The sequence below is a fragment of the Lonchura striata genome, chromosome 17, assembly GCF_046129695.1.
Source record: "Lonchura striata isolate bLonStr1 chromosome 17, bLonStr1.mat, whole genome shotgun sequence".
NCBI lineage: Eukaryota > Metazoa > Chordata > Aves > Passeriformes > Estrildidae > Lonchura > Lonchura striata.
In genome coordinates this window covers 1338451-1451159 of record NC_134619.1, presented here as the reverse complement: position 1 = coordinate 1451159, position 112709 = coordinate 1338451, and the positions used below count along the sequence as shown (strand labels likewise).

Here is a 112709-nt window from a genome sequence, read left to right as displayed (position 1 = left end):
CTGTGGAGCTGTGGAGGCTTCCCTGCACATGAAGCGTTTGGGGAGAGGAAAACCTCTTTGAGCTGCTCTGTCCTCACCTTCATCCCTGCCTCTTCGTCCCTGCATTGCTGTGGCATTAATTAATTGTCTTACACCTTCACTAGAGGGAGGGAGCAGCTCCTGTTGCCCTTTCCCAGGTGGGAGATGGGGCCAGAGAGAACCAGTGGTCTGGGCTGGCCCCACAGGCAGAGCACAGGAACTAAAAAAATTATTATTATTTTGGTGATAAGATTTTCTCAGCACCTTAGGCATGGGAGTCAATCTTACAGGAAAGTTCCTTCTTCCACAGAGTATTCAAATGTCTGGTTTTAAACAAGAAATGTGATTGCAGGCTCTAAAAACCTGCTTGGGAGTGATGATAAGCCCCAGTCCCAACATTTCAGGTGGATTGTCTCCTGTCTTCTTTTGGAGCTGCAGACCCACAATGTCTGTGCTAAAGGCTAAACAGAAGTGTCTGTGGGAGCTGTGAGACTCCAGTGGGAGCAGCAGGGGAGGGAAGGCACCTCTGCAGCTGTGCAGGAATCCAGGAAAACCTGGAGTGTGCCAGCACCAAGTGCTGCAGCTGCAGACCCTGATCAGACCCTGCAGACCCTGATCAGACCCTGTTCTACTGCTGCAGACCCTGTTCAGACCCTGTGCTGGAGCTGCAGACTCTGTTCAGACCCTGATCAGACCCTGCAGACCTGTTCAGACCCTGCAGACCTGTTCAGACCCTGCAGACCTTGTTCAGACCCTGATCAGACCTTGTTCAGACCCTGCAGACCCTGATCAGACCCTGTTCAGACCCTGCAGACCCTGATCAGACCCTGCAGACCTGTTCAGACCCTGTGCTGGAGCTGCAGACCCTGATCAGACCCTAATCAGACCCTGCAGACCCTGTTCTACTGCTGCAGACCCTGATCAGACCCTGCAGACCCTGTTCAGACCCTGCAGACCCTGATCAGACCCTGCAGACCTGTTCAGACCCTGTGCTGGAGCTGCAGACTCTGTTCAGACCCTGATCAGACCCTGTTCAGACCCTGCAGACCCTGATCAGACCCTGATCAGACCCTGCAGACCTGTTCAGACCCTGCAGACCCTGATCAGACCCTGATCAGACCCTGCAGACCTTGTTCAGACCCTGTGCTGCTGCAGACCCTGTTCAGGGGCACTTTCGAAGCTGATGCTGAGGCTCCTTCAGGCCATGAGCATTTGATGGCTTTAAAACTCTCTGGGTGCTGTGGGGCTCTCTGTGTTATGTGGTGCATCTCTGAAATCTTGCTGCTGTAATTAAAGTTAGGGATGATGAGCCTCCTGCAGGAGCTGGCTGTGAGAAGAATGTCCTTCCCTCTGCTGCTCTTCCTCCCTTCCTGATCCAAGACCTGAGTGGGTTACAAAAAGGGCTTTAAAATCCCTGCATGGCCACTTTAACATCTCCCTCTCTTGGCTTGCTGGAATTGTCCACGTAAGGCAGAATATTGTCTGCTCTTCAGATTCTCTCAGAAAGGAGGAGTAACAAGAACAAGCTGTGCAAAAGAATTTAACGCAGTAAAGATGGGGGTAATAGTCATTCTCATTTGTCCTTTTATGTGAAACAGATTTTATTTTAAATGTACACTCTGAGCAGCTTAACCATATCCAGAGAGTTGTTTACCAGGGTAAAAGCAGAGTTACCCACAGGGTGAGCTGAGCATGGTGGAGGTGAGCGGTGCTGAGCTCAGAGCACGCCTTGGTGGCACTGGGACACAAGGGTGGTGGCAGGCAGCAGAATGGCTCCTGTGCTGCACAGCTGCTGCAGGGAGTGTGCTGGAGGGCTGTGTGGCACTCCTGTGCCTGCATGGCTCCTGTGCTGCACAGCTGCTGCAGGGAGTGTGCTGGAGGGCTGTGTGGCACTCCTGTGCCTGCATGACTCCTGTGCTGCACAGCTGCTGCAGGGAGTGTGCTGGAGGGCTGTGTGGCACTCCTGTGCCTGCATGACTCCTGTGCTGCACAGCTGCTGCAGGGAGCTGTGCTGGAGAGGTGTGTGGCACTCCTGTGCCTGCATGGCTCCTGTGCTGCACAGCTGCTGCAGGGAGCTGTGCTGGAGAGGTGTGTGGCACTCCTGTGCCTGCATGGCTCCTGTGCTGCACAGCTGCTGCAGGGAGCTGTGCTGGAGGGCTGTGTGGCACTCCTGTGCCTGCATGGCTCCTGTGCTGCACAGCTGCTGCAGGGAGCTGTGCTGGAGGGCTGTGTGGCACTCCTGTGCCTGCATGGCTCCTGTGCTGCACAGCTGCTGCAGGGAGCTGTGCTGGAGGGCTGTGTGGCACTCCTGTGCCTGCATGGCTCCTGTGCTGTGCTGGAGAGGTGTGTGGCACTCCTGTGCCTGCCCCGTGCTGCCTCTGCTGCCTTTAGAACCTCACCTCAGATTCCTTCCGTGCAGAGGCCACCAGCCTGTGACAAAAAGCGATGCAAATTGCTCTTGACCAGGACTCCTGCTAAAAATAAGAACAAATCAAATTTCCTGAAATGGTCTCACTGAAGCATTTCCCTGCTCCAGCAGCTGCTGTGTCACTGCCGTGGGGAGAAGCTACACTCAAAAAAGCTCTGGGAAGGGCAAGGGAGGCAGAACTCCTCTGCACCTTTGTATTCTGAGATTGGGTTTTTGGAATAAAAATGCATTTATTTATTACATTTATAAGGATAGTATACATTTACAATAATATTTATTACTTTTTTAAGGATCAGCATTCCCTCTGTCAGATGTTAATACCTGATTTTTCCTAGAGATGCTCCAGAGGGCAAATTCTGAGTGAAGTCTCTGTTGGCAGCACTGACCCCTGAGGAGAGGAGCTTCCCAAAGCAGGTGGAACGTGAGCACGGTGTTGGTGTCCTGCTGGAGGGGCTGATGGAAAGGAGCAGGTCCCACTCACCTCCCCTCACACAATCCTCGGGTTTTGGTCAAGCCCAGCTGAATTCTGGCTCATTCGTGAAGCGTGCACCCAATTCTCAACGTGTTCTCCATAAATTGCCTTCCAAGAAAGGAACCTGCTGTGTTTCACAGGTGAGTGCCAGCCTGGCTGTGACACCCAGGCGTCCCTGTGATGTCCTCTGGTTTCCACAGCCCCAGCTCATCCTTCCCTCAGCTCCTGTGCCCCCCAGCCCAGCAGAGCAAAGTGCCACGAGTCCCCAGGACAGCAGAGCCTGCGGGCAGCACCAGGTGCTGACACCCAGGAAAAGCTGCCACGCTTGGCTGAGCCCAGCCCAGGCAGGCCTGGCCTAGCGCAGAGCTTTAGGAAGGGGCAGTAAGGACTAATTACAGTAATTACAGACCCTGCACTCCGTCAGGGCTGCCTTGTCAGCTTCACTCAGGGGCTGAAGTGCCTACGGTCACACCGGGGGCTCCCTGCCCCTCTCATAACTGAGTGCAGTTGGCTCCTAAAGAAAGGTAGGGAGTAAATCTGAGGTGCTGAAAGAAATACGGCGGCAGAAACTACACTGCGGGGAAGGTTTTATATGTGTTGGGGTGAATTAATGAATGGGGTTGGGGTTTTTGGAAAGAAAAAAAAAACACAACAAACTTTGTGCACAAATACATAGTTTGAAATATATTCTCTTTCAAACGCCAGCTATTTTAACAACAGTGTAAATCAGATTTTACAGACCACATATTTCAAGTATGAAGTTCATTAAATGTGTGAAATTCTAGATTAGCTGCCGGGTGTGGCCAGAGCCCCAGTAATGAATTGTAAATTCTGTTCAGGATATAATATCAGATTCCCTTGCCCTGGTGCTGATATGAAAGGACTAAAGCCACCTTTTCAAAACAGTCATAACCTTTCTTTATTATCTTTATTTAGTTTAGCCATCATATGTTATAATGAATGACTGCATCAGTGTTTCCATCCTGAACCTAATGCACAGGTGTTTAACTTCATTAATTTGTGGGTTTATTATTATTAAACCACCTTATAGCTCAGTGTAACAGAAATGAATGCTATCAATTTTTATACAAATTTTTTGCCAGTGCCCTGATAGTGGGTGGTGGCTATCTTTAGATTGAAGAATATCACTCTAAACTACAATTCCCTTGGAATTTGTGTGAAAAAAATCCATTAATTAACGATGCTGTTCTCGTTCCATAAACCCTTCCATGAGCTGGGAGCAAGGTAGCAAAGGGAACAGGTCTGCCTTGTGCTGTTGTGCGCAGTGACATTTCACATTCTGGGACAGATCTCGGAGGTGTCCAGCTGCCCTGGGCAGAGCAGGCAGGGCAGAAACCCGGGCGCAGCTCCAGGGGTGGATCCAGCAGCGCCTCTGGACCTGCACGGCCTGGCCTTGTTCCTTCCTCTCCCTTTCCCTCCCACATACCCGAGGGGAAGGAGGTTCACAAGCCAGTTCTAATCCTGATAGAACCAATAGTGGGAATTTCCCAGGTGGCTGGGCCTGAAAACCCAGGGCTAAGCAGAAGAACTGGCACCTCTCACTCACGGCTGTTGGTTGGAGAGCTGTTCCCAAAGCAGAATTTCCAATGGCGGATGGAAAGCAAGTTGTCATTTGGAGGGAACTCAGGCAGTTCTGGTTGCAGCCCTGGAGAGCTCTGGGTGGGTGGGAGAGCTCTGGAGAGCTCAGGGCAGGGTCAGACACTCTGTAACTCGGCCGAGGCAGAGTGCACGGTGAGGAAGGAGCCCGAAGCGCTGTGAGGATGCTCCAGGCTCGCAGGGGAAGGGGAGGGAGCTGCCCCACGGCAGGAGCGGCTCTGAGGAGGCTGCGGGGCAGGGAGGGCACAGCGGCTGTGGGAACCCCGCTCAGCCCCGCTCCGGAGCCTCGGGAGTCGGGGCACAGGCGGGGAGAGCAGTATTTACTTTGGAAGGGCCAGCAGCTTTTGTCAAAAATACTTATTGTTGCCGTGAGACTGAAGTACCTTTTGCAAGTGGAAAACGGAGATGTCTCCATGAAGTCTCTGATGATAAAATCCAGGCAGCTGCCCCCATGGCCTGAGAGCACATCCTCAGGAAGCCTTGATGCCTTATCTCCTAAAGAGCATGAGAAATAATAATAATTTTTAAAAAAATAAGGGGTTTGATTGCCAAATGCCTGCGTGGAGCCGGGCAGGGAGGCTCATCCTCCGGCAGGGCGATGCTGTGGGCGGCTGCCGGGGGAAGTCAGGGACCCCCCCGGGACCCCCGGGACCCCCGGGCCCGCGGCTCCCCCGAGCCCCCGGGCCGGGCGCCGCTCTCCCCGGCCGCCGGCAGCTCTCCTCTCCTCTCTCCTCTCCTCTCCTCTCCTCTCTCCTCTCCTCTCCGGGCACGGAGCTCCCCGCTCGGCCTCCCGGGCTGCGAGCCCGGCGGGGAGCACCGGCCGGGCTGTCCCGGGGACAAGTTCAGCTTCCAAGTCCACCCCCCGAGCAGATGCATCTCTCCTGTGCCCGAAGCCAGGCACCCGCTGGGCACATCCCAGAGGGTGCCATGGGCATGGGGGGGACCTGGGTCGGGTTTTGGGGGGTAGGGATGCAGTTCAGAATGTGCCCCTAAAAGGAAGAGGAAGTATTCTCCTAAAGAGGGAATAAATAGCTAAAAATATTGGCTATTAATAGCTCCCTACCTCCAAAAATAAAATCCCTTAGTGATACCAAAATAAGAAAGCAAAGGAAAGTCGGAGGTATTTGGCCTTCCTTTGAAAAAGGAGGCTAAAAATAACTATATATATATAAAAATCTCTCGTTTCTAGGGAAAGTCTCTGCCCCCGCATCCAGCCTGCACAGTTATATAAGACTTGAACTACATCCCCCTCTCCTCCGCGGCCGCTCACAACGCGCTGGAGCCGCGGCCAGATGGAGAAAGGTTCCGTCAGGAAAGTTTAACTCAGCGGGGAAGCTGCAGCCAGTGGAGGACACGATTCTCTCGCTGAACTCTCCAAAAGCCTTGGAAATCTTACAGTTGTGTCATATGCTGGTTTGGGGAATGCTAGTCCGGAGGCAGCCGCCAGCCCTCTTTCACTTCTTTATTTATTTATTTCTTTTTTTTTTTCGCGTTGCACCGAGTTTAATTTGGGTAGCAGGATTCAGCAGTTTTAAGTTGGAAAAAACTTAGTGGAAGGAGATTATTTTCGGCAAAGCCTGTCATGTGAACTAGCGGGAGCCGATCAAACCGAGCTATTAAAAGAAAGACATCGTATTTTTAAACGCTGCAGCGCAGGGCAGCCAACCTGCGTGCCCAGGGCCGCTCCGCGGGGGCGGGGGCCGAGCTTTCCGTCGGGGTGGCCCATTCTCCGCTCGCTCCGGGATCCCCGTGGCCAGGTGCCCTCTGCTTGTGCCCCCCGTTTGCCCCTTCCCGGCTCTGCTTCACCGCCCCAGCGCAGCTCTGCCAGGGGCTGGGGGCACCGGGCGGAGCCGCAGCGAGGAGCTGGGCCGGCGGCGGTGCAGGCTCGGCTAATTGCGTGCTTCTCCCGACTAGTAATTCATTAAATTCGTTTTGCTCTCCGCGCGAAGCGGCAGCTTTGGGAAACCTCGTTTGTCCGTAACTGTTCCCGAACAGGAATCCGGCGATTCCGACTGGGCTGCTGCCGGTGGTGGGTGCGCTCAGAGCCGGCGGGGAGCTCGGGTGTGCCACCGGTGCCAGGGGGTACGGGGAGCTCAGGTGTGCCCCCTCAGGTGTGCCACCCGGGGAATTCAGGTGTGCCCGCTTTTGCGGGGGTGCGGGGAGCTCAGGTGTACCACCCGTGCCGGGGATGTGGGGAGTTGAGATGTGCCCCTTTTCCGGGGATGTGGGGAGCTTGGGTGTGCCACCGGTGTCAGGAATGTGGGGAGCTCAGGTGTGCCCCCTTTTCCGGGGATGTGGGGAGCTCAGGTGTGCCCCTTTGCCGGGGATGTGGGGAGCTCAGGTGTGCCCCCTTTGCCGGGGATGTGGGGAGCTCAGGTGTGCCCCCTTTTCCGGGGATGTGGGGAGCTCAGGTGTGCCCCCTTTTCCGGGGGTGCGGGGAGCTCAGGTGTGCCACCCGGGGACCTCAGGTGTGCCCCCTTTTCCGGGGATATGGGGAGCTCAGGTGTGCCCCCTTTGCCGGGGATGTGGGGAGCTCAGGTGTTCCCCCTTTTCCGGGGATGTGGGGAGCTCAGGTGTGCCCCCTTTGCCGGGGATGTGGGGAGCTCAGGTGTGCCCCCTTTTCCGGGGATGCGGGGAGCTCAGGTGTGCTCCCTTTTCCGGGGATGCGGGGAGCTCAGGTGTGCCCCCTTTGCCGGGGATGTGGGGAGTTCAGGTGTGCCCCCTTTGCCGGGGATGTGGGGAGCTCAGGTGTGCCCCCTTTGCCGGGGATAAGGGGAGCTCAGGTGTGCCCCCTTTTCCGGGGATGTGGGGAGTTCAGGTGTGCCCCCTTTTCCGGGGATGTGGGGAGCTCAGGTGTTCCCCCTTTGCCGGGGATGTGGGGAGCTCAGGTGTGCCCCCTTTGCCGGGGATAAGGGGAGCTCAGGTGTGCCCCCTTTTCCGGGGATGTGGGGAGCTCAGGTGTGCCCCCTTTTCCGGGGATGTGGGGAGCTCAGGTGTTCCCCCTTTTCCGGGGATGCGGGGAGCTCAGGTGTGCCCCCTTTTCCGGGGGTGCCGGCTCCGCCTGCCGAGCAGCGCCGGGGCGTTGCGGGACCTCGCCCGTGGATCAAAGCCGCGCGTGGAGCGGGCTGGGCACGGGAAAAGCTCCAGGTGGGAGCCGGAGGGTCCGGTGCAGGTTTCCGGCCCTGCCCCGCCGTGCCGGGGCTCGGGCAGCAGCATCCTCACGGGAGAGCGGCTCAGCCCTGCGGCCGGGACGAGAGGGCTCCCCCGGAGCCGAGGGGTGCGAGGGGGTCCCGCAGCGGGGCTCGGGGGGGCTGTGGCCAGCGGGGTCCCCGGGGGAAGCCGGTTGCATAACGGGGCCGGGGAAGGTATTTCCGCCCCGACGCGTCCAAAGATGACAGAGGATAGGAAAGTGAGGTGCGCTGAGTTTCCCTGGGCTGCCTGCAGTTGCTAGCCTGCAGGACAACAAACGCGAGCAGCAGAAAGTTTGATTGCGATACCTCCTTCGAGTCGATTTGGGGAGCGAGGGAGTGAAAAATGGAAATGCGGGACGGGCGCCAGGCAGCCCTCCGCGCTCGCCCGGCCAAGGCCGGCTGCCGTGACTCAGCCGGGCTCCGGCTGACCCCGGGGCTCTCCCCGAGGGGCGGCAGAGCTGCCACCCTCCCCGGAGAACGGTTTATACGTGTGACCTCTGCATCCCTGCCGCAAGGAGCTCTGCAAGTGCGGCGCCGGTGCCTCGCCCGGAGATCCCGAGCCCAGCGCCGGGGAGAGAGGCAGATGCTCCTCACCCAGCAGTGAAAACCATACATTGTGAGAGCGCCGCAGTTCGCGGCATCCCCGGCTTTATTTGCCTGTTTTCTTTTGCTTTATTTTCCTGTTTATACATAGGACATGTAAACACACGCGGGTTGTCTTGGTTTCGGAGGCTTCCTTGGCTATTCTTGCTAAGCTCCACGTGTATCAGTGGAAATCCGTGGGGTTGCTCCTCTCCTAAATTGATCTAAAAATAGGAACAGAGAGAGGTCTGTGCAGCGCCACTAACAAATTCACCGATTCTTAATTTTTCTTTTCGTCTTTGCAAGAAGAATTGAGCCAATGGTAATTAGAAGCCAAAACCCGTGCCAGTAACAAGATGGGTATTAATAGAGTGCTGCTGAGTTTAAAAGACATAAATATAAGCTGGGGGCTTCACTTTTCTGAATGATTTATTCAAAGGTAAAAGCAGCAGCAGCCTGAACTTGTCTCTGCTGGGAAGAAGGAAAACTTCTGCACAGAAGCCTCGTTGCTTTGAAAGGCTTTGCAGTTCCTGCAAGTTTGGTTTAAAAAGCACACACTGGGATTTTTAACATCATCCATATTTCTTTCTTACTCGCTCTCTAACTTTCTGCTCAACAATTAAGTGCTTGTGCTGCAGACTGAGAAAGCCGCAGAGCTGCCTTGGCCCGGAGCTGGGAGACGTCATGGATTCCTGAGTGTGAAGTTGCAGGAAAGCCCTCAGTTTGGGAGATGGAGGCGATCCAGGGGTTTCCATGGCACTGGGATAAACAGGAGGAAACAGTGAGGGAATCCCGTTATTTTACAGCATTCAAAGACTATAAACACTCGGAGCAGGGAAGGAAGTGGCCTTTCCCTCTCTAGTAACCCTCATCTCAGAGCAGAGAACTGACTTCACTTCAGGAACACGCTCAGCCCAGTTCGGATCCCTCTTTGCACCTCCAAACGCTTACTGAGGAGGCGAGCAAGAGGGGTTCCCTCTGTCCGGGCGGCACTGGTTGAAGATGGTTTAAAGGAGATTTTTTTTTTTCCTTTTTTTTTTTTTTTAAATTTTTTTTTCAGCTATAGATTTTTTTTTTTTTTTAATTCCTGATGCAGCGAGAAACTGCCTGCAGGCTGGTACACTACCACCACATCATGAGGTCTATGGATCAAGGTAGGGTGCGAGTGCTGCGTGTCGGGGTGCTGTGTGAGTGTCGCTGCCGTGGCGGGGCTCGGGCGGGGGGCAGGAGGGGTTCCCGGCGGCAAGGGCCCGGGGAAGGAAGGGGCTGCGCTGCCTTTAGGCTTGGTTCGGTTCGAAGCGATCCGCCACGGCGGTACAGATATGTCTGGAGCAGCCTCTTTAAACTCCAGCCAGAGGGACTCTCCTCTTCCAAGCCATCACCCCAGGAGCCTCGCTGACTAACGCGGCGCTTAACCCTTGCGCCGCCTGCCCGGCCGGGGGCTCGGGGCGCTGCCCGCGCCCGGCGGAGCCCCCGGCAGCGCGGCCGGGCCGGGACCGGGCGGCCACGGCCCCGGGGGTGCCCGCGGGTCCCGTCGGGGCCGGTGCCGCGGGGAGAGGCCCGGCCGGGCCGTGCGGCGGCGGGGCTCGGGGCCGGGGGCGGCGTGCGGGGCCGCGGGAGGAGGCAAGAGTTAAAGGCGGCCAGAGGAGGAGCCTGCCCCGCCGCCAGCCCCGTGCGCGGCCGCCCCGGGCCGGGCCGGCGGCCGCTCCGCAGCGCGCCCGTCCCGCTGCCGCTGCGGCCCCTCGGGCATCCTCCGTCCTGCCCCGCCGCCCGGGGATGCCGCGGGCCCCTCGGGCATCCTCCGTCCTGCCCCGCCGCCCGGGGATGCCGCGGGCCCCTCGGGCATCCTCCGTCCTGCCCCGCCGCCCGGGGATGCCGCGGGCCCCTCGGGCATCCTCCGTCCTGCCCCGCCGCCCGGGGATGCCGCGGGCCCCTCGGGCATCCTCCGTCCTGCCCCGCCGGCCGCCCGGGCTGCGGGCCCCTCGGGCATCCTCCGTCCTGCCCCGCCGCCCGGGGATGCTGCGGGCCCGGGGCAGGGCAGGGCGCGGCCGGGCGCGGAGGCGGAGGGGCTCGGCTCGCACGGAGCGGGGCGCGGGGCACCTCTGCGGGCGGAGGATGCTCGGTGCGAGGGGAGCCCTCGCCGCCCGCAGCCCCGCTCCTCCTGCATGGCAGCCGCTGCCCCGGGCGCTCGGAGCGCTGCGGCCGCCGGGCTCGGCCGTGACAGCGCCGCCGGTGCGGGGAGAAGGGGCAGGAGGTGCAGGAGGGGCAGAAGGGAAGGGCTCTTCCGTCGGGCCGCTCCATCCTCGGTTCTCCATCCCCCGCCCGGCCGCTGAGTCAGAGCCGCGGGCGCGGAGGCCGAGCGCGCTCCGGGGCCGCGGCGAGCGCGGCGCCGCCGCCTCTGAGGGGCCCTTGGTAGCCGCTGTTTGTTTTCTCGTGCCGCAGCGAGCTCCCCGGGCACCTGCCAAAACACACTCGTTAACACCTACACCCAGAGGGGATCGTCCGAGAGCTCCGATTCTCGGACAAGCCAATGGAAAGACTCTTGAGTGGCTTTATACCGCCTTAGGATCAGGCCATTGCCCTGCCTCGTGTCTCCTCGGCTTTCTCCAGACAAAACTCCCTCTCTCCTGAGCGCTCCAGCTGCTCTTAGTCACTCTCACAACAGCCCATGGATGTTATTTTGCTGCAGAGCAGCAAAGGGAACGAGGAGACTTCGTGCTCCTGTCAGGGACTTCACCTGCTGCAGGACAGCAGCACCAAAGCCCAGGGCAGCACCGTGGCAGCACCACAGCCCTGGCAGTGCTGGGCAGCTCTGCTTTCCCTGCAGGCACAGCATGGAAAGCACTAATTTACTTTTTATTTCCAGATGGAATAGTTGAGAGCACAGTAGCCAGTGGAGCAGTGCAATCGGTTGCACGACGGAGCCTTGAGATGCTCCAGAAGGAACGTGCTCCTGGGCCCCAGAATGGATTTTTGCCTTATGCCAATGCTTGCTCCTGTCAGCGGTGCAGGAGTGATTGGAGCAGTCTCTGCCCCCGACTTGCCTTTGTGCATCAAGGCTGCTCCCAACACTTCCACAAGGAAAAAGCAGCAGGAAACTGCAAGGGGTTAAAAATGCATGACACTTTTGGGATCGGTCTCTGCCTCTGGGAGGATTCCTGCACCCACAACAAAGTGTTGGAGTCTTACTAATGCAGGGTGTGTAAATGATGATGTGTTAATAATTTTAAGCCCTTATCCCCTGGTATGATTGGAGCAGGCTCAGGATGAGGAATGAAGGCTCTGCACAAACACCCTGCCAGCAAAAAGCTGCGGTGCCTTTGCTCCTGAGCTGGGCTTCAGCCACGGCAGAGACCTTCCCCGGGTGCCCGAGGGTCCCTGTGTCACCCTGGGGTCCCACAGCTGTGAATTCCCTGTCACTCGACTTTTCTCTGCCAGCCTGTCCCGTGGGACCCCAGCCACAGCCAGCAAATGATCCCAAAGTCCTTTGTGCAGGGCAGGAATCGCATTCACAGATGGGATCCTGACAGAACTGGAGCACTCTTTTATAATATCCCAATAGATGTTCTAAGTGAAATTTCATCACTCATTTTTAAAAAAATAGCCAAGGATAATAATATCCTAGAACTTCTTTTCCACTACTGGTCTAATCTATTTTTTAAGAAAAACTATGATATGTGAATTCCTTTGGTTTGCCCAGCAGACTTCAGAACTTACTGGGAACGTGGAGATATGAGCAATTTTTCCATTGTCCTTTCTTGCCAAACCACTTTAAGCTTGAAATTGGGGGGTAATATCTCTGACTCAACCTGACCCCAAAATTGAAAAGTAGTGTGTACGCCTGTGCCTCTCAAAGGAACTACCAGATATTTCTCCCTTCTCTCTGCCTCCTTTTTTTTCTCTAATAACACTCCCCACTCTCCAGACCAAGCAACCAGTCACTCACAGTCTGAGCTCATTTTAAAGAGCTTGGATTAAGTCCATGTGCAATTTTTAGTTGCCTGTTAAATTTCTAATGCCTGCCACATACACCATTAGAACACTTAGATTTTTAGGACAGCATTGACTCATATTTTCTTTGGGTTTTAGCAGCTAAATAGACATGCAGCTTTCTTAATCTGCTTTTTTCTACCTCTTTTTCTTTTAAAAAAATAATGTAAAGGTATTGCAATATTAGAGATCCAGAGTAAATTATGTATCCTGTGGGACAAATAATAATTAGCACAGACATTTCTGAGATAAAATAAAATTTCTTCATCTCAGAGCATCCTCTGCTCCCTTGCATTAGAGAAGTTATTGGTGCAGGGAATAGAGTGGGGCAGTACAAGCAGAAACTGAAAGCAGTAAATGAGAAGTTACACTGGGAGTGCATTTAAACACTGAGAAATACGTTAAGTACTCCCTAACTCCCAGTTTGTATTACACTAGAAATGCTCTTTTTAGCTTTGTTTTTGGATTCCCCGTCCCCCAGTACCTAGGTAGTCCAGTATTCACATTCCTCTAAAGTTTTATTGCAGCACAGCCCTGCCAAAGGCCAGCACGGATCCAAGAATGTGGGAAGGGACTGCTTCCATCCTGCAGCTCCCTGAAATGGCAGCACAGAGCAGCTCCAGCTCTGCTCCGTGTGGAGCCTGCTGCAAGCATACGTGGCTGCAAGTTTTGTTCCTGCTGCCAAGGCCAGGCTTTGCTTCAGTCCTTCAAACACCTTTTTGGCTCGTGAAAAGAGCTTCAGAGAGCAACCCCAGAGTTAAAGCTGAGTCCTGCACCTCAGGGCGGGCGCTGAGGGCCCAGGCAGAGCTGGCACCAGTCTGGTGACCCCGGACACAGGAGAAATGCGTGGAGGGTCCTTGGAGAAAGGAAGGCTCAGATGTGAAAAAGATGGAGCTTTAGGAAAACCAAGCAGTGTTTCTGGTCCTTGGACCCTCTACTCCAGCCTTTCACCCCAGCCTTAAGGAAATCACGCTTTGGGAAGCGTTTGTCACACTGTTTGGGTTTTTTCTTTGATGTTTCTGAGTGTAGATGCTGGGCTGAAGAGCCCACAGTCCATCTAAGTCGAGGATCTTTCCTGCCTTTCCTTCACCACTAATTGTTAATGACAGGCTGTGGGCAGTATTTGTCAGTTATGTAGCTATTAACAGCTAAAACTTAATTTATAATGTTTTATTTTCATTGTGGGCTCAAGAGCCTCTTTTGGGTCTAAACTGAACTCCACTTGGCCTTTGGAAGGCTCCAAAAACTTCAGCTGTCACTGGAGCTGGATTCTGCAGCTGCCTGCACCTACCAATGGCTTCACGCCCCTCTAACATTTAGGCCAGATCTGTATTTTGTGTGTTTGTAACATTTCTGCTGGAAATAACACACAGGTAGGTGCAAACCCAGCCCCCAGAGTGCTCCAGCTCACAGCTCTGTGCTCTCAGAGGAGTGGGAACTCTGTTCCTCTGGGTTTGGGCAGTGCTCACACGGGAGCCGTGTCCTCGTGTGCCCTGAGAGCTGCAGGACACACTCCCTAAAGCCTCCTGCTCCCTGACATCTGTCAGGCTGTCTGCTGGGCAAAAATCCTCCAATCCTACAGGCTGAGCTAATTCCTGTGTTTCTCTAGCGCTTTTCTCACTGCTGCCTTGTCACCCTGGTTCCTGGGCAGAGTCAGAATTGAAGATTACATTTGCCAGCAGCGAGGCTCTTTCGCATGACACGCTCCTCTTGGAAAGCAAAAGGTGCCTTTTCCATTTGTGGAGTGTTACTAATCCTAGGAGTAGCTGAGGAGAAGCTTCAAGCTTCAAGCCTAGTGGGAAGTAAAGGATGGGACAGAGCTTTAGCAGAAGTCAGGGTCATCTCCCCATGCCCTCCTGCTAATCACCTGTATCTCACTCAAAAAGCCCAGTGTTTTTGTGTCCTTTCTTCCTGAGGCGAATACAATTGCTGCTCTTCAGTTCCCTCTGTGTGGTGTCAGCTCTGAGGATGACAGCTCTCTTTAGTGCTAAGCCAAGATCAGCAAGTATATTTTGTTTTTCTAATGAATTTTAAATAGCAGAGCCGGTGATAAAAGGCCAGTGCTCAGCAAACGGTAAGGATCACTGGACAACAGACACAAACAATCCCATTTAACAGATGTTTAAACAATTCAGAACAAATCAGGCTCTCAGAGAGAGCAGCACAGGCTCCCCAGGGGCTGGCAGTGTCTGTGAGCACCTCAGTGAAGGTTCTGTCTGCAGGCTCACCTGCCCCTTTGGACAGGCACCTTTCCCTATCCCCTGGCACCTCCCAGTGACAAATGAATGCCACAAGGCTGATTCCAGTGTGACTGCTGCCCACCTGGCCTGGTGCAGCCCCCAGCAGCTCTGGCTGCTCCCCGAGTGCCCTTTCAGCCCCAGCCCTGTGGGTTCTGTGGGATGGGTCTCAGCCCCAGCCCCGTGTGCTGGTTCTGTCACCCAGAGGTGCCCCCGCTGCCACCCAGGAGCTGCAGGGAGCAGCCAGTCCTTCCTCAGAAACCCAGTGAAGGACCTGACTGCAAACTGTAGGGAAAGTCTGAGCTCCTGTGCCCTGGGCGAGGAAAGGGTGTGATGAGAAGGCAATTTGTCATTACTTGGCTGGACACATAATGGGAAAGGCAGTAGGTTACAAGCCCAACTGCAGAGATTCTGGTTCATGTGTGCTCTAAAACAGACTTTCTGTGACCTTAGACAAGTAACGTAACTTAAAGATTTGTCTTGCAGTTACTGCCATCGTGCTGACAGGCTTAGCAAATAAAAACAGGCTGAAGTAAACACCAAAATGCTTTTTTAATGATCTTGGTCCCTCTGCCTTTGCCTCCCTGCCCTGTCTACAGCCTAGGAGCATTTTTCAAACTCACAGCCATGATGACAGCCACGTGCACACTCCCAAAGGGCACCACACAGACAGGTAAGCGAGGAGCAGCGCTCTGAGCACAGCTCCTGCGAGCACAGTCCCCAGGAGAGAAGGCACTGCCGGCTGCAGCCAGCCCAGGGCAGGGGCTGTGGGGGCAGCGAGCAGCGCCCGTGCACAGCCGGGGGAGATGGGTGAGCGCAGTCCGTGCCGGGGGTGGCACTGCCGGCCGCGGGCAGCATCCCGAGACGCTGTCTGTGAGCGGGGCAGGACAACAGAGGCCTTGTGCCGTGGCCCCGCTGGCTCTGAGGGTGCCCCAGCGGGGAGAGGCTGCGCTGCGCTCACGGACCCCGCAGCTGCGGGGAGCGCAGCACATGGCGAGGGATGCGCGACGGCCGCGGCAGGCAGGGCCGCTGCAAATCTCCGCAGAGAGGGGCTGCGGGACAGACAGGGGTCACGCCGAACGCGGGGCATCAGGGGGAGACGCCGGGCCAGAGGGCATCGTTTCTGGAGCCCCCGTGCCGGGCCAGGCCCGCTTCCCCCGCCGCCGCCAGCCCGGGCGCGGGGCCGGTGCGGTGCCGCCGGGCCGGTGCCGGCTCCTCCCCGGGGGCGGCCCCGGCGCAGGTGGCTGCGAGGAGCAGGAAGCTGCCCCGCTGCCGCCCGGCCTCCCGTGCCGTGCCGTTCCGAGCCGTGCTGAGCCGCTCCGAGCCGCTCCGAGCCGCTCCGAGCCGTGCCGCCCGGGGCTCGCCGCCCGCAGCCGCCGTCGGGGCACCGCGCCCGCCGCAGCCTCCCCAGCCGGGGCATTTCTCGGGGCTTTCTCGCCCCGGCTCCCGCCCGGCTCCGCCGCCGGAGGCTCCGCCGGGTCGCGGCTCTCGGGGCAGCGCCGCTCCCGGGCCGCCATGAGCGCCGCGGGCGCCGCGCCCGGCCGCGACCCCGGCCCGCAGCAGCGGGACCCCGGGCACGGCCCCGGCCCGGCCCGGCCGGACAGCCCGCAGGAGGAGTTCGACTTCTCCATCCTCTTCGACTACGACTACCTGAAGCCGATCGAAGGTTGGTGAGGGGCCGCCCGGGCGCGGCGGAGCCCCCGGCAGCGCCCCGGGGCACGGCGGGCGCCGCCCGGGGCCGGCCCGCTGCTGCCCGGGGCCGCTGGAGCCAGTGGCTCGGTGTCCGGCCGGGATGCAGTGCCCGGGATGCAGTTTCCATGCCGGGATGCAGTGCCCGGGATGCAGTTTCCATGCCGGGATGCAGTGTCAGGGCCGGGATGCAGTGTTCCTGCCGGAATGCAGTTTCCATACCAGGATACAGTGTCTGTGCCAGGATGCAATGCCCGGGATGCAATGTCCATACCGGGATGCAGTGTCTGGCTGGGATGCAGTGACCAGTATGCAATGTCTGTGCCAGGATGCAGTGCCTGGGATGCAGTGTCTGGCCGGGATGCAGTGTCAGGCTGGGAGGCAGTGCCTGGGATGCAGTGTCCATACCGGGATGCAGTGTCCATGGCAGGATGCAGTGTCAGACCAGCTGCAGGACATCACTGCAACCCCGGAGCTGTGCAGCCGGCAGCGAGCGCTGCAGGGGCAGCGGAGGCACTCAGCACAGCCCGGCCGGGCTCTTTCTGCCCCGCACCATGCACAGCTGCCCCGGGAGCTCCCTGGCAGCTCTTTCTGCCCCGGGAGCTCCCTGGCAGTTCTTTCTGCCCCGGGAGCTCCCTGGCAGCTCTTTCTGCCCCGGCACTGGGCACAGCTACCCCGGGAGCTCCCTGGCAGCTCTTTCTGCCCCGCACCATGCCCAGCTGCCCCGGGAGCTCCCTGGCAGCTCTTTCTGCCCCGGGAGCTCCCTGGCAGCTCTTTCTGCCCCATCACTGTGCCCAGCTGCCCCGGGAGCTCCCTGGCAGCCGGAGCACTGGGGCGTGCAGCCCTCGGAGCTGCTGCCCGCCCTGAGCCCGACCCTCCCGCAGCCCTGGCAGAGGGCTGGGCACAGCTGGCTCCAGCCTCGGGACAAGCACCACCAGGTTAAGTTAACATTGAGGAAAAAAGAGAGGTTTGCAGACTGTTCTGCTTTTCTGAGCTTATGCTGCGGTACTTAAAAGTGCAGTGACAAGTGTTGCCTGACTTTCTAAGTGGTAATTCTGTCGATGGTACTGGGTAGGGATACTCCCATAAAATGTAGATCTGTGTAAACCAGACAAAGCTGAAAGAGAGGACCCAGAGGAATGATTTGTTGGGATGTTGTTTCTAAGATACATTGGTTTGGATTCTGCACAGTGCAGAGCTGGTGTTTCCCTGGGGCACCTCAGAGATGTTGTGCTCCTCTAAAGGAGACCTCTGAGGCCTGAATTGTGGTGTCATCAGTGAAATGGAGAGCTGTTGCTGAGTTTTACTCTCTCTGCCTGTGTTTAAGTGTGCAGATGTGCACCAGCATTGAAGCTGACTGGGGATGGTTCATGCCATCAGATGGACAAAGCTGAATTTTCTTTCAAGGCTTCATGTAGATCAAAATAAGCTACAATAAACCCACGATGGGGAGGGGTTCATTAATGATTTTAGTGAAAATACACTGAATGTCAGTGAAAGCTTCAGATGCTGGTGTGTTCACAGCTTTACAGTAGACAGCGCTGCTGTGAAGCCTTAAGTGGGAAGTTCTACAGAACATAATCATACGTAGGTGGGGGGTAGAAAGTTTAATCTTCAAACCACATAAATGCAGAGCAGTGTGTGCTTGTTGTAGAAGTAACTTCCTTCTTGAGCCTGCTTTCTGCACTTTTGAATGACTGGAAACCATAATTAGTAGTAATTTTTTTCCAAAGATGGAAATCATTAGCATAAAAAAAAAAAAAAAAAGAGATCCCAACCATATACATGGGCATTGTAATCTGGAGAACATTCTCCCTGGCTTTCAAAAGGCAGCAGCTTCAGTCTGTAAGCAATCCAGGATACATCCACAAACCCTAATGTACAAAAGATGAAAGCATGTTTACATGAGAGCAGAAAATGGTCAAATTGTGAGCAAGGGCCTTGTCCACGTGCTGCTGGTAACTGGTGCTCATTGTTCATGTGCAGTCCTGGCCTCAGCTGAACTGCACTTGGGCACACAAGTCCTGTGCAGAGGAGGATTCAAAGTGGAACCGAAACCAAAGGAGTGGGTCCCAGCACTTCAGTCTGGTTCCTGCATCTGGAGTCCTCCCAGCCTGCTCTGCTCCACCCTCTGCTCATGACAAATCCTAAAAAAACAAATCCGTAAGCATGTTCAAAGGGATTTTTTAAATTAAAAAAAAATACAGGAAAAACGTAAATGTTGGGCTCTAGGAATGGATTGGGGTGGACGTTTATTCCTGATAAACATTTTTTTAAAAGGTTGGAATTTGGCAGTGTCCATCCCAAAGTTGTGTTTGAAAAGCAGGACCTGTATCACAACTTGTAGTCATGGGGATGGCAGAAATATCCTTCCTGAAGGTGTCTGGCTTTCAGTAGTGCTTGTGTTTGCCTGGGCCAACAGGAACAGGGGCTGCTATAAAAGCAACAGGGAAAAGAAGGGCCAACAGAAATCCTGCAGTCAATATTATTAATATTAGATGTTCCTCTTGAAGCCAACCGTTTCCAAAAGCAGCAGTGCTGTAGAGACTGCGTTTTACCTTTACTTGCAGACTTTTATTACCAATCTTCTCAGGGTTTGCAAAAAAGAAACATCTGCTGAAGTCAGGGGCCTGCCCAGGTGAAGAGGATTTGGGGAGTGTGGGCAAGGCATTTGCTGCTGTCAGGCAGAAGCTGTGATTTGTGATTTCATTTGGCCATTGGGGATGTTTTCTGTGTCCTTTAAGCTAAAAAGCATTAGCTGCATTCCCTGCAGAGTTCCTGTGCAGGTGTTGGTAGTGGTATCAGTGATAGCCCAAATTTTAACTCGTTTCAAACATGCCAGGGGAGTTAATGAGCATTTCCAAATGAGCTCCTGCAAGCAGGGCTCCCAGAGGAGAAAGTTCTGGTAAGTGCTCTGCGTGCTCTTCCCTAACACCTGCTGTTGGCTGCTCTGAGAGAGGAAATGCTGAGCTGGGACAGTTCTCTGCCCCAGCAGCTCCCTTCAGCTTTGCTGGGCTCCCTGTGTGCTGATCTGCTGAGAGGTGAGGCTGCCACATCATTTTTCGTGTTTGAGCTCAACCCTTCTGGGAGCTGATGCTCTGAGGGGTGTTCTGCAAACCCAGAAAAACCCTGTGTTTAATTAAGATTCCAGATAAAACCCTGCCCTGAGACAACAGGTAAGAATGCATGTTGGTTTGGAGTATTTTCTCCAGGCTCAGCCCTTGCTGTAGCTCATTTGACTCAGACTGCATCTGGTGATGTGAATCTACGAGGTCTGTGTGTGTGTGGTGTAGAGAGGGGAAGCAGGGAGCATCCATAAATATTAATATTCCTCCAAATGCTTGTTTGTGTGCAGACAGGCTCCCAGGGACACTGCCACGTCTTGTAGGTGTCAAGCCCTGAATAATTTGCCTCGTTCCTTTTTTTTCTTCTCCCAGATGCAAAGCTATTAAAAGGAAAAAAACTGAAAGTGCATGCATTGGGTCCTGGGGCTGGCTCAGGAACACAGGAGGCAGTGTTCAGCCCTGCCGTAAAGAAACAAATATGCATATCTACCAGAGAATTCCAGATTTCACTCAGGAAACCAGCTCTCACTTGGAGCTTCCAAGCAGTTAGTGTAAATAGCAGACAACTCGGCTTTTGAAAAATGTAAAGTAGCTCTGGACTGGCCCCTTCAAATGACAATAAGCAAGTTAATTAAAGAAAGAAAATAGACTCTTTTACTTATGCAAATAAGGGACTGCAGTTCAGTCTCGGGAGCTGCAGCCAGCGGATGTGAGGTCAAAACCCAGCTCGTGCCCCTAGCCTGCACAGGGCTATCTTTAGCTTTTCCTAGAGGATGGTTTGGATAAACCCAGCATGGAATGCAGCTGCTGGGTGGGCCTCTGTTCCCTAATTTCACGCTGATTGTCACATTTGGCTGAGTGGCTGGCTTTGAAGGCGCTGTAAACCAGAGCAGGGTGGCTCTCCCCAAGCCATGTGTGCTCACACTGCCTGCCCTGGGCTTGGGGAACCTCGGCAGCCTTTTCCTTTTCCTCTCTGCTTCAGAGAGGTGTGAAAAGGAGTTTGGTACATCAAGTCCTTTGAAACTGAAATCCCTTGATCTCTTTTACCTGTGATTCAACTCTTGCTGGGTTCCCAAGGGCACATTTGAGGGTCTCCCCCTGGGGAGGCTGCCTTCCTTCCAGAGGGTGGCTGGAGCTGCCTGCACCCCTCCTGGGGCTGGCTTGGTGGTTATTTACAGTACGGGAGCATCCAGACCCCTGCTTCACTCCCTGCTGTGGTGAGGAGGCAGTCATGTGGGTGAAAGCCGTGGAGAAAAGGGGCAGTGAGAGCTGGCAGGCAGCTTGGGTGGGATCCCAGAGGGCTTGGGCATCACACTGCTCTGGGAAGAGGAGCTGAGTGACACAGGGAAGGCTCTTTGCTGGCAGCAAAGCCGACTGAGGGCATGAGGCGGTGCCAGCGCTGCCTGGGTGTGAGACTCGCTTTCTTTGAACCCCCTGTCAAAGCAGAAGGATCTCCTGGTACTGAATCAGAGGGTGAATCAGCAGTGAAACCTCAGGCTGGGAAATGCTTGAGTGCAGGGAGGGGGGAAGTGCCGAGGAGCTGTCTGTGAGATATCCAGCAGAACAGCAGTGCGGAGGACAGTCCTGTGCTGCAGTATCCCAGTCTGTGTTCTGGGATGCAATATGCAGGGATGGATGAGCTCTGGAGGGTGGCACGGCCTTGGCAGCAAAGCTGTACCTCCGAGTCGCTTCAGTGCTTGGAAAACACCTTTGCTGGGCTGGTCCAGCCTGTAGCTGCTCCCTGTGAGTGCTCTCCCTGCCTGGGAGCCCAGCTGGAGGGTGGCAGGGCTGTTCCCTGCCGTCCCAGTGCGGCAGAGGGCCAGCAGTGAGCTGTGCTGCCCTGAGCTCCTGCAGCCCTGCCCGAGCTCTTCTTGCAGCTCGGGGAGAAGCTTGAGTGGCGCTGGGGCCATCGCCTGGAGCCACGGCTGCGTGCTGGCCTCTGTGTCCCCCTGGCATCTGCGAGGGCAGAGAAGGCAGCTGGGCTGCTGCCAGCAGCCTCTGCCCCTCGCAGAGCAGACTGCTGCTGTCCCGGCTGCTCCGCTCTGCCCTGTCCTCGGGCAGCCCCCTGGCCCCAGCCGAGCTGCCCGGGGCGGAGCAGGCAGTCGCTGCTGCTGGAGCACCGCGCGGATCGCTGCTGGTGTGCGGGGCAGAGCCGTTCACCGGCGGGAGCGGCGCTGCCGCATCCCCGCGCCGGGAGCCCGAGCGCGCCCCGCGCATCCCCGCCGCCGCCGCGGGCACCGCCGGGACCGCGACTTCACTGTGCCCGCAGCCCCAGGGCCGGCACGGCTCCCCGAGCCCCGAGTCAGGCTCCGGCTCCCCCCGCCCTGCCGGCAGCGCTGCCTGGTTGTGCGCTGCCAGCCTCCCTGCCGGCGGGGAGAGTCAATATTGCTGCTGCACAGGAGCTGGGGGTGTTCGCCGAGCTGGCAGGGGCAGGCTGGGGCTTGCTGTGTGTGTGTGAGAATGTTGTTGTTCGCACCCGGAACGTGGCTCCTCCGGCAGGGGCAGTGCCAGCCTGAGTGCTCTTTGGGACACGCTTTCACTGTCTCAGGGATGACATTGCTGTCCGAAGCCCGGCTTTGACGGGCTGTCGCTGTGGGTGAGGGGTGTGCTCCTTATTCAGCAGACTTTTAAAATTACACGTGCACATACCAATACGTTTGCTTTTCCCATATCCCTCAGCAGGAGCCTCCCCCGCTGGCTCTGCTGCTGGGTGTGTTGAGTTTTGGTCCGTCCCTGGCACACTTTGAGGGGTGTGGTGGGGCAGCTGTAGCTGCTGCTGTGCTGCACAGGAGCTGAAATGCTCACCTGTTCCTCCAGGTGAAGCTGTCCAGGTTCCTGCTCCTGCTGCTCCCTGCACAAATCCTGCCTAGAGCCTGGCGTCCAGTCTGGCTCTGCCCAGGGCTGGTTGTGCCCCCTGGCACCAGCTGGGATCGTGGTGTTCTCCCCAAGAGCTGCTTTGCCATGGTTTGGCTTTGCCATGGTTTGGCTTTGCCATGGTTTGGCTTTGCCATGGTTTGGCTTTGCCATGGTTCGGCTTTGCCATGATTCAGCTTTGCCATGGCTTGGGATGGTTTGGTTTGGGATTGGTTGGTTTGTGATGGTTTGGGATGGTTCAGGTTTGCCATGGTTTGGTTTGCCATGGTTTGGATTAGTTTGGATTTGCCGTGGTTTGGGTTTGCCGTGGTTTGGGTTTGCCGTGGTTTGGGTTTGCCATGGTTCGGGTTTGCCATGGTTTGGGTTTGCCATGGTTTGGGATGGCTTGGTTTGCCGTGGTTCGGTTTGCCATGGTTCGGGTTTGCCATGGTTCGGGTTTGCCATGGTTCGGGTTTGCCATGGTTCGGGTTTGCCATGGTTTGGTCTGGGATGGTTTGGTTTGCCATGGTTTGGGATGGTTTGGGTTTGCCATGGTTTGCCATGGTTTGCCATGGTTTGGTTTGCCATGGTTTGGGATGGTTTGGTTTGCCATGGTTTGGTTTGCCATGGTTGGGTTTGGGATGGTTTGGGTTTGCCATGGTTTGGGATGGTTCAGTTTGCCATGGTTTGGGATGGTTTGGGTTTGCCATGGTTTGGGATAGTTTGGGTTTGCCATGGTTGGGTTTGCCATGGTTGGGTTTGCCATGGTTGGGTTTGCCATGGTTGGGTTTGCCATGGTTTGGTTTGGTTCAGTTTGCCATGGTTTGGTTTGCCATGGTTCAGTTCCACGGGGGTGTGTTCCTCCTCTCGCTGGGACATGAGGAGCTCTGCTCAGAGCAATCTCGGCAGCAGTCTCGAGGCTCGGTGTGTCAGACTGGGTGACGGGGATGACACACCGCCCCGGAGCGCCAAGCCTCTGAGATCAGCGCCGCTAAAAATACGTTTGGCTCAGCACTCAGTGCCTCGTCGCTGCTCTCCTAGCCCCAGGACAGCTGTGTGCTGGATTAAAAGCCAGAGGGAACCTTCCAAAATGTGTGAGCTGGAGTGTCCTGTGCACCTCCCCTCCTGTCCCAGCCCTTCTGTGTGTTGGTTTGTTTGCTCGGCTCTTGGGGTTTCCTGCTGAGCACGAAGGCTCAGCAGTTCCTAAAAATGAACAGAAGCCTGCTGAAAATAAGTCAAAATCTCTCTGCATGTAGAAGTTTCACCAGGAACTTCTGCTACTTTTGCAGAAAGTGCAGTCAGCTCCTGGCTGGCTTTCTGTATGGTGTTTTCTCATGGGAATTGCTGTTTCATGTAATGTAGTAGTAAAAGAAAATGCTGGAACAGTAATTTAAATACTAAAATATTTAAATGAAACCCTCTGCCTGTGACATGCACTGATCTGTGCCCAAAGCGAGAAGATAGGGTGAATTAATCCCAAATTGTGGAGCTGTATCAGGTATTTCCTGCTGGATTCAATGAAATCTTTAAAAACACGTACAAATCCTGGTAATCTTTTGCATATTTTTGTGTGATAACAAATGTTCTTTGGCTCCCAGGCTGGGGCAGCTCCAGGAGCTGCTGTCCATGGGAATACCTGCCATGGCTCTGCTCTCTGGGATCCCCTGCCTTTGCACACCCTCGGGTACTGGGACCAGAGTGAAGCTGGGCTCTGCAGGGCTGGTTCCAGGGAATTCTGTGTTTCCTGGGAGCATCCCTGTGCTCTGCAGCCTGGGCAGAGCTTGCAAAATGGGCATCTCTGAAAAATGAGGATTTTTGGTACCGGCAGAGACAGGGTTCTACTGAACACTTACTTGTTATTGTGTATTTTATAATCCCTGTCTGAAAATGTTCCCTGGGCTGAAATTGGAATGTGATTGCCTTTAACCACAGGGCTGGATTATTTCTCCCTCTCTCTCTTCTCTAACAAATATTTGTGAATGTGTTTTCTGACTCACACGAACCCTGTCACCAAACTTGCTGTCATGATACAGAGCCAAACAAATCATCGCACAGAAGTGACTTTTCAGTTTAAGAGTTTGAACTCAGCTTTGGTTCACGAAACCTTTCCTGGCTGGGTTTGGCTGTGTAAGGAAGGTGTTTCTCCCTTCTCCAAAAGCTGCTCCTCAACATTTGGTTTTCTCTAGACCTGGCTGGAAGCAATTTTGTGATGTTGGCAAAATGTGAGCAAAGTCACAGCACCCGAGGTGTCACTTGGCTGTCCTTGGCAGGAGGGCAGCCCTGCTGTGGACAGAGGGGCTGACACGCTGCTGACTGCCCAGGGGATCCCTCGGGTGAGGCTCAGGCAGCAGGAGCCCGGCTGGAGGCGTCTGCAGTGCTTCAGTCCATGCTGCACCTGCCCTGGGCACTTGAGCTTCCCTGGCTCTTAATCCAGTACTTCTCACAGGCATTAACTGCAGTGAAAAAGATTTAAATAATAAGCGAATATCAGATCACAGCCAGTTTATGAATATGCATTTTTTTTAATCCATGATTGCTCAGCTTCTGTAACAATATTTACAGTCTTAAAGAGACCCTTCTTTTTCCAGAAGAACCGACTCCACATAAAACCAACAGCCCACCCTCTGGAGTTACATACGCTCATGATGTCCTGGACTGTGGCCTCAAGCCATGCCCCCTGCCTTTTGCTAGCCTTTCTGCAGATCCCATGGGCAGATACGGACAGCCAGATAGCATAGGGCCACCACCTACACACCCTGCCAGCGCCGCAGGGGCCTCTGCTCCGAGCCCTAGGATTGAAATAACTCCATATCACGAACTGATTCACTCGGGGGGTCCCTTCCGCGGCAGAGACACAGATGTTCTGTTGGCAGAACATCAGCCAAACTCAGCCACCACTAGCCCGAGGGTTACCCTGCCCGTCCCTGGCTTTGAGGGCTACAGAGAACCACTGTGTCTGAGTCCAGCTAGTAGCGGCTCCTCCGCAAGTTTCATTTCAGAGACAAATGTTTCTCCTTGCACCTCACCATGTGTTTCACCAAATAATGGGCCTAGTGATGACCTTTGTCCACAGTTTCAAAACATCCATACTCATTATTCTCCTAGAACCTCTCCAATAATGTCACCACGAACAAGCATCACGGAGGAAGCCTGCTTGGGACGCCACTCACCATCACCCTGTCCCAACTCAAGGTCCTCGTCGCCGGGTGCAAAGCGGAGGTTCTCTTGCACCGGGCTCTACAGCAGCCAGCTGCCCTCCAGCTCTCCCCGGCCCTCACGGACCCCCTCTCCTCAGCCCTCTCCTCGCGGCCCCCCGAGAGAGGACAGCTCTGCAGTCACTTACACCCAGCTGGCCAGCGCTCCCCTTTCCATGGATGCTATGAGCAGCCTTCCCACCGACCCTTCCTGCGGCGTCCCCACGAAAATCTGGAAAACCAGCCCCGATCCTTCCTCCATGGCTTCCCACAAAAACAGCATTCCGTGCCACGTCTTTCAGACTGTTGACTTCCACGGGCCTTGCGAGCAGGAGGACAGGAGGAACTCGGCTCCAGAATCCATTCTGCTGGTTCCTCCATCATGGACAAAGCAGCTGGTGCCCGCAATACCGATCTGCAGGTAGGTACTGCTTCCTGTGGGTGTGTTGTCCATGTTTTTTCATGGTTTGATGATCCCTAGGCAGGGTTTTCTTGGGCAGGTCCTGCTGCAGATCAGAGCTGAGTGCTCAGGGACAGCACTGGTTAATGGGAGCTTGGTCCATCAGGATTCTGAGATGAAAAAATCAGGGCTGTGAAGAAACGTCACCAAAGAGGCTCATTGATAACACAGTACACTACAAATTTCCAAATGATTTGTCTAAATAGCAAGCAGATTGCAGAGAGCCTTTGACAAAGGCTGAACATTCTGGTGCCATCCTGCTGCTCTTAAAATTGTGGCACTGCTTTTGTGAAGTCACTTACAAATTTCCATCAAGGATGAAAATGCTTTAAATAATCCTGATTCAAAACAGAGCTGCAGGTCAGACTGAACAGGCAGTCAGCTGCAGTGACTTGGTGCTGGCTGTTAATTTGCCAGTTGTCCCTTAGCCCAGATCTCAGCCCTCCATGGTCTGGCTCTGTGGAATGCCAGCAGCGAGGGTGCCGAGTGTGTGACTGTGCTGCCAGTCCCTGCTGGCACCCTGTCAGTGCCATCCCGCTGGCACTGAGGCTGTCCCCGTGCTGTCCCAGGGTGTTCCTGGCCTGCTAAACACAACCTGTGAGTGGAAGGGCACAGGCTGTGACTGCTCTTGGCTTGTCAGACCGGTCCTGGCAGCAGCCTGGGCTCACAGGGTGCTTTAAAATCCAGTGCAGGCTTTAGCTGTACATTGCAGTGCATTCATTTCGTGTCATAAACCCTGATGTGCTTTCACAACAGGAAAACTAGTACCAGGTAAGAGCATTTAGCACTTTATTGATGTGCATTTTAATCTTTGTGGAAATCGTAACAATTGTTAAATTGCACAACTGGTAGGTAATGGCAAACGGAGTTAATATTTCACAATACGTATTCTGTGATCCAAGTTGGAGACACACAGCAAAAGGTAGATAAAAGAGGGGGATCTTTGAAAAAAACAAAAGCTAGGTAAAAGAGAGGGATCTTTGAAAAACTGTAGCTGCTGAAGATATTTCTGTTTAAGGAACAGACATATCTTACTCTCTTCTGCAAGGAGATGGCCCACAGCCATTGTCTCCTCAGCAGAGCTTGCAGGAGACGTGAGCAGCTCAGCAGTGTCATGGAGCTCACGGCAGACACCCGAGGGTTTCAGTGGGGCGCGGGGGGAAGGGGCGCTCGGGCTTTGGGAAATGAGGTTCTCAGGGTCTCCCTGGTGCTGTGTCTCTCTCTGTGTCCCAGCTTGCCCGTGCAGTCCCTGCCTCCCCTGGAGTGGCCCCTGTGCAGCCAGTCGGGCTCCTACGAGCTGCGCATCGAGGTGCAGCCCAAGCCCCACCACCGCGCGCACTACGAGACCGAGGGCAGCCGCGGCGCCGTCAAGGCTCCCACCGGCGGCCACCCCGTGGTCCAGGTAAGGCCCTGGGCACCTCCTGCAGCAAAACGGGGGGCAAGCTCCTCTGAAATGCCCACTGGGGGCTTGGTGTCCCTGTAAGAGGAGCTTTTGGATGTGTTTGAAGGGACTGAGCTGGGCCGTGGCCAAGCCCAGCGCTTCGGGAAGGTTGGTTTGGATTGGTTTGGGAAAGCTCAGAAATGTGGGCAATGTGCTGGCTGCCTTTCCTGGGCTGTGTGAACCTCGTGTGATTCCCTGTCACGGCTGTCATAAGGTGCCTGGGAAGTCACTGCTGAAACGAGGGAGCAAAATTCAGGCTGCCAGTGGTGGAGAGAACGAATTCGCCCCTTTGCTGACCCGAGAGGTGAATGAGCTGAGCCCTTCTTCTGTTTGGAGTGTGAACAGCCCTTCCTTCACCTTTCAAAGGGTGCAATGAAATCCTGGCTGAGTGGCTGCAGCGTAGCCAAGTGGGGGCACATCAGTCATTTCCCTCACTTCCCCTGTTCTCAGCCCGTGTTTCCTGAAGGAAAGCCAAAGCCAGGCTGGGGTCGGGGCTGTGCCGTGTCAGCGGAGAGTGCTGCAGTGATGTGTGCAAGCTGAGCAGCCACAGCTCCAGCCTTCACCAAACAAAGCTGGCTGCATCCCACAGATGTTCCTGACACACTCAGGGCTTGCAGGAACCAGGAAAACATTAACATTTATGTGTAATTTCAAGCATGTGATCAATACCACTAATTTCACTGGGTTGGTTTGTGCTTAACTTCAAACATATGTTCAGTATTCCCCTGCAGGCTCACCCCCTTTTAAAATCAAGCCATAAATTGTTAAATCAATGAATTTGTTTGCTTTGATGGAGCTGGACTTACATGTATGGCCTGGGTATTTGAGTAAAGGGTGCAGGGTAATAATAAACAGCAGTCCCATTTTCTACCTCAGTAATGCAGGCTTTTTGGTTTGGGTCTGACAAGCCTGGAGCCTCCTGTGGTGTGTTTGAAGCTGCCTAGGAGCGGGAATGATACCAATCAGCACTTGCTCTTTTCTCAGTTTACTTGCAACTACAGTATCACTTACCCTCCCAAGGTATTCCTATCAACAGGGTCCCTACTGCAATGAAGGAGTGTCTTGTGACACGGGGAAATAGAATTTGTTTCCTTCCTGCAATCAATATCAATCAAAGAGGCATTTATATTTTCTGTTGAAGACAGGAACCAGTATTGCTAGTTTTATCATAATTTGCCATCAAGCTTCAGGATCTAAAACTATAAATTCAAATGTCCACGTTAGTTCCCCGAGCAGATGTGCCTCTGCACAGCTGTGCCTGCATCTGGGGAAAATATGGACAGTTTCTTTCTGAGGGTTTATTGTAAAGCTGGAAGTATTTGTTGAATTTGTGTTCACTCGAACATAACCAGGTTCATATGGATGCCAAGTAATGAGATAGTTGCACCTGTATGGTTTATGACATCTCAGACTGGGGGATGCTAGTAAAATCCAAAGTTTTCATGTCAGAAGTTATTTGGCTTCAAGGGATCTTTTTTTCTTTTTCCTCTCCTTCTTTCCCCTCTGTGAAGTTTAACTTTTTTGTTCTTGTTAGATGTAAACAGAGTATTTCTCTAAAATACAATCTCTTTTGGAACAAATCTGATTTAAAAAAAACCCTTCAATTTACCCTCCACGTGACTAATTACCCAGCTGAACCTGCTGGCAGAAGAGATCCTGGCTGGTTTTGCAGCACAGTGCTGGTCTGCAATATTTATTTTTTTGGAAAATGCATTTTGCATGCAGATTTCTTCTTTTGGGCTCTCTGAAGCTACAGACCAGCAGATCTCATATCCTCCAAGCCTTATCTTGTGGTTCATCTTTCTGATGCTGCTTCCTCTTCACGTGTCACGCCTCGGGTTTGTGCTCAGGGCTCTACTCCAGGCGTGGCAGGAGGAGGTGGCCAAAGCCCCTGGGGAGCTGGGCAGCTGGAGTGGGACATGGGCAGTGCCAGGAGGAGGGGGAGAAGCCCTGTGTGCCATGGAATGGCCACATGTCTGATTTCAGGGCTGTGGGGAAGCACAGGCTCCCAGCTCAGGTGTTGGAGTCACTCCTGGGAGGAACCTACAGCTTGTGTTAACTGTAGAGCAGCTCAGGGTTCAGGGTTGTCAGTGTCCCCTGGATGTGAAGGTGCTGAGAATAGCCAGGAGATGCTCTGTAGCCAGGACAAAGCTGAAGTTTCCGTGCTCCTTCCATCCTGCAGGTTACCCTGTCACTGAGACCACAGAGGAGGGGAGGTGTGTCTGATTCCCAGCTCTTTTATCCCAAAACTGCTTTGGGATAATCCTGCAGGTTCTCCCTCACTTAGACCACAGAGGAGGGGAGGTGTGTCTGATTCCCAGCTCTTTTATCCCAAAACTGCTCATTTGTACCCAGCTGCTCCAGTCAAGGCTGTGCAGGAGCCTGTGCAGTGGGAAAGGCAGTGGCTGCTCCTGTGCAAAGAGTTTGTGGCTGTGACAGGGAGGGGAGGCAAAGCAAGCCCAGCCTGGAGTGTAATGGCAGAGGTTAAATCCACAGCCCAGCTGTTTATCTTGGTGCAATATCCACACAGAGCAGGGCTGCAGAACCCCCGTGCCCAGGTGAGGGCAGGGGCAGGGACCCCCAGCCCCTCCAGCCCTGTGTGCCAGGCTTCTCTCCAGAGCAGGAAAGCTGTGCAGAGAGGGGCTCCTGTTCAGCACAGCCAGCCCAACCTTCCCCTGGGCTTTAACTTTTAAAATTGTGGTGACTTTCACTGCCTCTTTTTATTTTTCTTATTAAAAAGAAGCTGGAATGGGAGAGTTGTTAGTGGAGCTCACAGGAGCTGCTTTACAATAACAAACGTATGTTCCACTTTCCTTTTATATTTGAATTTTGCCGTCTGTGTTTTCTTGTGGTTTCGCAGTCAAAGGAGACATTGTTTCTTAGCCCGGGCTTCCCGTGGGGCGCTGACTTTTAACTGTATGTGACTTCCAACATCCAGCTAATTCACTGGTGTGTCAGTGAAAGCAGAGCTTTGATGGAAACTCAGAACCAAATCTCAGCTCAGGGGGCGATTCGCACTCTCACCCTGGAGCCCTGATGACACCCCCCAGCCCTGCCGGGGGGGTTTGCTGCCGAGGGCACATCCAGCAGCTGAGTTTGTCCTTTCCCCACCTTCCCCAGCCCCTGGGCAGGGCAGGGCAGGGCCAGGCTGTGCTGGAGCTGGTGGTGCTGAGCAGCATCTTTGTGCCACCCGTGGCCATCATTGCCTGCTCTGGAGCTGGGTTTGGCTCCTGCGGGGGTTTTGGTGTGATGAAGCACCTGCACCCTTCACACCTGATTTACCTGCAGGGCTACAGGGCTCCTTTGCACGATGGGATCGTTGTAGGGGCCTCTGGAGCTCTGTGCTCTGGCCGTGGGTTGATTTCCCTCTGCTCCCCGTCCTGCTGCGGGGATTGATGTGCAGTGGCCAAGCCAGGGATTTTAGCTGCATTTGGGAAATTCCCTTCAGAACCAATATCATCAAATGTAGGGGCAGGTCAGCAGCGCCCTTGCTGTGCTGCAGGCAAGGCTGGAATTCTGAGTGGAGGTGAATGAAAAGCTCTGACTGAAGCTGTCCAGCCTAATTGAGAATACATTGCTTTTGATGGCCAGGAGTCCTGGCAGAGGGGAGGGAAGCAGCGTGTACCACCTGGTTAGAGGGGCATGCCTGTGCTGTGCAGGCTTCGTGGCTCACAAACACTCCTGGAAGAGGCAGATGCAAGGTTTAGTTATTGCTTCCTGTAGCTTCTCGCTGCAGGACTGTGTAAAGCAAAGCTGAATTTCGGATGTGGGCGCTTCCAGCACAGAGCCCACCCCGTTCAGAGCCTGCAGGAGCTCACACAGGGTGGGCAGTGCCCTGCAAGCTCACACCAGAGCTCTCTGCTCACAGCTTCCCTGCCCAGCTGAGCCCCCAGGTCTCCCTGCTCTCTCAAGACTGATGTCTGTGCAGCTGGAAGTGCCAGGTCAGGGCTCCCAGCCAGCTCTGCCGTGTCCTGGGGAGCGTCCTGCTCACCAGGCTCAGGGCGTTTCGGGGGGACAGGACTCCTCCTGCCTGCTGCTGCTGCTCAGGGAAAATTATCTGGGCTCTCTCTTTCCTTCTGCAACCACTGCTGAACCCTGCTGCTTCCAGCAGACCCGAGTTGTTCTCTCTAACCATGCCTCGTGTTGTGGGTTTCAGCATGAAGGAAACTGAGGAGGAGAGAGATTCCTGAGACTTGCTATTTTTTCTTTTTTCTCTTTTCCTTTTTTTTTTTTCCCCACAAAAATGCTTTTTGGCCAAGATATTTTCAAGATCTGGCTGACACTCAGTCCATTGCCCAGTGCCTGAGTCCATGGTGGGTTCCTGGGCCCCAAATCCATCTTGCAGGAGGCCCCTGGCAGAGGGCTCAGCTCAGGGTATTTGGTTCAGTGCAGTCAAATCGATCATTTTGGACTGGGATTCATCTCCAGGGTGCTCTTGGTGCTGCCACATCCTGCCCCTTGTCACCATGGCTGCTGTCAGGCATTGTGCCACACCGGGGTGGCACAGGGGATGCACCTCTCATTTTCACAGCTGGCAAGGGTCCAGCTGTGCTGACTGCTGCCAGTGCTGAGGGACTCTCCCAGTGGGATTCTGTCAAAATCATCACATTTTCACCCTCTGGTTTTCTCGTGGCACAGCGAGTCCTGTCCTGCTGGGGAGGTTTAGCTCTTGAGTGTGCATGGAAGAGCTTTCATGACACAGTTGGTTTTCTTAGCCAGCTGTGAAAATGAGATCTCCAAATCCTGCTCCCTGCACATGGGCAGATGTGCTGTGCCTCTTCTTTTAAACTGTCTGAGACAGTCCAAGCCTCCCTAAAGCAGGGGCAGGGAAACTGGAGCCCAGAGAGGAAACAACTTGCTTACAGTGTGAGGTCAGCCAGGAGCAAACCCTCCTGACTGCCTTCTCCCAAGAGCTGCTGTCTCTGTCTCTGTCCCAGACCTGTATTAACCCCATCTGAAGGCAGAAATCCCAGTGAGACACTGGGAATTTGGTTGTCATTTACTGTAGGGAGCAGCAGAGCAAGTGAGATTCAGCCCTGGGAATTTTGTCTAAACTGTCATCAAAATAAGAAACACTTAAAACTGAGTATAAAAAAAAAATATCATAATTTGGCAGAATCAGATGTTCAAAGGATTGTCTACAGAGGCCTTTTTAGACAGCTTTGGTAGGGAGCAAAAGGGAGTCAGCAAAGATTTTCTTCTGGTTTGCGTTTCTTTGCAGTGTCCCAAGTACATTAAATTGAACAAAACCATGTGAGAAGATTGGGCTTTGTTGCTCAATGTCAGCTCGAACTGAGGCAGGCAGAGGAGCTGCTACATGATACAGTGGCTGGACGAGGCCTTTGTTGAATTCCTGACAGTTATTGATATGCCACTCTCCCCGAGACAATGCAGTGACATTTTCCATCTCGCTATGAGCCTTGTTGAGCAAAGACCTCCCCAGAAAAATCCCCGACATCATTGTGGTCAGCGGGGATTAACGATGGGGATGAACCATCCACATCCAAGGCTGGAGCTGCTTGCAGCAGGAAGAGGGGACAGAAACGGGGCTGTTGGCTCACAGCAGCTTCCCAGAGGGTCTGGGAGGCTCGGAGAGAGCGCTGGGGCTGGGGCTGGAGCAAGGCTGGATCAGGGCTGGAGCAGAGATGGAGCAGGGCTAGAGCAGAGATGGAGCAGGGCTGGATCAGAGCTGGAGCAGTGATAGAACAGAGCTGGAGCAAGGCTGGAGCAGGGCTGGAGCAGAGATGGAACAGAGCTGGAGCAGGGCTGGAGCAGAGCTGGAGCAGGGCTGGAGCAGAGATGGATCAGGGCTGGATCAAGGTTGGCTCACAGCTGGAGCAAGGCTGGAGCAAACTCAGCAGCTAAAGGCACATCTGCTCATTTTTGCATGCAGAATTACACAGGTGCCTTCAGCAAATGGCACTCAAATCCTCCCCTTTCCCAAATTTGAGTGGTATTGTTCCATGGATGGAGTGCAGAATGAATTTGATTTCTGCAGAGGTGAGATGATGCTTTTAATCGTGCCACGCATTTCAATTTTGTTTAGAAACCCAATCATAGCAGCAAACCAAACAAGAAAAGTCTCCTTGTTTTTGGAATGATGTTATTTGTTTATCTGCCAAAGTGCTTTGCATTTCCTCAGGTCACAGACCAGCCCATGTCTGGCTGTGTTAATATTGTAAGAGTCGGGTAAAAGCAAAGTTTAAGAAAAATCTTTCAACTGAAAGAAATAGGATCTTAAAGTCCCAAAATAGAGTCTGGAAAGGTACACATCATGTCTGGCTTCTCTTTCCCCTTGTGGCAAATGTGACTCAAAGGAGTTGGGTTTTTTCCAGCTCGATCTGTATACAGTTTGGGGGAGTTTTATTGTGAATAGGTCACCTTATAATGCACAAAAATATTTCCTCCCAGAGTTCTATATTCATAAATCTTTCTTGATCCTCGCTCTCTCGAAACTGAAATCCAGATGATTTTGTTTTCTCCATGGAAAGAAGAGTGAGAGAGAGTGAAAGCACCCCTTGGTGTGGGGCTGCTGCTCCCCTGGAAGGGCTTGGAGGGAGCAGCTCCGATGAGCAGAACACAGAGATTTTGGATTTTAGATCTCTGAAACACAGAGATTTTAGAGCAGCTTGGTGGTTGCTAAGGGAGGAAACAATGAATTTCAAAGTTAGTGTTTTAAAAAACATTTTAAATCTTCATTTCTCACAGTTTAAGGGTCAAATTTATTCCTCCTTTGCTTCTCCAGAGAAAAGATCGGCGCTGTGGTTAAATATTAAAGCAGCTGCCTGGGGTAGTGGAGGTGTTTATTGACAGTGACAATCTTCAGCAGGTCAGTTTTAAGAAGGGACACCTCTGAAGTGTAGATTTGATGTATTCATTCTTGCTCACAGTGATTTTTCTCTACACAAAGCAGCACACATCCCTGTCCCTGCCAAGCAGGGTGAGCATCACTGGTGCTGGTGAAGAGAGAGCTGGTGTGACATGACTAAAGCTCTTGGTGGTGAAGATGAGTGTAAAACTCTGATTTTAGAGCTCCTGGAGTGTTTCTGTGAGCTGTTCATCTCCATTTTTTCCAATTTTAAGTCATCCTGCTGTGTTCACAGCAAGTGAAAGGTAGATGGAAATGGTTATGGTAAATGATCACCTATATTAGCCCTGAAAATGCAATTAGCTCAAGGATAATCCCTTTTAAATGGGGACATTTGACTTTTTTTCATATATTTTTTCTCTTTGTATTTGCATTTTATAATGCTATTCTGTATTTACAATTACATCATCCTACAGCATTGCCGTAATACCATCAATTACTAAAAAAAAAAAAAAGTAATTTTCTTCCACTGACCAGACAACTGATTTAAAATCTGGTTCTGTGGAGGATCAGGAGGCCTTTTACTGTGTGTTTTATGCCTCTGGGCCAGCAGATAATACAGACAGTGTCATATGAACAGGGAATCAGTTCCTCTCTTCTTTAAGTCTGTGTGCATTTATACAACACACACCCACAGACATGCACTTTATTGGACAACCATGAGCAGAACTTATTCTGTAGATGAGCAAACACCACTTAAAATTACTTTTAAAGGTGGTCAGTATTGAACCCTGTGTATGTAGCCAGTTCTGTTACAGCTGCTACTGACTGTGCTCACTGGGGGCAGATTTTCTTTTGTAATTTATTATCTGTTTTCCTCCATTTCAGTCTCCCACCCATAACTCTGGGATTTTGTTCTGCTAGGGCAGAAGGGAGAGCACAAGCTGCTTTGCTGTGCCTGTAATAACCCTCCTGTCCAAAGGATGCTCGTTGCTGGATCCACCCAGAATTATCTGTCAGGCATGACAATAAACACGCTCAGTGCTCAGGAACTGCTCTTCCCCTTGTGAACACAGGATGGGTTTTGGTGGTAAAGGCTTTGCACTGAAGGGCAGGAAATGCTGGAGTTTGGAAGTGCCATACTTAGGGCAGTTTGTGGCTCCCAGTGGACCAGCAGGGGCTGATTGCTCCATCAGTGCCTGTTCCCAGCAGATCTGTCATTTTGGCCTCTGCTGCCTTTCATCTCCCATCTGCTTTACCCATTCCTAAATGTGCCTACGGCTGCTGCTGTGTTTATCACATTCCTGGCCCTCCCTCAGTACCAGCCCTGGCACTCCTGCCCCTCCCCTGGCTCCCAGAGCCAGCTGAAGTTTGCACAGAGCCTCCTGCCCCATTTCCATCCTCCCCAGCCCCGGAACCGCGGTGCCAGCGAGGAGTGGGAGGTGCTGGGCTGGGCTCTGCAGTTTGCTCTTGCTCAGACCCTTCAATGGAGCCATTCATGGAGCTGTTCCTGCCAGGGGAGGCTGCAGCCCAGGCCGTGGCTGGGGGTCTCTGGGGCACAGCCCCTGTCTGTGCTGCCTCCAGGATGCGTGCTGGATGAGCAGTGATAGCTCTGCCTTTGTGCTGGAGGGAGGCTGCCAGCACTGCACTGATGCTGCATGTGGTCCCCTTCCAGGGGGGAATTAATCCTTCTGTGCAAGGATACCTCCTGCTGACTGCTGAAAAGAAAAAAGAGGAAAAAAACCCTGGTTTGGCCATGAATACCATTAGCTTAATCTTCCTTTTCTCTGATCTTCCAGTACTATTTGCTTTGTATGGCTTCATCAAGGTTTTGTATGTGGACAGAGTAATTGAAAACAAATTTAGCATGTCTCAGACCATAAAGTTCCCTTTCAGCTCAATCCCTGGCTATGTGGTAGATAAATGTCTGGTTCTCATTTTTGGTTATGTGAGAAATTTAGAATGGTTTGATTTGTAATTTTGGACGTTAATAAAGGAGGAGAAATTTCCTTGTCTCCCTCTCTATGGAGGCATTCTGGTTTCCTTGCAGCAAAAAAACCCAACAAAACAGAAGAATCTGTGTCCTTGAGGCCTAGAAACCCCAGGCTCTAAGGTCAGCTAAGACATCCTTGTGCTGTTCAGTCCCAGACCCAAAATGCCATCTCTACCTGTACAGGTGGTGCTTTAATACAGTGCAAGAAGAATGGTTTTAGGTGAACCAGCACCTGGGGGAAGGATGAGTTCAAAGAGCAGCGAATCAAAGCCAGATACCCACGTTTATCTCTGCATGTCTGCAAACCTCCTTGGTTTCCTGAAGGCACTGCAGGCCCAGTGTGTGACACAGGTTTTTCATGTCTTGCCAGCTGCACGGGTACATGGAGAACAAACCCCTGGGGCTGCAGATCTTCATCGGCACGGCGGACGAGCGCATCCTGAAGCCCCACGCCTTCTACCAGGTCCACCGCATCACGGGCAAGACCGTCACCACCACCAGCTACGAGAAGATCATTGGCAACACCAAAGTGCTGGAGATCCCCCTGGAACCAAAAAACAACATGAAGGCAACGTGAGTAGATTTCTTTTTGTTAGCAAGGTTGAGGTGGATTTCATTGGCACTGAAGTTCTGGCTCTTTGGAAAGAAGTCATTGAAAAGGACAGTGATGCTCTGGAGGGACTCCCCTTTCCAGCACGTTGGGGTGGTTTATGGGGGCAAGGACCCTTTGACAAAACCAGCTACAAGCACCTGGGTTAAAGCTGCTGGTGACCATGCAGCACTTCTGCTCTGTATTCCAGTTTCTGCAATCACAGAGTGGTTTGGGTTGGAAGGGACCTTAAAACCCACCCAGTGCCACCCCCTGCCATGGCAGGGACACCTTCCACTGTGCCAGGGGCTCCAAGCCCCGTCCAACCTGGCCTTGGGCACTGCCAGGAATGGAGCACCCAGTGTCTGACTAATCCATCATCCTCATGGTCACAACGGGTTTGTAGTGCACTCAGGAAAGGAAGACTCGAATCTCAAGTCCTTGTGCTGCTGGGACAGGAACAGGGGTGGGATGAATTTTAAAACTTTTAATGGAATACAAAACCTCTTTTCTGAACTCAGTCAAGTGCTTTGGCCGTGAGATCTCCTCTTATAATAGTTTAACAGAAAAGCAAGTACAGGCACATCTTGTCTGTATTACTCCTTCCAGTTTTATGGAGGCAGAGGGATGAAGTGGGCACCAGTCTGAAAACTTCAGCCTTGAATGTGTGCCAGGCATGAGAGTGATTGCTCTGCAGAGGGAAGACTTGTATCTCCATCCTTCAGAGGAGCCTGACAAAATTGGCAGAGCAGTTTTGTTTTTAAGCCCCCCTGCTTCATTGCAAAATCCACATTCTTTCTTCATATTTTGAGAGAAAATATACCTCATTCCTAACAAGGAACCCTGGAATAATAAACCCCTGCACATATGCAAGGGCAAGGAACAGTGTGGGTGTAGGAAGCAGCTTGGGGTTTATACTTCCCCAAATGTGATTTTAATTCATATCAAGAGAAGAGAAATGATGTGTTTTTAGAACTGATATCAAAATGGGCTGGCAGTGCCTGTTTAATAGCAGTGTTCACTGCCTGCTCTGAGAACTATTGCTGAGCTTGACAAATAATTGTCACACTTTCCTAACACGGCATGTTTGCAAGGTTCCACTGGACTCTGGAGAAGCCAGCCTGCACTTACACCACATATTAAGTTGCAGTGCTGATTTAAGCAATCCTAATCCTTCCATTGCTGCTCAGCCCCATCCTGCTCCCTGCAGCCTCCCTTTGTGCAGGGACACAGCGAATGGGAGAGTGAATATCTGCTCCTGCCTTGCCTGGGAGCAATGTCCCTGGGCTTTGGAGGATGACACAGGCCAGGCTGCAGAGCCCACCCCGTCAAAAGGAGGAGACAGCAGTCTGCTCCCTGCTTTGGAGCTGAATTCCTGTGCCTGGCTGCTGCAGGCAGTGGGATTCTGCATCAGCTGCTGTGATTCCCCACGGGGATCAGCTGCCCTGCCCAGGTGTGGGAAGGGCTGCTGGGCTTTGGGGAGAGCTGCTGATGGAGACTCCAGCCCTGGGCAGGGCTCTGCCTTCTGCTCTGCTGTGCTTAGCACTGGGGAAACAAGCTTTGGGGTTTCAGGGCAGGAGCTCTGCTGTGCTTAGCACTGGGGAAACAAGCTTTGGGGTTTCAGTGCTTGGAGAGCAGCTGCTGCTGTGGCCAGGGCGTGGGGCGAGGTGCAGCAGCATCCCCCGGGTGCTGCATGGCAGGGGTTTCTCCCCGGGAACATCTGGATCCTAACCAGAGCGAGTGCTTCGAGCAGCCGTGGGCGCTGAGGCCGGAGCCCACCCCGGGCAGGGCTGTGAGGCAGGGCTGTGTCTGCGTTTCTCCTGCAGCATCGACTGCGCGGGGATCCTGAAGCTGCGCAACGCGGACATCGAGCTGCGCAAGGGCGAGACCGACATCGGCCGCAAGAACACGCGGGTGCGCCTGGTGTTCCGCGTGCACATCCCCGAGCCCAGCGGCAGGATCGTGTCCCTGCAGGCGGCCTCCAACCCCATCGAGTGCTGTGAGTACCCCGGGCTGCTCCTCGGTGCCCCGCGGGGCCCGCTGCTGCTGCTGCGTGCCTGCGGCTCCTCCCTGCAGGCGCGCACAGGTTGCGGGTGTGATGCTGTTGAGGCAGGGCGGTCTGAAGGGAATCCAGATCAGAAGGTTTGAGAGTAGAACTCTGATTTGTTTCAAATACATATCTCTTTTATAGACAGCATCACAGAATCGCAGAATAACGAGCTTGGAAGAGACCTCTAAAATCATCAAGTCCAACCCATGCCCTAACACCACAACTAGACCATAGCACCAAGTGCCACGTCCCGTCTGTTTTTTAAACATATCCAGAGATGGTGATTGCACCACCTCCCTAGGAAGACAATTCCAATATTTTATTATTCTTTCTGTGAAAATTTTTTTCCTAATATCCAACCTAAACGTTCCCTGACGTAGCTGAGGCTGTGTCCTCTTGTTCTGCCAATGCTGCAGGTGGAAGAGATCGAGCCCACCTGTCTGCAGCCTCCCTTCAGGAGCTGTGGAGCTGTATTGTCCAGACACATTCTATTGGTCCTGAAGTAAAAACATCTCAAACCATTGGTGTGCAGTGAATGATGCTCAGTGGCAGAGCTTATCTATAAAGGATGTGAACAAGAGAGATAAAGAATTATTTACATTATTTCCCAACTGCTTCCTAGGCTTCTGCCTGGTTAGAAACTTTCATTTTTTCTCTGACTGAACTGAGAATACCCACAGGGGCAGGCAGCTCTTCAGGGGGCTTGTGAGGACAGCAAGCTCCGTGCTGTGAGTTTGGGGGCTTCTGCAAAGTTCATTTATTAGTGCATTGCTGCGTGGTGCATTTATTAGTGCATGTGTTGGTGGATACTGCTGGCTCTCGGAGCAGCGTGGGGCTGCGTGCAGGGACACAGCTGTGCTGTCCCCAGGCTGTCTGCTTCCCTGGCTTTATTTCCACTGGAGGCACAATCAGAACCTGTCCTCCACAAACTGGCAGGTGGCTGGAGGTTGGATTCAGACTGGGCTGGCTCCAGGCACTGTGGCCAGTCCTGTGTGCCAGGGGAGTGCCCAGGTCTGGGCTGAGCTGTGGCAGGAGCACAGCTGAGATGCAGGGACAGCTTTGGTCCTGAGGCTCAGGTGCATTCCGGTCATTGTTTCTTCTAGCTGTCAGTGCCAAAGGGTGCACAGCTCAGGAGGCTGAGGCAGGGAAAACACAGGTGGTTCTGGTATTCCCCTGGGGGACAGAAGAAAACTGGCAGTTTTGATTTTTGAAGTGCAAATCCCATAAGTGTGTGAGCTCAGAACCTGCACCTCCCACTCGTTGTAACTGACTGGATCCTGAGAAAGAGCAGCCTCTGATGAGGCCCCCGGTGTCACAGTCATTTCTGGAAGGGCTCTGCCCACTTTACTGGTTCCTGTGCATCCTGTGATGCTTTTTGTTGTTAAATGGTGCCTTTTTGGTGGTTTGGGGATTTCACAGATATGTAATGAACAGTTTTCCTCTGCCTTTCCTGAATGAGTCACCCCTTTAGCAGAACCTGTCTTGCCATAAGTCATGTGAAGAAAGCCATGGAGTCTCTCACGTGTGAGTTGTGTTTGAGATGCAGACGTTGCTTAAATACAACTGCCTAGAATGAGAGGAGCCAGTCCTGGGTGGGAAATCAAACTGGCTAGTGAGTTACTGAAGGCAGCTTGTTCAAAAAGCAGTACAAGTGAATAACCCAGGCAAGGCTGGGAGAGGATGATGGCTCTGGATGGTCTCTTGGCAGTGTTTCTGAGGAGGTACCGACTGCCAGAGCCTTTCAGCAGCTGAGTGAAGCCTCTGGGCTCTGTGATGGGGCAGGGACAGCCGTGGGAGTAGCCACCACCTCTGTCCATAGGAAATTGTCCCGTTCCTCCATGGGAGCAGATGGCTGAAACAATAGTGGCCTCCACCCCAGACGTGTCCCTGCTGGAACAAAGCTCCATTTGCCAAAGGAAGCGCTCAGCGAGGAGCTCCCGGGGTGGGGAAACTCCAGGTGGAACTCCTACACCCTGTGGGCAGGAAAACAGCACCGGGCAGGGGCAGGCTGGCCCTGGATCCCGCAGGGAGCCCCACAGATCATCCCCCACCTACTCACATTCTCCTCAGGAAAAGCAAGCATGAGTAAGCCAGGCATTCCCACAATGGCACCTTGTATTTGTGCCATCTCTGCATTTCAAGCAGAAATCCAGGCATGGTTTGCAGAATAAATCACATTTTTCTGAGCTGTATGCACACACCTAATTTGCCTGTGCAGTGACTGCTGTGGCAGAGCCTTGGTTAAAATGTTGAGGCATTTATTCTGAGATGTCTTTGCACTGAGGAGTCTTAGGGGTATTAAAAAGCCAAGAGTGGAGATACCAGTATAAGTGGCTTATTGTTAGTGGGTCTTTTTATAATAAAAGTATTAAAATGTTGGCTGCATAGAAGACAGCAAAGCTTCTGCAAGAAAAAAAAAGTATTTGATCCCCCAGGGAATAAAATTAAACAGTTTTATTTTTGGAATAATAGATATAAAGGCAGTTTGGGGAGATATGTTAAGGACTGTGCTTTTCTGAACTCAAGGAAGCAGGGAATGAAGTGATCTGGAGTACAAAGCCTCTGCCATTTAGTGTGTATGTTGCAGTTTTAGCACTCTTTTTGCATTTCAGTGGCCCTTCCTGATCTCAGCCTGGTTCTGGGAAGATAGTTAAAAACATCAGGGGGCTCAGCCAGCATTAGCAGTGCAGCCTAAATCTCACTAGAGGTGGTAAGCTCAGCTTGTCCCAGCTCTGCCCACCTTGCAGGGCTCCCAGGCACTCCCAGGTGAGCTCAGGTGCCCTGCCAAGAAGGGGCCCTGGGGCTGGGGGATGTTTTCTTCCCATCCCACCTTCTGTGCTGCTGGGGTTCACTTTCCCCCCCTCTGTTTTCTGGTTTGTTTGGGTAGTTTTTGGCCTGGCCACCTGAGGGCCCTAATCCCAGGGGCTCTCCTCAGGACCCCTCCTGTGTGGTAGCAGCAGTGACCCCTCTGGGAGAGCCTTGGTGAGCAGCAGCTCCAGGAGCAGGGCCCATTTCCCTTCCCAGGGCTCCCCCAGCACTGTTGCTACCAACAGAGTATCCCAGCTCTCCTCCCCAGAAGCTGATCCCGAGGAATTCCCACCAGTGTCAGCAGATCATTAGCTGCAGTGAAGCAGGAACTGTGAAACAGCTGCTTTTCAGAGGGCTGCTTGATTCCACCTCATCTGTGTCACATTCGGCACTCGACAGATTTTCGGAGGGGATTTCACAGGTTCAGAGCATCATCCGGAGCAGTTCCTCCCCAGGCAGCTGTGTGGGAGGATGAGGGGGGTGATGTGCTGTTAAATGATCAGTCCTGCCTTAAAGTGGACCCCAGACCCAGACAAGCCTGCCCAGTCCAGCAGCTTTTTCCTGCTGTTGCTGTTGATTCATCCTGAAGCCCCTGAGGAGGCAAAGGCATTTGAAACCCCTCTGACAATTGGAGCAAGGGGCCGTGGCTCAGGCAGGTGAGGAAGCCACGCAGCCGTGGGTGTGTGCTGGAGGGTGACAGATCCCTTCTGCTGGTGCAGGCTGAGTGGGAAGGGGCAGCGAGCCCCTCGGCTGGGTGGGATCAGAGCCCGTGTCCTGCCCGGCCTGGCTGCTGCCCCTCGGGGTGCCCAGGTGTCCATCCCTGCTGCTGCCATTGCAGCTGAGGGGTGCCTGAGCTCCCTGGAGAGGTTTGGCACTGGCAGCCCGTGGTTTTAGAGCCACAAGGATGGTTTCTGTGACATCAGCTCATCCCTTTGCTGTCACCAAGAGCTGGAGCTCAGTTTTGGGGAGTGGGTGGGCTCTGGTGCTACAGAAATTGCTGGCACAGGGCTGCCCCTCCAAGAGACAGATTTCTCATGACCTCTGGGAGCTCAGGCTGGGTGCCACAGTTCTCTTTCCCCTCCTCAGCTGAAGCATCCTGGAGCAGAGAAGGAGCAGGATGGAATCCAGGGCAGTAGGGCAGCTTGTTGTGCTCCGTGCTGTCAACCACCAAAAACTGCTTCATGCAGATCTCAGTGTGCCCTCCTCTGTGCCCCAGTCTTTATTCTAATGAATCCTGTTAGACCTTCCCAAAGCCTGTCACAGCTCTTGCTTTGTGGAATCCGTGTTTGCTGACTCCGAGCTGTGCTCGTGAATCCCTTAAAATGCAAACTTAAATTGCACTTGGCACGAGAGAAGGAGACTAAAATCTTGGTCTTATAATAGATGTTCCAAGGTGGTAAAAAAGCAAAACAAACAAAACTTATTGCTAAAGAACCGTGTGTCCATCTAGAGGAATGTAAATAGTTTCTATTATTGACCGTATTTTGTTCCATTAAATTGGGTCAAATTTCTTATTTCCCTTTAATCAATTTCCCTGGAAGTTTCCTTTATTTTTCTCTCCTTCTAGTAGATTTTCCCATAATATTAGACAATCTGAGCCTATGATTTGTGACACATTAATAACTACAGAGGAAAGAGCTAGTCATGTAAAAGAATGTTGTCTTGGCAAGGCAGCGAGTGCTTTTCCTCAGCTGGGAGTTGTGCTGCTTGGAGCACAGCAGCGGGCAAGAAGGAGCCCTGCTTTATTCAGATGGAAAAACAGAAACAAATGGTCTCTTTGCACTTGGGAGATACCTATTTGCAAGTGTAACCATAACCATGATTGTTGTGGGAGCGTCATGGTTGCTGGTTGAATTAAATTGATTTTTTTCCCCCCTTTCATTTCAACTTCAAGACAGTCACACAGTTGGCTGCAAGCGCAGCTGACAGAAAAGCTGCTGCTTTCTCTAAAGAACATCTTCTCCCTCCTGGAGCACAGCATGTAAAAGCTAATTCTGACACCATTTGCAACCGAACTATTTCAGTCTTTCAAGCTGCAGGCAGGGCGAAGGGGATGCCTGCCCCTCCTGCAGGCTGCCAGCCTTGCTGTGGGCTGAGCTCCTGCTTGCCTCTGGTCCCTGGGGCTGCTGGTGGGACAGCAGCCAGCAGAGCACAGCGTGTGGTTGCTGAGCAGCGTTTTGGGGAGCAGGTCCTGCAGCAGGATGGGGGAAATGCTGGGCATGCCCACGGAGATGGCACAGAGAGAACCCAGCCGTGCCTTCCTGCCACTCTGCACAGGCTGGCTGCAGTTCACAGAAAGCATCCCACTGATCTGACACTGCTGCCACGGCTGCTTGTCACTCCTCCCCTGCGAGGACACCGTAAATTATCTGCAGAGGAGGAGGTGGAGAAAAGCTCTCTATTTTTGGTGCTTTTTGCTTGGATGGCTCTGCACAAACTGCTGATTAAGTCTTGCTGGCAGCAAATTAGAAACTGTTGTCAGTCACACTGCGTTCTTCTTTTCAGAGTGTTTAGACCACATTCTCAAGGTTTCCCCAGGAGGGCTGGAAATTAGCTTTATTTACTTGGTTTGAGCATCTTCCACTGCTCCATGCTCCTACCAGGAGGGAAATTATCCTGTCCCTCTGGTCAGAAATTTGCTTCTCTCTAGGGTGCTTTGCTGATGTCTCCCTGGCTGCTGGAGATGTCTCCTGCCCTTGGTCCTCCATGGCTGCCCAGCCTTTGTCTTTCCCCACCTCAGAGCTCAGGATGCTTCGGGGAGTGATGGAGAGGACCAAAGTCTCTCAAACATTAATGAGCTGGATAAGTGTTGAGCACAGCAGCTCTGCTCCTGTCAGTCCTACCACAGGCAGCTCGTGGTAAATAAACCCAGTGTGACAGCAGGAATGAAATATTTGCTTTGGCTCATTGAGGTTTGCACCGAAGTGGAAGAATTAATCCCATAACAAATGACACCTCAGCTATTGCTCCCAGGGGTCAGGGCTCCTTTAGCAGCAGACATCCTGCTCTATCTGCTCTTCTCAAACCCAGCAGGAGTCAGTGGCTGGGTCAAGGGCCTTTGGAGGTTTGGAAAGACATGTCAGGGATGGTGAGTCCCAGCTTGAAGGCTTCCAGCAAGCTGGGCTGAACTGGGGCTGCGCTGGGCAGGGTAAGGACAGAGGTGTGCAGAGAGGGACCTGAGTAATTGTTCTGGTGAGGCCACTGCACTGGGGTGCCAGTTGTGACCCCACCTCTTAAGCAGCCACATTTTGGATTACTGGCTTGTGAGTTAATCAGAGGTAGCAGTGGCTTTGTCCTCATGGAGCTGCAGGTGAGCCTCAGTCCTGCTCCTCCTGACCAGGTGCCCAAGGACAAAAGCTCTGATGTCCCACTGTCAGCAGTGGGACAGCAGAGAACCTAAGCTCTGGAGTCAGGTGTTGGAGCGTGTGGAGGGGCTCCACTCCAGCAGCAGTTCATCACAGAATTACAGAATTGGCTTGGAGGGGACCTTAAAGCTCCTCCAGTCCCACCCTGCCGTGGGCAGGGACAGCTCCCACCAGGCCAGGCTGGCCAGCTGAGACTGTCCCTTGTCACCTCCCAGCAGCAATGGGTGGCACCCTCGTGGGGGAGATTTGGAGCTGCATCAGACTTCTGCAGCCCATCAGTTTTCTCAAAATACTATTTTTTTTTTTTCCCTGAAAGCCAGATCTCCTCTCTGCTGCAACAGGAGAGGTGTGGGGATACTGTGGGGAGGCGAGAGCCACCTTTGCCTGCTTGGGCAGGTGTGCATCCCCTGTGAGCTGCCCAGGGGTTCAGGCCATGCTCAGCTTCTCTCCAGCTGCTGGCACAGGGCAGAGGGCTGGAGCTGGCAGGAGTGGGTGGGCTGTGGGCAGCAGGGGCTGCTCAGCAGACTGAGCCCCCTGCAGCTGCTGCAGGGCTCTGACAGTGGCTCCCTTTCTGCCTGGTGTCACTGCATGCATTGTGTTTCTTGGCACCACGAGTCCATGACATCTTGATTTGCAAACAGTCAAATAAAATAGAAAAATAATGTCCCCTGTTAATAGGTTGACACACTGCTTCGGGCCAAGTGTGAGTATTTCTATAGCATTTGCTTTGCTGCCTTGTGTCAGTAACTGTTGCTATTGAAAGTAAACACCCCAACTGGTTAAATCAACAGTGTTTTGTTTATTCAAAGCTCATAAACTCCAGTAGCTGTAGGTCACTTTATGAAGTGCCAACCCCTGGGGGAAGAGAAGGAATAGTGTGAAATTATTGCATGCAGTGCACCCATCATGAGCCTTAGAGGAAGGGGATTTATTAGCAATTAATATTTCTTGCAGAGGAAAAAAAAAATAATCCTACTGAGGCAGCTCCACACTGAACCCTGAACCTCTGTACTGGTGGAAATGGGGAAGGGGGTGAAGCCTTCTTACAGGCTTGGGTGAAGAAAGAAACTTTGGAAAATGAAAATGACTGGGGTTCTCATTGTTAGAAAAGGGTTTTGGACCACCCAGAGGGAGCAGGAGAATTCTTCAAAGGTGAAACAGGCAGGGGAAGCCTCAGTGGGTGTGTGGGGAGCCCAGCTGGAATTCTCAGCTGGGATTGCTCTGCTGAGGCACAGCAGGTCCCACCCCTGCTCTTGTCTCAGGGCTCACGCCTGGGCTGCCCTCGGCCGTGCCAGGAGCAGCAGCTCCAAATGGAGCTGAGATGGGTCAGGGTCTCTTCCAGGCTGAAATTTGTCCTTCCTCATGCAGAAAAAGCCTTGGAAACCACTGATCTGGGATGGCAGGTACCAAGCCCTCTATTAACACAACAAAGCTGGAAGGAGATGTAGGTTAATCTGGAATTTTGATGACTTAGGGTGTTTTGGAAGCAAAATTTGGTGATTGAATAGGAATAAGGAGTGTCCAGAGCATTACTTAAATGTTTTCTCTTGACTGTTGTAGACATGCTTTTTAATGATTGCTGTCTGCTCTTAAGCCTTTGAGGTTACAGAGCTGTCTTTGTGATAAATCCAATTAGGAACCCATCAAAAATGTGAGTATTTTGGGAAATAAATTAATCCTACAGCCATGTGAAAGAAATTATCAGCGTCTTTGAAAGTAATCTGAATATATAGTTTTTAACTGGCAGTATATTAGCCCAGATGTTACATACTTGAAAAGAACAATGAGTCCTAAAGTAGTTCTAAATAGATTTCAGAAATGCCCTCTCAAATGGCTTAAGAAAGTTACAATATTGAATTGCCTTTATTCTTTACTAAGAGCAAAATCTGTCTCGTGACTGAAGGGTTCAGCAGAGCTGGAAAAGTTGCTGTGAAAGGTTTAATGCTTGAGTTTTCTCACCAAATACTGCAACGTTTTCTCCAGGTGACAAGAGCATTTTGTCTTTGCGAGGGCTGCAGGGCAGTGCCAGGTCAGTCAGAGCTGCCTGGGCGTGGGTCAGGCCAGCACGGCACATCCAGGTCACATTTCTCATTCTGCCTCGGCAGCCAGCGGCGCTCAGGAGCACACCAGAGCTCAGGGTCTCTGTCAGGGAGAGCTGGGATCCAGCCAAGGCAGCTGGGAAGGAGATGAGCAGGATCCTCTGGAGGCCCTTCCAGTTGGGGTGGATGAACCTGGAGGAGTCAGAGTGCAGGTCATGAACTCCAGCTCACCAGCCCCACGCTGCTGCCCACCTGCTCTGCTCACAGGGAAGCTCCTGATGTTTTCCAGCTGTCTGTGCTGTAGGGAACGGTTCTCACATCCCCACTGCCTGCAGCTCCTGCTGTTCACTAGCCAGCAGTGGGGATGGCTCTGCAGGACGCTCACCAGGGCTCTCCAAGGCTCCTCTGAGCATGCAGTGGCTGTTCTAATGGCATCAGAGGGAGGTAGCTGGAGAGATGGTGCTGAACTGGTTTTCTGGCTGGGGAAAGAGAGAATAACTTGCTAAAGTCACGCTCCAAATCGTGGCCAAGAACAGTAAAGACCTTAGAAAGCCTTGCTGACGTCCGTGTCCATCTGGATCCCACCTTACCTCTCCTTCCCCTGCCTTTTACAGCCAGCCTCAGTCTGTGACACAGGGCCCTGCTCCTCAGATGTTCAGGCTCCTGCAGAACACACCTGGGGAATCCCTGGGCTGCAGCAGTCCTGGGGTGGCCCCTCCTGACCACCCCTGGACTCCGTGGCTGCCCCACCAGGGCTCGGTGCCCGCACATGGCGAGGGAGATGGAGATGGAGCTGGAGCTGTTGTTGGCAACCCCCCGTGCCAGCCCTGCCCTCTGGGATTTTGGACAGGAGGTTCATTTTTTTTTTTTCCCCTCTGAAGGAATTCAGTGTTATTCAGTGGAATCCTCTGTGCAGGTGGAATTTTTGGGCTCTGGGGCTGTAGTGTGCCTGCACTTGAAAATTTGGCCGTTGGCTTGGAAACAGGCATGGGCAAGTTTCAGCTCATTCATCCAAGCTGTCCTTTCTCAAGGACAAGGAGCAGGGCCAGCACAGCTGAGCCACTGCAGCCAACTCCTGAATGTTTCCAAATAAAATGCCTTGAGTAAGTTTATTTTTCCCTCTCAGACCTAAATTTAGCACCCTGGAGAAGCTGCTTTGGCAGTCAGCGGATGGTAACGATGACAAGATCAATCTGTGGATAGTTCTGGGAAGATTTGGAAAGTCCTGGTAAAACAGAGTTGGTTTCATTCATGTTTGCAATTTGTCCACAGCCCAAAGGTCTGCTCATGAGCTTCCAATGGTTGAAAGACAAGACATTGACAGCTGCCTGGTTTATGGAGGACAGCAGATGATCCTCACTGGACAGAATTTCACAGCAGAGTCCAAAGTGGTGTTCACAGAAAAAACATCAGGTAAGGCAGGTTTTTCCTAACTTTCCCTAACGGGATAAGGCAAATCTGTACTGCCAAATGTCATCATAAGATTTGTGCTCATCACAATCAAATAAGTAGTCCTATTCAAGTTCATGTAGGTAAAACCATGTGGGTAAAGTTAGGCTTGGGAGCAACTGTTTGTGTTGTTGCTTCACAGGAATCCAGGCACTGGGAATCAGCAGGGACAGGATTTGTTACCAAAGAAACGAGATGAGCACTACATGTTCCTCTGTGCTTGTTTAATCTCATTTTTAGTGAATGCTACTGTAGAAATCATCATTGAAATGAACATTTTTATTGATGTGAACTACAGGCAAAGACTGTGTTTTCTTCCCTTTAGAAATCTGTGGAAAAAAAACTAAACATAATGTATCTTTTTGTATAAATTAATTTTTATACAGAATGAGATACAAGAATCCATCCCTTCTCCTTGCATATTTCTTATTGTAAACCTTGTGTTCCTTTTTTGCTATTAAGAAAACCTGGGGCTTGGAATTTTCTGTCAGTGAGCCGAGGTAGAGGTATCTTAAGTGATATATCCAGTGCCTTGCAAGGAGTTTAAGAGGTTGCATTGCCCAAGTGAGCAGCATGTGCATGACCTATGGGGTAATGCCATTGGAAAAAAGTGAGACTCAAGCCAAAAATGAATGTACATTCATTAATGTACATGGGCACCAGCTGGTGACATGGGGGAAAAAAATCATCCTGTGGGTCCCAGCTCCTTCCCACAGCAGCAGCAAGCCAGGCTGGTATTTTGCAGGTATGAAGGAGCTGTGGAGGTTCAGATGAGCCTGTGCAGTCAGAGGATTTCTTTTGGCACGCTCTGTTTCCTTTCAAGCCCATGGATTAATTCCTTCCCACTGGGCTGCCACTGTTCCACCGTGTCAGCGCCTGGGGAAGGTACATGGGAACATCCTGGCAGCCTGCAGTGCTACCTGCCCAAGAATGCTGTGCAGGAGCTGCAGGAGATGATCCACTCACAGGAGGCAGCTCTCGGTGCCATTTCGAGGAAACGTCCCAAGCGCCCTGCCCCTGTTTCCATGTGAGAGCAGAGAAGGCTCTGGCTGGAAGAGATGTTAGAAAGTAAAAAGAACAACAACATTTTCCACACTAAATCTAAAGCTTTTCTTCGCTGCTGGGGAAACTGCAGGGTTTTTTCCTCTTTTTTTGCCTCCTGGAGGGGAGAGACAGGGCTTATCCCAGCAGCAGTGCCCAGTCTGGAGCAGGGATTTGCTTGCTGGTGTTCCATATCCTGCTTCCCCCAAAACCTCGGCCTCTTCAGGCAGTCTCAGTCTGCTGGGCTCTGAATAAATGATTGGCAGAAGGGGATTTGGAGGATGGGAGGTCCAGAGTCAAATCCTCAGGCTGAATCAGAAGCCTGTGTGGTTTGCAGTGGGGTTATCTGGGCGACTCTGCTGAGTGGTGCTCTGTGTGTTCCATAACGCAGCAGCACCTCTGGCAGAGATGCCCTGAAGCGCTTTGAAATGAAGATTTCTTTATTTAATAGGTATATCCTATAGTGAGGGAGGTTAAGAAGCTGAGCTGGACGTGCAGATCATGCCTGGGCTGAGTGCAGCAAATTGAGAATTGCTTTGTGCCTGGCTTGTCAGAGTTGACGAGTGTCCCAGCTCACCTGAAGATCGGGATCTTGTGCACCTGAGGCTTTCAGCCTCCCTCATTCTGCAGTGTGGACAATTCTAGATACCTCCAGGATGTCTGTGCAGGGCTGCCATTGTCTGGGCTGCAGGAGCCCAGGGCAGTGAGCAGCCCTGGCTGTCGATGGAGCAATGGGTGGAAGGAGGAGCAGCTCAGCCACGGCTGCCCTGCCCTGCACAGCCCGTGCAGAAAGTGCTGATGAGCTGCTCGGGGCAGGGTAAGCCACAGGCACCGTGCTGGGGGTGGATGGCAGCCCAGCTCTGCTGCCCCAGCTGCAGCAGGCTGTGTCTCTTCCCGAGCACACCGCTGCCTGTGAGACAATCACACCTTTGTCAGGGCAGGAAGATGCAGCAAGCTCGCAGGGGAAGCTTGGTTTGCTTAGAGTTTCATTTTAACAGCTCACAAGCCTTGTCAGTGCTAGCAAGTGGTGCTGGATTTCCCACTTTTGCCACCAGTTTTTGCTGTGCTGGTAACAACAAGGGTGAGAGCAGCGGTGTGGGCGATCATCCCACTGCTTTTGGCATGCCAGGCTCCACAGAGCTCCTTGGCTCGGGTGTTCAGGGTGAGAGTGGCAAGGATCTTTTTTTCCCCAGAAAAAAAATCTTTCTTCAAGTAGTTTTGTGCAGCCAGATTTTCTGCTGTGCATTGTTCCACAGACCCCAAACTCGGGGTGCTGTGGATCTGGGACCCGGGTGAAGCCGTGCTGGGAAGGCATTGCTCGCTTTGCAGAGCTGAGGGAGCTGCTGCTTGGGCTCACAACTGTAAATTAGGCTTCACCCCTCAGGGGAACACTCAGAACCTCTTTCCATTTCCTCTGGATCTTGTAGATGATTCTTCACCCGCCACTAGCAAGGCAGAGGAAGATGGAACTGGCCACATTTGTGCCAAAAATGCGTGTCTCCGTGAGCAGGAACGAGCAGGCTTTATTTGTCTTTTCACAGAATTGCAGATAGCATGTTTTTCCATAGAAATAAATACCTGGAAAATGAGGGCCATTCCCCGAACTGTGGGGGGATGTGATTGTGAAAGTGAGTGTCCGTGTCACGCGAGCGCAGGCGGTGGCAGGGAGCTGGCAGGGGACAGGGCTGGGACAGGCTCACGGCAGGAAACGGCAGAGGGAAGGGGCTGCAGCTCGGTGCTCTGAGGGATGAAGTGCTCCTCTTTGAAATGCTGGTGCATAAATAGCGTTCATTTTCTGCATGCTGAAGTTTTTCAACATGCAGGCCTCAGAGTTCTGAGTTCTTCTTACGGTTATCTTGCTGATGTGAGATCATAAAACGTAGCTGCTGTGAGCCAGGGGAACTCATGAATTCCCTGCACACAAAAGCAGAGTTTGGCTGAGAGAGTTTGAAGATCTGAACTTGGAGACACGTAACTGAGCCCAGCTAAATTAAAGTAGGTCAGGGAAGCAACTAGATTGGATTGTATTCTTGTCATTTTGATCTGGAAGAGAAAGCTTGAAAAGCAATCTTGGAGCTATCAAGGACTTGGAATAGGGTGAAGGTTAAGGGTGTTAGTGTTTGGTTGGGGCCCAGATCACACAGTGCAGTTAAAAAAAGAAGAGTTTTGGAATTCCCCCTTTTATTTATTTTAATTGTCATGTAATAATTTGCAAGTCAGATGCTGGTTGCATTGTGTTTACTCCCGTTTGTGTACTGGTTACTGCTGCTCTGCTGTCAGTGATAGAGGAGGTTCGTGTTTCTTGGGGAGAAAAGTGCAAATGGGCTGTGATTTCTCCTGCCAAACTCTTCTGGTGGCCACATGGACACCGTGAATCATCTCTAGGACAATGTGGGTGGTGGAGGAACAACCCAAACACAGCGTCCATCCTTGGAGAGGCTCCACCATAAATCTCCAGCTTGGGCAGGGGAAGGGGAGGAGGTGCTGCCTGTGCCCTTTGGACTGGGGCAGCTGCCAGGGCCCCCAGGTGTGGGCATCCACAGTGACCAAAGACACCTGCCCGGCTCTGGAGCCCAGCACTGGTGCTGGGCACATTGGATGTGTCCTGGCCAGGGCAGGCTCAGGCTGGGGTGTGCAGTGTGGGGCTGCTGGGCTGAGCTTTTGTCTGCACAGTGCCCGAAATGCTGGAAACGAGCCATGGAATGTGTGCCAGGGGATTCCAGGAACCCTGCAGGACACGGTGGTGGGATGGCATCAGGGCAGGTTTCATGTGAAGACGTTGCTGCTGTGTGGGTTTGACGGCAGGATCACAATCTTTGTGGGAGAGGTGAAAGGAAATTCCAACTCTGTCTACAGCAGTGCTCCCCTTTGTGCTAGGTCAGCTCCTCACTGTGCTCCAAACAGGGAGCTGAATCCCTTTTTGTATTCTGACAGTTTGGTGAATGGTCCAAAAACTCCTGGGGAATGCAGAAAATAGCAAATGGTTTTCAGCAGCTAACTCTGTGAACTTAATAATGCAACATTAATGGTGCAATCTTCTCAGGCAACTTCAAGATAAAATAGATAAAAAGCTTTTTAAAAAACTGTCAGTGTTTTCCCAGGTTCATTCAAAAGAGATGTTTACTACTTGAACAAATAAACAACTTTAAATATTGAATGTGAGGGTAATGGGTATTAATTAGGAGGATTGGTTTGCCTGGTTCTGCTGTGCAAATTAGAAAGTTTCAGGGTAATTGGGGCCTTTGCCTTGTGCCTTTCCTTGCTGCTGTAGCTGCTGAAAGCCAGCAAACCTTTCTCCCCAAAGGTTTCCTCCTGGCTGGAATGTGCTGCCTGCCCCAGGTGTTCTTGTAATCCTACGGGGCAAACGCCTGACCAGGGATTCCAAAAAAACACTGCAAAACAGGAAAAAATCTAGGGCTCACACAGAGAAAAATGCAGGAGAGTGTGGCTGCAGAAACGGAGTTGCTATAGCTGTTGGAGACTCAGCGAGACAGGGTGGAATCCAGTGTTTTGGAAGGTTTCCCCGTATGACACAAGATTTTGGAATTTTACAGCTGGTAAATCCTTATTAACACAGGCAGCCACTGCTGGCCTGGATTCCCTGGCTCACTCTTTACAATGGGGGCGCCTGATGGAAGTGTGCCTGGTCCTGATTATTCAGCTTAATTGTTTAGGGAGAATATTAAAAAATAATCATAATTCTTGGCATAAACAAAAGGCAGAGAGACAAGCTCCCATCACCTGTTGACAGAAAATTGATCATGAAGAAAGCTGGCATGGGGAGTGGAATTCCCTGTTCTCCCACTTAGTCATCGCATCCTGGTGTGACTCATTTTATTACATGGAGGTTCCCAGTGGTTTTATTTTGAGAGAAGCTTTTGTTTAATAATTTATATACACACACACACAAACACACTTATAATCTTAAAAAAACAACAAATCTATTCTGATGAATTGGCATAAGGAATCATCTGGAAGAGCTCTGGAATGAAATACTGGTCCTCCTGCTTCACTGTTCAACTACTGTATTTATGTTTGATTTTAATGGGAATTGAATTCCTCAACAATAGATGGGGAGAATTCGCCTCTAGACTTGTTCTCACTGTGCAAAATGTCAGATTTGGGGCTGGGCTGCCTGGTGGATGACTAATCCATTGCCCTTTTACCTCCCAGACCTTGCCTTGTATCTCCAGCCTTGGTGACTCAAACTTCTGTCCTCAGTGCAGTGAAGGCACTGGCCTCTGCTCTTAACAAACAGAGCTCCATTAACTGCAGTGGGCAGTCTTGCTTCAGGAAGAAAAAGGAATCCATTAAAATGAAGCTCAGGAATAAATTTAATAGCTCTACTCTTCATGAGTTTTAAATACCCTCATGCTGTGTTTGCTGTAAGGCTTGAAAATTGTTTCGAAGGAAGAGCTTAGAAGGAGACAACTGCTCAGGACCAGATGCTGAGCAGCCTCGTGCTGGCTTGAAGCAGGGTAACTTCCCAGCTGGAGTCAGAATTTGTCCCTGAATTTGTCTGGAATTTGTCCAGAGCAGCAGAGATTCTGAGTGAAGGTTCCTCGTAAGGTTTCTGCTGCCCAGAGTGGTTTTGTCCTTTTGGAAACCATTCAGTGCTCTCCCTTTGTTCTTGGGGTGGCTCTAAAAACCCTTCTTTGTTTCCCAGAGATGTCTGTCATCTGCTGATAAAAGCTGACGGAGATAATTGCTGTGCTTTTCTGGAAGGCCTTCCAAGAAACAGAGGGAATGGGGACAGCTCCCCGCAGGCCCAGGGGGACTGTGCAGAAATGTGCAGAACTGTGCAAAAATGTGCAGAACTGTCCAGAACTGAGCAGAACTGTTCAGACCTGTGCAGAACTGTGCAGACCTGTGCAGAACTGTTCAGAATTGTGCAGAACTGTACAGAAATGTGCAGAACTGTGCAGTCAGAGCCCTGCTCCTCTGGTCACCAGGCTGGGTTTCTCTGGGGAACCAGTAACAGGTTGTTCATTAAGTAATTTGTGTAATGCTTGACTGAAAAGCAGTGTACAGTTGCAGGCCTAAAATCACATGCAGGCGTGGAATCCCATCCAGAATCAGCACAATAGTATATTTAGTCTTCAGCTGCAGAGAACTGCAAGGAACATTTCCTGAGCCTCTCAGTCCATCAGTCATGCTTGTTCAAATAAAGCAGTAAGTTTGTTTCCCTGCTAGTTACTGACCCCAAAGCCATGAGTAAGGGATCCTGAATAATGTGTAAAGGCTGTAACTGGTTCAGAAAACCTTTAATTGGCTAATTAAAAAGAGTCCTATGAGGGGCTGCAGAGAATCACCCCCAATGTTCCTAATGCAGGCTGACATTTTGATTTCCCCCATTTGAAGCAGGACTCTGGTGCGATCGCAGTTTGACTTAGGAAGGGTAGAATTACCTTCTTCCAACAACTCATTCATTCCCCCAAAGAGTGCTGACACAGTCAGATCTCTCATCGGGGTTTAATGCTAAGTTTCACAGCCCTGAAGCAGCACAAAAATCTCTATTTCCTGAACATTTCACTGACCTGTGGTGTTAAAGACTTGCCAACTAAGACAAACCATTAAATGAGCAGGGAACCACAACAGTAAAAATACTGCATGAGGCAGCCATGGCTGGTAAGGCCTCAGGGTCTAAATCCAGGAATATTTTATCATCTTGAGAGCAAGTGCTGCCCTTTGCAGAGGCAGGGACTGAATTCCCTGCGGTGGAGGCACAGTTTGAAAGGCACCACACACACACAGACCTGCCTCTGGATTCCTCAGTGGTCCTTTGCAGCTTTCTCTCCTGCCCATTGCTCAGGCAGGTTTAATTCTAGGCGATAAGCAGCTATCTGCACTTGTAGACTTTGGATTAAATTATTAATCAAGCTGGGGTTGACTCTTCTGTGTCTCCAAGCAGGAGCTGTTTGTCCCTCTGTGGCATGACAGAATTGCGGGGTAATTAAGGCCAGGAGGGATCTCTGGGGGGTTGAGCACAACCTCCTGCTCGAAGCTAAACACGTTTCTGGTGCCAGGCACCTCCTGGGCTCCAGGGAAGGGCCTTTGGTGTGGCAGGGTTTGTGCTGGGGCTGTGCTCTGCTGTCACATCAGCCTTAGGATTTTTAGTACATCCTTACAGTCACAATCCCGTTTTCATTGAGGGCTTTCTCCAAACATCCACTTTAATTTCCTCCTAAAAAAATTTGGGTTTATGCACATCATAAAGGTGATAAATGTGTTGACAGTTTGGTGCAGGTCTTGTCTATTCATAATTTCCTGAAATGATCCTGAGACTTCTCAGTTTATTCCTCCTGCTCTCCATTAGTTCCCAGAGTGTGCATAATCTGAAGTTTTCTTTTCATTACTAGGAAAAAGAATAGGTTAGAGAGACTTGTGAATGCAGTTGTATTTTTCATTTTCCTCACAGCCTCCCTCATCCTTCTGCCAAAAGCTCCCCATAATGTGCATATCCAGAGCGGTTAAAGGAAAGGCAAATATTGATTGTCTCGAGCTAAGGCGAAGCAGTGAGACAGATGGAGCCACATCATCATATTGAAGCATAAAGGTCAGGAGTGAGCTGCAGAGTGCTTCAGTTCACCAGGGCTCAAAGAACAGGGATTGCTGCTGCTGACAGATTTGTTAGAAACCTGTTGAGCTGCCACAAATATGGAATCTATCCAAACAGAAGCATCTATCATTGTTGGAATTATAACCCCAAATACGTTTGTTTCTTGTTTGCCTTTTCTCATTCTTACTTTTGACCCACACAGACTCTGGACTCAGCCTGAACATCATTTGATTTTTATGGTTGGCTTCTTTAGCTTTTAGTGCAATTTCAGTGGTTCAGTTACTAAATCAAACCCCCTGTGGTTGTGCTTGCATGTGTTCCACAGGCTCCTTGAATGTGCCACATGACTTGGAGGCCCGTTTCTACTTTAGTTTTTACATTTTGGATCAACAAATCCTTTTGATTTCCACCTTCTTTGTGAAGTTAGTGCTGTTGCATCTGCACAGACTGTTTGAATTTAGCAGTACAGAAACAAAGATGAAAACATTCTGCCTGGAGCAAAACCAGTGTCAAACATTCCTGCTTGGCTGTCTTTGTTGTCAGGACATCTTCATGTGGCATTGCAGAGACAGCTCTGGTGTGTGTCTCTATCAGAGCTCTCACTTTATGATGTCTTTTCTTGTTTCCTTTTCCCTGCTCTTTCCTTAGAGAACTCTAAAAAATTATCTTTTGGGGTGTTTAGGAGTGTGGGGAGGTTCCTTAACACACACTGTGATGGTTTCTTTTCTCTAAGGTCACCTAGAAGAGGAATCTCCCCATTGAGCATTAACTGCCTCATAATCAGACAAGGATTTGCTGGATTAAGACCCCAATATTTTGGCTCCCTCTCCCTGTTTCTGCCTCAATGGCAGCAAGGAGCTGGCTGCACTAACAGGGGTACAGGCTGAGTATAGCAGTGGCCAAAGTGGATGCTTATGTTAAATGGCATTAATTAATGGAATACTTCCCATGCCTTTGCAGCAGCCCCTTGGGGTGGCAGTGGCACAGCTCTGCTGAGGCCATCCCAGCCCCAGCAGCCACTCAGCCCCAGGGTAGAAAACACACCTGGAGGGAACTTCAAAAAAGGAGAGGGGAAACTGGGAGTTGTTCAGTGTTCCCTCCTTGAGCAGGAGCAGCTGGAAGCCTGGAACCTCCTGATGGGGCCACACTTCCAGCTCTTTGGGATCTCCTGATGGGCCCACACTTCCAACTCTTTGGGATCCCCTGATGGTTCCACACTTCCAACTCATTGGGATCTCCTGATGGTTCCACACTTCCAGCTCTTTGGGGTCTCCTGATGGTTCCACACTTCCAGCTCTTTGGGATCTCCTGATGGTTCCACACTTCCAACTCTTTGGGATCTCCTGATGGGGCCACACTTCCAGCTCTTCCCTGGCCATGCCCATTGCCCAGGGAGGGTTGGGGTGAGGGAGCCCAGCAGGGCGGGTGCTCCCTGGCCCATCAGCAGCCCCAGGAGCCCATCCCGAGGGAGGGAGGGAGGGATGGGAGCCCTGGCCTGCAGGAAAAGCTGCCTGTCCCCAGTGGGTGTGAGCAGAGCTGCCCAGGGTGGGTCTGGGCAGGTGAGGTTCTGTCCCTGGGGGCCCAGGGCTGTGTCCTGGCCACAGCTGGGAAGAGGCTGCCCAGAGAGCCCAGCACATCTGTCAGCTCATTGTCTGCGCCCAGCACAGAACAAAGAGCACAACAACAGAAGAAATGCAAAATGCATTTAAAAATACCCTTTCATTTCCCTTTTCGCCAGAAGCAGAAGTGCTTAAATAACAGAGGACAAAAGCAGCTCTTGCAGGACTTCCAAGAGTTGGGAAAAATAAAAAGCTCTGTGAGAAGAATTGGGTTTAGGAGATCTCCCCCCTCATCCTGCCCAGTCTGGGGAACCCCAGAGCAGGCAGAGCTGCTCCCCCTAAAGCTGACAGCAGCTCCTGGCTGCAGCATTCCCAGTCCATCAGGTCCTTGGGATATCTGTCCCTTGGCCAGCTTAAAAGCAAGCTTTCAGAAAGGTATGAAGCAATTTTCCCTCCCCCATCAGTACTTTCCTGCTGCAAATTGCTTGGCTAAAAAGCTCAATGGAATGTGAAAATCAAAGAGGTAAAGATAAAAAAAAAAAAGGAAAGCACTGCAAAAAATGTTTCTATATTTAAGGAATACTTGTAACCAGAGGAAGCACCCATTCTGTAAATGAGTGTCCTGCCACTGCTGATACACTCTTACAGCACCAGGGTTACTGTGGTGGTTCTCCATACAGGGGGATCAAATTTGATTTTCCTCTCTAAATGCAGTTTTGTGTAGCTCAGGGTGGAGACAAGCTGCATGGATGCAGTGGTTAAGGGCAGCAGAGCTTGCAGTGGCTCAGGGCAGGGCTCTCCACATGCAGTGGAGTGCTCCTGCACTGAGTACAGTGAATATTTGGTGCTTTACCACGGCTCTAGGGCTCTCAGTGGCATTCTGTGGGAATCCAAGTGGTCCTGGCTAAAAGCAGCAGAAAGTTTGCTGAGCTGCTGACCCAGTGTGACCATTCACAACTTAGGTGACCTCCTGATGCCCTCCAGCAGTCAGGCTGGACTCAGGCCTGGTAAAAAGCAGATGTTGCACCTGTGCTAAATATTTCATTCCTCAGCTTGGCTAATTTCTACATAAACATTGAATTTTAATATGTATGTAAGCTCTTTCCTGGCGAGAGAAGTGTTCAGTGATGTGTTTAAATGAAATGCTGCTGCTTTTGGTTAGGACTGGGAAGGTGCTTGAAATAAAGTCCATTTTGAGAGCTTTGCTAACTGAATGCCCTTGATTTGTCTCTCTATTTTTTAATGTCTATGATTTTAAAAAAACAAACACAATGAGGTTAATGTTGTGATATTCTTCTAGATGGGCAGCAGATCTGGGAAATGGAGGCAACAGTGGACAAGGACAAGAGCCAGCCCGTAAGTATGGACCACTGGGTGTCCTCTCCTGCAGCTGCTGTGCACAACTTGTGCTCAAGGGGAGCTTCCAGGGGCACCCCAGGAGCAGAGAGAGCAGCAATGCCACGATGAGCAAGTGGCAAATGCTGCAGCAGTGCCTGTGCTGCAGCGATTCCTGCAGCAGTAACCCCCCAGGATTACTGGGTTCTGTCCTGTGCCAGCCCAGGCTCTGCAGGCTGCTGCCTCCTGTGCCAGCCCTGGCTGCTGGCTCCAAATCCAGCTCTGTCCTGCAGGGTTTCCAGTGCTCTTTGGAGGGAAGGAGCCCCTCTGCTCCCCTGGCTTGCTGGGACCTTGCTTGGGCAGCAGAGCTCTCAGGAGCCAGCAGTGGCACTGCCATGGGCCGTGCCTGCCTGGGAGGCAGCAGGACAAATCAACAGCCTACAGAATAATTGAGTTATTCCGACAAAAAGAGGGAATTCTGCAGTGCAAGCTCCTTTATCAAGCACTGTGGGATTAGCAGAGCTTCTGCATTTGTCACCATTTCATGTTTTATTTGTAGCTGAGACTTCTCTCTCCAAGTTCAGGACAGCACCAAGTGCAGGAGGGATACAGTCCATAGAAACCAACTTGTCAGTACCAAAAATCTTCTGGTCTTTCACCATCTGCTCCTTTTTCCTCATACCCTTCTTTACAGGGGTGAGTAGGGAGATTCCTCTTGCTGTGGAGGCGTAGCAAGGGGAGCTGCACACAAACCCTGGCCAGCCCCAGGTGCTCATCCCTTCCTGTGCCCTGTGTTATTTATTTCAGAGCATGCTTTTTGTGGAAATACCCGAGTACAGGAACAAGCACATCCGCACAGCCGTGAAGGTGAATTTCTATGTCATCAATGGCAAAAGGAAAAGAAGCCAGCCCCAGCACTTCACCTATCACCCAGGTAATTCTCAGGGGCAGAGCCACTTGTTATCCACGTTCGTGAACAGGATTTGATTTTCTGCTCTGTTGTTTTCTTGCTGTTCCTTGAGGATCTAGATGTTGCTAATTTAATTCAGCACTCGACAGCTGCTTGGTTTAAAAGATGCCTGTGATTGATGGTCAGGAACTTCCATCAGTTTGGGGTGTCAGTTATCTGTTATTTGGGCAATGGGCTGATGCTGCCCCATTCACTTGGTGGAAGTTGGCCAAGAGTCTCAGTGGGAACAGGCTCAGTCTGGGACATGGTGTGACCCTCAGGAAACCACGAGTGTTGCCTTCTCTGATGTGTCCAGCAATAAGAAAACATCAGATCTGGGAAAGGACTTGGGATGGAGGAAGGCAAGCAGTATATACTCTTCAGAGTGAGGCTAGCTGAGAAAAATAGAAATGCTTTTGTGATGTTCTTCCTCTGGGGGATTGGTGAGCCGTGTCACAATAAATATAACAGGATTACTAATGAGATTCCCAGAATTTCTCAGCTTTGGCTGGGGGGAGAATATTGTGAGAAAATCAGAGTATTGTGTTTGTGGAAAGCAACGAGTATAAAATAACAGCACCAGATTTTATGCAAGCTTCAAATGATGTCTTAATTTGACTTGTCTCTAAGGAAAGGCAAACATTAGTTCAGACTCTTTATTTTGCTCTACACCAGCCTGAAAATCTCTGGTCCTCTCCATGAATTTGTGAACTCGATAGGATATCACCAATGTGAAGGGTTTGTACAGTTGCTAAATTGTGCTGAACAGTATTGAGAAGCACACTTCTATCTAAATACAATCCCTAAAATAGACCACTTAGGAGAAGGAATCTTTACTTCCAGACAGGAATTTTGCATGACCATTGTGTGGTGTTTCTGTAGTGAGTTTTGGGGAATATGTGACAAAAAAATCATTGGAAATGTAGAGGACCATCATTTTCCCCACCAGGATTCATACAACCCTTACTAAATCATGGTCTTTTAAATGATGGTGTCAGACAGGTCTTCAGCTCTCAGCACCGGGGAAACTTTGTACAGCAGAGACAAAACTCTAAAATAGTTCAGCTCTGCCTTTGGTCACTTGTTAAATGTTTGGCAGAAAGATGGAGAATTGTTTATGTCCTGGGATTTCTATTGATTCAGTCTCCTTTGAGATGGAAGTATTGCACGAAACACCTGTCTATGACTTCTTATTTTGTCTGTGTTCCTGAATGGCCCTTAAATGAATTGAAACAGGGGCTGAAGTGTTGAATTTTTCAATGTTAGCAATTAGTGGTTCACTAGTACATTAAAGATTTTTCAAGAATCTCTTAGCACAGAGTGCTTCGAAGAATCTTTGTCGTGTTGCACGTGGGTGATTTATTAAACTCGGTGCTTGTGACATATGAATTTACGCACGCAAATCTTGTAAAAGGCTTAAATCTCTTATTGCTTCAAGGAAAACCTCTCTGTTTCTCCTCAGCTCGTTACGAATAACGTCCTTTGCATGCTTTATTCTAGTACCATCCATCAAAACAGAGCCCATTGATGACTATGATCCAGCCCTAATCTGCAGTGCAGTGCACAGTGCTCTGGGGACAGTAACACAGCCTTACTATTCACAGCACACAATGGCCACCGAGTCCCCTTCCTGCCTGGTGGCCACCATGGCTCCTTGCCAGCAGCTGCGCTCGGGCCTCTCCTCTCCCGACTCGCGGTACCAGCAGCACAGCCCGGCCGTGGTTTACCAAAGGAGCAAGAGCCTGAGCCCCAGCCAGCTGGGCTACCAGCAGCCCGGCCTGGTGGCCACGGCCGTGGCGGATGCCCAGCGCTCCGTGCTGGTGCACGCCGCGTCCCCGGCCCAGAGCGTGGCCGTGCTGCAGCCATCGCCGGGCCAGCCGCCGCAGCAGCAGCAGCAGCAGCAGCAGCCCGCTCCCGTCATCCACTACTCGCCCACCAGCCAGCAGCTGAGGTGCGGTGGCCACCAGGAGTTCCAGCACATCATGTGCTGTGAGAATTTCCCCGCCGGCGCGGCCCGAGGCGGGCAGCCCCCAGCCAGCCCGGCGCAGAGGCTCAGCCCCGGCTCCTACCCCGGCGTCATCCAGCAGCAGGCGGCCCCGGGCCAGCGGGCGAGCAAGAGCAGCGAGCAGAAGGACGTGCTGCCGGCTGGAGTGACCATCAAGCAGGAGCAGAACCTGGACCAGGCCTACCTGGATGATGGTGAGCGCTGTGCCCCGCTCAGGGCGGCTTGGCTGGAGGGAGGGTGAGGTTGGAGCTGTCAGTGTTCCTCGGCGCGGTCCCCTTTGGTGGGGGGGACATCTGCTGTGTCAGGCTGGATTTGGGAATTCCTGAGGTGCGTTTTTGGCTGGTGGCAAAGCGCTTTGGCCGCTCAGCCCCAGGACCCCTCTGCTTGCTCCGTGCCACGGGCTCGGCTGCCACGTTGAGCTGGTCCCATTTTGTCTCCCTTTGCCGAAGGTTCCATCACCAGCTTGGGAAATGGCAGATCTGAAATGACACGCACTTCTTAATTATTTTATTATATTTCTTCGTATCAGGGCAAAGTCCACTTTGTAAAATGCTCTTGTACATTTTGTACCAAAAAAAAGCCCATTGAGCAATCTATCAAGGCCTGTAATGAATGGGGTAGTGCTGCAGGCAAAACCATTGCAGATGTTCTAGATGAACAGTGGGACATTGATAAGTTAAACAGTGCTGTTCTTTTGTGGTGAGTCAGCTGATTTAGCCTTTAGGAATGAACACAACTTAGAGTAAAGCTTTCTTTGAACATATCCTGCTTATTCTTAGGTAGGCAGCTATTGGCAGTCTGGTGGATTGGTTCTTTTATTAAAGCATGTTTCAGGCAGGAGGAAATCAATGCAAAATTAATGGTGCAGCTGGACACTGCAATCACAGAGAGCAGCAGCAAACCCAACACTGATTTTAGTGGGAGCAGAGCGAGGCTGCTGGAAATATTGCTGCAAATGCAGGATGTTCCTGTGCAGGAAGTGCAGATTGTCACAAATGGGAGCTCTGCTCTCCTCTCCGTGCAGGCAGTGGCAGGCTCCATCTCCTGGGTGTGCACCAGGATGTGCTCCAAGCACCCAGCAGTTTGGGATTGCTCCTGCCCTTACCTGCACTTGTGAAATTGTGCCTGTGAAAGTTCTGCTCTCCTCAGCTTGGGTCCTGAGTGCTCTGTGTGGTGTGCAGCCTTCGCTGCTGGCTTTGTGGGCAGAGTTTGGATGGTTTCCTCTCTTAGCTGTGTTTGCAGAGTGGTCGATGCAGCTTTGGTGCCATTGCAGTAAAATCTGGAGAGTTTTTACTGGTTCCCTTCTCTGGGCAGGAGATTCAGTGGTAAATTTAACTTGGGAGATCCACTTTTCATTCAGAGAATTGGGCATGATAACAAAGCAAGAGAATCTTTCTGACAGGAGAACTGAACACTGTTATTTAGGGAAGCTGAGAGATTCTTCCATGTTTTTAAAAATACTTGGTAAACACCTTGTAAAAGAAAGTAAAAGAGAAAGCTTTTACTTCAAGATTCTGTCTTCAAAGTCAAGCTGTAGTCCACATAAGTTAATTTTCCTGGTTTTGAACCAGGCCAGTGACACCCAAGTGCAGCACAGCTCTCCAGGAATGCACTCAGCCTCCCTGCTGAGGGAGCCACCAGGCAGGAGAGCAGCAGCTCAGAATGAAATCCAGGCTTCTCCTTGAATCATCTTGACTTGATTGCAGTTAGAGATTGCTTTATCAGTCGTGCCACCCATGTCAGGCCAGGCAGGATGGGCCAAGTGCAGCCTCTTTACTGACCTCAGTGATCTGATATCAGCTGGAAGTGTGACTTAGAGAATTGTGATTTACTTTAGGGCTTTGCAAAGCGTTTTCATTCTGAAACGTTCAGGACTTGAATTGAAAAGCCACATTGTTTGCTGCTGGGGAAAAGTGACTCAGAACATAACAAAAGCCATGTTTTTCCTGACTAGAAAGTTTGGGTTTGTGCTTTATAGTATTAAAAGAAAGCAAACCTAAAGGATTATGGAGGCTTTGCCCTTAAATCCCTTTTATCCAGAAAGCTCTTGTGAGATGAAGTGAGCTGTGAGGTCCTGCAGTGATTTTCACGGGCAGACACGGAGCTGCTGCTGGCCCAGGCAGCCTTGGCATGAGCCAGCTGCTGCTGCTGCTGCTGCTGCTGGGCTCTTGGGCAATCACTGCTGGTGCCTCTCACTTCCCTTTGCTCTTCCTCCCTTCCCCCATCTTCCTCCTCCCCCTGCCTTGTTCTCCTTTCTCCAGAGTTCTGCTGACATCCAGCTTTCGTCCCTTCGCTCTCGTGGCCTCCTCTCACCAGCCCTTGCCCGCTGCCTTCATGGCTGACCCACAGCCTTGGTGTTCTGGGCTTTGCTTCTATTCTGAGCTTTGCCACAACTTGTGCAGTGACCTGGGCATGGCAGTTCCTCATTCCTGGAGCTGGTGCCTCTCAGAGTGGGCACGCTGAGAGTGCTGGGGCTGTCCTGGCAGTGACCGGGGCAGAGCATCCCAAAGTGACACCCTTGTCATTGCCTCTCTCAGCTCCCTGGAGTCCCTGCTGGCAGCACCCCTCATTGTCTTCTTCTCCTCCCTGCTGTAAAAAGATGTTATTTGTCCTTCCTGAGACTGTGGCTTGGCTTTGCTCAGAGCCCTCAGTGCTCCACAGGGCACAAACACAGGAACTCAGCACATTTAACCTGCCTTGAAAAGGAGGATCCCAGGCCTGCGGGCTCTCAAGGTTGGGTGCAGCCAAACCAGCCTGGAGCCAAAGGCAGGTGATGGCAAGTATTTACCATCTGCTGATGGGTTTTGCTGTGTGCCAGGAGAGCTTGGTGCCCAGCTGGTGCCCTCCCCAGCCCCTTGGTGATGGTTTCAGCAGAGCTGTAGCAGGTTTCTGGCCCTGCTGCAGATGTGCAGAGCTGCCACTTGCTTTCTGGAAGGAGACACTGGCCCCTGTGCCCGGGGAGGAGGTGCCCAGCCCAGCCTGGGGTGCCTCTGCAGCTTCCCAGCCTTCCCCTCGCAGCCAGAAGGACAAACCAGGCTCACAGGAAGGAAGGCTCCACTACCAGTCAGAGAGGGTGGATTTGGATATGCACCCATCAGGGACTGATGCAAGTCCAGCATTGCCACACATTGCCTTCACACACCTACTCCTCCATGTTTCTCTGTGAAATTTGTGTATCTGTAACTTTCTGATAGCAAATACGGGGAGGAATCCCCAGAGGAGGGGACTGTTCATGAATCATGGCCAGGGAAACCTGTGTTACACACCTCTGCTCAGAGATGCATTACTGCTGGAATGACTTTGGGGTGAGGAGAGTGTCAGGAGTGTCCCTGAGTGTAGGAGACCCTTGAGGATACATCAGGTGCCCAGGCCAGTGCTGGCGGGCAGGGATCAGCCTCGAGAGATCAGCATCTGCAAGTGAAAGCCATGGGGTGACAGAGTGATAAGCTCCTTTCAGCCGAGGCCTCATCTTAATATTATTCATAACCAAACCGCCCACGAAGGTAAAAGTTACCCAAACAATCGCATAAATATGTTGACAAACAAAATGTAGTTCCTCCAGCGCCCTCAGAGCACTGAGATTAACTCTTTACAGCACAAAGCCAGCTCAGAATGTAGTTCTTGGCAGCACTGTCTGCAGGCCCTGGTGGGGCAGGGGCGAGGGGGTGAGCAGGGCTGGGGCACCGACTGTGCTCCTCCTGCAGACCACTGGGCTCCTGTGCAGCTCCTGTGCAGCTCCTGTGCAGCTCCCCAGCTGGGACACAGACATGGGGCTCAATTCCATGCACAGACCATGGCTGTGCACTCATGCTTGTGTAGCTTGAGTGTTACCAGCCTGCCTGCCTTAGATTGAGATCTTTTCAGTTCAGCTGTCAGGCTGAACTTTGCAAAGAAAAATGATTGTCATTGTTCAAATAGTAACTGTCTAACCACATCTGACACTCCGAAGTCTCTGCTGGATACAGCAGCTCTAAATTATTTTTGGTGCACAGTGATCTCCCCTGAGGAGGAGAGGAGCGAGGTTTAGGCTGTGTCGTGGTTTATCAGGCTGCTGATCAGCAGAGATGGTTTATAGTGAGCTCAGGTATTTCGCAGAAAACTTCAGGCCTCAGATATTTCTTTAGAAAGCGGCTGTGCAGGATGTGCAGCGTGGTCCTCACATCACCCAGCACTCCAGATCACCTCCATGCCAAGCTGCGTGCTGCCTTGTGCAGTTTTACTCATCCAGCAGCACTCAGGGTGTTACATCCCTGCATTTCCTTCCTGTGTTCTTCCATTGAACAGTGAGAAAACCCTCAGCCTGTGCCCATGCACCGTGGCATGAAGTCCACATCCCTTCTTCCCTTCACCTCCAGCAGGAAGCTTTCTTTTCTCTTCTGGCCAGCTCTGTTCTCCTTGGGCAGGGAGACATGAAATCCACATCCCTTCTTCCCTTCACCTCCAGCAGGAAGCTTTCTCTTCTTTTCTGGCCAGCTCTGTTCTCCTTGGGCAGGGAGTGCCCCCAGGACACCCTGTCAGAGCCCAGAGTGCTGCTGCCAGCCCGTCCTGGGGGCTGTGGCTGGGTGCTGGCACATCCTGAGCACCCTGCCAGCCCTGCCCGTGGCTCAGGGCTGGCACAGGCAGCTCCTGCCAGCCGGGGGTTCCAGAGGGAGCCCCTCTGAGCACTGAGCTGCACTGGCAGTGCCAGGGGGCTGGAGGGCAGTTGCTTTTCTCCTGAACCTGGCTTGAGCCCGTGCACAGGCAGCACAGAGGATGCTGGCCCCAGGGACACAATTTGGGTCGGTTTGGAGTTGTTTGCATCTCGTGTCCACACACAGAGTTAAGTAGCAGGACAAGGCAGAGGGGACTGTTCTTGTTTCCTGGCATTTTAGACAGGGGTGAATTTGAATCCTACAGACGGGCTGGGGTTCAGTTTCGAGCAGCTATTTGCATCTAAAAAAGCCATGCTCTGTTTTTAATTAGAACTCCTTCTCATAGAAGGTGTGGTCACTTCTGCTCAGGCAGAGTTTGACTAAGAGTTAAGCCTGTATGTTCTCCAAAACATTTTGCTCAAACACTCTAGCAAATCTCTGTATTCATCAGGCTCATTCCTGAAGCTCTGACTCACATTATTACAGATTTTCTGTTCTCTGCTGGGACCTTGCAGCACTCCCTCGGTACACTGCAGCTTTATTTTTGGATCACTGCTCTTGTGGGTTTGTGTTAGGATCTCCATGCCCCTGTCCTATGCCTTGCTTTTCTAGAGGCAATGTAAAAAGAGAAAAAGCCATCGTTCTGCTCCCAAAACCCCAAAGTCTGCTGGCAGGAAGTAGAAAGATTGCTCTGTTAGGAGGAAGGTCTGGGTTCAGTCTGAGCTTGGTCTTTCAGAAAAGTATTTAACTTCCCTGTGCTTCAGCTTACCATTATTAAAAAGTACCTTATCCTTCCCTCTTGTACAGTTAGGCATTAATTAATTTGTGTTAGCAGCACACACAGATTCTCAGAAAAAACCCTACACTTGTATACCTGAATATGAAGTATTTGTATTGTTATAGCAGGCTTCATCTGATCTTCTTCTTCTTCACCTCTAGCAACAATTCGGTGTTTAAAAGTTGAGACAAATCCAGCCCCATTTGAAGACTGCCCTTTCCCCAGCAGCCCCAAAGCATGCAAACCAAAACAAAGCGAGAAAAAGAAAAACCCATACATCCCAAATCAGCAGTGGAGGAAGGAAGAAAATGAATCGAGTGATTAAAACCATCGTTCCACTGGCACCCCTTTGTTCTGGAGCTCAGGAATCTTTAATTGGTGCAGTCAGTGCCCACGGGCAGTTGTGTCACAAAGCGTTTCCTGTGGAGGAGCACAGGAACATGCAGAGCCCATTGGGAGCCCAGGGCTGCACGAGGGGCACGTGGGCACTGCTGCCTCCTCCGTGGGCACCTGGTCAATAGACCCCAGTTCTGGGACCTGAGGTGGAAGGCACGTCCCCCGTTGGAGGCTGGCTGGTATCAGCTGAAAGCACTCAGCTTTTGGGAGCCATCAGGCACATTTCAATGATAGTTTTGAAATAGTGGCAAAGAGTTACTTGAAAAAAAGGACTTGTTCGTGCAGTTGGGAATTGAAAGCTTCTAAACCACAATAAAGTCCTTTCCCAGACTTGCTGTCCATTTAGTCCTAGCTCATGGCATTCTTTAGACAGTCTGAATCACAGGCAGCAGACAGCTCTTACAAAGGAGACCATAGACACCCATCTGTTGGGAGGCATCTGCCAAAATAGACCATACATTTACTTTTATTCCTTCAATCCACTTTCAATTTAAAGGGGTAATAACAATAACATTTTTCACTCCAGTGCAGGGAAATGGTAATGAATTAAAGTTATTCTGCTGCAGAAGGAGGCAGACAGGCTTGTCCCCAGCTCTCACAGAGGGGTGAAGTGGGATCAAAGCTTTTGAGGGATTTGGCTCCAGCTGGGGCAAGAAGTCAGTGGTAAAAGTGTGGCTTTCCTGGGGAATCCCAGACTTCCAGGTCCCCCCAGGTGTGCAGGAGCTGGAGCAGGGCTGTGCTGCGGGTGGTTAAATGGTGCTGCACTGGAGGGAGGGGCTGGCAGAGCTCGTGTCTCCTCTCTCTGCCTTTCACAGGCTCAGTCCCTCCAGGAGTGTCTGTCAGGGAGCTGGAGCTGCTTTCCAGCACTGAGCAGTGGCTGGCAGGTCACTGGCACTGGGGCCAGCCTGCCAGAGACATTCTCAGTTCTTGGGGATGAGTCTGGACGCTGAGCAAAACTTGTGTGAGCAGTGCAGGGTGTGAGGAAAAGGGATCTTCTGCAAGCTGGGAGTGACTCTGGTGCTTCACACAGAAATTCTGTCAGTGCAGTCAAAATCGTAACAGTTTTGACAAAAGTGTTTTAAAAATGGGGACTTTGGTGATGAGAGGTGTGCAGCTAGAAAATGGTTTATAGCAAAACCGTGTGAAGTAGGAAGGGATTAACTCATTCTAGTGCTGAATTCTCCATTTTGCATTGAACCAGAGCAGTGCTCTCTGAAAACCTCGAGCAGGGTTTGTGTTACACTCCGGCAGCTCACCACAGAGCTGTGCTGGTTAAGGTGGTTGGGGTTTTTTTTTCAATTTTATTTTGCTAACACAGCTATTATAGTGAAAACCCTGGTAGAGACACAGCTCTGCTGGTGTCAAACCCTGGGACCAGCAGAGTCAGGCCGAGTCAGGGAACACAGCAGCTCCTTCAGCACAGGGATTTGTGCTGGGGTGACTCTGCACGGGCAGGGGGTTTGTTCCTGCTCAGCTGGGGTAGCTGATAGAATAAATATGAACATCAGGGGAAACAGAAGGGGTTTTGATGTGACAGTAACTGCAGAGCTCAGCCTGCTTGGTCTGTTGACCACCTCAGAATGAATCCCAGTAACTCCCAGCACAGGTGATGCACTGAGCTGGGCTCATGTACAGGAGCAGGCTGTGCTGGGGGGCCTTGTACCTGCAGCAAGGTGGGTGTTTGCCAATAACATCCTCTTAGCTTAGATCATAAAATCCTCTTAGCTCATCCATCTTCAGAATGGGCATGATCTAATTGAATATTAATCAGTGAACCAGCTCACATCCATGGCAGCTCGAGGCTTTTGCTAATTCTTTACAATTTCATTGCAGTTCTTGGAACATTAATAGCAATTTAAAAGTCCCTGTGCAGGTGACTTTTCTTACTGATCTTTTCAGATCAATCCAAAATAAACCCAAAATGTTAAAAATATAAACCTGGATGGTTTGGGCTTTCACAATTCAGACAGACAACACTGATGCAACTTTGGGGCGGGAGGTTGATTGCATGATTTAAAAACCAGTCTCATGATTGCTGGAGGCCTGACTCATGAGCCCTGAATGCCTGGGTTTGGCACTGCTGCTCCTCACAGCTTCACTTGGTACAAACTGGGTTAATGCTAGGAACGTGCAGAGGTGGGCAAAAGATCTTTTCTCCCCTTAAAGCTCGATGTGATAATTGGGAGGATTCGGCTCCTCCTGGCTCTTGAAAAGGCAACTCGGGTCCTTTTTGAGCTGCACTTTGAAATGTTGGGAGCAGCTGCTCAGAGCCTTGCTGCTCGGAACAGTTTGGGAAACATCTGCACATTTTTTTAACTGTTGTGAAATAAAATGCTTGGCAAGAATAGCCGTCTTAAAGATCTACAATCTTTTAGTGGTGCAAACTGAAAGGCAGTTATAAAGTTTTCTGCTGTAGAAAAATGCCTGGATTCTCAACATTACTCTCCCAAGCAGAATTTCTCAGCTCAGGTCACCTCCTGCCAGGGATAGTTGGTGGGGGACTTCTTGTCTGTATAGACCTCTTGTCTCACAAGAATGGAGGCCTAGAATTGATTAGCTTAAAATCCATTTTTTCCCACCTGTTTTTCATAGTTTGTTATAAATAATAATGTAAATATTTATTTTTAATTAACTATACATATAGCAATATGATAATAATTTCAATCAGTATTTATTGATAAGTCTCTGGCCATTTTTAAATTAAGAAAATGAGGATGAATCATCTGAGTTTCCCATCCCAGTTAGTTTTCTTGTGAGAACTCAGAGCAGTGAGAGCTGCTTTTCTGCCCAGCAGAAGCTGGTATGGCCTTGCACTGCCCAACCACTTTATTGCCGTTTCCTCACCAGTTCCAAGAGACTTCTGTGCTCACATTTGGGTGCAGTGAGTGCTTAGGGGCATTTTTAAAGCAAATGTGCAAGACAATCCTGCACTGGCTGTGGGAGGTGCTGCATGACCTAATAGGTGACTGCAGCTCCTCTGACGTGAAAAGCAAGCAGCACATCCCTGGCTGTGCCAGAGGGAGAGTCAGGGAGGAACAAATACTTGGAGACCATAAAACTCCCTTCAGCACTTTAGCTGCTCCTTTGGCTTTTCAGGCAGGTGCTGGTTTCTCACTCTCACTCTGTAATACAACTTTTTCTGTGTTTACCAAGAAGAAACCTAAAGTGTATAAACAATGCAGTCGTGTCTGAATCATCACTCTGAGTCCCCATGCTTCAGCTTTGCAAGCACAGAGCTCTGGGCATACATCCAGCTGGGAATTTCACAGATGACTCCTCGCTCTAAGAGGGGTCTGCACAAAAACCTGAAATCCAAGGATTCCCAATTTTGTGAGCGTCCACATCTTCCAGTTTGTGTGCACATCTCCAAGGGATGCTGCAGTCTGTTTGGAATTAAAACTCTGATCTCAACAAATTTGCATGACTAATGGTCTGCAAGTGACTGAAAACTTGTCTTGAGTTGGATTTAACCAGTGTTAGGTATAAAAGAGTTAAATCTTCAGCTACTGTTAGCTGGAGTCAAACTGAGGATCACACAGCTTCCCCAGGAGCAGCTCTTAGTGACCCAGTGACAAACAAGGCTGACACTCCTCATCTTCTTACACCTTCTCTTCATCCACACAGTTCCCGTTTTAATCAAGCCATGTCCTTTTGTGGATTTTCATTTTGGAAACTTTGTACTCCAAAATCTAAACAAACCTCTGCCTTCAGCTGAACAAACACTACTTCTTTAGAGTGAGATCACAATTTCGATGTAGTGAGAAAAGGATTGTTGACTTCTGCCTGTGGATGTTGGAGTGCTAGGCTTCCACCTGAGGGGGGATTTTTCCACGTGGGTGATTGTCAGGAGTGGAAGTACAGGTCAGAAGGGGCCGTGGGCATTGGGAAGGGCTGGCTGTGCACCACACTCTGAGCTCTGCAGGAACCTGAGACCCTGCACAGACCCTGGGGTGATGTCCCTGCACAGTGCCAGCAGCGTGGTCCTTTCTCAGCAGTGACTTGCCCTGACTCTCTGCAAGGAGTAACTTGGGCCAGGGCAGAAGCAGCAGTAAATTAGAAAAGTGTGAGTTTGCAATCGTTCCCTGTGCCAGGGCAGTCTAGTCAAAGATTCCCAAATTGTGGTGTGGTTTGGTCTGGTTTGGTTTGCTTTCTTAATGATGAATGACTTCATCAGCCGTGAATGAATGGAGTCAAATGTAGGACAAATAGTGAGACACATGAATGACTCCTGTGACATTTGCAGTGGATGGGTGCTGGTTTATTTAGGTGGTTTCTAAGTTTCTTTGGAAAGAGTGAGAGTGACTAAAAGAAGGGGAACCACTTCATAAGTATGGGGGTCAATGGTGAAATTACTGTGACAGTTAAACCTCCCTGGGCTCAGCATCTGTCATTATGAGCAGCTCAGCCTCGGTTCTTTGGTAAAATCTGGGTTCCAGGAGACTCCACAGCCACGGGGCCAGAGGCCTGGCTGGTGGAGCAGACACTGATTCCCTTTGTGGTCAGATACCTCCCAGTGCTGGGTCTTCATCAGACACTTGTGGGTCTCCAGTTCTGCCCAGGAGGCAGCAGGGCTGCTCTGCTGGAGTGCAGAGGAATCTGGGCTTAGGACTCAGGGAAGTGCCCCAGTTCAAGTCACTGCAGATGAAGTCATTATAATTCTGTACAAATCAACATTTGCAAAGGCTGGAAAAGGCTGCTGTTTGTCTGAAAATCTACTAGGCATCAGGCAAATCCAGGCTTAAATCAGGACTGAGGCAAACATGAGGGGAACTTTTAGCAGCTGCATTTTTTAATTGTAGTTTGGGTTGTATATCTTTTCTTCCTTAGAATTGCATTGCATTTTCTCTTATCTGATTTCTTCTGCACCATTGCTCATTGCTTTGAGTAGGATGCTGTCTCCTTCCTTGGAAAGGAGTCCAAGATTGCAGCATCTGAGACTCCAGCAGGTAGACCCTGATTTTCAGCTAGGTAGGCTGGGTTACATGAGGGCTCTTCTGAGGCCATCCTGCAGTTTCACACCCTTAAATAACTTAGTGGTGTTGTAAGATATGTTTCCTTTTTTTAAAGAATGCCATTGATTTTTATACAATTTTTTCTTCAGGACAATTTTACAGGCTGTTATAAAAACACAAAACTAGTGTAATGTCTGTTTTAGAAATTAGTATCTCAGGCCCTTTGTTTTGTTCTTGGTTACACTTCATCGCTCTTCAAAACTAACATAAATTTTAGATCAAGATTATGACTTCAGAGAATCTCAGGCTGTTCAGATAATGGTCTTGGTTTAGGTGCAGCACTAAATGCTCCTCCAGTGTGTCATGCAGAAACACATCTCTGCTTTCAGAGCTTGCTGCTGAGTATTGTAAACGCAGGCGAACTCAATGGGAAGAAATGATGATGTTTGACTCAATTCAGAAGGCTGAATGATTTCTTTATTATAACTATGTTAAAATACATTAATATACTATATAAAAGGAGGAAACTAAAACTACAAAATACTTTCCCTGACCCTATCTCTAATTCTAACCTAACTCGTGACCCTCTCTGAGAGCCCAGCCCCAGGTGGGTTGGATTGGCCACCAGGCTCCAACAATCCTCACCAGAATCCAACCAAGCACTCACCCCAGGTAAACAAATCATCCAGCCTCTAATCCATGAGGAATCCTGGAATTACTGCAGGGATGCCTTGGTTTCAGCAGGCTGTGTGAGCAGCACAAGGCACTCGTGTCCTGCTGAGCGAGCACCAGCACTGCTCGGCTCTGCTGGCAGGATGGACCCTGTGGGATACAGGGCTGGCAGAGGGCACCTGCCCAGCCCCGGAGTGCCCCAGGACCCTGTGGGATACAGGGCTGGCAGAGGGCACCTGCCCAGCCCCGGAGTGCCCCAGGACCCTGTGGGATACAGGGCTGGCAGAGGGCACCTGCCCAGCCCCGGAGTGCCCCAGGACCCTGTGGGATACAGGGCTGGCAGAGGGCACCCGGAGTGCCCCAGGGCAGAGCCCCTGCGGGTCTCTCTCCTCACCACGCCTCGCCATGCGCCAGTCTGGGGAGTCCCTGTCTGTGGCACGGAGGCAGGGACGCTTTGGCAGGGCAAGAAGCGAGGAAATTCATTTTCTTGTCTCTCGAAAACAGCGTGGCCATCACGCCCGGACGGCTCGAATTTGTTATGATAGCAAAACAAATTCTATGGAAACCATTGTGAGCCCTGAGCGGGGCTGCCCAGGAGAGCTGGGGAAAGCCGCTTTTGTTTGTTGTGCTTGGCATCGCTCTGCTCTGGATGAAGATGCTTTAATTTTGTGGGGAGACCCAAGAGAGCATTCCTCTTTTTCCATACCAGAAAGCCTTCCAAGCTGGCATAAGCGTCCCCTCTTTCCAGCTGCTCCTTTCCAAACACACTGTGCCTCCTAAAGATAGTCTTTACAGTGGCTGGGGCTGGTGGAAAACATGAAGCCTGCATGGATTAGCACAGGAATTCATTTGGGCTGACGAATTGGGTTTCCCTCTATAAACAGCAGTAGTGTTTTCATCTTCTGGACAGCACAGCCAGCTTCACGTCCCCCTGCTGCTCGCCCTGCCCTCCGCCTGTGTCCAGCCCAGCTGAGAGCACAGCAAGGCCTCTTGTGGGGGCTGGAAAACAGCACGTGTTCCACGAGGTGTTTGCACCTATCTCCCCTCTCAGACAGGCTTTTTTCCAACCCTTAGAAGAGGTGGTGGGGTTATTTTGTTGGGCTGGGTTTTTTTCCTGCAGTTTATTTTTCTTTCCAGGTAAAAGGGAAATTAAAGTAGTCCTTTCTCCCTGGCTTAGTGACCTTACAAGCAGCCCACACGATGTATTTTCTTTTCTGCTTTGTTTAATTTAAGTACAACGTGTTTAGCATCGGCAGGAGTTGGGGATTCTCTAGAGAGGATTTTGCCTCCCTTTTTCCCCCCAGGGCCCTGCATAGCATCGCTGCCTCCAGGGCCATCCTGCCCCTGCCAGGGGAGCACCTCCAGCACAGCACTGCTCCAAATACATTTCCCTATCACTTATGCTTTCTTTTATAGCTTGCTTAGTAAATATAATGATGGGGGGTTATTAATCACCCCACATGGTTCCAATGGTTGCTCAGGAAAGGTGTGAAGGCCAATTTCATGATCAGGCTGCATTTACTGGTGGTTTGTATTTACCTGATTCACTGATGGATGATTTTATCCACACCCCTGAGTAACTGAGTGTGGAATTGCAGCTCTGGATAAAAATGGGGGGAATTTGGTCTTCAGCTGGCAAGTGGAAGAATTGTTCAGGTAGTAAAGCTCTGTCCCTTAACTCTACCTAATCACTCTGTTTTCACATGTATAACCCTCACCCCGTTGAAGATTGTTCCTTGAAAATAAGTGTCAGCAAGCCCCCACCTCCTCATAACACTGCAGTCTTCCCTACCCTTTCAAGGCACTCTGACCCAGCCTGTGCTCTTTCTAAATCATAGATAGTATTGATTTTTCCCATCACAAGATGGGACTTTAAAAAACCAACTGCAGAAAAGCAGAAAACCAGCAAGTGGGTAGCAGTGCTGTAATGATTCACAGTTTTATTGATGAATACACATTTGTGCAGTCTCCATGCTCCCCTGGTGTGATCACAGGGGAGTTTAGCCCCATTCCCACCAGAGTGAGGAGGGGGCTGCCCAAAGGGAGCCTGGGGTGCTCTCAGGACAGGCTTTCATGTCTGGGTCCTCCAAGCAAACTCCCTGGCTGCCAGGGGTTTGCAGCTGGAACAGCAGCCACACGAGGCAAACAAAACCCAGCAGATTTCCAAAAGGCTAACAGCTGGATGCAGCTGGCATTCTTGAATTAGGAAAAGCCCAAAGCAGTTGCTCTTCCCCCCTTCCCATGCTGGGCAGCAGCAGGGCCAGGCTGGACACCTCACACCACTGGGAGAAAAGGAGAACAGCTGGGGGTGTTTCTGGGCACCCAGAAATGAGAAGGGGGGAGTCCCCACTGGGGCCAGTCACCCTCCTGAGTCACAGGAATTGCCTGTCCTGTGGCCAGAAGGCTGCAGCCTGTCTCTCCTGAGGGTCATCCCGCCCTCAGCTGGATGACCAAACCCTCTGGAGGCTCGGCTGTCTCTGTTCCCCGTGGTGATTTCCAGCCCAAAGAAAAACTGTGTGATTATTTTCGGTGTTGGTTAGTCATGCCGAGGGGTTGCTTACAGTGCTGTTGAGGGGACCCCAAGGAAAGCCCTGTGGTGTGACCCATGTGTGACCCAGCCAGGGCACAGCACGCTCCCAGCCCACCAGCAGGATGCTGGCTGCTGACTTGGCCATGAGACATAACCCAGCTCTGCTTGAGGGGCTCTCCCAAGGCCTCTGGTTGCTGTCAGTTCAAAACAGGGGAAGTTTCCAGTTCTGTGATTCTCCTTCTGCCCTCTCCCAGGACCCACTGTAGCATGAACTTGTTCTGAAGTTGCCAAGGCTTACCCACCCACTTCAGCCTGAGCAAATTTTAGCTGAAGAGCAGAAACATGCAGCCTCGGGGATAGTCTGGCTTTTCCCATCACTCCCACCTTTAGATCTCTTGATGTGGCATTTTGCAGTACCTGGGATATTCCCTCCTGTTCACCAGGCTGTTTTGGCACAGCTGCAGTGTGGCTGGAAGCGTGGCACTCACTCGCTGCCACGCAGTCCCGCAGTGCCAGGGGACAGCCAGAGCTGGCTGGGACGGGCTCTGCAGCTGGCCTGCAGCCCATGGCCAAGGGCTGGAGCCTCTCAGCTCGTGGGGGAGCACAGGTCAGGATGGACACGTCCTGCTGCCTTGTTTGGCTTCTGCCCTCCCCTGAGCCCGTGGCAGATGCAGCAGCCGGTGGCATGCAGCCGTCAGCGCTGTCCCAGAGGCTGTGGCAGCGCTGTCACTCCGTGGTGGTGATGGTGGTGAGGTCCCATCACGGTGCTGCACAGCCTTCTTCAGGTGATGCTACGAGAGCATGTGAGGAGTCAGCCGTGCCTCCCCAGCACCAGCCAGCCCTCAGAGGTACAGAGCCTCTGCTGGGCATCCCAAAGGCCATTCCCTTGGGAACATCCCAAAGGCTGTGTCCTTGGGCCATCCCAAAGGCCATTCCCAGTCCTGCTCAGGACATCTCTGTGGTGTTCCCAGAGGTGTTGGGCACGGCCTGTACCACATCCCGAGGGTGACTGCCTTGTCCCTGGGTGTGTTTGATATCTGACACGTGGCTGGATGTCCAACCCCAGTGCTTCAGCCAAGACTGAGTGGTGCCCAGGTCCCTTTGGGAACGTGGCGCCCAGGTCCCTTTGGGAATGTGATGCCCAGGTCCCTTCAGGAATGTGGTGCCCAATTCCCTTTGGGAATGTGATGCCCAGGTCCCTTCAGGAATGTGGTGCTCGAGTCCCTTTGGGAACATGGTGCCCAGGTTCCCTTTGGGTGTACAGGTGCCGGTGGCTCCGTGTGGCTGTGCTGCTCTGTGTGTGTGAGCCGGGGCGTTTCTCTCCTGCTGGCAGCCGCCCTCCTGCCAGCCCTGCTCCCAGAGCCTTGCAGGGATGTGCCCTTGGCCCTGGCTGCTGCTGGCTGTTCCAGCTGTCTGTGCTGCTTCCCCACTGCAGGACAGACAGAATTCCCATTGAATCCCTGCCAGCTGCTGCTGCTGTGTGCTGTGCTCCGATGAGATCATGTCAAACCTAAGCAAGCTTCATCTTTCTCTTCGGCAGGGGTGTTTTGTCGTGCTGTGGCTCCAAAGACGCCGTTGTTGGGTTGGAATTCTCCCAGGAAGTGCAGCAGTGCATGGTTAAATGCAAAGTAATAGGTTCAGTGTGAGCCACAGACAGAGCTCTGAGCTGCATGAGCACACGTGTGTGCAGGGAGGACGTGGTTACACAGCTGCTGAGAACTCAGGAGAGATCAGGATGGGCTTGCCAGGTATCCCAGACCTTGCAGCTGCCCCTGGGACAGGATTTACCTCCTGCCTGCTGCCGTGGGGATCCACACAGCCCCCAGACCTCACAGCTGGAAAACTGGGGATGGCTCATCATTAAATCCCGGGAAGGATTCCCTGGGGCAGCCTCTTTGGGTGGTAGTTCCTACGTCTTAATCTGGAATTGGGATATCTGAAATAATTGAGGGAGATCTGGAAATAATTGAGGGCTGATTTCTGAACAAATGTAGGTTATTGCTGTTGTGGTGAGGTTGGGAATTGCCCAACCTCAGTAGTACAGGCTGCACTGCAGCTAGAGGTGAACCTCCACTGGACATGGAGGAGCTCATTCTGTTTCTGGTAATTGATAGCCATTCTTCTCTCTTTCCTTGAATCTTTTTTCTTTACTTTCATCTTCTCTTCATATTGAAAACAAAAGTTTTCTCGTTCATGCCAGTGATTCAGATTGAAACTTTGAAGTCTTTGGATGATGCAGATAGCATTTTTCTTGCTCTCCCAAGCTGTTTACTGTCAGATCTTCCTGGCCTTCTTGAGCAAGATGTAAAACCAGTTACAGTATCTGCTCCCCGTGGTCTTTTGCACTCCTTTTTCCAGTTATCCATGTCTCTTCTAATTAGGTCTATCTCGTGGTCTCTGATTTATACATATACCCCATAGTATTATATAGTCTTTTTATTAGTACATTATTTTATGGTAGGAACCCCAGCACTCTGTTGTGGCAGATGCTGCTTTGACTCCAAAGTTAAAAAAAGCAGTTCCTCCCTCAAAGGAGTTCCAGTCAAAGTGCAAAGTAAGAGCAAACAGCTGGATGTGGGCAGACACACAGTATCTTGTATGTGGCACCTCCTTGACATTATTAGATGTGAATTGTAACACTCTGTCAGTAACCAGTTAAATATTTCATGGTCTGGATGCTCTCCAGCTGCCTTGGGAGCAGTAACTGCAGCCCCCAAAGCTGGGCTGCTGCTGCCAGGAGCTGCAGAGCTGCTGCCCATCTCTGCCCGTGGCCTTGGAGGCAGTTCCCAAAGCGGGGAAGAATCTTCCCCCAAAGATTCATTAGTGGAAGGATGTGGAGGCATAGCAGAAAAAAAATCCGTGTGTTAGAGTGACTTTGTGTGTTCCCCTGCTCAGTGTGGTGCCTGTTGCCCATAGTCTCCTGGAAATCGAGCAGATGGGAACAAATGCCTTGTGCAGGCTGGCTGGGCTGAGGAATTGCAAGCAGGGGGAGATTTGCATGTCTGGGCCAGAGGAGAGCTGGGTTTGCTTGGCAGAATTCCTCACAGGCCACTTGTGCATCTTCCCTGTTACCTTAGGATAGGGATTTTCTGCTGTTTCCCCCTGAGAACCAGGCTCAGAATTCAGTTCAGACATGTCAGGAGGGAAAGCTGGAGTGGGGATGGGCTGGGGTTCTGCAGGGGGGCACAGTCCTTCAGAGGGGACATTGCAGAGTGAGCACACAGCACAAGACAAGATGCCAGGGAATTAGAGCCAGTGAATAGTTTTGTGGATTAATAAACATAAGCACTAGAGCTCAAGGGAGGGAAACAGATTCCATTATTGACTGTTCATCCCCTGCAATACTGCCTAAAGGGATGGCTAATATGGTTTGTTTTCCCTTAATTAAATATTTGTTACATGGTTTGTTTCCCCTCAATTAAATATTTGTTCTAGCTGTTCCTTTGTGACAGGAATAAAAAAGCAGCAGCATTGCCTATCTTGTACTTTCAGCTAATCCTGAACATGCTGTAACTGTTCTGCTGTCCTCCCCCCAGTTATTTCCTGTAAAAAATTGCTTTCTCGCATCCATTCTCTTTTCTCTCTCTGCTTTTGAATCACTTTGCTGAATGACTCATCCTGCCCCAGAAAATAGGTTAACTCTAGGAGAATGATGAAACTGCACAGTGACATGTGGATTGTTGCTGGTGTGCTTTCCCTGCAGCTGCTGTTTTAGAGGTGTTGTGGTATCCAGTACCAATTTCATCAGGTTTTAAACCATGAGGTGCTGCTGCAGAGAAGAGTTGTCACCAGACTCCTTTGTTATGCTGGTTTGGATCTAAAAGAAATATGTCTTAATACCAAATGGCACTGCTGATCTCAGCAGTTTGGATCAAATCCCTGAGGTCCAAACCATGCACAATAAACCAGGCAGGAGCACACTTCTCCCTCGAGCTTTGCAGCAGCAGCAACAGTCAAAACAAGAGTTAGCAGTGATAAAATGAGGACTCTTGCCTTGTGTTTCCTAAGCTCCAGTCCATCAGCCTAATATTTCTGCATGGGTTTAGCCAAGTAACGTGGCTTATAAAATGAACTCCATCCCCTTCTGGTATAAGTTTTTGTGTATTTATTTATTATGTGCTCATTCTACTTGGAATATTTTACTTGGTCTTGTTGCATGTAAACTAAAGCTAAATACAAACTCCATCTTTTCTCAGTAATCACTGGCTATCAGCGAGAGAGAGCCAACTCCATGACTCAAACACGTGTCCCTTCCCTTGCAGTGCAGCCAAAACTCTCTGGCATCAGAGTGCTGCAGAATGAAAGTCATATCTAAATATATGTGAGCAGAAAGAAAGTCAGTTAAAAAAAGACTTTGTTATGGAAAGCTACTACAAACCAAATCCACGGTGGCCTGGAGTTCCTCATCACACCCAGGCTGATCTAGTTTTCCACTTTCAAGGTACTGTTCCCAAAGCAGCTGCTGACACTCGTGGAGGAGCTGCCCAGAGCCAGCTGAGCTCCTCGCAGCCCCTTTCTGCCTCTGCCTGGTGACTGAACAGACTTCAGGGCTTGATAAAGCACAGGATATTTATCACCATCCCAGCAAACAAGAGCACAGCAGCTTTTGTTTCATGCCCATGTAGTTCTGGCAGTGCCAGCACTGATTCTCAGAGCCAGTTCTTGGTCAGGGAACTGGGAAGGGCCTGGGCAGAGCCTGGCCCCAGGTGCCACCCTGAGCACCATCCTTGGGTTTGGTGTCTGCAGCGCTCTGGACTGGGCAGAGAAAGGGGCAGAGAATGAGATCTAAAGAAACACAAACACCCCAGTTTGCTGGGGTGCCTCTCCCAAGTGTCTGACACAACCCCTCTAAGCTCAGGGAGTGTGAGCCTGCAGAACAGCTCCAAGGGCTGCCCACAGACATTTGCTGAAGCCTGCTGGGGCAGGAGGAAAAGGGCAGAAATTGTTCCTGAAAGTGCCTCTTCTTCCTCCAGTCTGTGTGTAGGCAGGGCTTGCACCAGTCTTAGAACTGTCTGCTGAAAAAAGTGGTGACTAAATACTGAAATCCATTGAGCAAACAGGAAATCACACTCTGGAGCAAAGATTGCTCTTTGTGGTGCTGCTACAGCCAGCAGCCCAGGATAGAATCCCAGCTCATGTGTGTGCATGTGTGTCCTGCAAATATCACAATTCCCTGGCTCATGGAAGAGTGCCTCAAAAACTTAACTCAGTGGATTCAAACAGGGATCAAATGGATTAAATAACTGAAAGCACCACAAATGGCACCCATCACCCTTAGGACTGTTCCCTTCAGCTCACTGTAGGGCAGCCTTTGGCAGCTGGTTCTGCAGCAGAACGTGTCATTTGTGCTCCGACTCTCATTCTGCCCCATTTCATTTGTGCTCTAACTCTCCTTCAGCCCCATTTCTGTGTCATTTGTGCTCTGACTCTCCTGCTGCCTGGGTGATGGTGCTTTGAGATCCAAAGTGTTTGAAGTCCAGCCTCAGGACTTTAGAGGAGCCCTGTAGGGCTCTTGGGATGCTTCTCTCTGCTGCATCCCCCAGGGGCAGAGGGGATCTGCTGAGGGTGGAGCTCATCCTGTGCAGGTCAGCATCCTCCCAGGCTGTTTTCCCTCAGCTGAGCAGGGATTGTTGGAGTTCCATGAGTGTGACCTCACAGACTTTGTGTGTTTTCCAGCCCAAAGCAGGGCTGGGACAGCTCTGCTCCTGCAGGGATGCTTTGGGCCATATGGCAGGATGGTGACAGAGCTCCATGCCCTGGAGTCCCCCCATTCCTCTCTAGGTCACTTTTCCTGCCAGCTTTGGGGCATTGTTTTGTAGTGGCTGCTGATCTTTTCTGGAAGTACAGTGACAATAATGAAAGTGCTTAGCGTTTCTGAGGTGCTGTCACAGACAGATTTGTGTTTTGAGTACTTCCTTCCTGCTAGTTTTGATCTACAGTGAGTTTAGGGCATTGCAATTTTTTTAGCAGAAATGCTATCTCTATTTTTTACTCTTTTCTTGCCGGCACACCCAGCTTCCTGTTAAACATTTTGGGTAGGACAGTACTAAAGATACCAATTGTTTGATTTTTGCACCTCGCTCTGGCACTGTACTGCAACGTAAGGGAAGGATTTGTAAATGTCATGAGTGCAATCCAGATCCTGTAAATCCAGAGCAGTTCAGATATTGATTTCAGTTGGGATGGGCTTTAGCCAAAAATATGCATTTTATTTAGATTCTGTTTTCCATCAGATATCTGTATTATGTTGCTAAATTCATGGAAAGATGCCAGTGGGTTTGGAGTCTTGCTACTCCTACAGTAAAAATGCACCCTGGGACTTGAGTTGCCACTTAGTTTGAGTCAGCAACCTCTTCCAAGAGTTTGCTTAATTAATGGAGGTGACCTGATTGTTGTTGGGCTGGAGGGTGCTGGGGAGGGTCGCAGCTCACACAAACTCTGTATTACAAAGCAGGACAAGGCAGAAAAGTTGCAGGGTGCATCTCTTGGCATTATTTCAGTGAGGAGGAAACCCTGGTTTTGATGTTAATTAAACCTTTACAGCTGAGAACATCTCAGTGATTGTATGTCCCCATTTTCCAGAAAAAGAAAGGCTTTATTTGCCGTTGGTTTCTAGAACAACCCCACGTGCTCTCAGTACTTTTCCCCAGCAGCTTGTGGGGCTTGGGCTCCTTGTGCCTGGTGCCCCCAAATTGGTGTTTCCCAGCCAAGGAGTTGCTGTGCTCTCGTGTGCAGAAGCTGATTTTCCAGGATGCAGAATATAAAATAGGCTGTGTACTGAGTGCAAGGTTCCAGGGTATGATACGTGGCTGCACAATCCTTGGGAGCCAAGTAAAATACTTCTTTTCTATATATAGTCACCTGAAATCCAGCAGCAAAGGCACTTCTGAATCTTGCACTCAAAACTTAGCTTTTAAGAAGCACTTTTTGCTCCTTAATATTGCAATTTTTAAAATTATTATTTCCACGTGGTTTTGCAGGAGTGCCAAATACTTTCACAGTGAATTCAAAAGAAATCTAAAAATATTTTTTTAAAAAGGCAGAAAATTCTAAATACTGCTTTTTCCCTAGGAAAATAATTCACCTTATTTTGTTTGAAGTGAAGACTGTAACTTTCATGATTTCTTTGCCCAGATCTCTCCTGTTCTGTACAATATGGCAAAATCTGATTTTCACAGCCACTGGGGTTGGATGTCTCCATGAAAAAGGACTGCCTTTGGGTCTGCCATAACTGTGTTGGATCTTACCTGGGCACTGGGCTGAGGGCAGAAGTGAATTTTGCAAAAGGCAGGGACGAGTCTGGCCTCACTCCCAGGTCACAGGGACCCCCTGGGCCTCTGGAGCCCCAGAGCAAAGGATCAGCTTTTCACCTTTTGGAACCAATTTGGGACTGCACGTTTTTCAATATTCATTTTTAGATAATATCTGTTGAGAAAAGAAGGGGAAAAAAATGAAAATCTAGTGCTGGATCTGAGCAAACAGAAAGGTCAGTGGTTGAGTTCTGCCTTATGTGTTGTGTATGGTGAAATGTCCTTTTCTGAAATTAACCCACGAAATAGAGGAGTAGCTGAAAGCTGTAACACTTGGCCATGCAACATAGGTCAAAGGTTACCTTTTTTTCTCAAAAATGGTTTTGCAAATCTTTTTCAGAGCTGATAGATACACACCTTAGCTGGATACAAAACATTATATGAAAAAGAATGACTGTGATCTTTGATCCAAGCAATCAAAAAGAAAGGTAATTGGTATTTTTCTGCCTTTTCTCCAGCTGTGTGTTTCTCTTAACCTTTATTTATTTATTTTTTTTTTAATTAAGAAGTCATGCCCCTTTTTATTTGGCGTAGAGGGTTTAAAATATTTAATTTTATTTAATTTTTTAAAAAATATTCTTTTTCTTCCCTACTTGTGTAGCACAGAGCTGTCCCGAGGTAGCTGGGGCCTGGTGGGCAGGGAAGGAGAGGTGGGGCTGTGCATGCTGGGCTGAAGCATCTAAAGGATCCCATCCTTCTGGGCAGGGCAGCCTGGAGGGCACTCTGCCAGCCCAGGCTCAGCTTTCCTGCACCAGCTGCTGCCCAGGGCTTGGCTTTGCATGTCCCAGTTCCCCTGGGCATGGCGGGACGTGGAGCACTGCAGGGAGGAGCCACTGGGGTGAGCTTTGCCTTCTCTGAGGAGCCCCTCTCTGCTGGAGGATCCCCAGAGGTCAGTGCCACGTGTGTGGTACATCCATGGCATCCTGGTACCCAGGGGCATCTGTGGGATTGTCCCCAGAGGTCACTGGAACATCCATGGCATCCCTGTGCCCAGGGGGATCTGTGGGATCGTCCCCAAAGGTCAGTGCCACATGTGTGGTACATCCATGGCATCCCTGGTGCCCAGGGGGATCCGTGGGGTGGCACAGGTGCGGAGGGGTGTGAGTGTGGCACCTTCACAGGGGGGCACTGCCACCTCAAAGGGGCTCCTCTTGTCCCTGGGCTGCTGGGCCACAGCCCAGTGTCACCCCGTGGGGACACAGTCCAGTGTCACCCCGTGGGGACACAGCCCAGTGTCACCCCATGGGGCCACAGCCCAGTGTCACCCCATGGGGCCACAGCCCAGTGTCACCCCACGGGGACACAGCCCAGTGTCACCCCGTGGGGACACAGCCCAGTGTCACCCCACGGGGACACAGCCCAGTGTCACCCCGTGGGGGCACAGCCCAGTTTCCAGCTGTCAGTGGGGCTGGAGCAGGGGCTGGTGCCCACCAGAGGGACACAGACTGTGCCCCCCTAATTCCAGCAGCCTCTGGGTCACCCCCTGGGCATCCCCAGGCTCTGTCCCACTCCTGGACAGCAGCATGTGCCAGAGGACACCCTGAAGGAGCTGGCCTCGTGGCAGCTGTCATTTCAATATCTTTCTTTATGATTTAATCTTTCATTATCTTTGCATATGTGCCTCTGGCCTCATTTAATCAGTTCTCTCATTAAACAGATCAATAGTGCTGTGCTCCAGAGCAGCCAGTGCCAGGCACCTTAACTAACAATGTTTTATTTAGTAACCACATAACCTGCTGTTCCTCTCAGCTAGAAATGAGCAAATAATGAGAACTGATACTTGAGGCACATTTTAACCACACCACCAAAAAGAGATGGCTGGGAGTTCACAAGAGCAGGTCCAGCCCATGCAGGGGCTTCCTCTGAGGTTTGGTTCAGGCTCGGTTTGCTGGTTTGGCTCAGCCAGATTTGGTTCAGGCTGTTTTCTGGTTTGGTCCAGGCTCAGTTTTCTGGTTTGGTCCAGGCTCAGTTTGCTGATTTGGCTTAGCCAGGTTTAGTTCAGCCAGATTTGGTTCAGGCTGTTTTCTGGTTTGCTCCAGTCTGAGTTGCTGGTTTGGTTCAGGCTCAGTTTTCTGGTTTGCTCCAGGCTCAGTTTGCTGATTTGGCTCAGCCAGATTTGGTCCAGGCTCAGTTTTCTGGTTTGCTCCAGGCTCAGTTTGGTGGTTTGCTCCAGGCTCAGTTTGGTGGTTTGGTTCAGGCTCAGTTTTCTGGTTTGGTCCAGGCTCAGTTTGCTGGTTTGCTCCAGGCTCAGTTTGCTGGTTTGCTCCAGGCTCAGTTTGCTGGTTTGGTTCAGGCTCAGTTTGCTGGTTTGCTCCAGGTTCAGTTTGCTGTTTGGTTCAGGCTCAGTTTGCTGGTTTGCTCCAGGCTCAGTTTGCTGGTTTGGTCCAGGCTCAGTTTGCTGGTTTGGTCCAGGCTCAGTTTTCTGGTTTGGTTCAGGCTCAGTTTGCTGGTTTGCTCCAGGTTCAGTTTGCTGGTTTGCTCCAGGCTCAGTTTGCTGGTTTGCTCCAGGCTCAGTTTGCTGGTTTGCACCAGCCTCTGTTGAAGCCCAGGTCTCTTGGGCACCCCTGGATCTGGGTACACGTGCCCCCAGTTCTGGAGCAGACCCCCAGGGATGTGTGATTGCACTGGCCTTGGGCTGGAGGTGATTTCAAGCTTGGAGAGCGAGCCATGCTTGGGATCATTCCTGGTCATTTACAAATTGATTTGGTTTAGGGACTCTGGTTGTAGGTTTTAGTGCTGGGACAAGCCCAGACACACGCTGGTGATGCCCAGCTTAACCTGCACCCAACACTCCTCTCACATTGGGTCTGGGTGAAGTTCAGGGTGACTGTGGGACATTCAGGCCAGCTGATAACAGGGAGCTCTTGACATTCAGGTTCTCACAAAAACCCCAATTTTCCACGTGGAAGAGCTGGCAGGGAGCAGTCCTGGGTGTGCCTGTCCGTGGGGTTAATGCTTCAGGCTGTTCCCCTGCAGCTTTTTGAGCCCTGATCAGGCTGCAGCCCCCTGGAACCTCAGCCCACAGAAGCCACTGCTGACCTCAGGGGAGGGAAAGTGAAGTTTGCAGGCTGAGTCAGCACTTCAGCACAGCATCCACCCTGCCCAGAGCCGGCCCAGGCAGGGAACAGCCACAGCTGGACCCCTCAAAGCCCCTTCAGGGAGCTCCACTCAACTATCTGCCATGTCTCAATATTTAACCCCTCCTAGATGCAGATGACTGCTGGCTCTGCTGTTTCCATGCCTGTATTAGATAAAAGCAATAAGTGAAGCTCATCTATGGTATTTTTGGTAGCACAAACAAGTGTGTTGATAAATAAATCGCCTGCAGCCTCAGCCCACTTGTTTCTCGAAAGGAAACGGCCCTCTAAGAGTGGGTGCCCACTTCTTTTACCTCACTGCTATTTTTAGCCTGTGAAAACTTTCCATTGAAGACCTGCTCCTGTCATTTCCTGGGCAGAGCAGGCAGGAAGCTGTGAGTGAGCAGGAGGAGCTGCCCCAGGCTGGACCAGCCTCCCTGCCTCTGGCTGCTGCCTGCACTGCAGAGCATCCCTCCCCGGGCAGCCAGATGTTCCAGCCCGCCCCAAAGCCAGCTGTGGCAGTGCCAGCTGGAACACTGGGCAGCAGCACAGGGCAGCAGTCCTGCTCTTCGTGCCCAAATCATCTCCAGGAGGCACCAGCCTGGCTCAAGTCAGGCATCTCCCAGCTGGAATTGGGAATTGCTGAGCCATGGGCCGTAACTGGTGGGGTTTTTGAGCATGGAGTTCCTGGAGTACAGCCCCCCACGTCCAGCAGCAACGTGGAGCTTGGGAAAAATACAGATTTTGCTTGCTCAGAGACAAATCCCAGCATGCAGAGAGGAAGGAGATTTCAAACCATGAATTGTAACTATTAAAAACTAATTAATGTGTTTCCTTTCCTAGAGACTGGGCACCAGTTTTTTTAGATAGGGGGAAGTAGTGAAATTCGATGTTAATTAATACTATGTTAATTAATGTTTTATCATAAATATTTATTAGAAATTGGATAGAATATAGAGGACCCTTACAGCTGCAAACCTGAGGATTAATCAGACTTCGGTGAGGGCCTGCTTTGGTTTGAGTTAGTCCCTGTCTCAGCCCTTAAATATCAACAGGGAGAAGTAATTTAGATCTGGGGTCTGAAACCTAGAAAATTCAGTTTTCTTGTTTTAAGGCAAATTAGTCAGAGTAACTAAACAGCTTCCACACCATGATGAATACAGCACCAAGGAGCTGCAGGTGAAATGGAGCCCCAAAAAAGGCAGTTCTGGAGTTCTGCATCAAAATGCTCGTGGTTTAGGTCTCTCCTAATCAAAGTGCAGAGATTTCTGCACTTAAATTCTAGGGAGCACCTGAATTCTGGAGAGAGAATTGTTGTTCCAGGAGGTGCCAGAGGGTGCTTTAGGCAAGTGAGTGTGAAAAGTTGCCAGGAGGCTTTGGCTGTTGTAAATAAAGTGATATTGTTGTGACTTTTAATCAGACAGCAAAGTTCTTCAGTGTCTTCCCTTGAGCTTTATTAACAAGCCTGTCCCAGCCTCTCCCAGTACCTTGGTGCTGCATGCAGGTTGTTTGTGCTCTAGTCTGCAAATAAATGGTAATAAAGATGTAAAGCACATAATAAAGTAGAGTCTAGAGTGTGATTACAAATTACAAAACATAAACCACCAAGTGCAAACTTTTTCACCTGAATTGCAGTCCCTGTGTTTTCATCACTGTCTACTGTATTTCCTCCAAACCTGGCCTTTTTATCTTTAAAATATTTTTCTTTCAGCCTAGTAAAAATGTTGGAATGCTTAGATACCTGGAGATGTTTCTTTTTGCCCCTGGGGTAAGGGCAGTGTCTGTGGCAGAGGGAATGTATGTGAGGGATGTGGCAGGCCCTGGGCACAAGCTGCAGCCCCTCTCTGTTTTATGGCACCTGAATCACCTTGAACACAGTGAAATTCCCTCTCCCCCCTCCTTCCCCCTTCCCTTCCAAAAACATGTAATGGGGGCAAACAGGACCGCTTAGGTTTTAATAAAATGAAGTTCTGAATGCAGAGGGGATGTTTGCAGCTTGACTGCCCAAGGATTGCTTTTACTTTTTACTTGTCGTGATGTTGGAAGTGCTTTAATGTTTCCTCCTCTCTCTTTTATTTCCCAGTTAACGAAATTATCAGGAAGGAATTTTCTGGACTCCCTGCCAGAAGTCAGACATAGAAGAAGAGATTTGCGAGACAACTTTTACCGAATCCTTCCACAAGTGACCTCTTAGACCCTTCCAGTGCCCCTGCAGCCTCTGGCTTCCTTTGCAGCTCATCTCCGGGCAGAGGCTCAGCACAAGGAACAATGAATTGGCACCAAGCGACAGCCTTGGCTGAGCCCCTGGCCACCTCTGAGTGCAAGCAGCACGGAGGACACCCTTCCTTCCATCCACAGACCACATTGTTCTCCTGGAACACAGCATCTGTCTGAGGAAACACTTCAAGCCTGCTGCAAGCCATCTGTCCGTGCGTCCGTCCGTCCGTCCAGCGGGGACAGGAGCTGCCCCTGGGCTGGCTCAGAGCTGGGGGGACGCTGGGGGTGGGCAAAGGGGAACACAGAGTAATATATTCCACGGGAGAGCAACACCATCCTGCAGGTCACTAACACTGATTTGCCCTCCAGGGTTCACAGCCCTCCTGAGAAATGGTATTATTGTGGGAAACTGAGGCAGCCAAGCTCGCTCAGCCTTCATCCAATCCAGGATCAAAAGCCAGTTTGCTCTGAGCACTGTGTTGGTATTTCAAATGGGAGATCTCAGCTGAATCCGGGAGTTTTCTTCATTTTTCTCATCAGGCTGGATGGGAATTTGAAGGAGAAGGATTCTCATAACCAACCAGTGAAAAGAGCAATTCACCTGCCCCAAGGTAAAATAATCCCAGGTAAAACAGAGATTAATATATAGGAGTCACAGTAAATCCAAAGATTCTATGATTGTTCCTTATTAGTATTTAGGCATTGTATGAACACATCTTAGATATTTTCTCTCTAACAAATTGTTGCTGTTTCTTTCATGTAGAACCTGCTCTTGGCTCATAACTTGTCTCATTTAGCAGCTGGAACATTTACTCACCCAAGCTGCAGAGGAAAATAATTGCATCTTACAGAAGCCATACATTCCAGAGAAAATAGACACTTATTTATATTCACCTGGCCTCTTTAGCTTTGCACAGCTAGCAGCAATTCCTGGAAAGGTTACATTTCCATGGGAGTTAGTATTTTGTTACGTTTTGCTTCGTGTGTTAGAATATCCTGTCCTGACTCCTGCTTAGCACATCCCAGGTAACCACTGCCACCTGCAGTTGTACAACTTAGAATATTTAGGGGAGTCAGGGATAAAAAGGCTTCTGAGTGGGTAATCAGTGTACAGTAAAAAAGATAGCCATAATATTTTAGGAATTACATAGTAATCTTTCCTGGTTTTATAAATAAGGAATGCTGATATTTTCAGCAATGCAGAGCCTGAGCTCTGCTCTAGAAAGCAGAGTGAAACTAATCCAGTTTTCAGTTGTGTCCCAGTAAACTTGGCAGAGTACCAGCTCACAGCAGGAATGAGGGGATGGGAATACAGCAGAGCAGCCTCAAAATTGGTTCCCCAGTGTCTCAAGAAAGATTTTGCACAATCCCTGCAGAGCACGTGCTTGGTCCAACAAAAATCTCTTCAGGACTATCAGAAGAATATATTTTCTGCCACTGAAAACTGGTACTTAAACTCTGCAGGGTCTTGGGGATTAGAGTGGGAGACAGAAGCATTAGGTTCTTCAGAACCCCTGGCCTGGGGCTCAGCTAAAATTTGGCTCTTGAACAGAAATCTGAATTTCACAGGAGCAGCTCTGAACTCCAGATTCAGCCCAGCTCAGATCCAGAACCAGAGCAGAGCCCTGCACATCCCACCCTGCCTTCTATTCCTGCTTTGTGGGGTTCAGATCTTTCCCCCCAAAATGAGTTCCTGTATCCCAGCACCCAGAACTCCTGGGGAGCATCACTCTGCTCCTCTCCTCGTGAGCTCTGCCCCTCGGCCTGGGCCTGCAGAGGTGAAAATGGCTTTTTTTCATTGCTGATTTTACAGAAACAAAAGTGAGGCCCAGCCTTGCTGAAGAGGGGAATTCCTGTTAGACAGCACTCAGCAGGACCCGCTGGCTCACACGCCTCAAAAAGCTATTTTGGATTGTTAAAAGCTGTCAGTGGGCCAGAAGCTGACACATATTGAGGGGTTTTTAGTGCAGTCTGATGAATTAGACAATTCTGACATATTCTAAAGGCCAGAAGTTGCCTTGTCAGAAGTCCTTTTATATAGCTGAGTAAAAGAACAGACCAAATGCATCTCCCAGTTTCACACTTGGATGTATCAAAGGTTTTCCATGATCCAACCTGTAAAGTATAGGAGAAATTTTAAAAACAACCCAGAAACTCTTCCACAGAAAAAAAAAAATAATCCTCAGATTACTGGCAGAACCTTCTCTTTTGCTGGATTTTAAACAGGAGCTGAAAGAAGCCCAGGAAGGTCTTTTCAGATCTGTGATGTGCTGCTGCTGCTGCTCTGGTGATTGTCTGCAGCAGCTACTCATCAATTTAGGAGAATCATTTTTTTCATATTTATTCTTAGATTATATCAATTTAGAAAAGGGGCAAAGTAAAATCTAGTGCTGGATCTGAGCAAAGAACAAGGTCAGTGTGTAAGTTCTGCCTTCGGGACTGTTGAGGCTGAAATGTCCTTTTAATAAGAAGTTAATTAATGTGCTACAGGTGCTCTAGCCACGCTTGCATTGGCTGTATTCCTTCCTCCTCTTTACTGCATAGGTATTAATCTGTGTACATATACAGAGTAGAATGTCGTTTATATAATACACCCACACAGACAGGGACTATTTGCAAGGGCTGGTAGTGGCAGGACAAAGGGGGAATGGCTTCAAACTGACAGAGAGTTGCTTTAAATGAGAAATTAGGATAAAAATCCTCCCTGTAGGGGTGAGGAGGGCCTGGAACAGGAATTCCCAGAGCAGCTGTGGCTGTTGTGGATGCCTGGCAGTGCCCAGGCCAGGCTGGACGGGGTTTGGAGGTGTCCCTGCCATGGCAGGGTGGCACTGGGTGATGTCTGAGGTCCCTGCCAGCCCGGGCCATGCCCTGCTCTCTGTGGGTGCATTATTTTATCCGTGGTTAGAAATGAACCCCCCTCCTGTGCTGGCTCCCAGCCCCTGAGCAGCTCAGCGTGGAGGCTTCACCCCCTGTATTCTGGTTTTTAGGGGTTCAGCCACAGCTGCACGAGCTCAGGCTCTGCTGCCCCATCTGCTTTTCCACGCAACAGCAGTTAAATAATTCAGCTTCAACCAACTTTGTATTTATTTCCGGAGAAAAGGAGCATCCTCAGACATAGTGTTGTGCATTGTTGTCTCTTTAAAAAGGAAACTGATATGTTAAAATATATAGCTAGGCTGAGGAATTTCAATATATGCAGTACTAAATTATTTCCTGTTCTTGCTGAGCAGTGTTCTTCCAGTGTTAGTATTTCTGTTATGAGTACAACTTTCTCTCTGTACAAGCACGAGCTTAACCTTGGAAGAGTTAATAGCATTTTGTGAGCAATTTGTTCTCACTTTATCTGGAAGACAGCCATATTTGCACATGAGGAAATTCTGGCTTTCCTCAGTTATCTGAATGTTTCACCACAGTGCCTTCCTGCCATTGTACCAAAGGCCTGCAAATGTCTTGTCTGCAGGGTGAATAACTCTAATGCGTTTTCCATCAAAGTTGCACCATGTGAAGTTCATGGGGCACGTTGGAACTCAAAAGTTCATCTCTTTTTATTTGTCTTGTGTGTGTGCGTGTGCATTTTTTTTTTTTAACTTCCATTTTTCCATCCGAGCTTTGGCTGCAAATACAGGATGAGCTTCTATAAACTCTGCATCAAATATACATAGAATAAAAATCATCATTCATGATATGTAAACAGTCTGAGAGTGGAATGGGAGTGGGCAGATATCAGGAAGATTTTTTTTTTGTCAGTTATGAGTGTTGGAAGTCGGGTTTGCCAGGAGAGGAATTGCTTGTGAAGATGCTTGCAATGAAATACGAAGTCCTGGTTTTGTTTTTCTCCATGAGAATGAGCAAAATGTGAGATCTGAGCAACAGCAGTGGAGTGAAAGTGTCTCATGTATGTTGTTTTTACAGGGAGAAAGAATGTAGAAGAGTCATGGGTTTTGCACTTGCTTTATTTGTATCCGTGTAAATATGTACCCCTCCATTCTCCCCGTAGGAATTCAGCATTTCCTGAATGTAGAGGATTTCCAAAACCAGCACTATGTTATTCTCTCTTGTATAAAAAGCTGCTGCTTCACAACATATCTAGACCAGTTCTCAAAGTAGCTAGCATGTTTTATAAATGTATTTTGTAATCCCTATCTTTACAACAAAAGTGACTGTGCTCTTTTTCTGACCAAATATGCAACAACTTTTGGATTGAGGTTTGTATTTATAAAGGATCAGTTTTCATTTTCTGAATGCCTTACTTTTCTATGCAATTGTTGTTGAATTGTTGTTGTCCTAAAAAAAAAAAAAATGTATTTGATAGATTTCCCAAAGACTTCAAAGACAGCTTTAAACGCTTGAGAAATATGTTTCTAAATATTTCAATCTGACTTCTTCCCCTGCATTTCTTTCCAAATTGCTACTTAATAGGGAACAATGATCTGCCAGATGGGACTCAAGAAAATGACTGTCTTAATTTCAAATCTTAAACTGATTCAGATCCTCATAATTTTTGCACCACTTAAAATCATCTGATGTTCCAGTTTGGCTGCAATTCTGAGTGTTTGTTATTTATGTTCCATATTCCTGTGCAATAGGAAGAGATGCCACTGCTGGGTCTCAGTGGGGTGAATTGTAGAATTCTCCAGAAATCAACTCTTTTCCTCATCATTTACATTGCAGTGGTTTCTTCCCTGTGAGGCAACACTCTGCCATCACACGTGGAAGGTTGTAATTCTTTATTCATCTCAGTTCAGAATGAATAATCCACCTTTTGGAACGTTTGACATCAGACTGGCATCTGTATCTTTAATATCTGCTGGTTATAACTGCAGGGCCCAGAGCTGATACCAGCTTCTCTAACTACCAGCCCACTCTGGTCTGTTTAGGGTTTTTTTAGCCATTTGTGTTGTTTCAGCGGTACAAAAACATAAATTAGTACCTGCACATTGCAATAAACTTCACCTGAAGGTGCTGATGCTGCAAAAGATGTCCTCAAATGCAAAAAAAATTACCTGGAGGGGTTGAGTTTCGTTCTTTAAGTCCTAAAATAGCAACATAGGGTAGAAAGCTCCAGAAGGAGCGAGTCTCAGAAATAAATGCTGTTTGTACAAGCCAGGAGTGGCAGAGGTGCTGCAGCTGCAGCAGTTGCTGCAGGAGGGACCCTGCCCTGCTGTGCTGGTGGCACCTGGGCACACAGAGCCTGCCCAGTGCTGGCCTGCCTGGCTCCCACAGTTTTGTCTGAGTGTATTTATGAAGTGACACCCCCCAGGTCAGCCCTCCCTGCCCTGGATGTTCAGGTAAAGCCAGATTTTAACAGACACACGAGTGAGCACTCATCACTCACATCAACCCAACAGATGTCTTTTGAATCAAGTTGCCTGTTCAAAAACAAACTGTCACAACTGAAAAGGGGTTTATATCATTCACATTCCTACAACAACGTCGTTAACCTCCAATGTAATGATTTTTTTGCTATCTGTAAAGTATTTTTATATATTGCCTGTACTATGGTAGACTAGCAATAAATGAAAGGGCATCATCTGCTGCAAGAGTGTTTGGTCTGTTCTTAAATACCTTTAGTGCCTGTGATAAATGAATATCAGGGGCTGAGTCACCCGCTTGTCTTCTTGTCCTGTCCCCCTCAGGGAGACTCAGGAAGGAGCTGTGCAAAAGGATTTCAGAGCATTTCATCATTAATGAGCTGCTCAGCTCCCCTCTGGGCCGGGGTCCCACCCAGCTCCTGTGGCTGACACTGCTCACACCGAGACTTCTTCATTTCCTCCTGGTTCCTGTTTCCCTCTTTGAATTTTCTAGCCCCACCACCCCAATAAAAAGCCCCAGACAATCCACACCAACAGGGACTGCAGAGCCTTGACCTCATAAAGCAGTCATTGCATCTATGCAAGTGTCCTTCTGCATCAGTAGATGGACTCCATTTCACTTTTTTTCATCTAAATCTTAATTCTGCATTTCTCTGCTGGAGACACTAAGAGACATTTTCATACTGCTGTGCTGGAGGGGTGCCCAGAGCCCATTATGGCCCAGTGAGAGCCGAGTTTATACAGCATTCAATTAAAGACATTTACCTTAACAAAATCAATATTATCCTTTGCATTTAAACCCGGAGAATTCAAACCATATTCCGTGCATTTGTGGGCCACGGAGCAAGTGTGCTGCCTTGCTTATTCACAGGAGCCTCAGAGCAGGGGCCATGTGGAAGTTCTTAACTCCCAAACCCTGCACAAAGGCTGGGAGCCTCAGCAGCCAGACAGGCTTCGCCAACAAAGGAGCTGTTACTGGCTAGGAGAGAACATTTTATGATGAGCAAATATATGGCACACAGGATTTGAGCTTCATTCAGCAACAGGAAAATTTAAGTAACTTAACCTGGAAATTCCACAGCTCTGGTCTGAGAACTCGAGCACCTGACCTGATCCTCTGGCTTTAATTTACGTCTTGGGGCTGAATTAAAGGACTACAACAGCAGCCCAGGTTTTTCGTCTTAACGGGAAATTTCCTGGATTTTGTGGACTTAACTCGCTCTTTTGTAACCCTTCAGCATAGCTGACTTTTTTCCCAGTTTTCAGGGCAGCAGCAAGGAAGAAAAGCCCATGTTCCTAATGAACATCTGGGTCTCGTGTGAGCACTCGCGTGCTCCGCTGTGTAAATATGCATTTACAGCTTCTTTTGCTTTTTTGAAATACAGCTGTAATTTAGTCAATCTAAGGAGCTGCCTTTCAGCTTCAGAGCAGATTCTTTTCCCAATACATCATCACTGGCTTGCTCAGGTGGCCAGGCTCAACTGGGCTTCACAGGGAAGAGGAGCTCCCCCACACCATCCTCATCCTCCCTATCCTGTGCCTTATTTGGACTGGCTGCTCCTCTGAACTCAGCATCTCATGGTGTAGAGGGGCTTGAATTAATTTTATTTAGGGAAGGCAAAGGCCCAGCAGAGGATTTGAGCTCCTACTGACCCAAAAGGGCAAAACTGCAGAGAAAATTGCTGAGGTTTGAGGGATCACTTACCCTGAAATGCTGGGCAAGGGAGGTGGGAGAGGCTGGCAGGAGCTGCCCTGCACACGAGCGGGTCACAGGCAGGCACCTCTGCATTCCACAGACCAAGCTACAGCCAGATCCAGGAGGGCACGGGGGCAGCCACTAAAATAAAACCATTATCTGTTGCTCAGACATCCCCACAAAGAGCAGGATGCATTTCCTTGGGCTGCTGCAGCACAGGGTGGCAGTGCCATCTGCAGGAGCTGAGCCACAGCCCGGCTGGGAGAGCCCAGGGGAGCAGGGAGGGACCCCAGGTGTTGGATTATTCCCTTTCCTGACCCAGAGATGGGGCAGCTGAGAGGTGTTTGAAAAACTTTTATTCCATTTTCAGTCTCACGTGAAGGGTGAGACAATACAGGTGTTGTAATTCACACCATCATAATCAAAAACTAGTTATTTCCTAATTACAATACATTATAAGTGTTTCTTGGCCTATCAGCTTTTTGCCATACAAATACCTTAAAACCAATTAGTTAAAACTACCCCTCATGGGTCCCACTACAGTGCATCTTTCACAGTTCTGTTTCTTCAGTCTTATTTACAAAGCCATCCTTTGAAACTTGTTCCTAGTTCCATTTCTCTCTCAAGGATCACATCAGCAGACACAGGCTGACCCAGTGAGACTCACACAGGGCTTTCCCAAAGCTTTTTTTCCCACTTAGCTGCTAAAAGACAAAAAGGGGAATAGGGAGAGGAGTTCATCCCATTAAATTTATTTCTTGGTTGCTGAGAGACTTCAAATCTCCCTAATGAATACACACAGCACACTTAATTTTGTTTATGAAAACAGACTTATTGTGATGGCAAAAAGCATGAGTCAGTGCCCGGGGTGAGGGGAGAGCAGCAGCTGGAGACGCTCACCGAGGAGCAACGCCTCGGGGAGCAGAGCAGCTCTGCTCTCCAGAGAGCCAGGAGCTGCAATCCCTGCTCTCACACACCCCCGGGACACGGGGTGGGAGAGCTTCCCCAGGAGCTGCAGCTGAGCAGACACTGCTGGGAAACCTGCAGGGCTGCGGGGCAGCAGCAGACCCTGCACACCTGAGCCAGCCCAGCACGGCCCCAGCGTGCTCCTGGCACAGCTCACTGAGCCTGGGCTGAGTCCTGGGTTGGGTTCTACCAAAACCTGTCCCTGCCAAACCCTGCACACCTGAGCCAGCCCAGCACGGCCCCAGGGTGCTCCTGGCACAGCTCCCTGAGCCTGGGCTGAGTCCTGGGTTGGGTTCTACCAAAACCTGTCCCTGCCAAACCCTGCACACCTGAGCCAGCCCAGCACGGCCCCAGGGTGCTCCTGGCACAGCTCCCTGAGCCTGGGCTGAGTCCTGGGCAGCACCCAGAGCTGCTGCTGGTCCCCACCAAACCCAGCAGAGCCTCCAGGGAAGGGGAAGCTCTGAGAGCCTCGAGGAGGAATTGCTGGTTCCACAAACCACGTTCCCCCTCCATCCCTGCATCCCTCCTGATGTGTTTGGCATTTATTTCACTCGAAAATGAGCCAGGTGGGATCTGAAAGTGCTCCCAGGGCTTCCTGGCCTGGTGAAGGCCCTGAGCTGCACATCAGCAGGTGCAGAGGGAGCATTATTTCCTTGAGCTGGTTTGACTGCCCAAGAAATGTCTCACCACCAGAGTCCCTTCCCAAATCCCATCTCCCAAAGGGTCTCCAGTGTCCTGAGGAGCCCTGGGCTGTCACTGTGACACTGCCAGCAGCAGCCTGCAGAGCCAGCCTGGCAGATCTTCCTCTGCTCCTCAAAACCAGCCCCAGCCCTTCCTGCCAGCGCTCATGCCCTGTGTGCAGGAGGGATGGACAAGGAGCCTCTGACCAGCTCTGCCTCACACAGCCCCTTTGTGTGCTGGGGGGACACACACTGGGCTCTCTTCAAGCAGAATGGGCCAGGCACAAGCTCAAGGCTTTTCCTTCCTCCCTTAAAAAAGAATTTAAAGAGAAACACGTTTTCGGAAGGCCAAGCATGGAGGAAGGAAAGAAATTTCAATTAAAAACCTTAAATTGCAATGAAGAACCATAAAAACCTAAAATCGCTCATCTTACATTGGTTATGTCACCACATGCAGCACAGGAGACAGGCCAAGCTGTCCCAGCTCCCCAAAAACGTCCCCCAAAGGCTGAAACAAGTAGAGATGTAAAATTCTGAGTGTTCCACTGTCCACGTGAGGCAGAGAGGAGCCAGCCCTGCAGTTACAATCCTGATGGCAAAAAGACAATGAACCAGAAAGCAGGGATGGATTTTAGCTAAGGGCCCTTTTAAGCTTCTGCCATAGAGCAGAAAGAAGTGTGGGCTCCTGGAGGCTGGGCTTTGCTCTACAAGCACACAGTCATTATTTTCAGATGTTTAAACCAGTTCTCTGACAGGCCAAACTACTGCCTGCCACACCTGCTGGCAGGGCAAGGCTGGGGCTCCTGGATTTTCATCACTAAAGCCTGCACCTTTAGCCAAAAAATCACCAGCTATAGAAAATATAAATCACCAGCTATAGAAAAATAATAATTAAAAAAAAAAAAAAAAGAAACAACCAAAAAAAAAAAAAAAAAAAAGGAGTGTAACTTCAGCAGACTGAAAGGTCACATTTATCCATGGTAAAATGGTGCCAAATGCAGGATTTTCAGGCTGATTCTGCACTAACTCCCACTAAAAGCCAGTAGAGAGCCCGGAGGTGTGGCTGTGAGTGGCTCACAGTGCCACTGCTGTGCCCAAGGGGTGTTTTTCACCTGTTCTGTTCTTTCTTGGTCAGGGTGATGGATGTGCTCCCTGCCCACGTTCCAGGGGTTACTGCTCAGCAATTTTCAACAGCAACTGTCTGTTCCTCTTTGAAAAGTCTTTTCACATTGTGTTAAATATCAAATGAAGCCCTGGATAAATACAGGCCAGCAAGCAAGACCAGAACCACCAGAAGTCCTTCTGTAGCCTGTGTTAGTTCCAGGCCAGTGTTTCTGTTACTGCAATTCACAGAGAAATTGCCATAAAAGAGGGAAAATTCTGTGATCAGAGACCTTCTGTTGTTTTTCTTTTTGGTACCAGACTTGTCCCCTGAAGCGTAAGATGGCTGAATTACAGATGGAGCCTTTTCCAGCTGCTTTGAAGTTCCTGATTAAACAGTGACTTTTCATGGATCTTCAGTACAAAGCCAATCCCTCATCTGCCACAACAGCACAAATGCAAGAGGATGTGACACCAGCCCCAGCAAAGTGCCAGAAGTTTCATATAAAACCTGTGATGATTCCTCCTCTGGTTCTCACAGAAGTCAAAATTTCAGTTTTTCCAGCTCCAGAGAGAGCAGAGGCAGCACCTGCCCAGGAGCATCCCTGGTACCATGAGGACCACTGGGTTTCCCATTTTGCTGTGCCCTGGTACAGGAAGGTGTTGGCCCTTTTTAACATAAATCATGATGAATAATAATAATAATTTCCCTATAAGATCCAAGTGAAATACTCTATATCCAAAAGTACTTATAATTTTTTTTTTGGGGGGGGGAAGTGTATTAAAAACTAATTCTGTGGTACTGAAGTTGGCTCGAAGCAGCCCCTTCAAAACAAACAAAAAGCCTCCCTGAGCACTGTAGATGAGCTGGCTGCTCCCCAGCAGCTCCGACTGAAATCAAAGGCAGATGTGGGGAGCAGAGAGCAGCTCCAGCCCTCCCAGCAGCCCTGGCACGGCCCCAGGATCCCCAGCACAGCCCGGGGCCAGCGTGGCCACCCCGGGGCCAGAGCCCTGCCCTGTGCTCTCCTGCCCTGTCCTCTGCACAGACAGAGCCTGCTGAGCTCCCAGGGCAGGGCTGAGCCTCAGGGATCACAGGGAGGATGAGTTCCTCACACCTGAGGGGTCTGTGCAGCTGAAATCCATCCCTGCCTTGTACCCCAGCATGGGCACAGGGGCTCTGCCAGCCCGGAGTGGCACAGGCTGGGCAAGAGGAGCCCTGAGCAGCCTCAGACTCCTCTGAAAGAGCTGAAGAAGAGAGTGTGATGATAAAAGAGGTTTTGTGCTGTGCTGGCAGAGGAGCAGAATTGATGATGGGATGAGTCAGTTCCCTCTCAGCATTTACAGCCCTCCACATCCCCCTCCAAAGGCAGCCTCTGTTCGAGGCCCCTGGCTGCAGCACCATCCCTGGGACAAGGATCTGCCTTCTCTCAAACGTGACTCTTCTTCTGGGGGGAGAGAAAACCACCCCAGCACCACGACAAACGGTGCCAGGGCTGAGGGGCTGCCTGGCCTCTGGGCAGGAGAGAACATTTGGGGTCAGAGTACATCCCGTGTGAATGATCCTATTTACAGCACAGAGCTCAGCCCATCCTGGCTTCCCCTACCCAGAAATATTAGGAAAAGTGAACTTGAAAATTGAAAATCAAATCCACTTCCACATGCAGAAGTGAGCTTTGCAAGATTCTTATTTTTTTGTTGTTGTTTGGGTTTTTGGGGGTTTTTTTGGAAGTTCTTACCATTGAGAACACTCCCCTGCACTCCCAAACACTCCCTGCTGCAGGATGCCTGCACAGCCTGTCACACCAGTGACACTTTATCTCTTGTGCCAAATGAGACCTGCCTCAGAGACCTGCTCACCAACAGCTCTGAAAATTCCCCTTCAAGAGTCCCAGGAAAGCAGAGTGAGGAGGTGACCCTTCTCTCAGTTAGCTCTCTCTGGATAGCAAAAACTTGGAATATCTCTGCAATATTGGGTGTGTGAGCCTGTCATAACAGAGAACCTCAGGAGCATTAGTTTCACTCATTTTGTCCTCTTCTCTAAAACAAAATAATCTGAGAATGGCAGTGCCATTAAATAGAGAAGGTGGAAATAAGATTCTTGCTGAGAAACCACTCACCAGCATGGCCACAAATAAAAGATCAGCTTTGCTTCGTGCCTCACCTCTGAATCTACAGTGATTTAAATACTCAAGTACTTTGAATTTTATGTGGTCACAAGAAATAGCAGCAGGCAATTGAATTCACATCCTCAATGTGCAAACTTGGTTAAGGGAAGCTCTCCACCTCACCATCTGCTCTCTCTTCCCCCTTTCTCCTATTCCTGCAGCATCTTGGATTTCTACCTCCTTTTTCTCCCAAGAGAGCACAGAACCCTGAAAAGCACTCCCAACAGTGCAGAACCACCTTGAAAGAAATGAGGAAATAGTCCACGAATCTTTACAGGAGCAGCTTTCAAACTCTTCACATCTCACCTGCAGACTCTGGGCACTGAAGGCAGGGTCCCAGTGCAGTTCAGTCCACGCTGGTCCCCCTTCCAGCAGGAAACACGCTGGCTTCACTCAATGAGAGCAATAAATAAGAATAAATCAATCAATAATGACAACAGCTGGTCTAACACTGCACACTAAGCACAGTCCCTGCTGGCAGTGGAAGCCCTGCACGCACAGCCCCCCGTTTATCCCACTGAGCTGGGCCTGGCTCTGCACAAAGGCTCCATTCTGCTCCGGCCCTTCCCTCAGGACAGAGCTGGAGCTGGACCCCAGCCCAGCAGAGCCCTCACGGGAACCAGCTGGGAATGGGCTCGGGCACAGCAACCCAGAACCAGCTGGGAATGGGCTCGGGCACAGGTCCATGATGGCCCAGCACACCCCAAATCCAGCTGGGAATGGGCTTGGCACAGGTCCATGATGGCCCAGCACACCCAGAACCAGGACAATGGGGCTCTCCCAAGCCCGGTGCCTGCTGGCCCTGGAGCCCAAGGCACAGCTGTGATTTCAGTGGCAAGGAGCTCAGCAGAGCCATCCAGCCACTCCAGAGCTGGCTTTTCAGCCTCTCTCCTGCCGCCACAAAGGGTTTTAGTGCTGAGCCCAAAGCCTCCAGCTCCTTTTGGTGCAGTTCTGTCTGCACTGGGGCTGCCCCGGGCAGGAGCCACAGGGCTGGGGTGCACCCAGGAGCCTGAGGTCCCTTTCTGCAGCAGCCAGCAGCTCTCACCTGGCTCCTGCAGGACCTGCCGTGCCCCCCTCGCCCAGCAGCTGCCCCATCTCTGCCCCACGTGTCCCAGATGGAAGCACCTGCAGCATTCCCAGTGCCGAGGTCCCTGTGGGAGGACGTGGGTGGGAGTTTGGATCACACGGGGGCCGTGTCAGCATTGACCTTATCAGCCACAGCCACCTGGGCTGGTCCCTAGCTCAGAGAGGGACACAGCGTGCACGTCCTTCCCGTGCTGCTCTCCGAGGCACCCGCGACATCTGCAGTGCATTACAGCCTGCTCAAAGAAATGTTGTCTACATTAAGTACAAGTATTTAATTAGCACTTCATTTAGAGCATGTGGTACAGCTCACAGCTCCAATTTGGGCCAGAGATGATTTTCAGGGGTGGGTGGAAGCAGGGGGTGATGCCAGGAGAGCAGAGCAGCTCCCTGCCCTGCCCTGGAACTGCAAGCACAGCTCACAGGAGCCACTGCCACGAGTCGTGTAGGACTGACCTCCCTTCCCTGCTTGTCACCTGTGGGTGCCCCCAGGCCCAGGGCAGGGCGGCTGTTCCTGCTCCTGAGGGGAGCTGGGAGCTGATCCCATCCATCCTGGACACGCAGCAGGGCCCCGAGCCCAGCCCTGCCTCGCCTGGGGAAGCCCCGATGATTCAGACAGCCCTGTGAGTCACCCTCCATCCCTTCATCCCTCCATCCCTCCCTCCATTGTCCCTCCATCCCTCCATCCATCCCCCCCTCCAATCGTCCCTCCATCCTCCCCTCCATCCCTCCTGCCATCCATCTCTCCCTCCCTTCATCCCTCCCTCCATCGCCCCTACATCCCCCCCTCCATCCATCCTCCCTTCCTTCCCCTCCATCCCTCCCTCCATCCCTCCATTCTCCCCTCCCTCTCCCCTCCCTGGGAGGGCTGAGGAGCTGCTGACCATGGCCAGCACCATGTGGGCCGTGCAGAGTCCCCAGGCCAGCAGGAGCTCCCCTTCCCAGGCACTCCTGCTCTCCCCAGGATTTGGGGATTTGGGATCCCCAAATCCCACCTGCACCCTTCTTCCAAACCCTTCTAAAAACCCTTCCAAACCCTTCTAAAAACAACCTCTCCATGAACATCCAGGGGAGCTTGCCCGTGACTCTGTTGGTTCCTCAAGGACTGGAGATTCCAGTGTCTGTCTTGGCCTAAACATCCCCCGTGGAAGGAGAGCCAGAGTCTCAAATGTGAGTTTGGTGCCAAGGCTGATTGCAAGGCAAAAGGCACCTCGCAGGCATTCGAGCAGAACCCCTGTCCCCGAGCTGCTGCAGGGCTCCAGCTCTGGATTTCACACCTCTTGATCTGCCCAACCTCGGGTTTTTCCATCTGCTTGAATCCCCAAATCCAGCTACTTTCGTAGTACCTACAAAAAGCACAAACAAACAAAAATCCCTTGGAAGATACAGCAAATGCACTGTAATACCATCAGAATAAATCTCCACCAGACAGAACAAGCAGCTGTGGTTTTGTAGGGTTTTATACACAAATGCACACACATCTATCTACTCATGTACATGGAGATCTATAAATACAGCTATTTGTGAATAAATCATAAAATATCTTCCTTGGCAGTACCTAAAACTGCCATTAAAGTCAACATGACTGTGGGGAACACACACATAAAATCACTGATTGTCTCTTTTCTGGTTTATGAGCATTGCCTCCACTTTCCATTCTGTAGCCATATCCTGAGCTATCTCTTTGCAAGAGTTCTCCCTGCTGCAAGGGGCACCAGTAATCTATTTTTCACATTTAATTCTCTTAGAGTATTTACTTCAAGTGTCACACTCCAACAGAATATGGCCATTATCACCCAGTTTCACTGGGGACAGCAAATGACACAGTTCAGGGACAAACAGCACTGCTGTTGTTTGATGTGAGACACTCACACACAAAATTTAAATGTTAAAGGGATGGAAGGCAGCACACATCTCTGGAACAGATTTCAGAGTTCCAAAATACTATCCTGTCACTCTAGGCCTCGTAAATATTCTCTGTCCATCTTTTTTGTGGGTACTGGAGGGTCACAACTGGGTGACCCCAGAGCTGCTCTTTCCCCTCCATGCTGAACAATCCCAAATCTCCAGGACAGCTCTCCCAGGGTCTCATTGAAAATTAAAAGGTTGGTCCCAGCTGGAGAAAATGCAAGTGCAGAAGGTGCTTGTCCTGCTCCTTGCAGTGGCTGTGATATGTGTCTGCCGCAGTAAGAGCAGCTGGGAAAGGCTGAATTTGCTTTCAGCATGACTGATTCCCACTGAGCACAGCCCGGGGAGCAGCTCCGGGCTGGGGCTGGGTCCTGCAGATGCAGGAGCAGCACTGAGCATCTCTGGCTGCTCCCTGAGCTGCAGCTGATGCTGGGAGAGGCACACATGGAGCCTCTTCAAGGGAAGCAAAGAGCAGGAGAGTGAGCAGAAGGACCTCCTGAGGTACAAACTCTGGTTTATGTGGCCCAAAGGAACAGAAACAGGACATAACAAGGAGATGGGAAAGACATCTTGGGCTGGGCTGCTGCTGGCTCCCCTTCTCCTCGCTGCATTTTCCCTGGAAGTTTTCCTTGTGGCACAAAGTGCTTCATGTGCATCTTGTTTACTTTTGGCCTGGATCACTTCCTTTGGAGCCAGCCCAGCCCCTGTTGGGAACATCAGATAAATCTGGATTCATTTGAAACTGCCTTTTGGAAGAGGCAGGGTTGTCCTTGTCAACATGTCAGATTAGGAATGCTCCATTTGGTTTAATGGGGCTGGCTTTTGGTTTAATCCAGAAGACTCCATAAACTCCCATTGTAATTTATGCTCCAAAGCCTTCAGAACTCACATTCCCCCTCCTTTCCTTTCGGGGATTTTTTGGAGGTAGTGGTTTCCTTTCTAAGCTGTTCCTTTGCTGTGCATCAGATCAGTGGTATCCACCAGAGAGGCTCCATTATTCTGCTGCAAGGAAGGGTTTTTATCAATCTGAAAACAATACGATTTTTATGATCTGCAACATTTAAAAATGCATCAAAGAATGAAGGGAAACTAAGGAACAGAATATTACAGAAGGGTACCTGAAATCACTACAGGATCGAGTGGGACCAGATTTATTTCTCCTAAGAATTCTCAGCTGTTACTGGCAAATGATTTCCGACACAATGGAACAGCAACTTCTGAAAAGTCTCTCTAGTTGTTATTTTGCTCTTCTCTTACCTCATAGATGGATGAACTCCTCCATTCCTAAAGGGGATACAGAGGACAGCAAAAGGCATTTTTACATTAGTAACTGTAGGGTTCTCTGAGATACCCCCACAGCAGGCAAAGTGCTCTAAATACCGAATGAATCAGAAAGTTCTTGGATATTTGGGAGGATGGATAACCACGACTTTAGTGCTGAGCTGGCACTCAGGACATCTGGGTTTAAATCCCATCTCTGGCATCTCCAGCATCTGGCACCCACACATCTATTGTGTGACTTTGAATGAGCAACTGCCTGCCATTCCCAGCCCATGGAACAGGGATAATGACACTTCCTCACGCTCCCCTTTGGTCTGTCTGATCCACTTAGGTGAGGAATGAATCAGCCCAGAGCCTGTCCTGCCACAGCCGCCGGACAGGCAGCCCGGGACGCGGCGTCCGCGGGACTCGGCCAGCACAAAATGCTTTCCAGAGATGGTTCAACCCCTTTGAAGGGGCTCGAAGGATGGAAGGGACCTCATTCCAAGCCCTGCCATTCCATTCCACTATCCCAGGCTGCTCCAAGCCCTGTCCAACCTGGCCTTGGACCCTGCCAAGGATGGGGCAGAAACGATGCTGAGAAAGCTCAACACCTTGAGGAAAAAACATTCCCCCATAACCCTCAGAGCTGGCACAAATCAAGCTGTCAGACATTTTCAATATTTCTGGGCTATTTAAAATGTGAATATTTATCATTCTTGCAAACCAGAGCCTAATTAGAATCATAAATTATTGCTTCAGTGTAGAGCAGAAGAGCAGTTTGTGTTCTTAGCTCACTTCAGCCCGAGGAGCCCCAGTTACACCTCGTGGGTCCCTGTGCACAGTGATGAGGGACCAAGCACAACACAGGCTTTCCCTTTCACAAAGCATTAAGGGGCAACCCCAAATTTCCAAGCTGGGTGGCTTAAATACATCCTTTACTCCCAAGAAGGCTTTTGAAGGGGGTGCTGAGCAGGAGGCATCAGTGGGGAGGGTGTTTGTGGCAGAAGGGAAGAACCCAGCCCTCCCTAACCTCTTACATGCCCAAAGGCTGCTGGTTTCCACCTTCAGTGAGGATCTGAGACCTCTGCAAGCTGTTCCTTAAATAAATAAAGCTCTCAGAATGACGGAATCATTTGGGTTGGAACAGCCTTCCCAGAACATCCAGTCCCAGCTGTGCCCAGTGCCCACCTCGTCCTCAGCCCAGAGCTCTGAGTGCCACCCCCAGGAATTCCTGGGACACCTCCAGGGCACTCCAACCCTCCCTGGGCAGCCCCTCCAAGGCCTGAGCCCCCTTTCCATGGGGAAATTGCTGCTGAAATCCTAACCAGGGTGAGGGGATGAGCACAGGAGCTCGCCAGCCCTCCGTGGTGCCCTTCCCTGCTGCTGGGGTTTGCTGCGTGCCCTCTCTGGGTGAAATCAAAAAGGCATTGTTTATATTTGGATTTTCATTAGATAAAATACTTCCCTTTTTTAGCCTGTTTTTAGTACAAAAATAGCACCAGGGTATGGACCAAACTCTAAGTCTGTTCAGTTTTTGTTAACAACATTTCTAATTTCAGGCTGCCTCTTTCCTGCACTACATTTTTCTATATTTCCTTTTGAGAGTTGTCCAAGATCATAGCCTTGAATCCAAACCTTTTTCTATCTCCCCGTAGGTCCAGCATCAAATCCCAAGAATCAAATTATTTCCTGGAATTGAAGTGTCTCTGCAATAGATCAAATACATATTTAAGAAAAAACCCTTCAGACTATTTCATGTGTGTGTGTGTGTTTTAAGAACATGCAAATTTAAAGAGGAAATATTAAATAATAACAGCTTAGAGTGAGGTATAAATTAAACACCAGCTATTTAAAATTTTATATAAACTATTTCTATATTCTCAAATAGTGCATTACTGCTGCTGATATTGTAAAGGAAGCCAAGGGAGCAATTCTCCAAGAAGCTGGATAGTTAAATGAGTAAATGAGCTTTACTTGGAGTAGGAACAAGGAGAAAAAGAAATTCAGTGTTGGAGCTTCAGTACATCTGTGCTCCATGTCCTTCAACACTGAGAAACCAATCAGGAACTGGAAAAGCGAGAAAAGTTCTCTTCTCTTTGCCATCTCTCCACGCAAACGAGGTGTGAGGGGCTGAGTCCCCTGAGCTCCAGAGCTCTGACAGACACTGATGAGAAACAAGCTCGGACTCTGGGGAAGGCTTCCCTAAAAGGCTGATTCCAATTGTAACTTCTAACTTGTGCCCGTGTGAGCTTACGGCTTCTCCTCCTGATGCATCCAAAGTATTTCAAGGCAGCTCTTGGCTAATAATTTCAAGCTGCTGTTTTTAAAGCTTTTAAATTGAGTTTCAGGTTTTATTCAAAAGCAGTTTCACACCAAGTGGAAGTGGAACCAGGTGTCCTGTAAATCACAGATGCTTCCCAGCATTTCTAACCTAATAAAAACAGAAGACCTGCTCATCCGAATGGGTGCCTCCTGATTTACAGAACGGATTGAACATTTATCTCTCAGGTCTCCTCGCCGAGAGCAGACTTCATAGAGCAAAATAAATCCAACACATAAAAGTCAACATTTACTAAGAGAGCGTTTTAAAAGAGCAAATGCAAAACAGCTTTAAATCTGCTCTTCACCTCTAATGTTTCTGACTGTCGATATAGATCATGACTTTTAGTTGTCATTTAAATAACTTCAGTCAATTCCCTTCAAATATTTCCCTTTTCCCGAAGCAAAGAGGGCAGAAGCCGCTAAGCCCCCGCTGCAGCACAGCTGGCAGGGCTCTGGGCTGGCTGCAGCACCGCTGCAATAGAAGCTACCGGTCTATAACTTATTTATGCTCCTCGCAGCCCAGGAGGCGCAGAACCCGCGCAGAAAATGAACTTTTCCCTCGCAGCCACGAGAGGGGAGCCTTTTCCTTCTGTAATTTCGGGAAAGTCTCAGCGGGAGCACCGGGAGGGGCAGAGCCGGCTGCTCGCAGCCAGCAGGGAAGTTTGGCTCCAAGTCGCTGAACTCACAGCGATCCAGCCGGTCACAGCCGCGCTCGCTCTTCACCTGGCCGTGCTGCAGGCTCCCGCTTCCAGGCTTTGACATGAAATAGGATTTCCACAGGAGCTCTGCTCTGCCGTCCCCTGAGCGCACATCCAGTGGGGGGCTGTCCACCAGAGCCTGAAGGAAGCGGGCTGAGCTCTCAGGTGAGCTCTCAGGTGAGCTCCCAGGTGATGCTGTCGGGGCTGGCTGATGCACAGCCTGTTCCCTGCTGGGATTTGGAGTTTTGGATTTGGAACCACTGGGATTTGGAGTTCTCACTGAGAGTTGGGGAGCAGAAATGCTGGAAATTACTCAGGTGCTCTTGCTGGGACTGCTGCTGACCCCTTGTTCTCCTGGGACACCCAGAGGCACATCCTGGCTGTCCTGCAGTGTACAGCCCCTGGGGGACACTCCATGGCCCTTGGGGGACACTCCATGACCCCTGGGGTATACTCCATGACCCCTGGGGTACACCCCATGGCTCTTAGGGTACAATCCATGACCCCTGGGATACACTCCATGGTCCCTGGGGTACACTCCATGACCCCTGGGATACACTCCATGGCCCTTGGGGTGCAATCCATGACCCCTGGGATACACTCCATGACCCCTGGGGTACAAACCATGACCACTGGGTACACTCCATGACCCCTGGGGTACACTCCATGGCCCCTGGGTACACTCCATGACCCCTGGGGTACACTCCATGGCCCCTGGGTACACTCCATGACCCCTGGGGTACACTCCATGACCACTGGGTACACTCCATGACCCCTGGGGTACACTCCATGGTCCTTGGGGTACACTCCATGGCCCCTGGGTACACTCCATGGCCCCTGGGGTACACTCCATGACCACTGGGTACACTCCATGGCCCTGCGTGCTCAGGAGTCACAGAATAAAACTCCCCCAAGGCAAGGAGCACTTCTTACTGTCAACATGTTTTGTTTTCAGATAAGAAACTGCATGTGATAAAAAAATCTTCACTCGAAATCTTCACTCTCTGGTCCTTGGAAGAGCAAAATAATTGAGATTATGTTCTTTATTTATCATCAGAAAGGGATGAGGTTTTAAAGCTGTTTTGTTCCTTTTTACAGTTGCTGTCAATTCTGACCTTTCCATGCAGCTCATCAGCAGTCTTATTTATCCTCCTTTAAATAAAAAGAAAGAAGTAATGAATTTTTACAAAGACTTCTTATGCCTAAGTGATTCTCAGGAGTCTGAGTCAAAGTAGCACTAAGAAAACCCAAAGAGTTTCAAACTGTTTGAAAAATAATTTCTCACCCTCACCATTGATCAGCCCTTACTGTCAATATTTCTTGCCTCATTACCACAGCTGGCGTGGCTCCCTCATTCTCCTATCCTGGTCCATTTCTATGCATTTACATTTCCAGAACAAGCAGGGTAGATCCTGAAAACTTTATGTTTTTCTCTCCTACCCAAGCAATCTCAGAACTTCACTTTGCATAAACACCAATGAGCAAAGCACCTCTTCTTCTTTAGTCACCTCAAGAAAGAAAAACCCCATTAATGCTATTGGTTTGTCACTTTTACTATCAGGTCAGAAATCCCCGTTTCTGACAATATTTCACTGTATTTACCAGTTTGTGCCTGCAGCTCTAACTGGAACCAGGCACAAAATGTCAAAACACTTAATGGAGATTTGTGGGGTGGGAGAAACTGCCCACCCTCGGAGAGAAACAAAGGAAATCTCATTAATGTCCCTGTCTGCAGGGAGACAGAGGGTTCCGTTTCTTTGGATTTAGTCATTAATCTGGTTTTATTACTTTCATTAATATTGTCATCCATGCTTCTGCTACTTTATACTTTACCAAGTTAATTAATGCTAAAGATTAAAATGCAGCTGCCTAAAACATCCTACCAGTATTCAAACTGAAAAAAACAAAACAAAAAAAAAAAAAAACCCAAAAAAACCCCAGAATTCTAGAAATAAGGTTTTGTGAAAGAACCAGCTCTGAAAGGACCAGTTGAGCAACTTTCATGGCTTTTAGGAGCTGATCTTCAGCAAGGTCTAGGGTCTCATCTCATTCTGAGGCTGATTAGGAAAAACAAAGGAAAAACAGCAGATCTCCATTTCTGCTTAAAAATAAATAAATAAATGAAAAAAACAAACAAACAAACAAACAAAAAAAAACCCCACCAAACTGTTTCAGTAACAGCCTCACCTGGACAGTATTTTAGCAGGGAACATGACAAAACAGAGGACCCCAGACCACTACAAACCATGGATTGTTTTGCCCAGGAGCAGGAGAGCAAACTCCCAGCGGGGCTGGAAGTGGAGCTGGAGCTCCCAGCCCCAGGCTGGCTCTGGCTCCTCTGCCATGTCCCAAAGGTGGAGATCTCTGTGCAATGGGAAAGCCCATAAAAACGAAGGTTTATAATCTTATTTAATATGGATATCTCAGCCTTCAGAGATCAAAAATGGTGAGATGAGTGGTTAAATGAGGATAAACCTTTATACTGCACTTAAAAACCAGCTGTAGATCTGGGAAGAGCCAGATGAGAATTTATGAGGCTGCTCTGGAAGAACTCACCAGGCGTTTGAGCCGAAATGCAACAATCCTGATTTGCTCAAGGGGTTGGGAGAAAGAAGAAGAGGAGGAAAATCAAAAATGCTGGGGGGAGAGCTAAATGCATAAATTGGCATATTTGTGCCTATTTCCATTCTTTTCATATTTCTGAATTAATTTAGTCTTCATAAAAAAATAATGGCAGCCTCAGAGGGAGCTGCAGAGCATTCCAGGCCACGGCACAGAGCAGAATCACACAGTGGCTGGAGGGCACATTGAACATCACCCATGGGCAGGGACATCTCCCACTGTCCCAGTGCTCCAAGCCCTGCCCAGCCTGGCCCTGGGCACTGCCAGGGATCCAGGGCAGCCCCAGCTGCTCTGGGCACCTGTGCCAGGGCTGCCCATCCTCCAGGGAGCAATTCCTGCCTAATCTGTGACCTAAGGGTGCTCCCTGGCAGGCTGAGGGCACCGTCCTTGCCCCGTCTGTGTTTCCTTGGCCTGGCATCCCCAGCAGGGTGCAGGGCAGGAGCTGCGGGCAGACCCGAGCCCAGCTGGCAGCGGCGCCGCTTCATTAGGAGAAGAGGGATGTCCAACATCTCCGAGTAATTAGCTCCAATTAGCTGATGAGCTGGAGGGGAAATCCGAGCACACACAAGGCTGTTTGATGTCTGGAAGTCACAGACTGCCAGCTGTCTCTGTTTGTTTGGCATCCAGAGACAATCTGGGCTTTGGAATTTGGGATGGCTGAGGAGCAGCTCCATGCTCAGCCTGACCAGGGCTGGTGGGCACAGCTGCCCAGAGGCACAGCAGATCTGAGGTGCCAAAGCCTCGCCTTGGGGTGCCCTGGGTGCCTGAGGGGGCACACGACTCCAGGAGAAAGCTGGACAAGGAAAACGGGGATGGAAAGGGATCACTCTGGCAGGAAACCACAATCAAACCCACGGCAGCTCCCTGCTCAGAGCCGAGGCCGTTCAGCCTCAAACAGCCCCACGTGCTGCCCCAGTTATTCGGGGTGTTCTGGAGGAGTAGAACAATTCCACAACCCGTGGGATAATCTGCCTGCCAGGCTGCCAGCAGCAGCAAAGCCCAGCCTGGCAGCCCCAAACCACTGCCCCCGTTTTGGGTGGGATCCTTGGGAACACACCTGGGCTGCCTCTGCTGCTCCTGCCTCTGCTTTTCCTCCTTCCCTTCCTCTCCTGCTGCTCCTCGGGGCACAGGCTGCACTCCATGATCTCCAGGTGTTTTCCAGGTGAAGCCAGCAGTGGGTTTGGGGTGGGGCAGCCAGGTGAGCCCACACCTGCCCGGGGAGGCAGAGCTGGGATGGCACAAGAGGCAGTGCCAGGCACCAGGGACGGGCACCTCTGGCCAGGAGCAGGGCAGATGTGCCTGCCTGCCACAGGAGCTCTGTTCTCAGCCTCAGCAGCACACCTGAGCAGGATTTTGGGCAGACAGCAGCACACCTGAGCAGGATTTTGGGCAGACAGCAGCACACGGAGCTCTCCAAGGGCCCAGGAGCTGCCAGGAGATTTCCTTCCCCTCGCTGCTGCCTCCTCTCAGGCTCTGCTGTGATGTGTCCTCAGGAGGTTTTCAGCTGTTCTGATTAATCCTCAAACTCTCCACATCTGCACCAAACCCAGGCCCTGGCTGAGACTGGGACTGTCAATCCTCATTCCTCCATTTTTCTATTAAATTTACTGTCCTGTAAATTTTTCTATTAAATTTACAGTCCTCTTTCACTGCTTTACCTCATATGACATTTGTGCTTTTCTTTCCCAGTGTTCTTTTAGCAGCACTATTGATTCAAATGGATGCAATAAATCGTTTTCAAAGAACATGTTCCTGTTTAAGACCAAATCACAACACTCAGCCAAGTTAATTTGCTTAAAAGGTGTGCTTAGGATCAGTGGAGAAAAGTTTCTTTATCGGATCAGATTCTGATCACAGATTTAATGAGACTTGCATGGTATGAGATTGGACAAATCTGGCCTTTAATATTTACAGTTCTTCAAAACCTTAGCAATTAGTTTTTAAATAGCAGTAGCAATATGCACACTATTACTTACTGTGAAAGCTTCAGACATTTAGCATGGGATAGTTTTCCTATAAAAATAATTTTTAAACTTTGATTGACAAAGGCATTAATAAAATACTAAAAATATCTTCCTAGAGAGAACAGAAATGTTATTTATCCCAAGCCATCCTGCGTCCAAACCACACGAAGTCCACGTGCTTCAGAGTTAGGTGTTTTCCATACATATTCCAAATTTGTGTACAGACTCCATTAGCTTGCTGGGATGACAGGGATCCAAGGTGACCCTGATGCAGAAAAAAGATCAGAAGAGCCTGTCCTGCCTGCAACCAAATAATCCCAGCAGGCAGCAGCCACTGCAGCCATGCAGCAAGTGCTGCAGGCAGGGCAGGGACACGGTCCTGCGAGATAAACAATTTCCACTTTCCATCCTGCTTAGCTGGGAAGCAAACCCGTTGAGAGCTCAGAAAATGTTCTGGGAACACACACAGCCTGGAAAGCAGCACTGCAAACTCACCGAGTGCTGCAGTGCTCAGTGCAGAGCGCCAGGGCAGCTCCTCCTTCTCCCTCCGACGGGCCCCAGAAAGGTTCCTGACCTGGCA

General features: G+C 50.6%; 1 protein-coding gene across 1 annotated transcript; it reads left to right on the top strand.

Annotated features, from left to right (window-relative positions):
• The first annotated feature begins 16050 nt into the window (after positions 1–16050).
• NFATC2 (nuclear factor of activated T cells 2) lies at positions 16051–93881 on the top strand. The gene is made up of 10 exons (XM_077786977.1): positions 16051–16201; positions 24731–25757; positions 27030–27198; positions 36409–36611; positions 38454–38626; positions 48162–48302; positions 58798–58853; positions 59640–59766; positions 61282–61980; positions 88216–93881. The coding sequence occupies exons 1-10, from the start codon at positions 16051–16053 to the stop codon at positions 88269–88271; spliced, it is 2802 nt and encodes a 933-aa protein (XP_077643103.1). The 3' UTR covers positions 88272–93881.
• The last annotated feature ends 18828 nt before the right edge of the window (positions 93882–112709 follow it).

What these genes read in the sequence shown, in the direction of transcription:
- NFATC2 (XM_077786977.1), top strand. Translation starts at nt 16,051, where the DNA reads ATGAGCGCCGCGGGCGCCGCGCCCGGCCGCGACCCCGGCCCGCAGCAG. An exon ending in AAAAACAACATGAAGGCAAC is followed by an intron (nt 36,612 to 38,453) that starts GTGAGTAGATTT and finishes TTTCTCCTGCAG; the next exon opens with CATCGACTGCGCGGGGATCC. An exon ending in CTCCAACCCCATCGAGTGCT is followed by an intron (nt 38,627 to 48,161) that starts GTGAGTACCCCG and finishes ATTTGTCCACAG; the next exon opens with CCCAAAGGTCTGCTCATGAG.